This window comes from Astatotilapia calliptera, chromosome 5 (assembly GCF_900246225.1).
Source record: "Astatotilapia calliptera chromosome 5, fAstCal1.2, whole genome shotgun sequence".
Taxonomy (NCBI): Eukaryota; Metazoa; Chordata; class Actinopteri; order Cichliformes; family Cichlidae; genus Astatotilapia; species Astatotilapia calliptera.
Genome location: NC_039306.1, coordinates 24,181,850 through 24,321,458, shown reverse-complemented (window position 1 = coordinate 24,321,458; position 139,609 = coordinate 24,181,850). Strand labels below are relative to the sequence as shown.

The 139,609-nt window shown below is 39.1% G+C and overlaps 7 protein-coding genes and 1 non-coding gene across 12 annotated transcripts; 4 read left to right on the top strand and 4 right to left on the bottom strand.

Annotated features, from left to right (window-relative positions):
• Positions 1–18,059: 18,059 nt before the first annotated feature.
• Positions 18,060–26,071, bottom strand: LOC113022692 (adenosine receptor A1-like). The gene is made up of 3 exons (XM_026168365.1): positions 25,165–26,071; positions 19,799–20,090; positions 18,060–19,707 (listed from the first exon to the last, which is right to left on the bottom strand). The coding sequence occupies exons 1-3, from the start codon at positions 25,497–25,499 to the stop codon at positions 19,327–19,329; spliced, it is 1,008 nt and encodes a 335-aa protein (XP_026024150.1). The 5' UTR covers positions 25,500–26,071; the 3' UTR covers positions 18,060–19,326.
• Positions 26,072–66,359: 40,288 nt separating this feature from the next.
• On the bottom strand, positions 66,360–71,358 carry LOC113022690 (zinc finger protein 497-like). Its single transcript, XM_026168360.1, has 2 exons — positions 71,054–71,358; positions 66,360–69,243 (listed from the first exon to the last, which is right to left on the bottom strand). The coding sequence occupies exons 1-2, from the start codon at positions 71,232–71,234 to the stop codon at positions 68,324–68,326; spliced, it is 1,101 nt and encodes a 366-aa protein (XP_026024145.1). The 5' UTR covers positions 71,235–71,358; the 3' UTR covers positions 66,360–68,323.
• A 2,659-nt stretch (positions 71,359–74,017) lies between these two features.
• On the top strand, positions 74,018–79,298 carry gnl3 (G protein nucleolar 3). Its single transcript, XM_026168359.1, has 15 exons — positions 74,018–74,150; positions 74,348–74,406; positions 74,566–74,706; positions 74,882–75,001; positions 75,080–75,160; positions 75,241–75,376; positions 75,484–75,587; positions 76,321–76,471; positions 76,584–76,671; positions 76,855–77,032; positions 77,136–77,278; positions 77,499–77,635; positions 78,316–78,464; positions 78,693–78,759; positions 78,852–79,298. Exons 1-15 carry the CDS (start codon positions 74,138–74,140, stop codon positions 78,950–78,952), a joined length of 1,668 nt encoding a protein of 555 aa, XP_026024144.1. The 5' UTR covers positions 74,018–74,137; the 3' UTR covers positions 78,953–79,298.
• On the top strand, positions 76,086–76,218 carry LOC113023124 (small nucleolar RNA SNORA47). The gene has a single exon (XR_003272517.1). It is a non-coding gene; the product is annotated as a small nucleolar RNA SNORA47 (small nucleolar RNA).
• Positions 79,299–79,931: 633 nt separating the features above from the next.
• glt8d1 (glycosyltransferase 8 domain containing 1) lies at positions 79,932–84,589 on the bottom strand. The gene is made up of 9 exons (XM_026168357.1): positions 84,220–84,589; positions 84,000–84,098; positions 83,658–83,862; positions 83,445–83,562; positions 83,278–83,362; positions 83,059–83,171; positions 82,796–82,962; positions 82,498–82,610; positions 79,932–80,933 (listed from the first exon to the last, which is right to left on the bottom strand). Exons 1-9 carry the CDS (start codon positions 84,233–84,235, stop codon positions 80,749–80,751), a joined length of 1,101 nt encoding a protein of 366 aa, XP_026024142.1. The 5' UTR covers positions 84,236–84,589; the 3' UTR covers positions 79,932–80,748.
• Positions 84,590–84,867: 278 nt separating this feature from the next.
• Positions 84,868–86,327, top strand: spcs1 (signal peptidase complex subunit 1). Its single transcript, XM_026168358.1, has 4 exons — positions 84,868–85,045; positions 85,627–85,686; positions 85,769–85,855; positions 86,040–86,327. Exons 1-4 carry the CDS (start codon positions 85,010–85,012, stop codon positions 86,163–86,165), a joined length of 309 nt encoding a protein of 102 aa, XP_026024143.1. The 5' UTR covers positions 84,868–85,009; the 3' UTR covers positions 86,166–86,327.
• A 143-nt stretch (positions 86,328–86,470) lies between these two features.
• Positions 86,471–95,745, bottom strand: nek4 (NIMA-related kinase 4). Of its 3 annotated transcripts, none has more exons than XM_026168353.1 (16): positions 95,431–95,745; positions 93,850–94,116; positions 93,562–93,759; positions 92,708–92,815; positions 91,989–92,143; positions 91,684–91,828; positions 90,738–91,346; positions 90,603–90,653; positions 90,377–90,526; positions 89,713–89,877; positions 88,952–89,018; positions 88,723–88,835; positions 88,453–88,544; positions 88,128–88,339; positions 87,911–88,047; positions 86,471–87,191 (listed from the first exon to the last, which is right to left on the bottom strand). In XM_026168353.1, exons 1-16 carry the CDS (start codon positions 95,518–95,520, stop codon positions 87,093–87,095), a joined length of 2,658 nt encoding a protein of 885 aa, XP_026024138.1. In that variant the 5' UTR covers positions 95,521–95,745; the 3' UTR covers positions 86,471–87,092. The 3 variants fall into 3 exon arrangements, with proteins under 3 accessions (XP_026024138.1, XP_026024141.1, XP_026024140.1); XM_026168356.1 differs by having other exon boundaries at positions 87,911–88,044; XM_026168355.1 differs by having other exon boundaries at positions 88,453–88,541.
• Positions 95,746–97,577: 1,832 nt separating this feature from the next.
• Positions 97,578–137,880, top strand: camk1b (calcium/calmodulin-dependent protein kinase Ib). Of its 3 annotated transcripts, XM_026168350.1 has the most exons (13): positions 97,578–97,734; positions 99,567–99,579; positions 103,715–103,828; positions 123,113–123,244; positions 130,397–130,471; positions 131,494–131,632; positions 132,130–132,256; positions 132,478–132,553; positions 132,908–133,020; positions 133,993–134,071; positions 134,295–134,382; positions 134,650–134,758; positions 134,849–137,880. In XM_026168350.1, the coding sequence occupies exons 2-13, from the start codon at positions 99,569–99,571 to the stop codon at positions 134,947–134,949; spliced, it is 1,164 nt and encodes a 387-aa protein (XP_026024135.1). In that variant the 5' UTR covers positions 97,578–97,734; positions 99,567–99,568; the 3' UTR covers positions 134,950–137,880. The 3 variants fall into 3 exon arrangements, with proteins under 3 accessions (XP_026024135.1, XP_026024136.1, XP_026024137.1); XM_026168351.1 differs by lacking the exon at positions 99,567–99,579 and having other exon boundaries at positions 97,579–97,734; XM_026168352.1 differs by lacking the exons at positions 97,578–97,734; positions 99,567–99,579 and adding an exon at positions 97,744–97,864.
• Positions 137,881–139,609: the final 1,729 nt, after the last annotated feature.

Genomic DNA, 139,609 nt, shown 5'->3' with positions numbered 1-139,609 from the left:
ACAGCTTTCATCAAATTCAAGACTGAGGCAATTAGTGGTCATTTTATACTTGTTCAGTTTCTGAATAATCACATCAGCAGTTGTCATCACCAAACTTCTTACTGGTGGTTTTGTAGTCCATTCAGCATTGTGCAGCTCTACAACCTTGTCCCTGACATCCTATGACAGCTCTTTGGTCTTGCTCATGATGGTGGAGAGGTTGGAATAGAAGAAATTGTTTTTATGAACAGCTTTATACATATAATGAGTTGAGATCAGCAGTATTTATAATTGATTGATTAATTAATTGATGGTAATCTGTGTGTCACATGAACAAACAGCCAATCCATGGGAGCAGGAATTCTGGTTGGATTGTAACTCTTGTGTAATGAGTTTTTTTTTAATGGGTTTTTGGTTTATATTTTATCGCTCTTCATTAAAATTAAACTACCATAAAATTGGAGACTATTCATCTCTTTGTAAGTGAGCAAACTTATCCATTCGGCAGGGTGAGGACATGCAACCTTTGAAAGAGCACCTGAAGTGACCTACATGGAGAGAGCCTTGAGTATGCTCGTGTAGAGGTTGGTACTAATTTGTAGACATTTAAAATATTGCACTTGACAGGAAACACTGCAAAGTTAGTGTATTCAACATAGTTCATCTTTTCCGTAGCTATGGATCAGCTGGCTTCCGGATTTATTGGTGACCTTTTTTGAGCAATTTTTCATTTACTCTATGCTTTGATAACTACGAGGAAGATAAATATTATTTTACCTAATCTAACACAAACATATAGTTTGTTCTTTTTGAAAAAGCAAATCAGGTGAAATAAAACATTTTGATGAAACTGGTATCATTTAAAAACAGGTGCAACCAACAAATAAGCGAAAAGCTGTTTGATTCGACATTTCAAAAGGGCAATCACACCCAGACAAAAAGGGCAGCGACTTTCACCCCTCCACCCAACCATAACTGCAACTTCCCATTCTGGCTCCATGGGACGAAATAACAAATGTGAGCTGACTCACAGAGGTCACGTTGTCTATGGATATTCATGTGAACCAACTTCATGTCAAAGAAGCACATTTAACTTGTAAAGATGTAACTACATCATTAAAGTCTTCTGTTTTTCTGTGCTCAACCTATGAGCACCACCATGAACACAAAAAATCCATATGCCTACTAACTGTTTAAAAGGCTCATTCAATGTTCCAGAGCTTTCCATCCAGTTATCTGAAAGTGTATACTACAAAAAGAGGACTGTAAACTCAGTTGAGAGAAGCACACTTAGTGCGAGAAGCAATAAGTGAGCAGCGAAGAGCAGCACTCTAATCCTTCAGAATTAATTAGACCAGCAGGATCTTTATAATCGAAGGTAAGTTAATGTGTAGATGCAGACTTGCTGTTAGTCAATCTCCGATCTGTGCTCAGGATATCATAATGTGCACTCACACCAGTGTCATAGATTTGGAATCCAAAGTGGATCTTAGAGCAGTGATAATGAATACACAACATGTGGCACATGAGCACGAGAAAGAGTTGTATAAAATATGTAAAAGAAATTAACATGAAATTTAGAAACAATATTTTTCAAAACACATCATTTAAAAACAAAATATATTTCCTCTTCCTTGTATAGCTGGAAAGAGTTTTGATGTGCCATTATTATTATTGGCAGTGTGTGGGCAGAGAATTGAAATTATTCTGTGATTAAAAGTTGTATTAAACTAACCCCTGGTTCAGTGAATCAGCTCACTCAGAATGGATTTATTATGTAAATATGACTGCACTGAGGTGCATTGGTGGCATTAACTGAAGGACTGGGCAAAATGTGCAGGATAAGCAGCTGTTTTTGTAACATCCATTCAATTTATTTATATAACTCGTATTCACAACAAGTATCAGCTCAAGGTTTTTTATATTGTACCGTAACAATCCTAAATAATAAGGTTAAAACCACTATAATCAGAGGACCCAGTATAAGTGAGCACTTGGCAACAGTGGGAAGGAAGAACTCCTTTTTAACAAGAAGAAACCTCGCCAGAGCTAGATTCAGGGAAGCGTAGCCATCCTGTTGTGGCAGATAGCATATCCTGAAGATATGGGACAAAAGACACACTGTGGAAGAGAACCAAAGTTTAATAATAATTCATGAATAAATGCAAAGTGGTGTATAACATATATACACATATTGAACCATGCATTTTCTGCTGTTTATCCAGGTCCAGGCTGTATGGACAGCAGTCTAAGCACAGACACTCAGACCTCCCTCTCCCTAACCACCTCAACTCGAGCTCTTCCAAGGATACACCAAGGCATTCCCAAGCCAGTAAGAAATAATCCTCCCATAATAATCTTTCCAGCATGCCCTAGTTGTGTCTTGTGTCTTCCTAGGATATGTCTGAAATAGCTTACCATGGAGTGGCTGTAGTTCAGAAGGTAGAGTAGATCATCTATTAATGAGAAGGTGGTTAAGTCCCTGGCTGCTCCAGTCTGCATGCCCAAGTATCCTTGTACAAGATACCGAACCCCAAGTTATTCTTTCCAATGTGTTCAAAACTGCTTAGGCATCAATAGATCTGAATGTATGAAGTGCTTTAACAACCCAAATGTAGTAGAAAAAAGTGTCGTATAAGAACAAGTCCAGTTACCATTTGCCCAGGATTAGATGTATCAAAATTACCAATAGTTAATGGGCATTAGTGGATCTGCCAAAATACATGGTCAAAGGGATGGCGTATAGATAAAAAGGCCTTGGGAGACAGGACCATTTTAAACCAGACGTATGTGCTTTGTAAACTATAAAAACTCTCACAGGCCGATACAAGGTGGAATAATGCTCAGTGAAATGCTGGGACTACTGGTACCACAGTGCATAAATAATGAAAAGCAACAACACCAGCAGTTATTGATCAGGTATTTCATTACACAAAGCCAGAAGAGAGGATCCCGACTAAGCTGAAAAGAATTGGTAACCTCTCCTTTCCACTCCACACTGATTCAAGGGCTTCAGAAATGAATCTCTGTGCTGTTACAGTCATGAACACAGAAAACAAGCTGATGCTTGTGACAGGAGAACTCTTACCCTCCAAAGCAAAATGTCAGCTGTGCTCCAGTACCCATACAACAATACAATTTAGTATACCAGAAAAATATGCTGAATAGTATTTGAAGAATACCCTTAGTATAGAATGGCCAGCATCCTTTTGACCATCACGTGATCCACAGTGGAAGTGCACCCCTTCTGACTAACATGCATGCCCTTTTTATTCGTTTCGTTGGATAAAAGAGTAAAAGAGTCAAAGTTCAGAGCCAGTGTGAATTAGCCAGTTGAACTGGCTAATTGTGTGCATAATATGTGCAATAGTATGGTCTTAATCAGCTCTAGTACCTAATGAAAGTAAAAAATAGAATGTGCCATCTGTAATGCAGGATTTATTACTTGCCTGCTTCACCTCATATGTTCTTATTTAACCAAAAGCCCTGCAGTTAACTACTCACAGGGTTTTCCATCTATCTTCCTCTTGTCCTCTCTTTGAATTTATTTGCTTAGGCTATTGGCTCCAAATGATTGCCAACATTTCAACTGATAAACACTGTTCTACAGCCATCAATCAATACTCTCTCATTTCAGATGCTTTCTGACCACCAGTTATCCTCAATGATTCTCCTATAAATCCATGATCCATTATCCATTACCAATCTATTTATTCCTTAATCTGTATTCATTTGTTTTTATTGTTTGAGGGGGGGTTGCTAGATTTTTGTATCTACACTGCCTAGATTTCTGACTATTAGCCTGTTTTCCAACCTACCAGCTGCTGAATCTTATTTTGCTGTAGACTTCTTTAGATTGTACTTCTCAAAAACATGACTAGTAATCACTGGTGGTAACTCCTCTTTAGTAGCCACTTTAATTAGTGACTCTATCAACTTCTCTTTTTTATTTACGTGGTTTCATTAACAAGTATCATAAGCACAAAAGTCAACATCATTCTTGTACAGATGAGACTAAAATGAAGCAAAAAGGGGCCTTTAGCAGCTATTGCACTGTCTTTTAGAAATCAAAGTGTTGGCTGGTCCCAAGTTAGCTTGGGCTAATCTAAAATAAATCAGAAAAAACTGTATTGAGCTCTCTGCTGAAATATCATGGTCACCTGTCCACAAATCTCATACTCACAGCTAGAAAGGCTGGTGTACTGTGAGACAGTGCTCCTTGTTTTGCATTGAGATTTAAATTTTAGCTATTGGTTAAAAATCCTGGTGTTTATGCAGCGTATGGGATGATGCATTAACGATTCTGCTTTGTGTGCACACCAGATGCATATGCACACAATGTTCTAACATGTATGGTACCACCACATGTTGTAATTAAGAATGTGAATAATGTAGATGTTGCTCAAACTATTGTCTTAGTGTCCAAGAGCCACGGTGTTTGCACCAGGGTGGGGCAGCTCACATGAAAGGGCATGGTCAGAAGGTGAATGCCGCCATCTTCTGGAGATAAACTGCACAACAGGTTGTGTGTCTAGTGTCTGTTCTTGTAAATTATGTAATTACAAACTTATCTCCAAAAGCATATGAGCTTTTGGAGATTTTCATATGAAATCCTGGTAAATCCTACCATTCATATCAATTAATATGCTCTGTGTAGAATTTGAACTCATCATCAATGAATGTGAGCAAAACAGAAACCTTGTTAAATATTATTGACTTTCACTGCATGTCCACTGTTACCTGTTTCTTTTTTCTTTGCTGTCTCTCCTTCTCTGCATCTCTATCCTCCTCCCTCAGCCTTTGTCCTGTCACCAAAAGGTAAATGTAACAGTGAAACAGATTTTACTACCAATAAAAGGCTTATTTTAAATAACTTTATAACAATATTCTAATTGAATATGGGCTGCCGCTGGCCATTGACAGGTCACATTTCTCATTTGCCCTCTGGAGACTTGCTGGAATGTAAACACACAATGAACTTGCCACACTGCTGAAGAATGCAGAGCATCTGTGTGAATGTAGTGTAACATCATGATATCAGGAACACGGGGGATTAAAACTTGTTTAAACCTGAAGCGACTCTAACAGAAAAGTTGAGAAATAAAAGAAAATGTTAGAAAACAATATCAAAATACATTATTATAATTGCTATCACTATAGTTATTTCTAGGGGTACTATGATGAAATTTAAGAGTGTTTGAGCATGGACGGGGTGTAGGCCAGTAAAGTCACCCGGACTTCTGCAGATACACTTCAACTGCAAGTTACTCTCGTTCAAACAGTTTCATAATGAAAAGCATGACCCTACTCGGATATTACGAGAAAAAAAGAGAAGGAAATATGTCAAGGATATTGCACTCACAAATACTCGGCCTAGTATCTTGTGAGTTTACTGACCCACCCTCAAACCAAGACTCTCCTGCTTTGTATCTGCAATCCAAGAAAGTTAGTTATCTGTTTAGTTCCTATGGTCTGCTGCCGACCCTGTTGAGCACCCCATAAAGGATCTCCATCACCAATGATTTTTGGTGCCCAAATAGAAGTACTCTCACACGTTTAATTTCAGCGTTGAATTATGAGTGGGGTATTGTTCGGTTCAGGCTAGTTAGGGTTGAGTTCTTCACCAGGAAATGATGCAATATTTTTCAAAGTGAAGAAAACACAACCGTCACAGTACAGCCCATCCCACTCCCGTACGCCTTTAAATAGATTCAAAGTGACCGAATAAAAGTTCAGACAAATGCAATGATGAAGTGTTAACCTCAAAACCTGAAGAAAAATGTTGTCTGTAACAGAAGACTCTGTTAGGGACAACATGCAGGAAGAATGTAAAACGTGACAGACTTCATTATTTGACGTTTAATGTAGCCTGTTTGCACAAAAATATAATAGGTGTTTTGTGCATAAGCAGGATAGTATTATTTTAATCCTGTGTTTTCACGGATACGTGGATGGTGAGAGGGGAGTGGCGCACACCGGAAATTAGCCAACTATTGCTCCTCCGGCTGCTTATAGTTAGTCATAGCCATGGCGCCGGATGAAAAAATTGTAGAGTGGCAAACAAACGAGATAATTGAATCGCTGTTTAACGACGAAAACAGTGCGAGGCCCCGTATGATAGATGGTGATTTGGAGACTGACAGTTCAGGTTAGTGCAGCTTTTGTATGTGAAATATAACGTTTCTTATACCCAACCGAGTAAGCTAGCCACAGTAAGCTAAAACGCTTACTCTGAACGCTTTCATTTTTGAATGGTTGGCATTAAAGTGTTTCCTTGTTTTATTTCTGCTGCAGTCGAAATTCGCTCCTAGCAGACATTAAATAATATTAAAACATGAAGAAGACGTTTTGAGTCTGGCATTTTTAGTCTAATATTATTATTTCCTCTTATACCCCACGGAGTTCATCTCAGTGTCTTCGTCCATTGCTTGTTGTTAGCAGGTCTAACGTAGGATGACTGTCAGTGTTAATATGACAAACGTATTAACCGTGTGCTTCTCTGTGTTTTTAAAGACGATTTTGACCCGGTTATAATCGCTGATAAACTGAGAGCTGTCGCCGATACCCTGAATAAGGACCCCAATTTTAAAAAAGCATTAGATGAGCTGAAGAAAACCGCAGCAACAGAGGTAAACCCATAAAAACACATCCTTATTTAATGTCCTCTTTGTCATTATTCACACAGCAGCAGGATGATTGTAAACTGTTTTAAGTTTCTAAATCTACAGTGTCCAGTTTGGTTTTGTAACAGCTGAGCTAGATAATGTTAGATAATGGGAAGAGCTTAAAGTCCCAGTTTGATTCTGAACCATATATTTCGGTGTTAGATCATCACCAGAGTCACCATGAAATAGATTTTCCTTGTTTGAGGTGACCAAATACTTATTTTCCACCCTGATTTATGAATAAATTCTTTACAAATCCTACCATGTGGATTCATGGATTTTTTTTTCACATTCTGTCTCTCACAGTTGAAGTGTACCTCTGGTGCAAATTACTGACCTCTGTCATCATTTTAAGTGGGGGAACTTGCACAATCGGTGGCTGACTAAATACTTTTTTGCCCCACTGTATGTGGATGCCAGGTCCTAGGAGGTTAATATAATATGCTCTATTGTATGCTGATAATTTAGGAGATAAAGTATTGGTGTCAGTTGAAGAAGATGGATGGATGTGGTCAGAGTTATTAGGATGTTTGTTTTCCGGCTTCTTATAAAGTACCGCCTCCTCTCACCCCAGGCTACAGAGGCTGCATTTGAACGTGGCGTGGAGCTCCTATGTAAGAGTCATGTCGCTCAGAAAGCTGACATTGCTCCAGAGATGCAGCTGATCCGGGCCTCAGCAGCTATTGGACTTTATCTGAAAAACTCATACCCAGAGATGAAAGAGAATGTCAAGACAGCCTTGGCTTCATTCCTCAACAGGCGGGTGGGCAAATGGATCACTGAGAAAGGTGGATGGGTAAGTAAACTTTTAAGATTCAGATCACTTCAGATTTAAGTCTAAATATGACAGTAAACCTCAACCAAAAAAGGTTGACTGGGGTATTGATGACAAGCTGCCGGATGGACTGTGTCGAAACCTTTTCTTCTTCTTTTTTTGTTAATGCAATGACTCAAGAATCTTGGGATTTCCAAATATATTTTTCTGTGTATTAGATGTTAATCATAATAAGGTTGGAGGTCAGACACTGAAAAAAATGACAGCTGAAGTAGCCTTTCAATTGTCCCACTGCAAATATTGGTTAAACAATATGTTTATGTAAATACACTTGTAATGAGTAAGAATACCATGGTAATTTGGGGCTTTTATTGATTTCTTTGAACTGCTCTTTTTCCAGGGTGGAATCACAGTAAGGCATACATCTCATACATTTTCTCCAATCCACACAAGCTCATATATATATATATATAGGGCTGCTCGATTATGGCAAAAATGATAATCACGATTATTTTCACTGAAATTGAGATCTCGATTATTTGACGATATTTATTTAACAGTAACAATGTATTGAATAATGACTTTAAAGATTGTCAAAAAATAATATAAAATAGTGTGCAAATACTGATAACAGTGCAAATGTTTGCAATATAAAAAATAAATGAAAAATGTAAACATCTATGTTTAGTGAACTTTGCGGTGTTGCTCTGTGGTGCAGCTACGACACTGTAGCAAAGTTTACACACTATGTCTACTTGATCCACGTCTGACTCGCGAACCCATAATGTTTCCACACCACTGAAGTTTTTTTTACCTCTCTTTTCAACCAATGGCAGTCACTCTCCTCTCCAAATAACTTCTGCTTAGCTTTCCGAGCTTCCCTCGGGTCCTCTTAATCAGCGGTCCCCAACCCCCGGGCCTCGGACTGGTCCGGTCCGTGAGTCGTTTGGTACCGAGCCGCGAGAGTTGAGGCTCAGGTGTGAAGTGTATAGTTTTCAGGGTTTTTATCGGTTTTCAGCGTTATTTTGTTATCGTTTTTATCGTTTACTCGGTTTTCCTGGGTCTTTTCACGTGCGTTATGAATAAATTTTCTTTTTTTCGGTACCAGTACTAGTTTAATTTTGTTGTATTTATCCGCGACACCTTAAAGGCCGGTCCATGAAAATATTGTCGGGCATAAACCGGTTCGTGGGGCAAAAAAGGTTGGGGACCGCTGCTCTTAATTGTTGTGACACGTGGTCAAAATGCAGAGAGGTGCACTCGATTTGCCACATGGAGCAGCGCGAGAGTAAAGCTAATGGCTAATAATCGTCATTGTGGCCAAATAGATCAGTCTTAGTCTCATCTGATCATAAAACATTTCTCCAATAAGCATTTTGCTTGTCCAAGCTTGGTACTCTCAGTTGATGGTGATGTAAACTTTCTCTGCTATGTTGACAGTCATCCTGTCAGTTTCCTTTCCTGTGATAGTGAGAGTGTGGGTCTTCATCCAGACCTTGACAAAGTGGCAACAAACTAAAAATAACCTGTACTTGCGTACAAGTGTTTGAATTGATGGTTTTGGGATAAGCGGTTGTTTATGAATGGCTCAGAGAGACCTTACCTTCCTTGGACTTTCCCATTTTATAGGTCAATCCACTAAGTGCTGACAAACAAATCATTTTTATACTGCCAAAGAGAAACTATCAGTTTAGTCATGATTACAAAAACAAGAAGTTAATAGGTCTTAATTTTGTCAAGTGAAACAAAACTGTTGAACCTTTAAAACCTCTTATTCAAAGATTTTCATAATTTTGACTCTGTAGATTAGAGAAAATCCAAAATGAAAAACAAATGAATACAGATTAAGGAATAAATAGATGTGTAATGGATGATGAGAATGACCGGTAGTCAGAAAGCATAATAAAGAGATCTGAAATGAGAGAAAACTGACTGATGGCAGATGGCTTCAAACTTGAAGCTTGTTGATTCTACCTTGCTACAGGGACATTTAACCAAATATTTGTGTGTGTGTGTGTGTGTGTGTGTGTGTGTGTGTGTGTGTGTGTGTGTGTGTGTGTGTGTGTGTGTGTGTGTGTGTGTGTGTGTGTGTGTGTGTGTGTGTGTGTGTGTATTTAAGCCTGTATGCACACTTCTGGGCCTATGTGGATTAGAGAAAATCCAAAATAAATTTGTGCACCTAATTCTTGTTTTGTTTTTGGTTTTTTAAGGTATTTGGGATGTATGCAGTACAGATATTCCACCCTGGTAAAATAACAGTTCAAACAAATAATTAAAATGATAAGTGTATGTAACCAAAGCTCTACAGAAGAGGAGAAAAGTAAGGGTCAGAGAGTCTTTTTGTATAAATGTTTCTAGTGTTTTATTAAAAGGACACTGCACTTTGTCCTGATTGAACTTGTTAAACCTGACGCACTTGGCAAAGTTACTGAGGCTATACTGACTTACTCTACAGGAAATTGCAGATGACCTTGTTATGCAGCATTTTTACAACATGAAATGAACTTTTATCTTAGATGATTTTCGAATCCGTCGGTCATTCTTAGTCTGTCTTTGACCTGAACCACAGTCTTATTTTAGTTAAGTCATCTTTAATTTTGGATTCAGTTGCAGTTCAAAAAATGATTAAAAGACCATTATTGTTGTATTATACACTTTGTGCAATATCTGAAATGTTTCAGTGACATATACAAATTCATGTCTTTTCATTGTGCGTGTTTTGTTACTTTTCAGGGCAAAGTTGCACCTGTTTGAGACTAAATCCAGCCAAACCAACCTCATAGAGCTCTACAATCAAACTGGGTATTAATTTCTTAAATGTCTGTTCAGGGTTTTGTTATCACACAGGCAGACATGTTATCACACACTAAGCCTGTTTATTATATGAGAGAGAAGGGGGGGAAAAAAACAGAACACTTTCTCATTGAAGTTCCTGCTTGGCTGAGCCCATGTAGTGATTCTTGGCTTTATATGTGGTGGTAAAATAATTGTATTACTTGAAATGCTCTCCCTGAATGGGTTAATAAATAAAGGGCAAATAATATAAAAATATGATACCAGCGGATCTTCACTACATCATGATCTTAAGGGAGAGTCTTTTGAGTAATCAGTGGGGTAGCCTCTAATCATGTCTATTTATTGTCTTTCTAAGTGCTGTCTTTTGGGAAGCTCTAGCATTTCTCAGTAAGGTGAAAATGCTTAGATTAATTAACATTATTTAGTAAGTTTAGGTGTGTTTTGAATTCTTAATGGGGAAAAACCTTAAAAAAGGGATTTGTCCCTTTTGCAAAACATGTTAAGATTTTGACTCCATATGTACCTTAAATCATACTCATTACATTTTGCTATCTTTGATCGAGCTCTAAATTCATGTGTTTGAAAACAGTTTAGTGAAATGCAGGTAGTCTGTCATATCTTGAGCCATCAGATGATGAAGAACCTGCTGTCAGGTTGTTATTTTTATGTCTGCATTTTATTTAATTTTTTTCACGATGACATATTTGCACTGGGAAAAACTGAACAACTTCAAAAGTAGGTACACACGTGTTGCCATTAGGGATGTGCCAATTGCATTAAAATATTAATTTGTATGTCAGCTGGTAAAATATTTTTTATTTTCTTATTTGTTTCTTCTTAATGACTCTAAACAGTAGTGGTATATACTTAAATGTAATGGTTAATCCAACATTATGGACAAGGGTTTTAATTGAAATTATATTTCTAATGCTAAAGTGTAATTCATGTTATCCGTGAATTTTCAAATTTGCTGTTTTACAAAAATTCAGAAAAAATAGTAAAGCACTTAAAAGAAAAAGAGACCAACGGAAAGATTAGTTGTTAGTGCCGGCTCAAATTAAGGTCAGTGAATTCATTAATTTTAAGTAGGTTTTTGACAGGATTTCTAAAATAATGTTTGTTTTTCTGTTTCGTCAATGACTGCTTAATCAATTTTAAAAGCATTTGTTAAGCACTGTATCTTTAAATTTAGGAAACTAGATTATACAGTGATGGATAAAAAAAACAGTTAATGCTAGATTTGCTGATGGCAATCAATGAAGCAGATATTAGGAAATCATGGTTATTGGTGCTGTACGATGATGTCATTAAACCCAGCAACAAAAGCAAAAAGATGAAGCAAATAAAAAATGAATGTATATTTGCACATTGTTGTCAGTTAAAAGTGCAACTAAGCTTTTTCTTTTTGTAATTTTTCTAATGATTCAATAAAAAAAGAATTTGAAAATCTTTTCGAGTATCATTGAATTATTGTTGAATTGTATTACACACACACACACACACACACACACACACACACACACACACACACACACAAAAATATATATATATATATGTGTGTGTGTGTGTGTGTGTGTGTGTGTGTGTGTGTGCGTCACACCAAAGATGTACTTTTGCAGTATGCAGTATTCAACCCCTAAAAAAATCTAAGCATATTTGCGTATACAAATGCGACCGCAATGATTCCATCTTATGACTTTTTAGCATCTTTGTTTAGTCGTTTTTGTCTTAAAATATTTCCAGAGGACATAGGATAGTTTTTGTGACTAAATATACATTTGAGTATCTTTCCATTCAATGCTGTTTACTGCCAGTGTACGGGGATTATGCATCTACTGATTTAAGCTGATTACTCTGGAATATTAAAGTGTGATAACCTAGGAGTCAAGTTTAACTATAGTCATCATACACACTCACTGGCCATTTCATTAGTTACACCTAGCTGGTAACAGGTTGAACCTCACTTTTTTCCCCTTAATTCTTCCTTGAATAGGTTCAATGGTTCTGGTGTATATTGATGTAATGTTGCCTGCCCATCTCACACTCTTCCGTCACACTCTCCCATTCCACCACATTCCAAAGGTGCTCGACTAGATTGAGATCTAGATATATATATTTTTTAATTTTAGTTTTTTTTTTTCATAGTCGTCTCTTCTCCAAGTTTGGTGAGCCTGTTAAAATGTCACTTCAGTTTTCTGTTCCTAGCTGACGAGAGTGGTCTTCTGCTGCTTTATCCCACCTGCTTTAACATATTCATTCAAAGATGCCCTATATCCTGGTTGGAACAAGTGGTTATTTGCGTTGCTGTTCCTTTCCTAGCAGCTCAAACCATTCTCTGTAAACCCTAGAGGTGGTTGTCTGCGGAAAATCCCAGGAGGTCAGCAGCAGTTTCTGAAACTCAGACAGCCATTCTGCAAACAACAACCATGCTACGCTGGAAATCACTTCAGTAGCCTTTCTTCCCCATTCCGCCGTTCGGTTCAACAGCTCAGGTTATCTTGACCGTGTCTACATGCCTAAATGCATTGAGTTGCTGGAATGTGATTGGCCTATTAAATATTTTTCCTAACAAACGCTCAAACAGATGTACCCAAGGGAGTGGCCAGTGTGTGTGTGTGTGTTCTGATTAATTGTTCATATTAATGTTTTAGTTGGACTCACTTTCCACTCGTGCGCCCTGAGATCTCCTGACGTGTTGGCAGAAGGACCAAATTTGCAATAGCATAAATAAGATTAGGAGCAACATTCCTGCTGTCCTCCTTCCAGTAGTATAAACTGGAAATTTTGCATAGACTTGCACGTATCTTCTGGCTCCATGTAAGCAAACAAAAATGTTATCTGTTAAGTCCTCCCAGTCCTGTGATGCTTCTGATTGTAGATAGTTTTATTATTATCATCATAGTTATTTCTGAGCAGCTACCAGTAGAGTGCAGCACTGCACACTAAATCAGCTCTCTGCTAGATGCCAGTATGGCAATAGCCAAAAAACAATACATTTGCAGAGGGGAATTAAGAACAAACCATAACACTAGTTTGTATAAAGTTTGGAGATATCAAACATGAACAGTTTTATCTGCCAGCCTCTTTTAAAGGGAGTGTTTTCTGCTTTTCTCCGTTGCTGCCTCTGACTGCTTTTCACACTGGGACTCAAAGCATCTGACTGTAGGTTTTCACCCAGGTGTGGAAGTTGGAAAGCAAAGAGAGCGCATAAATATGTGCGAAATTCTTGCTGACAGTCCTGACACGATGCAACGCCTTCACTGACCTATAAATCTTGTTGCTTTACTTGGGTTTCAATCATCTTTTGCCCTGGAATTTGTTCACTATGTATATAGACACTGTGCTTTCCTTAAAGTTTCTATATGTATTCAAATGCATCACACATACATGCAGACAAAACTCATTGAATAAAAAAAAACATACTGTCTTCAAACTGTGAATGGCAAAACTTAAGTTGTAGTGGACAGCAGCATATGATTAATGCAGTACTCCCAAAGCTTTTGCTTTAATGTCCTGTCTTTGCACAAACATTTCATTGGAGTCTATGTTACACACACACTTCAAATTCAAACTGAACTTTTCTCAAACTCACCATCTTCATACTTTGTATCTGACTGCTCTATCTGGTTCTGATAAAGTGTGCTGCAATAACGTGAATCTTCATATTTGAGTGGTACAGCTGTCCTTCTGCAGGTTAATGCGTGTCTAATTGCTCAGTCACTCATCGCTTTTAAACAAGATTAAGACGACCTGCATGAGAATGGAGATGGAAGCTAGTTCAAGTGACTGAACGTGACATGGTTGTGGGTGTCAGAGGGGTTTTGTTTGACTATTTCAGAAACTGCTCATCTACTGGGATTTTCCCCCAAACAGCCATCTCTAGGGTCTACAGAGAATGGCCTAAAAAAGGGAAAATATCCAGTGAGCTGCAGTTCTGTGGGTGAAAATGCTTTGTTGATGTCAGAGGTCAGAGTAGACTGCTGCAGACTGCTTCTAGCTGATAGGAATGAAATGAGAATTCCTTTATTTATCCCATATTTGGGAAATTCTTTTGTTACAGCAGTTGAAATGATGATGAAATAATATTAGTAGGAAGGGAAGAGTAATTCAACCACTCCTCACAACCAATGTCTGCAGAAGATCACGACCATGAAGCAGATGGGCTGAGCTCTACACAGGTGCCAGTCCTGTCAGCTAAGAAGAAGGAAGTGAGGCTACATTTTACACAGCCTCACCAAATTAGGATGACAGAAAATAAGAAAAAGTGTTTCCTGGTCCAATGAGTCTGTTTCTGGAGCAACAGTTGGATGGTAGGGTCAGAATATGGTGTAAACAACATGAAAGCATGGCTCCATCCTGCCTTGTATCAATAGTTCAGGCTGGTGCTGTGGTGTAATGGTGTGGGGATATTTTCTTGGCACATTTCGGGCCCCTTAGTACCAACTGAGCATCATTTAGACACAACAGCGCACTTGAGTAATGATGCTGATCATGTCCATCCTTTTATAAAGTACACTGTGGTCTACTACAGCAGGCTAATGCACCAGCCATGTCATGTCAAACTGGTTTCTTAAACATGACAATAGTTAACTGTACCTAGATGACCTCCACAGTCACCAGATGCAGATTCAGTAGAGCTTAATTGGGATATGAGAGTCACATGATGGAGGTGCAACTGACATCTGCAGCAACTGTGTGATGCTTCATTTCAACATGGAGCAAACCCTCTGAGGAACATTTGCAGCACTTTACTGAATCTGTGCCACGAAGAACTTACTTACAATTCTGAAGGCCAAGGGGATCCAACCCAATGGTAGCAATGTGTTCCTAAGTGTGCGGTAAGTATATACTGAGTCCAGACAAATCAGATTACACATCATTTTCATTGCAGTTTGATTTTCCAAAGTAGAAATAGCCACAGGTGGAACTAATTACATTAACAATGGCTTCATTCCAGTAAGAATTGTAAAGCAGCTGGCAGCTGGAAAGACACAGTGACTGCAGATTTACTCAGTATTCCCCTCTGGCAAAACTAAAGGTAAGAGAAGTTTTATTTTAAACAAATAAGCAAACAAAAATCTCCTTATGAAATCACATCTAAAATACATGCAAAAATAAGAGCTAACCTATGTGTGTCATACATTTAGCAGATGATGCCATCTCATGGTGCCTGTTCTCTAAGCCTTAACATGATTTGACTGGATGACAATGGATAATGTTTTATTACATCCAAAAGAAATCCTTTTAGTAATATCCAGACTTCTTTGTACCATTTCTCATTAGATTCTTTGCAGTCAGCACAGTGACAGCTTTATTTTGTTTGTCTTGTGTGTTAGAGCCAATCTATAGAGAAATATTTTTGATACTGTTTCAGTTATTGTTACATGTTTAATTTTGTATGATATGTTGTTAGAGAATAAATGCTGCGTGTTTAATTTGTGTCAGGTAAGAAAACATTACAGCGCATGTGTTGTAGCAGGTTAGAGTGAGCCAGGACGGCAATGGAAGTGTGCGCTGTAGCAGCAAATAGTTTTTTGACCGTGACATCTTTTGTTTGTATGTACGAGTCAGAAATAAATCTGAACAGCTCACATTAAGAAGTGGAAGAATTATTTTTTCGAAGCTTGGGACAGAAATTCGCCACTACATGTGTTTGATTTGTGTATTTTCCAACAGCACGTCAAACAACACTAAGTGCACTGAAACACTTTGCACATTCACAAGCAATCTGCTTTCTGCCTTCTCCATCAATCTGTTGACCTGTAGAGTCACACATTCCTATATACAGTAATTAGATACCGATAAATTATTACAGCCCATTATTATAGCTCTTGATTCTCAATGATAGTTTCTACACGTACAATATGTACACTGCAGATTTTCTTCTGATACTGTTATAGAACATTAGAGAATATTGCACAAATGATTTTTGAAGACTTCACACTGGTCCAGTAAACAGACAGTTTTATATGTATAGAAATGCAAAACATGAAAGCAGCAGCCAGTATAGATTCACACTGCAAAATGACATTCACTCCTGTTGTGTTCACTTTCCCACAGTCTACTAAGAGTTAACAAACCAAAACAGAACAATGAAAAAAATGCTGTGGTGTTGTGGTCAGTTGTGCAATTGCACGAGTCGATTTCATCAAAGTTAAATTTGATGTGAAAATTTTGAATGGACTCTTTGCTGGAGTCGATTCAATTACATTTAACTTTGTCATATACTTAACATAAACTAAATTGTAGACTTAATGGCTTTAACAATAATTTGCATGGGCACAAAGTAAAAAAACAGAATGAAGCATTAGTACATGAGTGGTGCTGGAAATACAATGAGCAAACTGTACGTGTGTGTACATGACTCTCTGGGAAGAAGTCTGCTGCCTTTGTCAAAAAAACTCCTAATGCACACTAATCTATGCAGCTTTGTGTATATAAATTAACATACGCCGCAACATACTTCTATTTTTGATTTGCAGCTCGCACAACAGCAGAGAAGCTTGGAGGATGAATTTCACAACTGGCTCATTTGATGAACAGCTGCAAGAGGACGTGTCAGGGATAATGCAGCTGCTGCTCAGCGATGTGTTTTAGACAGTATCTCCCGTTAACATTTAAACACAGAGTTACGTATGCTACTACATAATATTGGTGTCAGCAGTCCCATCTCAGCATATATTGGTTATGTTAAAATAAACGTCGCCGACTTTGAGGTCAATGCTGGTTGGTTTAGCTCAGCAGCAAAAAAAAAAAAAAAGAAATTCACAGAGACAGTTTAATGATCCTATACTGTTAAATATATTTTACAAAGATTCACAAGTAGATGTTTTTTTTCTTTTTTCTTTTTGTTTCCAATACCTAACACCTGTGAGTATTAGAAAGGGCTCCAGTAATACATGTGCAGTACATTATAGAGTTAAATGATAAGGTTGGATAGAGCTTAGTAGATGGTGCTGCTCCAACATCCCTTCACAGTTTTATAAATATACAGATTTTTATTTTTTTTAAACACACTGATGCTTTGATGTATAGTTATATGGTTACTATAGCTGGATCAGTGGTAATTACAGCTGTCCAATTTACAATTATCAGCATCAAGTAAATTCTCTGCTGTTTTTATTTTTGATTGATAAGCTACTATCATTCAAACGGTCTCAATAATGCAAAAAGCCTTATCTTCAAATGTGATAATTAACAGCACATTAAGCCCTTTCTCACAGCTAATTCATCACAATCTGGCACTCGGTCAGAAACCTCTTTGTCAAGTCCAAAAACGAAGGGTAACCCCTTTACAGTAAGAACTCCATGACTGATCTGCACTGTGAGGAACAATAAAGGCCTGCATTAGGAGGCAGGTGGATTAGTGAATTTTAAACTCACCCCTTGAGACAAGAGATAAAAACCTGTCTGGAGCCACTTTTTCCCCTCGTGTTTGTTAGATTTGGGCAGTTAAGTTGCTCATTAATTTGTATTTTAGGAAATAAATGTCATATATGAAGGAAACATGACACTCACAGACTGCTGAACAGAGATGGGCAGTAACGCGTTACTTGTTGCATATAATTTAATTTTTGCTTGATGCATAAAGTTAAAAGATTAAAACTGATAAAACAAGTTTTTTAAAAAAAGAGACTTTTCCATTTGATTACATTTTGTATGATGGATTATGCAGAAAAAGTAGAATTGGGCTGAAAGATCTATCACTTTATTACCTATTCAGGTTGTAAATTGTGTTTTTTAAAAGTAACTAAGTAACTAAGTAATTAATTACTTTTGAAAATAAGTAATCAGTAATGGGATTACTTTTTTGGTGAAGTAATCAGTAATTAGTTACCGATTACTTTTTTCAAGTAACTTGACCAACACTGCTCCTGAATATAATTAACTGGAAGCATTCTTAAATACCAAACACTGCCACCAAAGACTCACAAGAGAGGTCACAACCATTTCCATAACCTTGCAGGGGGGGAGGAAGCTTTATAAGGCTTATTTTGGACCAAAATAAGGATGAAGTGGTTTTTACTGGATTTGGCTGCCCATTAACTCTGTAACACCAAGTGTATCATATTTGATACAGGAGTTCTTGAGACGTCTAAATCATCAGTGTGTCTTTTTTCTTCACAAACGTAAATAATCTCGCATTTTTCTGCAATTTTAGTAAATATGATCCAAATAAAAACTGCAGACTTGAGTTCTTTAAGCACTTTGGTAAGGCTTAGGAGAAAAACCGGTTTGGGTTAAAATACATCATTTCACATTGACAAAGGCAAACATCTTCCATTTGCAACAAGCTTTTCTCGTTTTTCCTTGGTTGCCACGGTTGCATGTCAGTGAAGCCCTTTTTCGCATGGTCTCATAGTGTCTCATTTCCTGACTTAGGGAACTTCTATTGACCTGTATTGGACTGCGCTGTACATTGAACAATGATGCTAAATAATGTGTCCTGATTATTAATACATGACAAGTTGGAAATGAGAACAGGTCAACACATTTGTAAAGTCCACGAGTTTGATTAGTTACAAACAGTCCCAGTTATACCCTCACACCGCTGAGCTTGTTGAGTACACTTTCTGTTTAACAAACTGTCACTGTTAACACTAGGCTACAATTTGCTTCAGTTCTTTGTTACATTTTCTGTCCTCAAGGCCACAGAACAAAGCATGTTAAGGTAGCACACACTAGGACAAATATTGGACATCAATCACATAAAAAAGGCCATGAGTTTTAATTAGGTTAAAGAAAAGAAAACAATACAGCAGACACTATTATTGTACCACATGTGCTCCAAATATACACTTAGTTAGTCCAAAAAATTGGCTTTGAAAGCGAGGGAGTGCTTGTCCCATGTAACAAAATCGGTATTTTATCAGCCAATGGAGAAATCAGTATGATTTATAGTGTTGATCTCATCCCCCAGCTGAGTTTTAATCCTCTCTCCTTGTTGGTGCATGTGGTTGGAGGAAATCATTCAGACATTGGACATCCTCTGAAAGCCATTTCAACCAGTAAACCTGTTGAGCCTGACAATAAAGCCGATGTCCTTTCCACTTTGCGAACAAGTGTTTTGACACTTGATAGTAACACAGCAATCCAATTAGTTACCAAAGGTCACACGTCATCGTCATCGTCATCATTCTGCCTCAACCTCCTCTCATGACTCTGACCTCTCTGGCTTCCTCTTTGAGGGAGACGACCAACTGGATCCTGACAGAGCAGGTACTGTTTCCAGATTTTCCGGAAAGCTCTGCGGAATTTCTTGATGCGGAAAGCATAAACGATGGGGTTTACAGCTGAGTTTCCGTGAGAGAGGATGATGGCGATGTATATGAATCCAACCTCATGGTATCCTGGGCAGAAGAGAGTAATGCAGTTCAGGATGTGCAGAGGGAGCCAGCTTACTGCAAAGAGAAACAGAACTAGGGCGAGGGACTTGGCCAGCTTAAGCTCCTTTCCAAAGTAGCGTCTTGGGTCAGTGTGGCTTGCTGTTACCTACGGCAAATTAAAGAACATGATATCAGTGGAAAAATGTAGTATTCACACAGTCTTTGATTTGCCCGGCACGAGAAGAAGATGGTCTCACCTTTTTGTTGAGCTGCTTGTGGATCATGTAGAAAATCTCAACATAGATGGCGAGCATTAGTAGCAAAGGGGGCAGCACCCAGCCAAAGAAATTGAAGTAGACCATGTAGTCCATACTGATGACGGTCTCAAACTTACAGACCACCAAGGTGTCATTTTTCAAGCTGCCATTTTTACGAAGTTGCTGCAGGTTATTCCATCCAAGCATCGGAGTGAGACCCACTATGATGGACACCAGCCAACACAATAAAACCGCTGTGCCGGCTCGCCGTGGGGTCACCACCCTCTTGTAGCTATGGCAACAAAAAAGAAGATGAAACTCCAAGTAAATAATCTGTGTGAAGTCAGGTAGATGACTGACTGTGGACTGTTTAAAATTATATAACAGTATCTGTACATAAGTTAATATCCTATTAAAACATCAAATAATATTATACTTTCTTTTTTCTTTAAATGCAAAAAACTATAAATAAAGGTTTAAAAGAAAAACTAAAAGGCAAATCATTCCATAAACATTTAAAGCAGATACAAAAGTGTGCTATAGTTCTTTGTTTTGCTGGAAAGGTTTGTGTCCAGGTGTTGATGTGGATGCTACTTTGACATATACTGCACACCTAAACATTGCTGCAGTGACCAAGCACACCCCTAGCTGTGGTACTCCAACTAACGGTGGCCCGCTGCAACACAACAGTGAGCGCCGTCACACCCTGTCAATCTGCTCAGGAACATTAAAGCTCCCGTGCTGTTGGCTCGTCATAGAAACTTGCTGGATGCCAATCCAATTGAGCATTTGTGGAAAGCAATGGAAAAATCACAACCCATGGAAGGCTCCACCCAGCAGCTTGCTGAATGCAAAGGATCCACTGCCAAGGTCCGGGTGGCAGACAGCACAGGACACCACCAGAAGTCACACATCCATTACCCTACAGGTCACAACTGTTTAAGGGGACCTACACAACGGGTCAGCAGGTGATTGTAAAGTCATGGCTGGGCACTCTGAAACTATATTTTACTCAAGAAAGTGCCTTCTACTGTGTTTTTCTCATACCATATGCTTATTTGATTCATATACAGTTATACTGTGTGCAGACTTGTGGGAATCATAGCATGAAACATATTTACCATACGTTATTCTCATGATTTTTAACATTTAACATGCTAACTGAGGCGTGTAGAGTCTGAGCAGTCCACCATCTGACCTCGTGATGAATTTGTTGGGACGTCCACTCCTGGGAGATGTGTTAACACACACCTGAATGCTTCAGACTAATGAACTGCCATAACGTCTGCTTTTTGTGAAGGTGCTCACACTGACTGATAATCAGTTAATCAAGTGCATTTGATTAGTCTGTCTGCTACGTACTCTATTAATTCCTATGGAAACAGCAAAGGTGTCTTTTGTTTTTCACAGAGCTACATAAACCCCTGTGAAAACGTTCTTTTTCACATGACCTGATTTATTACTAGAGTGAAAGAAGAAATGATCATGTGTTCTTTTCCTCATGGCCTGTTCTAGCTCTTAAAGGGAGAAACCGGTGCTTATTCACTATGCATGGTCTAAATGACATTTATGTAAATTAGTGCCTATTAAATCAGGTATCTTATTTTGCACATTTTGACACAGAATTACATTTGTACTATACAAAAGATTGTCCCAATATACATGCCATATATTTGTGGCCATGGTAATAAGCATTAATTAAAAATGTGGGCTTTGTAAAATTTGTAAAATTGGCTATTTAATATACACTAACTGGACAAAAGCATGGGGCCACCTACACATTACACCCACCGGAGCTGCTTGGCTATGGAAACCAATGAGACGAAGCTCCCAGCGCACAGTTTTTGTGATGACTTTAATGCAAGAGGATGTTTGTAACTCTATGTGAGTTGCTGCACTTCCTTAATGTTTCTACTTTCCAATAATACAACTTACAGTTGATTGAGGAATATCTAGCAGGGAAGAAATTTCACAAACTGACTTGTTGCAACAGTGACCTCCTACTGCAAGATCACACTCAAACCGAGTGAGCTATTTGGAATGGCATTCTTTCACAATTGGTTTTAAAGGCAGACTGCGTGGAACACGTATACACCTGAAGCAATAGAAAGCGAAACATCTTGATTAAAAGATTATCAGGTGTTAAACTAAAACTTTGTAAACTAATTTGTAAACTAATGATAATACATTATGTGTAGAGAAAGTTAATAGAACATTAAGTCAACCAAATCAATCTGCAACAGCAAAACAGAAAACAGCAGTGGTCTGGTTTCTTGCAAAATAATTCAGCTCTTCTTTCTTTCTCTGGCATCGCATTTTGTCATGTTGTCCTGACAGAATTATAGCACTGGATTTTTTGTTCATTGTGCAGTTATCACTTCTTTACTTATCACAGATCTCTGCGTGCCACTAAAGTGTTGCTCCAAGAAATCAGCTTTCTAGAAAAAAGATATACTGTGATATGTAAGCCAGAAACAGGTCCTGACAAGCTCCTGGTTTTCAGAAGAAGAAATTAGGAAGTTATTAAACTCAATACAATTCTTTGTTATCTTCCTGGGAAGTGATCAGTCCTGTTTCTGACAAGCAATGAGCTGCTGTTATAGGTTTGTGAACAACAACTGTTAAATACTCGTTCAGGATTCCTGTAGCAACCTACCTTTTTTCCTATTTCATTTCTAAGGAATAAAAGCTGACTCGCTTAGAGTAAATCATTGAGCACCTCATGTTAGTACTTTGCTCTTACCACAGCTGCGTTATGGCTAAAGTCACACTAAGGTTACGACAAACATACTGACAAACTCAGGTACGTGTGAGAACCAAACTATTATCATTCCTCTTTTTCCCCTTTTTGTCTTGTCCTCTCTCACACACGCACAGAGCTGGATATAGTACACACACGCACACACACAGAGTAAGAGTTCAGCCAGGGTGCGGCAGACATAACACAGGATAAATGAACGAAATGAAGTTAAAAAAGACCGTGTCTGGAGTGGACCTTCCCACATGTGGCATCATATGACATTTCTATCTTGATCTGTGCATTCATAAGTCTTTGTAAAGCTTTTTCTAAACCTTGGATGGTTGGCTGGCTGCATACAGATGAGCAGTCTGTCTGCCAAAAATTGATTTCTGGATTCTACTGTAGTCCAGTTATCTCGTCTTTCCTCTGGGATTTTGATCCTCATCTCCCACCTGGAAATTCTATCATCCGGGTAAGCCAAACAGTGACGCGTGAGGCAATATCAGACCGTCCTTATCATGACCACGTGCTTCCAAACACTTCAGCTAAAAAAAGCAATCACTGCTTGTTAAACTGTGTCCCTCCAGAGTCCCAGGGGTATTTAAGGGAAGAGGACTCAGTTTCTGGCTCATATTACCAGCTCGCTACGAATCGGTAAAACACAAATTGCAGGTGCTAAGTATTTGAACTCTAAATTAGAGTCTGTTGCTAAAGCGCATACTCTGAATTGGAAGAAAAATGTATCTGCTCACAGTACTGTGCAAAAGTCTTGAGTCACCCTTCATTCCTAAATATGTTGCTAGGGAAATGGGAAATATGTACTGGGATTTATTGAAATGTGTGTAAACAAAAATATTGCATAAAGTGGGTCCTAAAATTCTAACAATTCAGTTTGGTGTGACCACCTTTATTCTTTAACACAGTCTGGACTCCCTTAAGGAAGCTTAGTCATTTCTTTAAGTAGTCTTCAGGAATATGAAATAGCTCTTTAGCTTATTGTTGCAAAAATACTACTTTATGCCTGTCAGACTGTGTTATCTTTGGCACTTTACACAGATTCAACTAATTAAATTAAAGCCACAGCAGATGATGTGTTTTTACAACAGGCTGCTATTAACAAAATGTGCAATTTGAAATTCGTTCTTTTTGTAAATTGTCTGTTGTAGACACAACACTCTTAATTTGTTGAGTTAGTCCCCTTTTTATGCTTGAATGATTCACAGGTCAGTGTTGAGTGGCTTAAGAAACAAAAATACATTCCTGTGAAAACAGTCAGGTACAAGGAGTGGTCTGAAAACGAGTCTAAAAGCAGACAATTTCCAAAGAACATTTTTGAAAGATCTTCAGAAAGAACTATTGGCTCAAGGCCACATTAAAAAAATTAGAAGAAAGTCTGGACCCTGAAAGCAAAAGAGGGACAGTTCAAGATTTTTGCACAGTGTTCTAACACTGTAAGAAGCACTGCCTTTTTTGTCTGTGTTAAGTAGACCCAGTATCACTGTTTCTGCTGGAGGACATCCCAAAAATAAAAAGACCTTATGTTTGATTATTAGAGGTATGATTCATACTGATACGTTTAAAGGAAAAATAAAGATGGTGCTTATTAAACTTTACTTCATATAATAGAGACATTAATTTATACTGCTTTTGACTTGGGTAAATCATCTGCTGAATGCATCACATGGTAACTACACCTCAAGACTATGATGAACGGGACTGAAATCCCCAAGAGAACGCAATAAATAACAGTTTATTTATTACAAGACCTATAGCATTCATATAACAGATAACATATTTGAACTGTTGTCTGGCTAATGTCACTGTAACCTATATTAATGCCCCTGCACTGACAGAGAGCAGTGTGTGTCTGCTGGTAGCCAACTTGACAAATTATGTAATCCATCAACCAACCACCATGAGCCTATTGACCAATCATGCATTCTCTGCCTCACTCTTACAGGCTTATTTTCAAACGAGCCAGCTTCAAGTGGACGAGAAAGACTTTTTCATTAAAGAGATATTAGGGTGAGACAAAAGGAGAAGTGCAAAGTGATAAGGCACTGAGTGCAAAACCTCAGCTTCTCCTCATGACAGAAGTTACCGTAACAGAAAGGCATATAAAGATGATTCTTAAAATTAAACAATATATATAATTAAGAAGACGAAAATAAAAGTCAACAAGCTTTTCTGTTTAGCACAGACTGAAAACATACATATTTATCTATCTATCAAGGTAAATGTGCTGCAAAATGTGAGAAAAATACGCATTACTTCGCCAATTTGCACCTTATTTTGTGCGCTGGAAAGGCACATCGGAGTTATGTTTAATAGTTAAATGAATGAAAGTGTTAATAAACACCGATAAGTCCGTTAGCTGTATTATTACAGCACCAATAATTACAAGTAGAGACATTACAGAGCTGTTAAGGTAAAATTATCTCAGCGGCTAGACACACTTTTACCCCACGTATTACACGAATTTCTGGTGGGTGAAATGAAAATCCTGCATGAAACCGGCAGGAGCGTCTTTGGTTAGTGTCCTTGATCCCAGCAGCGATCCAGACACAAAGGCTTGTAGAAACGAGACAATATATTAAAAACTAGAGGAATTCACCTTTAGGCCTACCTCATGGGTATTTTGACTCTCAGATAGCGGTCGATGGCGATGGCCAGCAGCGCCAGGATTGAACTTTGTGTGAGCACGAGCACTGTGCAGGCGACCAGCAAACAGCTGTAGAAGTGTGTCTTGAGATCAATGCTGATGGTTATGGCGAGGGGGATGACAAGAGCTCCGACTGCAATGTCAGCCAAGGCCAGGGAGACGATGAAACAAAACGTGGTGTCTCTCAGAGACCGGTTAATGCGCACAGCCCAGACCACCATTACGTTCCCGATGACCGAGGACAAGGCGATCACCACCTCCATCCCAATGTAGAGAGCCTTGTAAGCATCCACAGTCATGATCGCGGATACTGGATGAGTGTGCGCTCAGCGGAGAAAATTAAACCCGAACACGTAGAAGGACTTCCCTGTTTGAGTTTGTGGGGGTCGACTGAGACACCCCTTCTTATTTTTCGCATGTTTTATGTCCCACGGATGCGGAGGTAGTGCCTCTCCTTTTCAAATGTAGTCCGGGACATGTATCCACGCGCAACTTTGAAGATTCCGGGAATGGAGTTGCCCCCGCAGTCCGGCTGGCAGAGGGACAGGAAGGGTACTGAATGAGTCACATGCAGGTTCCCATAGAGCAGATTAGCTATGCAGCTTTCCTCGGTGTAGGGTATGTGTCAAAGGTCGGAAAAATAAACAGGGAATCCTAAACAGAGCCACGCTTATTCCAGTCATTTAATTATTACGTCATTCCATCAGTACTTACTTGGTATAAACAAAAATGTCTATGTCTCGGGGTACTTGTTCCATGTAAAAACAAAAACAAAGACACGAAACAAAAGAATAATCTAAACGTATCCAGATTAACGTCAGATTAACAGTTTCCCTTCTCTTCTTTCTTTGCAATTATTTGTAAGCGAAAGCTTGCCCTCTGTGGGAGTGACACGCCAAGCTCTGAGGAGGAGGATATCAAACATGGATTCGTGACACGTGCATTTGTCTTTTTTTTTCTTTTTACTATATCAAATATTAAAGCTCACTGCGTAAGAAGTGGTGGAAAAAACAAGAAAAAGTGTTGAAAGAGCAAATGAGTTTGTTGTCAACCGTTTGTAAATCAAGCGCCTTTTTCCTCCTCAGTTATTGTGTCTCAATTTGTTGTCCAGTGATTTTTTTCGTACTTGCAAAATAGATATTTCATTTAAGGGAGTGTGTGTGTGTGTGTGTGTGTGTGTGTGTGTGTGTGTGTGTGTGTGTGTGTGTGTGTGTGTGTGTGTGTGTGTGTGTGTGTGTGACTCATTGTCAGTGAACACAAATGGTTGATTGCAAAACTGCATTTTGTATTTAATCAGTTTATCTTTGTCGAGTATTTGCATCAGTCTGAGGATATAAAAAAAACAGGTAAGTGTGACAAATATATGCTGCTTTAAAGAAAGGCACAATACTATTATATGTATGCTCAAATAGTTACCATGTGACTGATGCACAGTTATATTCAATTCAAATGTATTTATATAGCTCCAGCTCACAACAATACAAAGAAAACTCCAACAACCCCCCCTGTGACAAGCGCTTTGGCAACAGTGGGAACGAAAACCCTCCTTTCAGCAGGAAGAAACCTCCAGCAGAAGAAAGCTCACAGAGAGGCGGCTGTCTTGGGGGGACCTAACGATTTTTCTTGCATTTGTAAACTTAGTGGTGATAATACATGATTTTTTTGTCTTTGTTTGTTTGTTTTATTTTTTACATAAAATTTCAGAGATACACTGGGGAGCTTTGCCATGTACAGCCTTAAAGGTTAAAACTAACATTTTAAAATGAAACCTAAAATTTACCAGCAACCAATAAAGTGAAGCCAAACTTGGAGTAATATGCAAACTCTTGTTAGTGCCAGTTAAAAGTCTCACCGCTGCATTCTGTACAGTGTCAAGGTGATCCAAAGCTGATTTGTTGAAACAAGTAAAAAAAAAGTTGTCAGTTTTTGTTAGCACCCAATTTTCTATTTTGTTGGGCAGAGAAAAGAGACAACTCTAAACCTGAGCTAGGAATAGATTTGTGTCCCTATGTTAAGGGTGTAGAGGGGAAAAAAAGTACATTTTCCAAATGATTTTGTTTATTCTGATGATAGAAGCACTTTGTACTTTTAAAAGGGAGCTGTGGCTCTTCTTGTTTTTGAGTCATCCTAAAGGATGTTTTTATGTGATCCGTATCAGTGATCTCCATCTCGGTAATAACCTTTGCAGTGGTGAGGTTTTCTATACTAAGAACACTACACACACACATAAATCATGATGAAGTTTGAATGTTGTCGTGCTAAGCCTTTCATCTCAGTGTAGCATAAACATTGAGTTTCTTCCCTCCTTTCACCATTCATCCTCCCTCACTTTGGTGAATCAAAGCGCACGTGTGTGTCTGTGTGTGTCTGCGTGTATCTGCGCACAACCAGACAGGCTGTGTGGTCTTACTTTACCTAACCAATATTTGCCAGACGTGAATTTTTTTCTTTCCTGGAACAACTTAATATTTATGATAAATGACCAGGGTGGTTATGTGATTCATAGTGTGCAACCAGAGAGAAATATGATGAATGCTCTTTTGGAGCCTAGCATTTTCAGGAACAATTTTTATTTGATAGCACACAACCTTTAATTTTTATTAAAGAGTGCAGCTCTGCATGGGCTAATAAAAAGGATGGAACCTCTTTGGTTGATTTTATTGTCTTCTGGCTTTATAGCTTCAACACCTGGCTCCAAGTAATAAGCTAAACTGGCCTCACTAGACTTTGCCTAATAGTAAATTCAGTTTTATCTTTAGGATTATGATTATTTTAAATCTGCTTCTGAAAATAAACTTCTCTCGTGTCTTTTAGAGAAATGACCTCTTAAAGATCTGTTGAATGTTTGGCCAGCTTGCAGCGAGCTCTTTTGTGTCAAATCTGTGTGCTGGCTGTTGAAGCATGATAATTTAGGGAGAGAACGTGCAACTCCTCGTCAACCCCTCTCCAGTCCTAAATGGAGGGGATTGTTCACTTTACTGCTGGGATGAGCCTCATATTACAAGCACTTCATTTGCTGACCTCCGGGATGGAAAATCAAATGACCTGAGGGTAAAATGTACAAAATGCTGCATAATTTAAAGTGATATTCCCAATGCTCAACCAGTCTCTTCAAAACATGCCATAATAATTTATTTAGCAAGAAACATCTCAAGTAGGAAAGCACTAAAAAGGACTTTCTGTTTAGTTTTGGATCATTTAGTTCAGTTGGCTCTTAATACAAAAAGGCAAGTTAGCATCTTTTCAGCACAGAAGCCCTGCCTCATGTAGATTTCTGTCATGAAGGTCCATGAAGGTATGCTGATAGATCCAGGCACGACGGGGGGACTATAGGGGATAATGCTAACAAATGGACAGGTGGCTCTCTGTGGAGTTTGCCTTAACGCTTCCTTAGTTTTCACTCATACTGTATAAGTGTGTCTTACTGTATATCAAAAGTGTCTGTCAGCTAAGAGTATACTCCGAGTTAAAAATGACTCACTCTTAGCTTTAAGTGAAATGCCCAGTGACAAATCTGCCACTCAGATGGAATGAGGAAGCTGTTTTCAGGAGTTGCAACATTTTATATGGTGAGCAAGATAACAATTTCCTTCTTTCAAAACCTTATGTTTAAACAGAAGAGAAGACAAAGACAGGGAATAAGAAAAACGTGAAGATTGACACTAAACATTTTAACAGAGACGGGAACACGGGAAGGCCTTTCTTAATTGTCCAATTTGTCCCTCCTACTTCCACACATGACCCGAGTACTGATCTTCTATGCCATATTGAAGGATGTCTCATTTCTTAAAAGGCATTTGTAGGACAGAGGAGAGAGGAGTCTTGCCTGAGGAGCTATAATTGAGGATGAGTCTTTAATGAAACATGGGGGGGGAAATGTCTCTGTGTGATTAAACATGAAGACGTAATATATCGTCACATTGCACCACTGTTGCAAATTTAAGTAAAAGATACCCAAAATATTAAACAAATGATAAAACTGACACTGCTTCAAAACTGTCTCACCTATTGCCTCGACTTCTCTGTCCACTGTCTCTTTCTTGCCTCGTCTGCTCACATCTTTGGCAAGAGGGACTAAAATGCAAGGAGAGGAAATGAAAAGAGGATGCAGAATCTGAGAAATGAGAACAGGGGATTCAGAGGGCAACACTGTGAACATAAGAAATAACAAAAATCAATAAAGGATACAAAACTCAACAACTACTAAACAAAAACCCAGGACGATGAGCAAGCCACAATCAAACAGAAAAAGACACTGACCAGCCGCTTTATTAGGTCCACCTTGATGGTACCAGGCTGGACTCTTTTGTTCCTTCAGAACTGCTTTAATTCCTGGTGGCACAGATTTAGTGAGCTCTATTCGATTGACACCTGGTGACTGTGGCAGTCACTTGAGGACAGTGAACTCATTGTCATGGTCAAGCAACCAGTTTAGAATGATTTGAGCTTTGTGACACGGTGCATTGCTGGAAGCAGCCATCAGAAGATGGGTACACTGTTGTCGTGAAGGGATGGACATGGTCAATAACAATACGCAGTTAGGCTGTGCTGTTCAGCTGGTACTAAGGGGTCCAACGTGTCCAAGGAATTATCAGTGTCACAGTAGAAACAAAGACCCATCAAACCAGGCAAAGTTTTTCAATCTTCTGCTGTGCCAGTTTCCTGATGATGTCACCAAGTGAGGTCTTATTTCCTTTTAAGGTTCAGTGTGCATTCTGCATATTTGGTTGTAACAAGTGGTTATTTGAGTTGCCAATGCCTTCCTATGTGCCCATATTCTCTGACCTTCGGTGGCAGCAAGTCATTTTCTAGAGAAAACATCTTGCTGCCCACTAGTTCCTCTTTTGGCCATTTGTTTCCCAGTTGATCAGCAGTTTCTGAAATACTCAGACCAGCTCGTCTGACACTAACAGCAATGCCACGCTGAAAGTTTTGTTCTCATTTCTCTTTATACAGTTTAGTTAGTAATCATGCACCTGTAAGTACCTAAAGGAGTCCTGATTTGTAAGATGGCACGATTTTTTCAAATCCTCAAAACTCTGAATATGACACTTTTTAATAAGTGAACATAAAGCTTTAATTCCTGTTCCCATCAATGGTTTAAAGTTTGAGGGAAATTTCCATGGTTTGAATTCATCGTCATCAGTGATCCAACTCAAGTGTGACGGTTAAAGAGTCAGTGTATGCTGTACTGGTTGACAACCAAGAGACACCTGGCATTTCTAATGATAATGATCTGTTAAAATGTGACAATTGTAACATTTCAAATAAGTAGTGTGGGGAAAACTGAACATGAGGCCACAGGGCTGGACTCTGTTCCACCCACGCCACACTGTCCTGTTTTGTAAGACTATTAATGATGGCTACTACATTGAGCTTTCTTTTCTCTTGATGGACAAAATTTGAGTTTTATTTGATGGATAAATTCGGACAAAACAACTGAGTCACCTCGGCACGCTCTCCTGGCCCTCCATTATTTTCCATTTGGTTGTTTAGGAAGAGGGAAAAGTTTTGGGAGTAACCACAGCGAGACAGAGCGAGCAGCGAGTGAAAGAGAGAGAGTTTTTAGATGTGGGAGATTTGTGACGTTTAGTGTGGAGTTTATAGTTAGTGTGTTGTCTTGTGTAGTTAGTGTGTTGTGTAGTCGTCTTGTTTTGTGTGTCAGTGAGGACGCTAATGAATGTCACAAAGGCACATTTGCAATGTAAACACTGTCACTAAGTAGAAAACCAGCGGAGTGATACACCTCCAGTTGTCAGGCCTGCAGGTTTATCCCTGTGCTGCTCTCCTCTGTCTTTTGGTAGAAAAACATTTTTTTGTACTGGCACACATCATTTGTGGGGCATCTTATTGCAACACCTGATTGTTCTCTCATTTTAGTTTTAGTAATATTTTTAAATGGTTGTACAAAATGGAAAAAAGAACGGCAGGTGTATTGGCAGCATTTTTAGATAAATAGTTGTATATGTTTACAAAATGTACAATTTATATTTGCATTTCAAGTTATAAAAATTTACTCAACATGTCTGTGGTTTTTTGGTTTTTGTTTTTTTTTTTACAGTAAAAAATACTACTAGGATTTTAAGTTCTTTGTGTGATTTCAGATCAGTAACACTAATGCAGTATGTCAGTGAAAAAAACAACTAAATTCAGTTGAGCTGAAAAGATACCAAACAAGGCAAGGGGAAAAAAATAAAATGACACAATTTTAGGGTGAAATACAAACTCAAAAGGGGTCAAAAATGGCCAGTTGTATTTCAAACCTCAGTGGGTTAATTCAACAAATGATGAAAAATTAGGTTTAAATTTTTGTTCATGACCGTGCAGATTTCTGACATTTTGTGTAATTTAAGCTGTAACAATGTGATTGTTTTCTAACAAAAAACAGTGTGAAACTTAAGTTAGACTTGTGTTTGTAAAGCAACCACCCCGTGTTGTGTAGCTTTCTGGATTTTATACTTATTGGGCTACATATTTATCTATTATACAGGCTATACAGTACATACAATCAAAACTCACTTGTTTTATTTAACTAAAGTGTTTAATTATGTGGGCTACAGACAATAATTAAGTTACAGACTATATTTATATCAAAAACGTGTGTACTTACTGCATTTGAATCATTTTAACCATATGTAACCACCTGCATATGTGTTTGACAAAAAAAGGCTTTGATTTTGCCACCCCACTTGATTTCTTTGCCACCCTCATGCCACCCTAAGAAAATTTCTCTAGATCCGCCCCTGTTAGAAAGCTGTTTCAGCCATTATTCGCAGAAAAGTTGCTGCTGTGTTATTTTTTGTGGCTTGAAAAATACATCATCTTATTTGGAATTTGCCGAATGGTGACCTGTTTCTTTTCATTTCCAACTGGGAGAAATACGCAGCAAAAAAGATGGAATACAACACCTGTGAATAATAAGAAACCAAAAGAAGAGCAGGATTACTTTCGCTGTGCTCATAGGCTTCTCTGGGTTTACTTGATTGGGCAAGAAACAAATAAAAAACATAAAAGAAAAGAGCTTACGTGGTTCAAACTGCAGTGTTTTTGTAAGTTTGATATCAGGCTCTCATCGTGGACAAAGTATTATTCATTGGAAGTTAAAAGACATGAATTCAAAGTTTATCCAAACAGAGCTGTGCTGGAAACAATACTGAAAAGCACGTGTTGAACATATCAGCAGCTTCCACCAGAACAGACACGCGAGTCCCTCATGTATTACAGAGATGGCTTCTTGCGTTCATTGCTGGGAAATGCTAAGTGTGCATTAATATGATTATGGCTTCCAGCTGCCTTTTTTTTTTTCTTCTTTTGGTTTATTACTTCACGACGGGCTTTCAGTGAACGATCTGCTGGTCTGTCCAAATCAGAACAACATATCTCTAAATGCATTTGTTCAATTATCCTGAAAATCATTTAGAAGGAGCTTGAAATGCATTTGTGATCAATCTGTGAGAAACTGAAGTGAGACAAGTATAAGAGCAGAGCAAACTAAGACACTAAAGACTTCTCATAGGCTGCAGACTCATTTATACGCCAGTCAGGTTTTCTTTTTGGGTCTTACTGATATCAAGAGCTGAAAATAACACTTCAGCCAAAGTTCAGTGCACTGAAAGAACAATCGATTAAGCTCAGTTTTATCTGGAATAAACAGACTGGACAAAAAAGTAACATGAATTAGAACTTTCATTTTCTCTGGTCTGACTGTTTAACTCTTTTGTTTGATATGGGTTAAACAAAAAGGTGAAAAATTCCCCTTCATTATAAAATGCTAAAAGGCAAAATATTCAGAATGGACACAGCAGCTGTTGTTGTAAAGGCACAATACTCAAATATTTAAATTGAGAAAAGCATTTTAAGAGGAAAAAAAAGGTAATTTGATGGCAGTAACGCATCTCAGAAATGTTGAAAAGCAGGCAACAAAATTACGTTTGACCAAAATTAGGTTTCTTGGCAACAGGTCAGTAACATGACTGAATATAACAAGAGCATTTATATTTATAACTAGAGCATCATGAAACGAAAAATACAGCCCAGAAAAATAAGACCCAGGACTTCTGAGAAGCTGGAACCTTTTATCAGACAAGAACGGGACAACTTTCTTCTCCCTCGGCTCTCCCAGCTGCTCTCCTCAGTTCCCAAATGTTTACCGACTGTTGTTAGAAGAAGAGGGGATGCTACAAAGTGGCAAACATGGCTCAGTCCCAACACTTTTGTTGCTGCCACTTTATAATGGCACATTTTGCCAGTTTGAACGTGTTTTCCCTGATCTGTTGTGTTCACGGGATTTGGAAATGATCACTTTGTACACGGAGTCACAGCTTTTTTTGAAATCACAACAGAAAAAAACTGCCTCATTCAGATATTTTTGTCCACATTTTCTTAAGAAAGCAAGTACTTAGTCATTGATTTGCAATTTATTAATCATCATGAGAGGTCAGTGTTTTTGATTTTTTATTTAAAGAAAGCTGTGGATATTCCTAAGAGACACGATGTTCTCTTGAGGCTTACGCACTGTACAAGTCGTTCATTTCACTGTTTTCTGGAAATCCACTGGAAATAGCTCTATTTGGTCAACTAGTGTGAGAAAATACCACGATACGTGATGAATAATATTGTCATATCATTGCATCATATCCCTTATCATTAAAGAAACAAATACACTCAGCATCGTTACAGATCATTTCGTGACTAAAACCCATTAGAAACCAAGTGAGCCAGTTCCTAAAACATTCTCTTTTCAGTCTCCTTATTGCAACTGCTGATAAACACAGAAGAAAAAAATAAACCATCCCAAAGAGCCCAGCAGCACAAGAGGAAACCACACGAGAGAAGGCACTAACATCGCTCCTGCTGAAGGCAGAAAAATTGAAGAAAAAAAACATTTCTAAACCATGGGAAGCCCATATGATAATCATTTCCTGTGACCTTTGAACAAAGTTATCACTGTGTGACCTTGGCTGTTTGAGCAGCACAGGAGCAAACAACAAACACCGTACAGCTTTATAGATGAGGAGAGAGCGAGACAGCAGGTAGCTGGATCAAGTAGCATCACATCCAAGACGGAGAGAAGAGCGATAATGTCAGCCATGTGAAGAGCGGATTAGCTAAGGGAGGATAAAAGACGAGTGAACAGCAGACTGAATATAAAGCAGAGCTACAAAGGTTTAAAAAGGAAAAACTAGCAGTTGCTGTTATTTCCTTGAGTAACAGATTAAATGTTTTCACTTGACCTTCTGTTTCATTACCATCATTCTGCAGTATATAAATCACTGGAATGTCAAGTGTGCTTTGAAGTATTAAAAGCAGCTTTCAGCTTTTCCAGGATGATATCGAGGCATTCCCAAGCAATCTGAGATGCTTTATCTCTCCAGCATTTCCTGGATCGCTCTGGGTGGTCTCCTCCTGGATGCGTAAATCTGGAATAAGTCACTTGAGAGGCATGTTAGACAGGTGTCAGGCGTGTCATACCTGACTTGTTTTGATGCTTACCAGCAGCATCACATATATTTATGCGTCACTGAAGAGCCAGTGATGCATAACTCCTTTAGAAAGCATGGGAGGCTTGATATTCCAGTGAGAAATGTTTGTTGTTGAGCTGCCTGAAATACCAAAACATTACACGTGAATTATTTTTGATCTTTGAGACAAACTAAGCTGTGTTTTATTAAGAGGTGCTTAAATTATCCCGTGGAGGGGGATTTGTAAAATGTCTTCTCTGTCACTAAAATACCTTGCCAAGGTTTAAGAAAATAATTCAAATGACCTTTGTCAAGTAATCTCAGCTCAATATTTTAGCCCAAAAAATGCTTAACAGGAGTCCTGCATTGCACTGTGGGAATTTTAGCACATCCTGGCATTTTCTGCTTTAAATTAAAGCTTTGTTCGGTCTAAAAGTATTGTTTGTTAGTCCAGAAATCGGTGCATGTAGTCTGTATATGTGAGGTCATTTGTTGTTCTGTAATGGCACATGTTTGCAAGCCAGCTAAACATATGACTTATTCAGTAACAAACATAACAACAAATGTATAAATATAATTATTTTAAAAGGATTGGAAACTTATTGGAAAGTAATGTGAACTAAATGAACACAATACATTTTTGATTTCATTTTGGTTTAGAAACTGAATGAACTGAAGGGTTCTTTCTTTCACCACAGAGGGCAGCTTCCTTAAATGCTTGGATACGTGCTGTTCGCATTCTTGTGACAAATCATGATCTGTATTACAATCAATAAGGAGAGCATAATGGAGAGTACATAAGACCGTTGATTGAGGTTGACAGCAGAGAAGGAAATTGATTATTATAGCCCATCAATGTGTATCTAGCTGGCTCAAAGAATGCAGCATCATCATCCATGAATAAAGGCATTTTGACAGCATGGTGAGAGCAGCTCGAGAAGCTGAGGGAGTTGTAGAAGAAGGACAATAGCAGGAATTCCCAGTTCTCATTGAGAACTGAAAAGGGGGGAAATTACCCACGTAAACCTTTGTTAAACACGACTGACCAATTGCAATGAAGTTGCCTTGTCACGTGTGACAATCTAAATTAGGTGCCTTTGATATCATTAGAAAACATAAGTGCTTGTTCCAACCTTTTTGTGCAAATCATGAAAAAAAAATTCATTTTCAGCACATCACATGCAAAAATTAAATCTATGAAAGCGTCCTGCCGCACAAATGCATCCAGCATAGCACTATCAGGTGGAAATTTCAAATGCATTATAAAGATCAAGGAAACAGAACTGAAATAGCACTGAAGAGTGATGCCACCATCGCGTCAGCTGATCCCTCGTTGCTTGAGTGTCAGGATCATAGGTACTTTCATCAGCAAGAAGCTGCCTTTGCTACACTTTAAACCTGTAATCTTATTCACATTACCCAGCATTGCACCATGAACAGGAATCATATCTCAAGACCAGCAAGCATCTTCTTTGAATGAAAATGTTAGCCCAGTCTTCAGGCTGTGTGTTTATATATGCCAAATTGTTAGATGACAGCAAATACCTTATAGCTCTTTCAGTATCACCAGCAATATGTTTCACAAAGTGATGTCACTGTTTATTTTACAACTGCTAAGCAAATAAGAAGAACAAAGTTTGTGTGCAGTGTGTGTTAATAACTGTTTGATCGGATCACAGTGCTTGTAAACTGCTATTCAGCTGCTTCCCTCCACTGTAGCTCTGCTTTTGACGAACCTGCTTTCACATTGAATTTGAATTTTACAACCTCTGCAGGCATCAAACCTCTCAGCCTGTTTTTTTCCACTTTGCTAGCATGTCCCCTTTGAAGTCAAGAAGTCCACATTTGTAACAACGTAATCCTTGACAATTGCTTTATTCAAATTCATTTCATTGTGGATTTTTCCAAGAAGGTGAACATGTGTGAGATGTTTGGAACAAATGTGTTTTCTTTCCTCCAGGCTGAAAAGAAAATGAGCAAAGTAACCAATTCAAAGCTCTCAGACAGACCATGTGAGATGCGATTGAGCAGAGATATTGTGATGCATGGTGAGATTTTGTTTGCGATACAGCTTGATTTGCATGCGTTTCTGATTTAAATGGAAAGCAGGAAGCTGATTGATGCTAGTTTAAGAAGCAGAGAATTGCCTGCGTGAACCGCAGGCTTGCATCTATTTTGTCAATTTAGTTTCAATTTATACTTTTATATTTTTGTCTCTCACTAGTTAAACATCTTGCTACAATTGAGGTATCAAACGAATTTTAAACAGTCGGGTAAAATAGCTTTTTTTGCCCTGTTGAATTCTTCTGTTACCTTAGATTAGTCTGTGAATCAGGAAGCAAAGGTTGCTCGGTTTAATAGATCAGAAACAAGCTCTACGTTGTTTTTCTTTTAACAAAAACAGAGATGTGTCATAGGCAGACACAGGGCGCCATGCGGCCTCACAATAAGTCTCCCTGTGCCTGTGTAGATTCTCTCTGGGTACTCTGGCTTCCTCTCACGGTCCAGAGCCATACTTGTTTGGTTAACTGGTGACTCTAAATCTGTGTGAATGTGAGCATGAACGGTTGTCGGTTTCTATGTGTTCTATGCCGGTTCTCGGCCTATGACAGCAGAGATGCGCTCCAGCCTCCCCGCGACCCTGAATTGGATAAGCAGTTAAGAAAATGGATGGAGATTTGGCACAGAGGAGAAAAGGCAACTTCTCACTTCTCACTGATATACTGTAGCAATGAATCTCAGAGTGGAAAACAATTTTCAGATTTGATCATAGTGGGAACAAATGAGAAGATCTGACCTCTCATGTCTTTTTCCCTCAAAGGACAGGTGAAAATGACTTTTTGATCACCTGGAGAGACTTGACTCAGAAGAAAGAAGCAAGCATGTGCACAGTTGAACAGGGTTTGTTACACCTCTGTTACACCTCTGTTACACCTCTGCAAATAGTCAGCAACTGTTTGGATCAATGCCCTCAGAAGCTGACTAGTGCGAGTTGAGTGACAGAATGAGGACAGATGTAGACAGGAAAGGCAAGCTTCATCTTGTTATAGATAGTGGTGGAGAACTTATGCACTCTGAAGGAGACACAAAAATTGGACTTGAGTTTGAACCTGGCATTAGTACAACATTGCTGAAAGATATGATATGATGAATGAGATCAGGAGCCATGGTTTAAATACTGCAGTATCATTGTGAGTGGGTGAATCTCAGGTTTGTAGGTCGATTGGCAGGAGAGGTGGAAACTGATCACCAGGCACAGAGAGAAACACAGAAAGTCTGCAGATGAATTTCATTCAGTTTCATATGACGGTTGCTAACTGAGTTTCTAGCTGAAGTGTCTCAATAACAGCCATGACAAAAGCTGACTGAATTGTCCAAATTCAAAGGAAAGGTCCTTTGACTCTTCGTTTCTCTTTTTCCTTTCAAACTCTAAGAAAGGAAAGATGGTAGTACCGTCCCACACTTCAAACACATCACAAAATTTTACAACTAAGAAAACTCACATCTGATCATTATGTAAATCACTTGTTTGCTGCTTATATGTGACATTTTGGACTTTGAGCAAATTGTTTTTGGCTTGTGTGAAGGCGGGTTTTAAAAAGTGATCTATAAATAAAGATTATTAGCTATAATGAAATGATAGGAAACATTCATGATCTTCGTGATCATTTCCATTATTACGTTCTCATTTTAAGCACTGTGGTTTTAGGATTATTTACATTTCGGATTGTGGTAGCAGCTTTCCTACAGTCACAAATGCAGGAAGCCCGAACAAAAGCAAAAAATTCGACTGGATCGTCCTTTCAGCCCACATGGAAACCTGTATTTCATTTGTATAAAAATTATGAACCTTTTGATGAAATCACATTTTTCAATGATTTGTCCACATTTATGAAACATGTGCATAAAATATGGTAATGTGCATTTTTATAGTGCCTCTTGAGAACACCCTAGTTTCACCCCAGCAGACGACTGTGCACATGTTCCAATGCACACAGTCCCTAAGTTTTTTTATTCTTGTCTTTTTTAGTCTGTTGTAGTTTTACTGGGGTACTCCAGATTATTGTCCTCTTTCAATGAACCAGTTTGGGCCAAACTTTAGCTGTCAGATGTAGATTTGACTCTAGAATACTTTGGTATACAGAGGACTTCATGGTAGACTCGTTGACTGCAAGATGACAGTTAGTATGAGGTGTTTGCGCTGATACGCTGTGCATTAGGCCCAAACATTTCAACTTTGGGAACAGAGAAGAGCAGCTGCTGGACTTGCAGAGAGGAATGTTGTCCCAATCATATCTGATAAAAGCTTCTACCCCTCAGCAGTCCTGGGTCTTATTTTCTGGGCTGTATTGTTTTTTAGTTTTCAGTTGGTGAAAGGTCTGGACTGCAGGTTGGAATTGTCTTGCACAAATATGCAAGGCCTTCCCTGAAAAAGACATTATCTGGCTGGGAGCATATGTTGTTGTAAAGCCTGTATATACCTTTCACCACTGATGGTGCATTTCCAGATGGGCGAGATGTCTATTCTCTAAGCACTAATGGACCCTGTACCATCAGAGATACAGGCTTTTAAACTAAGCGCTGACATTAAGCGCTGATAACACTCCCTCTCCTCTTTAGTCTGCGGGACACGGCAGACATGTTCTGACCACAGGATAGTTTTCCGGTTTGCCTCAGTCCATTTTAAATGTGCTTGGGCACAGAGACGGTGGCAATGTTATGTTTTATTGTGACTAAAATGTGATCATGTGATAATATATGATCATTCTGTTTTTACTTGTGTTTTATACAGCATCCAATTTTTTCAGAATTGGATTTTTTCATCTTTTTAGTACTCTTTATTTATTTATTTATTCTTTTCACATAGTTAAGTAGCCTACTGTGAGTGCATTGGATTCTCTCTTGTTCATGTTGATTAGACACAATGTGCCACTGAATGTACACTGCAATGCAAACCACAATCCCAACAATGGTATTACAATGATTTGCCTAACAGTGTGTAAATAGTCTCATTTTTAATGGAGCAAGCATTTTAATTTAAATGTCTGCACTTGATCTTACTGAGAAGCCTGAGACTACAAAACCTTGTGGTTAGTGTGGCGATCCAGACTTTGAAGAGCTCGATGAAGAAATTAGACCAAATCAATCAGAACATAAATGCATTTGCATCTTAACACTAATGCCCAACATCCTTTAATGCCAGCAACTCATTTCCCTGGAGACTCATCAGAATGACAGATGAAGAGTGCCAAGGTAAAATCACAGACAGATGGGTCACCGTGTGGGTGTGTGAGAGATGGTAAAGGGATACGAATGTACCCTTAAACCTCATATCTCTTAATGGAATGTAATACATAATCTCATTCTCTCAGGGGTTCTTTTTCTAAGAAGAAACAAGGGAGGGAAGAATATGACTATTTTAAATGGCTGTTGAGGTTGATGTTGATGTTTTGCATTATCAGCCAATCAGGCTCTTTTGAGAGCTGTGAGGCTCTGACAAGTCATTTGTTGCTGTTCATTAAGGGAGGCCGTGGGATCGCTGATTGATGAAATCCTGAGGATGCTTGTCTGTGATGTGGGCAGAGGCTATTGAGTGGCATCGATAATGATAAACGAACTGTGGAGTCGAAAACAAACAAACTGGTCCGTGTTCTCTCTCTAAACGTGGCTCAAAGGTCAAGATGTTATCGAAGAATTAACAAATAGCTCAGTCAGCTGACGATAGAGGCTCCTTGCTTTCAGATCAGAGGAGAGAAACAAAGAGAACATGATGTGGAAAGAGACTACAGCATATGTGTTCTGACAGATGGAGCGATACGGCTATCATTATCATGTTGAACAAAATATGGCTTTCATTGTCGTTGGCAATTCTTACCAATTTATCCAACAGTAGCAACAAAAAAGGATTATGTGTGCAAAAAAGGAAATCACTAAGTCAAATATTCTCACTTTTAGCACCTGGTATGATATTAAGCCTGTTGTAGTCATGCCAAAAATGAAAATTAAATTTAAAAAAATGCAGATCTGTGTCATTAAATAGACTAAAGAAACAAAACAAGTTAAATGGCCGAAACAAGAAACCCGATCAAATACTTTGCATCGCAGTTTTTTTTAATTTTGTTTGCTCTTCCCCATCAGCACCAGTTCAGTGAAACAGCCCCAGAAAGCAGTCATGGAAAATAAATCCTACTACAGTGCAAACATTATCCTCACCCCCAGGCCCTAATTGCACGAATAAGTTATAAAAATCACAGCTTTCCTATTGACCAGGAGCAGATGCTGAGTCCTTTTAATTTTCCAGGACACAGCACAGGAGCAAATCTCATGCTACAACTACAAACAAGAAGCAGACAGGCTGATGTCAGAAACCTCTTATAAAGCCCAGCTGAGCCAATTGATTGGCTGGGCCGAGTTTCCTTCCCAGCGAGCCAAAAGCAGATGATGTAATAGGCATCATCAAAACCAGCATTGTTATAGCACTGTTATTATTTCTCTCCTAATTGGGACAGAGAGGCATGTTGGGTAATTCACCAGCTCATCACAGTTAATCACACCCAGAGTAGTTTCTCTGAGATCCCACAGATGTACTGAGAGGACTGGAGAGGAGAGCAGAGTGTGTGGGGTAAAGGTAGCTGGCTAGAGACAAAAGCTACATATTGATTCCCTAAATTAAAAGAAAGCTGTCAAATACATGTTTCCCTGTATGTCGTCTACATTGAGATTCTCTTCGTTGCCTCCCCCCAGGTCTGATCAAAGCCTTGTGACAAAGCATCTCGTCAGCTTTCCTGTCAGCAAATGTCACGAGGACATGGAGTTGGACTGCAACAGTGGAGTAGTGATACAAAAATACAGAAGCCACAGAACCAATGATACCTAAAAATAAACATGCATGATACAGCCCTGTATACAGATGCATATAGTGTGTAAAATCTGACTTTTTAAATGGGCTTTAATGTCCATATATCCATTTTCTTAAAAGCCTATCCAGTTGGGATGGGCTGGCTTCTATCCCAGTAATCACTGGGTAAAAGGACTATCACAGGGCTAACATCACTTGTAGTGGGTTGTTCATTATTATACCTGTTTTACTGTATTTCTATCCATCTGAATATAATAGTGTAGAAATTTTTACACAAATATTTATTCAACAGAGAGATGGTAATTGCTGTTACTTTGTCAAGCTAATGTTTTATAGCTCAATTTCAACTGTTTTTTTTGTCTAACTTAATTTTCACACACCGACAGTTTGATGAACTCAACATAGTATCAGAATAATGCAAAGTAAGATACGAGCTCACACACATAAACTGAATTTATATGTGGATACATTTTATTTGAAATTACAATGTTTATATATTTGGATACAAATACTTGAGCACACGAATAAGGAGGTAACAAGTCAGGTTTTTACAAGGAACAAAACAGGAATTCTACTGTAAGTTATTTTAAGTTGTACATTGCTACTTTTAAGTAGCATGTAATTACCTGGTAATTTTACAGAAAAACAATATTTCCTCATATTACATCGTATTTTTACATTTTTTTTTTTTTTTACATCTTTATTTAACAGTCATGTTGACTATTATGCTGATGTGATAGATCGATTTCCTGTTATTTAACTGTCCTTTTTAGGTTCTCCTTGCTTGTAAAATTCCTGTGAAAAGTTAGACAAAGTCAAGCCACTTCATAATACGGCCCACACTCTGAAAAGTACATCGTACCAATAATGTAAGTTGGGGGAATACTGTTTGTTAAATTAACAGGAATTTCACATGGTATTAAAAATTTATAGTCTTACTGCAAAAACCTGACTTGTTAATCTGCTATTCTGCTCTAGCTACTCTTAAATATTTGTATCAAAATATAATTACGTTGTGAAATCAAATAATAAACACTGAAAATCCAATTAATTAAAGGAGAATTATGCCCTTTGTAATGGGCCGTATTACAAAGTGTTATTTATAAGTAAAAGGACTAAAACTAACCTCGACACCCAGAATCTCTAAACCAAAGACTCAAAACATCAAACCTCAGATTCTGATCAAAATAGAGAACAGTTAATGATCACTCAGAATTTAGAGTTTAACAGAAACTGTGGGTCAGAGACTCAGGATCATGACAAAATTAGACTGTTCCCACTCAATAAAACAGGAACCAAACATACAGATATAGCCCTCCTTCAGTGGGAGAGAGAGCTATCAGCTATCTATCAGCTGAATCTATCAGTGTTTTGGGAGTTTGGCTTTATTAAAATGAAGTCATTAGAAGGTTTGCACTTCATCAGTAAGCCACATCTGTGGCATCTCCCAGTTACAGCACATTTCTAACAGCCTGACAGTCCTAACAGTGACAGCTGGCCACATACTTTGTATGCACCCTGTGAAAGCTGTGGCTTAGCAGCATTCTTTCTCATCACACTGATGGTTGTGGCTTTAAGTCCTAACTGCTGGGAGAAATCTTCCTGTAAAAGACATGCAGTGTGGACAATATGGCAGTCTTGCAGTCAGTCCTCCGGGTCCTGCTTAGTGTACGAGAGTCTGATTATTATGTATCCCACGTCCTACATCAGAGGTGTATCTCCTGCTCTTGTTTGCTTGCTTGTTGTTTACATGGCTCTGTGAGGCTGAGATGGTTCAGATGATGGACAGGTCAGCAAAGATGCACTGTGCTCTGGGAGAAAAGCAAGGAAGACGAGACAGACTCCCAAAGGCACCTCATTCACACCAGGAGAGGAGCTGACAGGTGAGGGTGCAGGCTGGCACTTGGTGCCCAAGAAATATTTGTTTCTCTATTCTATGCAAAAAGAAGAAACAAAAGGTCAGCTTCTAACCAGAATTTCTAATGGAAATAATACAAACAATTAGTGCATCTCTGAAATAAACATATAGAGAGATTAGAAGATAACTCATCAGGACATTACAAGTGGAATATCAAATTGTTATAACTTAGGCAAAAGTAACAAACAGTAACAAAGACAAAGCAGCTTGTAAGAAGAAATTTAAATTGTTAAAAAAAAACATCATAATTTTAAAAGTTAGTCAGAAGTCTCTTGGATACATTTCAGTGGTATTTGTAACAAAGTTAATGAACAGATGTATTCACTGGACACATGAAACAGATTTAGAGGGGATTGAACATCACCTTTTCACAGACCAGTGATCCAGTGCATTGGCGTCATGGCCCACAGAGGTCATTAACAAGTCAGACTAGACACCCACTCAACCCTGACTTAAGCTTGTCATTTACATATCTCCCAAAATACGTGGCCGCTCGGTTTCAACAAAGAAGTTCTTCATCCTGAGCTCAGGACAGAAATAGTAAATTGCAAACTGCCATCCAAACAAACGCTTCAGCCTCATTTAAAGTTGCAGTTTGTCCTTATTAGGAAAATTCTTTTTCAGCCCTCTTTGCCCATCAGTAACTATTTTCTCTTTTGCCTACATTTACTTATTCATTACTTATTTATTTATTTATTTATTTACTTATTTTTTTCCTGTTGAGCCATGACATTTAAAGCCCTAACGGTCTGAGGCATCTGGGAAATGTTTGGCCGTAAAAGAAATATGCATAAAAAACAACAGTCGTTTTCTCCCACAAATATTTTTGAGATGATCTTTTTTTTAACCAAACATAGTAGTTCTAGTTCTACTACTACTTTAACCTGGGCTGGAGTAAACCTTTCAGGGACCAAATCCACATGGGACACAGTGCCACCTTCTGAGGACTGATAAAAATTTGTGTACATGCTTAAATTCAAATAACTATATTTAAAAATATGATAATGTACATTATTTTCCCAACCTCCCAAAAAGTGGGGTAGAATTTTGTTGTTCTACAAAAATAATTTACAAGCTAAAAAGGGTTAGCATTTCTTCCCTCTGGATTATCACCTACATCTCCTTATGCTATCTCACACCGGAGCCTTTTGGATGCTATAACTTCCTAAAGCAAAGAGGACTTTAAGCAACTGCGGCTGAAGAGATCGCTCTTGTAGCCCAACTGCCTAAAAAGCAAAAAATTAACAAAGGCAGCCAGATGGGGTAATGCTGGGGGCTGTACAGACTTCACCTGCGAGAGTGTAGTTTGGATCCTGTGTGAAGTCACAAGTCAGGAAAGAGTCACACATCTGTTTGGAGGTGCTTAGATTAAAGAATTTTAGATTCTAGATTAGAGAGATTTCTGCCGTGTGCAGCTTTGTGCAGCCATTTAAATTTATACATTTGTTGAATGCATTTCATCCATGCCACAGTCAGTGTAGCACGGTAAAAGTAATTTTGCTTAAGGTCTGTTTCATTAAGATAAGAGCCAGCTGCATTGAAATCCTGTGTGTTGATGTTGTAAAAATATAAGCATCTGGCATGCTCAGACTCAGCCCTCATAATTTCCTGTTGTCAGCCAGGAAATTGAGTCTTGATATAATTATTTGGCAAAACAGTTATTTTCTAATATGCGCTTCAGTCCCCAGTTGTGTCCACCTATCACCCGACTCGTTGCATATGGGAATCTCATAAGAATAAGAAGGTCACTGAAGTGAAACAAGCCTTAATTAAGGCCACTAATTGAAAAGTTTTAGGTTAAAAGTTTAATTTGTCACCACAGAAAACCAGGAAACCAGTATTTGCTTTGGTCAGTGTTGTTCTGGGAAAAGTTGGGATTCACATAGTTGCTAATGTGTACCACCTACCTAAACATTATTGCAGACCAGATGCACCCCTTGTTTTAAGAGGCAGTCTTTCATGGCTATCTCCTCTTTCAACAAGATAACAAACCCTGCAGATGGTTTGAGGAACATGATGGAGATCAAGCTACAGCCTCCCAGTTCCCCAATCTAACCAAACATCTGTGGAGTGTCCTGGAAAAGCAAGTCTGATCCATGGAGGGTCCACCTCACAGCCTGAAATACTTCCAAGGATCTGCTACTCACTTTTTTTCTGAGGTCTTGTGGAGTCCATGTTTTGAGGCTAAGCGGGAGCTCTTTATAACATTAAACATATAGTTCTAATGTTATGGTTAATGGGTGTACACTGGTTCCTTTTGTTACTCTTTTCCCTTTAATTTGGGTGTAAAAAGGTACAAATCCACACAGTGGCTGAGTTTACATAGCTGTTAACAGGAGGTTATGGCAGATGTAATCGAGCTGTTACAAATGATAAATTAGATAGATCTGTGTATCTTTTGCCTCATGTTGTTGTTGTTTTAGTTAGGTTTTTTTTGGTTGCTTGTTTTTCCATGATAAGGTAGAAGACATGAGGTAAAAAAGTATCCCTTTAAAATTAAAAGCACATGTCATCCACCAATGGCATGTATGTTTGGCATGCAAAAAAGGTGAAGGTGGTGACCTCATCTAGGCTGTGGCCTTTTGGCAATTTGATACTGCTAACATGTAGCCTGTGGAGATTAAAGGCATAGTTAAGCTTTTTAGAGACAAAAATGTATCAGCTTTCCCGCTGAGAAGAGCAAAAGGTCAATATCACATGTTTGTGGTAACTAGCCTGAGGCGCTTTCTCACTTTGATCACGTTTGGTTAAGTTATCTACCTATTCTCAATATCTATGTTATACCACTGTAGAGAGACAGGCACAAAAATGGGGTTTGTTATAAACAGTTAAGAACAGAATGATATATACTGGTTATAATGATAGATACATGTATATATTTTTTGTCTGCTTTGCGAGCATAGAAACATGTTCAGTTTCAAAGACAAAAGCAAACTAACCTGTAAATCTCGAGGTTGATGTTTACAGGAAACACCTTAATGTTGGTATGACCAGTACATGTGCCTTTAACCTGTCAAAGAAACATTTAAGGGACATTTTTGATGGTCGTCTCAAACATCTCCAGCTTTGTCATATATGTTAAGGTTCATGTCTGTGATATTTAAGTCTTTTTTTTTATTCTTAATTCTCTATGTAATGATGACCTGAACAAAATTCCAAATTTTCTTGACCATTAAGTGCGTATGAGCAACAATCATAGATGAAAAAAATGCAAACAGGGAACATAACACTAAATTCACACAGGGACGAGGAAGTGAACCTAGTATACAGGAAAATCAAAAGAAATGGGATTTTTAATAAATCTTTTTAACAAAACAGATGAAAATAGATGTGAATAGTCATTGTAGGTATGATGATGTTTGTACATAGTCTCAGCAGATTGGCCCACCTGTAAAGAGGAGAGACGGTACATATAGGCACCATACGCAAGATGTGTAAATACAGCTGAATATACAGGTAGTTTGTTAACACAAAGACTGACCAGGACCTCTAAAGTTAATGATTATAAAATATAAGTATGTTGGTTGGTTGGTTGGTTGGTTGGTTGGTTGGTTGGTTGGTTGGTTGGACACCAAACTTTGTGAACACAATAATTCAAGAAAGACATGACCTTGGGTTTTCAAATTGATACCATAAGTGTATCCAGTAAAAATCTTGGACAAGTTAGAATCTCTGTGTTTTCTTCTGAATAACCTGTGATAATTCAAGAAGGAAGTAACCTAGGATGCTTAAACTTGTATAATAGGTGCATGTTTTAGGGGGCTGAGGGTTGCACTGGCAGCTATCAGTATTTAAAAAAATGTCTCTTTCATTTTTTTTTCTTGCTTATTTATCAAGAACATTAATCTAATAGGACAAAAAGATGCTTTTTACCAGTTTTATCTGATGCCTAATTTTCATCTGCAGTTAGTCAAAAAACAAATAGGAAGACTGTCATTAATAAACAAATTATACTAAATACAGTGGGGCAAAAAAGTATTTAGTCAGCCACCGATTGTGCAACTTCCCCCACCTAAAATGATGACAGAGGTCAGTAATTTGCACCAGAGGTACACTTCAACTGTGAGAGACAGAATGTGAAAAAAAAGAAATCCATGAATCCACATGGTAGGATTTGTAAAGAATTTATTCGTAAATCAGGGTGGAAAATAAGTATTTGGTCAATAATAAAAATACAACTCAATACTTTGTAACATAACCTTTGTTGGCAATAACAGAGGTCAAACGTTTACTATAGGTCTTTACCAGGTTTGCACACACAGTAGCTGGTATTTTGGCCCATTCCTCCATGCAGATCTTCTCGAGAGCAGTGATGTTTTGGGGCTGTCGCCGAGCAACACGGACTTTCAACTCCCGCCACAGATTTTCTATGGGGTTGAGGTCTGGAGACTGGCTAGGCCACTCCAGGACTTTCAAATGCTTCTTACGGAGCCACTCCTTTGTTGCCCGGGCGGTGTGTTTTGGATCATTGTCATGTTGGAAGACCCAGCCTCGTTTCATCTTCAAAGTTCTCACTGATGGAAGGAGGTTTTGGCTCAAAATCTCACGATACATGGCCCCATTCATTCTGTCCTTAACACGGATCAGTCGTCCTGTCCCCTTGGCAGAAAAACAGCCCCATAGCATGATGTTTCCACCCCCATGCTTCACAGTAGGTATGGTGTTCTTGGGATGCAACTCAGTATTCTTCTTCCTCCAAACACGACGAGTTGAGTTTATACCAAAAAGTTCTACTTTGGTTTCATCTGACCACATGACATTCTCCCAATCCTCTGCTGTATCATCCATGTGCTCTCTGGCAAACTTCAGACGGGCCTGGACATGCACTGGCTTCAGCAGCGGAACACGTCTGGCACTGCGGGATTTGATTCCCTGCCGTTGTAGTGTGTTACTGATGGTGACCTTTGTTACTTTGGTCCCAGCTCTCTGCAGGTCATTCACCAGGTCCCCCCGTGTGGTTCTGGGATCTTTGCTCACCGTTCTCATGATCATTTTGACCCCACAGGATGAGATCTTGCGTGGAGCCCCAGATCGAGGGAGATTATCAGTGGTCTTGTATGTCTTCCATTTTCTGATGATTGCTCCCACAGTTGATTTTTTTCACACCAAGCTGCTTGCCTATTGTAGATTCACTCTTCCCAGTCTGGTGCAGGTCTACAATACTTTTCCTGGTGTCCTTCGAAAGCTCTTTGGTCTTGGCCATGGCGGAGTTTGGAGTCTGACTGTTTGAGGCTGTGGACAGGTGTCTTTTATACAGATGATGAGTTCAAACAGGTGCCATTCATACAGGTAACGAGTGGGGGACAGAAAAGCTTCTTACAGAAGACGTTACAGGTCTGTGAGAGCCAGAGATTTTCCTTGTTTGAGGTGACCAAATACTTATTTTCCACCCTAATTTACGAATAAATTCTTTACAAATCCTACCATGTGGATTCATGGATTTTTTTTCACATTCTGTCTCTCACAGTTGAAGTGTACCTCTGGTGCAAATTACTGACCTCTGTCATCATTTTAAGTGGGGGAACTTGCACAATCGGTGGCTGACTAAATACTTTTTTGCCCCACTGTATATTATCCTGACTATAGATTTATATGTACACACATAATAAAGTCATCTAACAGTAATTATTCACAGTAATATATTCATAAACATTTAACTGTTTCTTTTAAAAATGGTTTGTTGTGTCTGGTTTGGTTTGTGCTAAAGACGCCTTCCAACTCCAGAGCTTCCACTTTGATTTCTCTCCATTAACCAGACAGCCCGTCTGCTGTGAAAATCATTTGGCTCTTAGTATGTTATGACTGTGATGGTGTGTCAAATCGTTATGATGCTATGTGGAGGATGGGCTATTGTTCGCGGTCCCTGATGAATATTTTGGAGATGTGCACAGCTCAATTCCATAAATGACATTTGCTGCATTTCACTGATTAACTTTTTATGGCAGTGAGGCTGAACCTCTTTGAATTGTGTCTCCTTCTCTCCCCAGGTAGACTATTGTCTCTGTGACAACATTGTTGCAGCAAAAAATGTCAGCACTGCGGGGTTTGAGACCACCATGTTCAGATTAGATTGCAAACAGCACATGAAGACGGCACAGTGCATGTAACCATCCACTCAGGTGACATTTAGATGAATTGAATAAAACAGTTGTTTTTTTTATCTATTTGGTTTTAGGAAAACAGGATTAAATCAAAGTAGTGAACATTAGCTTTTTTCCTATTCAGAGTTACGTTTTTGATGGTAATTGCTTGTGAAGCTTGTTCACTTTGCATATGGTGTCCCTTTAGACTTTGTGCCGTTTGAAGCATGTGAAGGAATGGTGGAGATGAAGGGGAAATCTTGTTGGTTTGGACAGCTTTGGGCAGTGCTCTGACATTTGTTTGATACATCGCCGCCTCAAAGATCAGTCTGACCATTCATGCAGCACCGCAGCCGAGACCGACTGCTCCTCTCTGAGGAACTGAGCCGAGACACTCGCTGACTCAGTGGCCTCCGTGTCTCTGCACCAGCTCGCTCCCGTTTCCCTCTGACATTTTGATCGACCCATCTCAGTAGCTGACTGGACGTAGAATAACGTCTCAGGAGACGCTGAGGGATGTTTGTATTGATGTGATCAAACACACACTGTTAACAAGACTTTTGTGCCATAACTCGTCATGTGTTCACTGTGTAATTTATATGGAATGAGGTTTGTTGTGACATTATGGATTTCTTTTGTCCTCCACTCAGATTCCATGCTAGTCAGCTGTAAGATCTTTAGTTGGTCACCAGGTTTGCAAACATCTCAGGAGGGATTTTTGGCCCACTCCTCCTTACAGAAAGATCCTTTAGGTTGTTTAGAGTTGCTTGGCAACTCTAAAGCTTCAGCTCACTCCACAGATTTCCTACTGGACTGAGGTCTGCACTGGCTAGACCACTCTATGGCCTTAATGTGCTTCTTCTTTAGTCAGTCCTTTTTGCTGCCTTGGCAGTACCATGGACACACATCCAGTCTGTTGGACCCAGAATTCTCGTTGGATTGTAGGGGAGCAAAAACGTATTTGACTCAGTGACATAAAAATCAATTTGTCCATATAATGAAATATAGATTTCTACAGTATATACACATAAAGAAAAGGAGAGATCCACGTACAGCAGGACGGCTGAATACATTTAGCTTAACCACCTTGGATAATCTCCACTCAGGTCATCTAAGGACTCTGTCCTGGACCAGGGTCACCATAAATAGTCTTCATTCATCATGTCAAAACAAATCTCTCTGGTCATCTCATATTATAAAGTATAATACAGTAAAAGACATAAATACCTGGAAATAATTCAGGACTCCTTGAAACTGCATAGAGATAAGAGAGGAGGATTTGATGGAGAGCAGTGGAGAGAATTGTCGACCTTATCACTTGTTTGGAATAGATTTCTGGACTGTTTGCGTCTAATTGCATTTTATGTTCCACAGATGCATGACTGGTGTGAACTCCACAGAAGGGAGTCAAAGACTTTTCCTGTATTTCAGAATCAATGCTTACCTTAAGTTCATGACATAATAAAGTATAGTAAAGTGTTGTTTTAAAGTGTTGTTTTTAAAATGGGAAATATCTCAAGAAGGTTGGTATGTTCAGTCTTGCTTCAATTTTACTTTTATTTGGTGGTAAAGTAATGAACTGACTTTACATAGAAGGTCCATATTGGTTATATGTGTTGTCCTCCAATCATCATTCAGCTCTCAATGTTTGGCAGGAAGCCAGTGAATGAGTCCAGCAAATCACTTCCCCACTTTTGTCTCTAAAGTCCTTTATCCTCTTCTGGAGCTAGGCCAGTTCATTTGATGGCTTACTAATTAATGTTATTGATTTTCAGAGTAATCCTGTCATCACAATAAATAATTTCTAGAAGGGGAAACAACAGAAGAACCCCAGGGACCCGAGAGGAGCACTTGAAATCCTGATGTATTCTTCAAAGCCAGTCCTCACTAAACCATGTCGGCCCACATGGGTCAAAGCAGCAGGATTATTAGTGAGAATCCTCTATTATGAAGCTTCGTCTCTAATGAGGCCCACTAAACTCAGCGCGCAGTGAACCACAACGCCCTCAACTGCCCTCATTTGGCCACCCTCACTTTCTTTCATTCCCTTCCTTCTGTAAATATAAAGTATTAAACAGAAAGTACAGTAATTTCAAATAACTCAGTAATCTTTGTGTCATTTATCACATTAGAGTAGCAATGGAGAGACCATGGGAAAATGACCTTATTTTACAGTAACTGTCAACACAATCCACATGTTTTTAAGTGCCATTGCCCAGAAGTTGTTTGGCACAAAAGAAACCAAGTCAAATTAAATACTGGCTGAAGCCAAATTCAATGCAGTTGAAAATATGACACGCACACACACACACACACACACACACGCACACGCACATTGGTTGGCTTGATAAATTGATAAATACCTTTCATGTAAGAATTTTGTGACGGTGGAACATTGCTTGCACTTGAACTCAGAACATATCTGTGTATTATTCTTGACCAAACTCTGATAATATTGGTGTCCCTGCTGACTTCTGCTTGTTGCTTGATCCATCACATTCCTCCTGCTGTCCTAAAAACTTTAACATGCACAAATGCATAAAGCCAGGCTGTAGACAGAAGTGATACTGTCTGGTATAGACCAATAAAATGACGATGTGTAGTTACTGATGTACGTTGCAAGCTTTCTAATCTATGTAAACATGCGTCTTCTCATGGATCTGCAGATGAATTACTGTCTAGTTCAAAATTCAGCTAGTTCAGAAGATCGTTTTGGAGGGGGGAAAGTTGTTAAGTGTAGTCCTGCAAGAGTATACAAATCCCTAATTTGTGAGATCCATCAGTAAAGAAGACAGGTTTACAAGTCTAAAGTGGGTAAAGGCTGGTATTAATAGCTAATTATTTGTGTCTTGGACATTACAGCTGTCCAGATTCCACTTCCCGTGTGGAAGTGGAACAGGCATTTACAGTGTTCTCAGATGAGAAGCAAAATTAATGTAATGGTTAACCTTCTTATGAGTATGAAAAGTGATACTGCATGCATTGGGTTTTGAGTGGACATTGAGTACAATCCCAATTCTGAAAAAAAAAAAAACAGAAATTCAAAAGTCTCAATAACCCATATTTTATTCACAATAGATCCCTTATATAGAATTCAATTATTATGGTGCCTTTATACAGAGCAAGTTGATGGTTCTTTAGGCACTAATGCACCCCCATACCATCAGAGATGCAGGCTTTTGAACTGAGCACTGATAACAAGTCGGATGTTCTTTATCCTCTTTACACTGCAGGAGGGAGCATGCATGTTTTCCAAACAGAATTTTAAATTTCAATTCATTGGACCACAGAACAGTTTTCCATTTTGCCTCAGTCCATTTTAAATGAGCTTTGGCAAAGAGAAGACAGGAGTGTTTCTGGATCACATTTGACTTCTTCTTTTTTGCATGATAGAGCTTTAACCATTGACGGATGGCACGGTGTTCAGAGGCGGTGGTTTCTGGAAGTATTCCTGAGCCCATGCAGTGATTTCAGTGGCAGAGCCATGCCTGTTTTTAATTACAGGATTGAGAGCCCAAAACTCATGGACATCTGAGAATGATTCAAAAGAGATTTCACCAGATTCTAGGAATCTTATGATCATATTTTGCATTTAAAATACATAAATATAGTATAAATAAGTATATTATATTAATTTGAGGTGAAGGTCTAAGAATTTTCATGAAATAGTAAAATGTCTCAATTTAAATGAGCGATATTTTCCATGCCCTATTTGGAATAAATGATGATTATAAGAGATTTGCAAATCATTGTATTCTCTTTGTATGCCCATGTTAGACAGCATGTTTGTGGAACTGGGTTTGTAGTTACGCTTGTTTCTGTATCGTCTGCTAATTGAGAGCTTGGCAGAGTGGCTGTGTTTGCAGTGACTGATGTGTTTCATCAAATACTAGTTAGTTGTACAGAGGGCCTGCTTCCACTTTTAGAAACATGTGTTTCATTGAATTCTTATTTTGGTCACACACTGTTTATTTCCTATCCTCCACAGAATCACGCAACACTGAATCAGGGTGATTTATTTTGCTACTTACAGGCACTCAGTACCAGCAGACTGAAAAACACACAGATTTCCCTCTTTACCTTGATAGGGAACCAGATATACGATTGTGCATGTAATCCTGGAGACTTATGGCTTCAGACAGTGTATTTGCACCAAGGCTATGATCAGCAAGGCTGCTTTGAAATATGATGGCAAGTCCAAGAGACGACCAGGCTGCAAGAGGGAGTGAGAGTGGAGGAGGAAGTGATAGCTTCAGAGAAAGAAGGACAAAGGCAGAAGGGGAGGGATGTCAAGAGGAGAGAAATAAATAAAAACGATAACATTGTTTAAGAAAACAGGTATGTGAGTTTCAACAGAGAAAGGGAGAAAGACAGAAAAGGAAAGTAAGCTAGTGTCTGAAATCAAAATAAAATGTAAAAGACCACTGAATCATTTCTGCTATTACTTTCATTGCATTAACAAAATGCAGGAACAGCAGGTAACACAAAAATCCTCATATTTCACAAAGAATGACTTTGCTGAAAAGAATCTTTGGCCTTACTGAGTGCCAATCAATAACAGAGCTCATCCTACCAGAACAATAGAAAAAAATCGCTCATATGTTGCCTAGTTTGGGTTTTCCCTTTTCTTTTCTTTTCTTTTTTTTTTTTCTTTTTTTTCTTTTTTTTGAGTGAATTGAGGGACAGTCACCATCTTTGCCTCTCTTTAGTGCATGGTTAATCAAAAGTAGCGTCTTCCTCTATTAAAACTTCCTTACACCCTCTTTCCTTCTATGACCTTGAAATTGTTCTTTCTCTGCCATCATCAAGGATTTGCCAGCTTCCAAATCGAAGAAACGAGGAGGTTTCTGTAGGAGCCTGGAGCAGGGAATGACAGACATGTTTTATCACATGGCTGACAAAAGATCATAGACTCTAAGCTGGTGACAGTTTTTTCCCTACAGTGCTCATAGAAACCAACACATGATACCGTTAGTTCATATGCAGCATACTGTGCCTTTGAACAAACCTACCAGATTAGCTATATATTGTAATGTCAGTGTTGTTGTTGTGTCATAGTAATTTGTGTTTTATCTTAGTAAAGACACACTCATTTCAAAAATTTACTTTAAAACAGCAATATTAATTAATATATATAATATTGGTATTACTACGTTAATCAGTGTTCTTTTCAAAACCATTAAAAGCACCCCACATTTTGCAGACTTAAAAAAGACACTCGTGGTTTGATGGGAAACTGTGCAGCATCTCATAAATAAGTGATGAAACCAAAGTGACTGACTGTTTACTGCTTCCTGTCACATCCTCACGGGGAAAGGATTTGACCCATAAGGTGACACATTAACCAGAGTACCAAGGAGACCTGATAGCAGAATAAATACACAACTGGGAGAAGGGTGATAAAGTACAGGTGTTCCCAGACACCAAGAAGTTGAAAAGAACCAAAGAGAGGATGTAAAAACTACAAAAAACTGTCAAAAAAAAATGACATAACCTTCAAATTAAAACAGGAGCTAGTAGAATGGAATAAATAAATACAAAGAAACAGCGAGACACAAACAAGGGAAAATAGAAAGCACAGGAAAAACTAGGGTTACAAAGGAAACTGTGACACTTCTTCACTCTTAAACATACGAAACTCATTCAGTGTCAAGTCATCTTTTTAAATTCACAGGGATCAAGTCCAGAACAGAGAACATAGTCTGTATTTCCTGTGTTGCTTTAGTTTTCTCCTATATAAGGATCTGTTCTGTCAGATTACTATTTGAGGCCATCCCACTCACTGACATTTGTATTGTCACTCATCCCTGCACACTGTTTACTTCAAATAAGCCCAGTGTTTAAACCAGCTTAAATCCATGAGACACTTGCAGCCATGGGTTACCCTCAGCATTTATCCAAACTATGTTATTCCTTTAACTTTGTGCCTATTTTTTTTCCACACAAATTTCCTTTCTTCTGCTTCACTGTAAAAGCTTCATCCCTCTGAGCTTTTGAAAGACTCCTATTTAGGTAGGGCCTTTTTATCCAGGCATGTCCCTCAAGCTTTTTCCTAACGCTGGCAGCAAAAGGAAGAAACAAAAGTCAGGTGGGTGGCTACTGTACTGTTGTTGGCATTCATGTGTGACTGAGGTCTTTAATCCTATTATGGACAAATTAATCCCCTGTGATGCTTGTTATGTATTTTTCAAGCTATTATATAGTGTGCATGGCAATTCATATTAGTTTAAAGCCCCATTTTTCTTTACAGCCTTAGCACGAGAGTCTGTGGCCTCAGAGACCTATGAAGTCAAAATTAAAACCAAAGACAGACAATTACACAACCTGTCAACAATTTTTAATGGGTTCATTCTGCAGGCTTTTAAATATGATCATGTGTTTTGTGTTTTTCCCCCTGCAGCTCAAGTAAAACAATAAATCTGTCAGGTGTGTTTTTGTATCTGAACTCCAACTCTAAGTGAGAGGCTTACTAATGGTACTGCCATTCAGTGTGCTGATTAGCAGCATCACTATCACCTCACAGCAAGAGATCCTGGTTCAAATGCATTGACTGGCCGAGGCCTTTCTGTTCTCAGTCTGTGTGTAGAGTTTACTTGATTTCACTCTAGCTTCCTTTGGCTGTCCAAAGACCTGCATGGATTAGGTTAATTTGTGATCAATTGGATAAATGGATAAATTGAATTGGATAAATGGGGGGAAAATGGATGGATGGCATTTAAAAAAAAAAAATAGTTCAGTGGTGAAATGATCAGCCTCTAAAATAGAATTTTGATGTACACTAAATGTCATTTTTAAAATGTCTATGCCTCATTGAAAAGCAAAGGGTTTTCTTGTATAGCGGGATATTTTTCTTTTTGTTAGGTTATTTGCATCAACACATTCATACCCATGCTTGGTCAGGGACCCTTTCTCATCTCATTACTTCAAGGTGACCGGCCTTAGTGTAATTTTCTGATGCACCCAAATAACCTTTTAGCAATGAGTTTCAATATGAAGGGAAAAAAGAGGTTCGGTTACCACAGTTGCACATCTTTGTTACAAAGGACAAACACAAAGAGAGTTACGCTTGCATTCACAACTAAAGCCAGCTTACAATCACTGCACTAATTAACCTAGCACCTGGCAGAAACAATAGAAACTCCACACAGAAAGGATCACAGCAAATTCAAACCCAGATCTTTCTTGCTAGGAGGGGACAGCGCTAACGAGTGCACCCCTACAATATCACTCACAGAAAAGATCTGTAATGCTGGTACAGCAACAGTCTTGTGTGTTTCTAGGTAACCCTGGGAGACATCAGTACAGTAAAAGAAAATTACTGACTTATTTAGTGACTTTAGAAGTACTTATGCAGGCTTATTTTAGGCTTTTTAAAATATATTTATTTTTTGTCTTGCACCAAAGTCATTTAAGCTCCTGCCAGAGTACAATATATGCTTTAATTTCCTCCAGAGCTAGTGTTGTATCTTGAGATAAAAGTGGGATCATACCAGCACAGAGAGCAGTCAAGCAAAAGCTGCAGGAAATACAAAGTGTGATAAATTAATGTGTTCCTCCTCTTTTTTGTATGTACATATTACATCAAAAATGTAATCTTAACGAGGATATAACTCATCATTGTTTGAGATGATGGGATATTTAGACGATATGTACTTGGAAACAGGATGTTTGTCCGTCTGTGTGGTTTCCGGAGTACTTTTTAGCTCCATTTGGATATATCCAAATTAAATAAGCGACATGGGGTTGTACAGTTGATCATGCCCTGCACTGTCACAAATCTCAAACCATCTCAAACTGGTTTGTTGAACATGACAGTCACCAGATGTTAATCCAATGGAGCATCATAGTGGAACCAGAAATTCTCTAATTTTCAGCACCTTATTTAATCTCAGTCCAATGGAGCACTTTTTTGGATGCACAGCCTACAAATCTGCAGTAACGGTGTAAAGCTAGTATGTCAGTATGGACCAAAATCAGAGGAATGTTTCCAGCACCATGAGGAATTAAGGCAGTTCTGAGGCAAAAGGAGGTCTAACCTGATGCTAGAAAAGTGCTCCATTACAGGCACCCTGTCTTGGTGGTGCTAAATGGGCATGAATGTGTCACATTTGCACTGGCAGACCGTGCTGAGGGAGAAGGACCCAAATCCAGATGCTCGGAACGAAACTATAATTTAACAAAAGTCAAGCAGTTCATTTTTGGCTGGAAAAAAGGTACAAAAAAAAGGCAGATGCACACTGAGGCCAAACTAACTAGAACTAAAGTGGAAAAAACAAAATGCTAAAAACAAAAGAGGCGAAGAACAAAATCTTGAACATGATTAAAAACCTGAACATGAAAAAACCTCAGAGACAGCTTAAATACACAGAAGGGTGGTGAGGGACGTGGACACACACGGGGAACACAGCTGACACAAATGAACATGACGCCACAGGTGAAGCAAAACTAAACACATTGAACATGGAACACGAGACTGTCAAAATAAACCAGGAAACATAATGAGACGAAGACTGTGACAGCACAAGCCTGACAATATGACATGGAAAACGCAGACATGAAACATAACAGACTGGGGAGACAGAAGGATACACAAGGAGAGGAACAGGGAAACAGATAAGGGGAACGAGGCTTAGACATAACTAAAAATCATACGTAAAGTACAAGTGACTTACACAGGAAACAGAAAACAACACAAACAAGGGAGCATGGATGAAATTTTAACTAAACAAAACCTAAGACATACTAATAATAACAGTAGAACTTACCATTACTCTAATACATCATAAGAAATCAGACATACAAAATAAACTCAAAATGCTGGGTCACAAACCCAGTGCCCTGACAGAATTTGACCATAAATGGTTGTCTGTCTCTCATGTTGGCCCTGTGATAGGCTTGTGACTTTCTGTGTGACAGCTGGAATAGGCTTTATTGTAACCGTAACATCTCCCCAAAGTTGAATGAGTTCTGGTTTTTGTCATAGTAAAGTGAAGTTTTTACTTCAGTGTTGTCTTGTGAATAACAGCACAGACTCTGCTTGCAGAAAGTCAGATCTCTGTTACAGACTCCCTGCAGACTTCTCTGATAGGATGAATACCGCTCCACTGAAGAGAAGGAAAACTGAATCGATGTCCTGAAAATGTGTGTACCTGCCACACAAAGCTGACTTGTGTGACTGTGACAAAAACAGGAATGGGTCACCACAGTCACACAAAGAAACTGGTGGAAACTGGTGGTGTTTTGTGTGGGGGAATATTTTTTTCCTCTTGTTTCCTGGTAGACGTCCAACAGCAGATCTGTGACTCAACTCCGAGTCTTACATATCCTGGGACAGATGGCAGCATCCTTTCTTTTCTGTATCTTAGCTTCGTTTGATCAAGGCTGTACACTTCAAATTTTAAACCTGAGGTGTTTTTAACTAGTGAGAGCAATGAATCACTTTGTTACGAGGTTTAAATGTTCATCGGAGGCCAGCATATAAATGTTTCCTGGAGAACATGTTCATCTCTCTGTTCTCTCAATCAACAACTGTCAGACAAAGAAACACTAATTAGGTCATAGATTATTGTCCCAGTGTTTTTAGACCTTAAGGACTGAGTGAATGTAGCGAAAATATCATTTTTACAGGAAGTGTGTGTTCCTACAGATAAACGGAGAGGTCTGACAATACAAGCATCCTTTTACAGTTGTTAGTAGAGTTGTGTATTAAAAGATTATTGACCACAGAGCAGATCCAGGTAATGTCTTGAGGGCTTAGGGGTTAGTCCACAGTGAACATCCCTAACCATATCAACTCACTTAATTGGCTTTATTATCTACATTTTTCTTTTAGTTTTGTGTTTTTTGGTGCATGGCTTTTGTATATAATAACAGTTTTATGTGTCGTGTCCAGAGACTAAGGATGTAAATCAGCACTCTTCCAAAAAAGTGGCAAGTTCACATCTTATATTTTTAAACTGTATAAAAAGAATAAACATAAAAGTAAAATCTTGGCTTTACATAAACCAAAGGTTTAAGCCTGGTTCCAGTAACTACAGCCATTGTTTCCTCATCAATTCCTTTTAAGACAGCAACTTTCCATGAATGACTTAAGCAACAGTATATATAGAGGGTTACATAGAAAGGGTTATTATATGAGTCTTTATGGTGTACTTTTACATAGCACTTACGGTTACATAGTTACATGATAGGAGTGAGAGAAGAAGAATTATCAGTATGTGTGCCGACCAAAAGTAAGCCTCTTTGACTGCCCACATTACACAAAGTACAGCTCTGTTAGATATGACAGCTTTGTCATCATGATGACTGTAAAAGCTTTACTGGAGTGCAAGGGATGGCAAGTACACCAAACTGTGATGTTTGATGACCGAACAGGCTCGCTATAATTATGACTGGACTACTCTGTCAAAGGAGTATTAAACTGTGAGGCCTGTGGACTATGAGAAGTGACAGTGCCTCTGTTTCTAGAAAAGAAGACGCTGTTAGATGGGTTTTCTTTCTTTTATGGCTTATTGCCACATTGCAGCTTTCTTCCCGTGTGGTTGCCTTACAGTTTCTCAGTCGCTTTGAAGCAATTCTCACATCAGTAAGATTATTCTCACCACTCTTAATGCAGTTCTCACATTGTGAATGTGTTTCCTCGCCTGCATTAGTCTTTTGCGTTGTGTTTGTACACAATTTCACAATGCTATTGGTTCTACACATACTTCATCACTACTAAGCACATTTTGTTATTGCTTTGAGGCAATAATTTCACAGTTCATTTGAAAAGTTTTTGTCAGTCACAACTCTCACCTAGCTTAATAGCATTGCATTAGTGTACTATACAGTGGTCTGTGCTTTGTCCTGAGTTTTCTTTTTTTTTTTTTCCTCATCTGTTTCCTGATGCTTATAGTGTCATGAGTAATTTGTGACAGGAGGAGAGCAGCAGGAGCAAAAGGGAAGATTTATGAAACAGTGCAGGCCTGCGATGAGACACTGGCTCAGATTGTAGTTTTTCGCGATCGCTTTGGTGCTATTCTCACAGCAGAAAAGTCATTCTCGCTACTGTTATTGCAGTTTTCAAATCAGTAACACGTTTCCGAACCCACATTTGAGATTCTTGACATTCTAATGCACACTGCTACTGGTTCTACGCATACTTTACTATCGAAACAGTTTGTACTTTTGTCAGTTACAGCTGTAGATCACTGACTTTCCTGAATACTGTCCAGCATTGGGTTAGCATTTTCAATCAAATTACTTTGAGATTTTTCAAATATGTATGTACGAGCAAATACAGTAACACACTGTCAGAGGTTTACTTGAAACAGGTATGCTTTCAGGGATGCTCTTCTGCATAGTTTGTTTGTAACAAGTGCTTGATTGAGTTACTGTTGCCCTTAAATCAGCTTCGAGGCTCTCTGGTCATTCTCTTCTAACCTCAACAAGGTATTTTCACCCAGAAAACTGATGCTCACAGGATATTTTCTGTAAACCCTGGAGACCCAGCAGACCAGCACTTTCTGAAACACTACCAACAACAACCAACACACTTTTACTCACCTTTCTTCCTGATGCTCAGTTTCAACGTCATCAGGCTGTCTTGGCCATGTCTACTTGCCTAAAATACTTTGAATTACTGATCTGTGGTTGGCTGATTAGAGAGTTGCATTACAACAAGGCAGGCAAACAGGTGTACCTGTACACTTTATACTCAACATTAGGGCTACATTTTTACTAAACTCTTTTCAAAGTCAGCAAGGTTTTGATAAAAGTTGGAAAAAGTTGGACTGGTAATCTGGCACGCCGGCCATGCAAGTGTTACGCTCTGAAAAGAGGATAAATCAATAAAGATGCTCAGACACTGCTTCTGACAATGCTTCTCTTTCAACAGTTTTCTGCAGCTTTATTGTGAATCATTTAGAAATACAAACATACAAAAGTATGAAACATCTTAATAACACAGCACATTCTCTGCTAGTTCTAAGATAACGTCTCAAGACAGTTTTCTTTCCTTTCCTCTTACTTAAAGGTGAGCCTGTGTCTTGTCTTTAGTACACATATGCTGGTCTTTACTCTATGTAGTCAGGTTGAGTTTGAGTAAAGTACTGAAAGAAGATTTTAGCAAAATAAACAGTCATCATACCTGCACGGAGACACAAAAGAAGAAAAGAGACATAAAGGTAAAAACTAATTTTCTGTTAGTTAATTCAGTTTAATTCAAATCATTTCCATTTCATTCTTATAGTGTCAAATCACTGTCACCTCACTGCCCTTTATACAATCACCTGATTGTTTTTCTGTTTTCTCTTTTCCAGAGAAAGCCCAACAATCGTGTGATTCCATATGAGCAAACACTTGGCGACAGTGGGGAGGAAAAACTCCCTTTGAAAAGGAAGAAATGGTTGATGGTGATCCTGTGTGTACTTAAGTCCTCTGTCTTCCTCTGCTGATGCCTCATCCCTGCCTGCTCTCTGTTTTCTTATGTGCCATGTTCTCCTCTTAATGTTCTCCTCCTGGTAGTTTGTTTCTAGTTTTTAGTTTCTAGTTTCTAGCTTTTGAGTTTTGCATGTTTGTACTTTTAAGTTCAGTATTACAGCAAGTGATGCAGCATTCTTCCATCTTTCCTGTCTTATGCTGCTCTAAAAGCTAAAAGCCACTTAAATATATGAAAATAACCATGTCTTTGATACTGTAACTAAAATAGTTAACTTCATCAGGGCAAGAGCACTGAATTACAGACACTTAATTTTTTGCACTTTTGGAGGAGCATGAACCTGGACATGGTGACATAGGCTACCACGCGGCTGTGAGGTGGCCATTTGTTTTCATGATGAACATTCTGTACCAGAAATATTTCAGTGTGAGAATTTGTTTTCAAACTCTATAAAAACTTCATCTGTCCTTTGAGTATTAGTCACTCTTCTGTTGGCACATGACTAAAATCCTTAGTCTTCTGCATCAGGCCCTCCTGCAGACATTCCCTCTTTTCTATTTTTCCAGGGCTGGACTGGTAATCTGGTATCCCAGGCATTTTCCCAGTATGCCAACTCATTTGTGGGCTGTAAAAGCACCGACAGCAGCCCATTCATTCATTTTCATTACAGACACTTATGGATGGGACTTGAGAACCGGTTCTTCTTTGTACTGGTTTTCATCTGTGATTTGTGTTGTTGGCTTTGTTCATACCTAAATATTAAGAGAAAGATCGCGTGTGTCCTCATTGGGATAGTGATATGTTTTGGCATCTGGGGCTGTAGCCTGTTGAAATCTCCCAATTCTTTGAATCTTTGGGCTGAAGGAGGGACAATACTCGGTGTATCAATGCTCAGTCAACAATCATTTATTTCCATACAATTCAACAGTCAGAGCATTACAACGTCCGGACGGGAGAGATGCTACCAGAGGGTCAGGCACATGTCTCAAAATGGTGACGGGTTGCTCAGCTTTTTATAGTCTCTAGTGGCCCCCAGCTAGTCGTAAAAGCCAAAACATCACATTTTTTCTCTGTTACAGCGCCTAAGTTATGACCTCGGCAGTTGTTTCTCTGCTTTCTGTAAGGTGGGGGTGTGGAATGTGGTCTGTCTATCTCCCCTGTCTTTAGACACAGAGTCTCCTGCTTACAACCTTCTCTTCATGATTCAACAATTAAGCATGTCAAGAAAACAGTGTAACACATTCCCAGCAGATCAAGGATACAGAGTGATGCACATTTATCTAATGAACTAATATGTGAATATGTTCTGTTAACTCAAAAGTATAATGAGAACTACACTACATACAGCTCACACACTCTATATTAAAGGGTATAATGTGATCTACAGCAGTATTCTAATTCAACTACTTTGATTACATATATAAGGTAACATATAATAACAGAATAATCTAATAAGCCTCAGGTTAATTAGTGAGACAGTGCGTTTCAAATCAATTTACAGAGTAACATGAAAGTAACTGTGCAATTAAGTAACATACTGCATTACTTTTAAGAAAATTGTTCTTTGTAATATGTGCAATGATTACTTTTTTCAGTACTGACCCCAAAACTGAGCACAACTAAGAGGGGAAATAGCTTTAAGATGCATAAACATTTGACCACGCACCATGTAATTAATTTGCATGAATGTAATGTCTGTAATGTAACGTGGTGGTGAAGCCAATTGAATCACTAAGTGATACTGATAATCGGAATTGCTAAATTCTTATCAGTTCCCATCCCTACTGATACTATATTTCTCAGTCAAATCTCTTAACACGACTGGCCCTTCCCCTCCCTTTGCTGTGCGCTCACGCAGCTTGTAGAAAAAGTTTAGTGTGGAAGTACTTGCAAAGGTGGAGCTGAAAAGCTGAGGGAAAACATTAAAAAGAAACTAATAATAGATACAGCTAAATATGTCAAATTGACTATGTTAGCTGTCAGTGCTGCTACACCGTGAACAGTAGTACTAGCAACAACTAGTAACAGCTAGTAACCAGGTCTCACAGTCACAGGAAGCTGCTGCAGCTGCACCAGCTGTGGAGAAGTGAGGAAGAGACAAGGAAGACATGATAAGTAAATAGATGGAGGGACATATTTAGGAAGAAAGAGAATCTGAAGCAAAGCGAATGGCTACTTTGACCATGAGCCACTGCTAATAGCTAAAGTGTAGCTTTTAATTATTGTCACATGCTGCAGCGCAACTAAGAAATAACCCTACAAACAACTGTACCAAGCAACCTGATTAAGACCTGCTTCAATATCTATATTTAAACAAAATGAAATGAAATATAAACATAATATGTGTATGCATCAGAGATATTTATGGTGGGATTATGGTGGGCCACAAAAATGCAAGGGATGATTATTTTTTTTGTCACAGTCCAGTTAAGTGATACTTGTGCGTAAGCGCTTGGCAAAGAAAAGCAGGGAAAAGAGCCATCACTGCTGCTGATTGCATGAGATGAGTTGAGTTCTTTTACACAGGCAATCATTTGCCACTTTTGGCTGATTGCACAAGAGTTGAGATTTGATTGACTGTGATTAGCTTATATAATTATTCAGCAAGAGAGAAAATGGGTTTTCATTCCAAACTGACCCTCTTTAGTAACTCAGTATTATCACAGAAATTTGATATGAGCAAATAAAATGCAATATATCAGCTAGAGCCGCCTCAGACTTCCTGCTTCGTGCAATAACTGCTTCCTCTTTGCACTTTGACGAGATGTGACATCTCACTGCAGATCACAGAGTGGGCTGCAAACTTGATCGGCTCCAGAAGGGCTGCTTGATGCTCAAGTCACTCTCAGTATTCACGGCTGCTGATTCAATAACTGATATGCAAACAAGGATGTTAGAACTTTGATAAATATCACAAAACTGAGTGAATACTCCTGTCTGTCTGAAAAGTTGTGAAAGTGCCTTTGATAGCATCTTGTTTCAGTTCCAGATGATTTGCCGGATTGCTGCTAGAACTTTCTGTGATTGCTTTGTTCCACTAATTGTTGCAGAAAAAGACTGCATGCACCCAAAAACATATAGACACAAGTTTGGATTAGGTCCATTGATGATAATGACTTGCTTTCAATATATGAAAGTTCAGTATAGCACTTCAATGTTTCAACACCAAAAAAGCTGTTGTTTATTAGATGAGATTTACATTCATATTTCACACTCTTGCAGTCAGACTAATGACCAACAATCACATGGAAAGGACTCCACCAGGTGTTGTGAATCTGTTACTACAATATAAAATAGCATGACTGCATTATTATTAAGAGACGAGTAACACATTGTGACAGCCTGTTTAAAGGTTCTTGATTGTACATGCTGCTTCTTTGTTTTTATATGCCTATAAAGTGCATTATTGTAACTAAAGAAAATGGCACATTTCACTGATTGTGGTGTAGTACAAAGGCACAGCACACTCCATTCTTTCTCCAGATAAGCCATGGCATTGATGCTAAAGTAAGAGAAACAGGTCAGTGTCCCTAAGTGTATGTATTGTGTAATGAATATAAAATAGTCAAACCTAACTACAACTTAGTATATATTGTTTTGGGGCAGTGGATTTCTCCAAATTAGCCATCTTTGCAGGGACAGGAATTTGTTATTGACATACTGCAAACTAATCTGTGCTGCTAATAAACACTGTAAAGCTGACAGCTAACAGTTCTTGAGCTTACTCTGACTCAACAACTAGCAAAAGCTTGTCATTCTAAGAAACTTCCCCAGCTTTTCCAAAACTGTATTGCTTTTGAGCAGACAGGTGTTATTTAGAAATGGTTTTCAATGTTTACTTCGAAGGCCAAGGAACTTGAATGCTAAAGATGCGACAATGAATTAGAATTAATTTTCTGAAGCAGCTGAAACTCAGTAGGAGTTTAATTACATTCAAGACTTGATTTAGCGGTACTGAGTAGCACACATTTAATCAGCATTCTTAAATACAGCCATGGCACAAATAACCTTCATTTGTCCAAAGTCTGAGGCGCTTTCATAGTTTAGTAGTTATACATTTGCCTCCCATATGAAGAGGCTGTGCTCAAATCCTGGGTAGTATTATTTAGAATTCACTGGAACATTGCAATTCGTCAAACAAGAAAATTCAAGCTGCCAGAAGTTTTGTCTAGATGTGCAAACATTAGTGTCTTGTACCTTTGGATGCTTGATGTGATTGGCTATGAAAATAATCTCTCTTAGAATACTTTGGCCACATATGAGACAACAGCAACAAATACTCAACTGCTAGTTTATTAAAAAATAACATTTAATACATATTGATACAACACTGTACAGTATGTGTGCGCAGGGGAACAAAGATGTCCCAGAGAAGACTGTGAGTTGGGCTGCTGGTAAGTTGAGAAGATGTGCTGGAGTTTAGTTCTTTTTTTTTTTTTCATGCTGCATTCATCACATGTAGAGGGACAAATGATGCGAGACAAGGCCTCCTTAGCGACTGAGCTCTGACACACTCTGGAAAGACCACTCTTTCGTTATCGTTCATCTTTTTGCACGATACGTGGATACAAGTTTCTTTTTTTGTATTTACTTCAGCTACAAGCAGAGAAAAAATTAAATTGATCATAACTGTTTAATGCTTCTCAACTGCCCCCAGTTATGAATGCAGCATTAATCCTGAGAGGAGAAACTGATGAATCTGCTGTGAAGGGATCAATCACTGTGAAGAGGAAGGACTTTAATCCATGAAAAACCAATCATAACTCTTAAGTGGAGGGAGGCCACTCCAAAAACATTTAAATGATCACTACTGTGAATGAAATCCCTGAAAAACCACACAGTTTCTGCTAATACTGCCTGGTCCTGTCATAGTGTCAATTCCTGCATCATCCAGGACTAATGCAATAGTGCATGTCGTTAAAACAAACAAAAAAAGACATCACAAAATTCCTAAATGTATAATGGGTCAGAAACAGTGGATTTTATACAGAATCTCACAAAATAGTGGTGCACTCTCCTGACAGATGTATCCTCCTTTTAATCAACATCATGAAACAAGAGTAACTTTCAGACATGCGCACAGTATCCTAATGCACCTTGGACACTTTTCTGTAGAGGTCAAACCTCACTAAAGTCAGACCTTGTAATGTGCCACTTTGTGCACAAGTCTGAAATACATCCAGTCACATTACTGGATAGATAAAAACACAAGAATGCCAAAGCGCATGCCTCTTGTGCTCTTTGACAGGTGTTCAGCTCAGCAGACATTCCTTTATGATGCCTTTTAGCTGCGTAATACAGAACAGGTAGGGACCTGTCCGAGCCTGTGTGAGAGGGTCAGGGGACGCTTCTTTCAGCAGCACCTTCATTGCAACACACAGAGAGACTCTTCTCCTGACAACAATGACAGAGAGAAATAACCCTAAAGTGTGCACATTGTTTGCACACACAGGAAAAACTGTGTTTGCACGACTCTTCATCTCTGCAGTGGAAGCAGTAAGTTATGTGAACACAAAAGTTTGTGTTAAAATGACATGTGCCGTAAGTTTAACAGGCTGATAAGGCAAGCATGTCTGAAAAGGGCTCATGTGAGATAGCAGCATGTAAGTATTTAATGTAACAGCACCTAATTTAAAAAAAAGAAAAAAAAAAAAAGAAAGTTAAGTTAGACAATAAGAAAATTGTTGGAGATAAATGTTAGATCAGACTCTTCCTTTTATATCAGCCACATCTCCAGTTTACAGGGCTTTTTGGCAACACTAATATTTTTCTTTTAAAAAAAAATGCTACATTTAAAAATAAAAGTATTTTATTTTAAACGGCAGTGCTTTAGCCATGTAATACACAGGTTTTATTTACCAAACCATCACTATTAGCTCTGTTTGTTAGCTAATAAAATTAAGATGATTTTATGCATACATTGCTCTTTAGTTTAAGTCATAAAGTGAGAGATTTTAAAACTCATGTGTGACTTGGAAGTGACCGGCTGCTCATAAGCTGTGACTGTGCTGGACATTCTTGCAGATCTTGATGTGTCTCAGCTTCAAGATGTGGGTGGAAGACTTCTTCATGCTATTTATTTGACTAAAGAAAGGCTAGATATTACAGAAAGTCTAGCTAATGACGCAAATGGTGTCAAATATTTAACACTCAGTGACAAGTACAAAAAATGTGTTAAACAACAAACTAAACTGGCTAATATAAATTCTATTGATGGACTGAGGATTATTAGGTTAGAAAAAAAAAAAGTTCTCCAGGATTTGCAGAATTTTTCGATCCTGAAATATTGGAAGAAACAACTCATCGTCCTAATGGCAGCAATTTGAGCTTTTTATAGAAAAGTTTCTTCAAGATTCACACAACAGATTGTATAGCAACACAGTTGCATCATTGCCCTGAGAAATATGTTCCCTCACGGCTATGGGTCTGAAGATGCCTTTTGATTTTGTCAGAGCGGCTGAAGCACTTGCCACACACAGGACAACTGTATGGCTTTTCTCCTGTGTGGATCCTCATGTGCACCTTCAAGTGAGCCATCTGTGTGAAGCCCTTTCCGCAAATCTGACAGCGGAACGGTTTTTCTCCCGTGTGGCTACGCTGGTGTTCTTGAAGTCTGCCTGAGGAGCTGCAGCATTTTCCGCATACTCCACAGCGGTAAGGTTTTTCCCGAGTGTGCACTTGCACATGCACGTGTAAGTGGCCAATGTGACTAAACGCCTCACCGCAAACTTTGCAACAGAAAGAAGACATGTGGCCTTGTAGGGGGGACTTCTGATGGGGACAGTCTACGGCGCTGGCTCCCTGGTTCCGCATGTGAGAAGCCTGTCCTCTGTTCGCTGCGTTTCCAGCACCCTTAGCACCAACCATCTGTCCGCCATTCTCCACCCCAATAATGTCAATGTTGTTCTCGTTTGAGCAGTTTGGATTGACCGGTGCAAGAGGCTGGGCGCCGTTGTTGGAGGAAGTCGAGCCTCTGTGGCCAGCTCCGCTCTCTGCCTTCACATGCCTCGGGGGACCTCGAGATCCAGGATCCCTTTCCCTGTTTTCCACACCCTGATTCTGCGGGACGTTGGATGTGTGTGGGCCATCCTGGGGATATTCATTTCCAACACGAGGAGGAGAGAACATATTCTCTGATGTGCTGCAAGAACCATGTCCCCGAAGCTGATCATCCGCTTGGTTGGCCCGCATATCTCTTTTGTCCTTGATCTGAATAGGAATGCGTTCTTCGTGCCCCATGCTGGGACTCCACTCGCGTCGCGGATGCTCACCATCCTCCTCGTCCAACAACGCCATGGACGGACGATCTGAAAAGACATTGGAAGGAAGCTGGTCAGACGAAACCACTGACTGCATTGAAGAAAATATGTTAACAGCCTGTTGATGACATTTGAAATCAAATATTAAAATCCCTTGTTCCTCAACACAAGAGCTTGAAGAAATGGTAGATGCATCTTCTTTGTTAACCTTTTTCTGTTCTTTCTTTTTAACATGAAACAGGCAAAGAGCTGAACATGCGACACTCTTAAGTAAAACTAATAGAACAGAAATATTTCATTTTAGTTATGCCATGTTAAAAATCTGACGCGGTCACAGCTTACAGTACGAGTGACATGGTGGCATCCTAAACCTTTTGTTTTATGACCAATAATGGCAAGACTATGGCCTAAAGACGTACTCAGTAAATACAGTGTATGTGTAGTCTAGCTACAAGGGTAAAGTTAAAGTGTACCATTTTAAAGATACCATCCAAAGTCTGTTGATGGTGACATGTTGGACATCCTGTCTATATAATTATTACAGATGTTTTAACTGCATATTTTGCATCAGGGTCACTGAGGTCATTGTCCCAACAACTTATTTCAATGCATTTTCCCCAGAAAACTAAAGCAAACCAGGCCTTTGTGGTGATTGCCCAACCCCACACCTCCTTTTGAAACCTGAATAACAAAAGAGTGTACCTGTAAATTACTTTGGGTCAACTTCTTTTGTTTTAAATTATTCTATATAGATAAAGTTATGCCACATTTAGCCACTCCAATCTTAACTGTGCGGATCTGGTGAAAGTCCCACTTTCTGTCAGTGCAAAAAATTAAAAAAAAAAAATTCCCTGAGATATCTTCATATAAAGGTGAAATTTCAACCTTATGTCTGTTTCTCTTTAACATAAAGTAATGCTGCTGTAGTAAATGAAAGAAATCTCTCAGCATGACTCTTAAATTGTAAGAGATGCATATGTAATATTACAGAAAGGTTTCAAGTAGCTTGTTGCCCCAACTATGTTATAAAACAGGAGAGTTTAATTGTTAATTATTTTTTTTCAAATCCTTAATTGGTTTGGGAAGTTTTATTGTAGACAAAGCTATAAAACTTTCAAAAACAGATGCAGCAAAAAGTCAGACATTTATGCCATCCTTCACATTTTCCAAAGCCATTCATTAGGCTAAACTGGAGTCTTTGCCTGGTCCATTCAGGCACCCCAGGCCTTATGTTTAACACCCCTGACTTTAAAGTGATGTATTAAAAGAAATTACAGAGGATTTAACAGGAATTTGGTAATTTAGATTAATGTGTCATGCAAACAACAGTATCTATATTTCTAATAATTAAATGGCATCTCTGCCAGCACTTTGGAACCCGAGTGAATTATGGGTGTTTGTGAATGAGGGGTTTAAGACCGGGGTAAACAAACACTGCTGACACATCACTTGTGTGGTGGTTTGTTTGCTTTTCCTTCTCCAGCATGTGTGACTGTCAGATAATGTATGCGTCTGCAAAACAAATTCGTTAGTATACACACAAGGATCCAGATACAGCTCAGTGCTAGCCCGGGTATAGGCACTAGGCTAGTAGACTAGCAGGCTGGCTAACGAACAAAGGTTGCTATCGCGCTAGCCCCTACACAACAACAGCACCAGCAGCTAACATCAACTAGCTTGTCAGCGACCAAACTGGACTTGCTTGGAAGCGGGTCGAAATTATTCTGCTGCTGCTGCTCTTCATCATTGACGTTTCTGTTTCAGTTCCTCTGCCTACCAATCCCCGCTTCCCTGCATACACTCGGCTAATAGTGCAGAAGAAGAAACCACTGCACCGTTAGCTTAGAGTGGAGCTAACCTGGCCATATTTCAATCCCAGCCTCTCGCAGCCTGCGTCTCAGATGGTCGTTCTCCCGCTCCCGGATCGCTATCTCCTCCTGGTACTCCAAAATCGTGTCCTCGACAGATTTGTAAATCTCCTGCGCAGCAAGCATGAGACGCTCAGTCAAAAAGACGTTTAAAAATTGCAGTTTGGTCATTTTTGTTTTGGGCTGCACGGAGCTCCTGCCACCAGCTAAAACGGACCAAAAAAAAAAAAAAGATGCTCGACCCCGTCACGTGACCCCCAACTACTTTCTTCTGCCTTCTTACCCCCAGGGATTGTCTTCCAATGATTTTTGTTTTTCGTTATTTTTCCTGTGCTTTGACTTGCAGTTTTGGGGTTGTTTCATTCTTATTGTGCAGAATGTTTTCAATTTCTTTTATTCGTTTCAAATTCATTGGGCTTTTTTTTAAATGTAATTCCAACACGTATCCGTTTCTGGTGATTTAAAATTTGCACTCAGGAGCCAGCAAGAATGAGAACACACAAAAATAAGGAATACAAATAATATTTGCTGTGTTATTTATTTATTTATTTATTTATTTATTTATACAAAATATCACGTGTACATAAGATTTGTTGCAAGAGTTGTTGAAGCTAGGGTGAGAAGAGAGGTGATGATCAGTGAGCATTTGAGATTGTTGATGGAGAAGCACAGTAAGTCATAAGGAGCTGCACTGTGCCTTTGTGGATGTAAAGAGAGAATATGACAGGGTGCCAAGAGAGGAACTGTGACACTGCAGGAGAAAGTTAGAAGTGGCAGAGAAGTATGTGTGGGTGGTGCAGGAAATGTATGAGGTATGAGGTGAAAGATGGGTTCAAGTGGAGGTGGGATTGGGTCTGAGCACCTTTTTGTTTGCAGTGGTGATGGACAGGTTGACAGATGAGGTCAGACAGGAGTGTTCGTGGACTGTGATGTTTGCAGATAACACTGTGATCTATCTGGAGGTATGCTCTGGAGAGAAAAGGAATGAGCAAGACAGGGTAGAAATGTGTGAAAGAGAAGGATGATGGGTATAGGGAAGCTGATAAGAGCAAAGGTAGTGAAAGTGGGTGAGTTAGGATACCTGGAGTCAACCATCCAAAACATTGGACAGTGCACAAGAGAGGTGAAGAAGAAAATTTAATCAGGGTGGAGTAACTGAAGACAAGTGTCAGGAGAGATTTGTGACAGAAGCATAACAGCAGGAGTGACAAGGAAGGTTTATAAGTTACTAGTTAGACCTGGTATGATATACGGCTGGAAGACAGTGTCACTGACCAAAAGAGAGGAGGCTGATCTGTAGTTGGCAGAACTGAAGATGTTGGGATTTTCTGTGGGAGTGACCCGGATGAATGAATGAGATTAGAAATAAGTACATCAGAGGGAAATCTGAGGAGACGAAGTTAGAGAACAAGACTCCTGAAAACTCAGTGACTGGATTAAACACACACACACACACACACACACACACACACACACACACACACACACACACACACACACACACACACACCTTCATACATCAAGCTGCTTTTTCCCACTGTCATTGTTGCACTTTTCTATTGCACTGTTGTGTCTGCACTGTCTTGTGTCTGTATTGTTCTGTTCTGTCTGGTTTCATTGTGTTTAGTTTTGGGGGGTTTTGTTATTTTTGCACAATCGCACTTTATGTAGTCCTGTGTTGATTGTCTGTTATATGTTATATGTAGCACCATGGTCTTGGAGGAACATTGTCTCGCTACACTGTGTACTGTACCGCTGCACGTGGTTGAAATGACAGTATGCCACTTGACTTGACTTGACTTGACTTGACTACAAGCCCATTATCATCAATGGAGCTCCAGTGGAGAGGGTGCAGTCCTTCAAGTATCTTGGTGTCCACATCTCCTCAGACCTGACATGGGCTGCCCACATTCAGGTCCAGACCAAAAAGGCTAGGCAGCGCCTGTATCACCTACGACAACTGAGGAAGTTCAGGGTCTCTCCAAAGATCCTCAGGATTTTCTATACAGGCGCTGTGGAGAGCATCCTCACACAGAACATGACATCGTGGTTTGGGAACAGCTGTGTGAAGGACCAAAAAGCTCTCCAGAGAGTGATCCGTACAGCAGAACGCTGCTGCAGGATTGCTCTCCCCCCGCTTCAGGACACCTACACCAGGAGATGCCGGACTAGAGCAGCGCAGATACTGAAGGACCCGTCCCATCCTGGCAACAAACTGTTCCAACTTCTGCAATCTGGTAGAAGGTTCCGCATCTTCCGGGCAAGGACAGAGAGACTCAAGAGGAGCTTCTATCCCCAAGCCATCCGTGCCCTAAACACACACACCCGCCCTCTCACATCATCTATAATTGACTGAGTCAGGACTCTTCCAGACACTAAACCAAGGCACAATGTACATTTCAATTCCTTTAATTTTAAATATGTTTATATTGTCTATCCTGTAAAATAGTCAGATGTCTATTCATATTAATGTACAGAATTCACCTGCTTGCTGCTACTACTGCACATTCACCCAATGTATATACTATATGTGTGTGTGTATATATATATATATATATATATATATATATATATATATATATATATATAATGTTTTTCCTCTACACCCCCCCCCCCCCCCCCCCCCCCAATTTTTTTTGCTCATGTCGAGGAGCGTGTCAGGCTACATTTCACTGTGTGTTATACTTGTATAACTATGCATGTGACAAATAAAGAACCTTGAACCTTGAACCTTGAAGACTGAGATATTTGACTACGTGTAGAGGGGGGAAGGTGGATACACTGGACACAAGATGTTGAATATGCAGCTGCCACAGAGGAGGAAAAAAGGAATCCCACAGAGGAGATTCATGGACGTAATGAAGAAGGACACGGTTGGAGCTACAGAGGATGAGGCTGAGGCAGATGATCCGCTGTGGCGAATGAAGAACAAGATTGTAACTAAACCCTCCTGACCAGCAGGTGGCGAAATCCCAACCACACGCTGAAAGAACCGGAAGTGACATGACATCAAACTTCTCCGTCTCCCACGTGTGAGAGCATTTCAGTCACATTGGTAGGTCTGCGGCTCCATCATGAAACGACCAAGTAAGTAAATAACGTTGTTACAATAATACTTCATTATGAATAAAGTGGAATAATTATACAGAGCTTTACTGGTCTGTTAATCACGCGGTTAACGAGCTAGCGGCTGTCATTGGTGGCCGGTAAACCTGTTCAGTCGGCTTTAGCGCGGCTTCCAGCTAACAACCACTAACTGTTTTATTCTTTTCTGTCGTCTTCAGAGTTAAAGAAGGCAAGCAAGCGGCTCTCATGTGCCAAACGTTATAAAATACAGAAGAAGGTAAGCGCCTTAACTTTGACACTAACTTCTAGCAGGACGTTTGAGTAAATGTTTCCCACAGGAGGCCCATGTGGACCAGACTCTTTTTTTTTTTTTTTTTTTCAAACGGATTTTTGTGTCCCCATGTAACTGAGTGACCCAGTCTTGTCGTGTATTTAGGTCCGGGAGCACAACAGAAAGCTAAGGAAAGAGGCAAAGAAGAAAGGAGTGAGCAAACGAGTGAAGAAGGATATCGGAGTGCCCAACAGTGCTCCTTTCAAAGAGGAGATCCTCAGAGAGGCAGAACAGAGGAGGCTACAGGTTAGCAGTCAAATGGCTTTTCTTGCGCACATCATCACGGGAGCATGTTGAAGGTTAATGCACAGTCCCGATCTAACCATGAAAAAGTCTGTGCTTTGATCATCATGACATTCATGTGCAGTATGTCTCTTGTGTTGGTAAAGTGTAAGAGTCTTTCAATGAATCTGTCTCATAGGTCGAGGAAGAAAAAGAAAAGAGGAGGCAAGCTAAAAAGGAGCAGCGAGCCGAGAAGAGGAAGAAAGAGAAGGAGGCTGCGAGTAAAGCAGCAGAACCCACGGCGAAGAAGGCTCGCAAGGTAAAAAGGCCATCGCTAAGACCTTATGTGTATTCAACTTTTAAGCTCTTCTCTGCTGACCTTGTCTTGTTTAAATAGGATGACAATGGAACTCAGTCAGAGAAAAAGCCTGCCCCAGACAGGAGCTCAAAACACTTCCTTTGTGCTGAATTAAACAAGGTAAAACTACCTGCTCCCAGGTGTGGTCTAACCCTGGAGAATAATAGCTCTTAACGCTCGAGGGATCTCCTCTGTTTCAGGTAATCGATGCATCCGATGTAGTAATAGAAGTCCTCGACGCTCGTGATCCACTGGGGTGCAGGTGTCCACAGCTCGAGGAGGCTGTGCTGCAGAGAGGAGGCACCAAGAAATTACTTTTGGTTTTAAACAAAATAGGTAAATTGACTTGGGATCCTGCCTCATGTTTCACGTACAGTTTAAACCCTGATGTGTTTGCGTGAATTTCATTGGATTAAACTGGTTTTTGGCTTTGTCTGTTGCAGACCTGGTGCCAAAAGAGACCGTGGAAAGGTGGATCCAGTGTTTGCAGCAGGAGTTTCCTGCTGTGGCATTTAAAGCATCGACACAGCTGCGGGATGGAGTTGTGGTAGGTGGTGCATTTTACTCTCCACACTTTAAAAACATGAAGACTTTGCCATTCAGATTTTGCCACAACAGCCAGTAGTTCCGTAAGTTTGATTTATTTAGTTATTTTTACGCTGGATGCGTGGCACAACCCCAAGTAGATTTGTGTCTCCGCCTGGGATTGAAAAAGAGTCAATTCACCTGAGATTTTGCACAGTGAGATTTTGCTAAAATGATTTTCTTGCCATCACCCAACATCATAACTAAAAAGCGAAAGGGAGACTGATCACATCTCATGTTTGGTCAATACTGAACTGGTGACAGCTCCAACTTTCTGCTTTGAAAGCAGTCCACCGTCTGTTTAGATCACAGATGCAGTTTATTCATTTTCACGAGTTGTCTGTCATAGAGGGCTGAAATAACGAGCGTGTTTTAAAACTGTTATTCAACAGTGGCTAGTGTGAGTTCTGTGGTTACTAAGAAATGTTAGAAATTAGGGTTGTTGTTTTTTTTAATGATGTGGAGGACTGAGAAGGTTGGACAGCTTCTTCTGTGCTGTTATAACTGGTTATAGCCTCCAAGAGTAGTAAACAAACCACATGATTAATTCAGCCTGTTCTACGCAGAGCTGAGATGTGTTTGTGGATCATTTTTAAAAATCTCTATGCATGCAGACACGAGGTATCCATTTTTACAAAAGAGCAATCCTCAGCCACTTTAACTGTTCATGATATCTCTGTTTCGCTCTTCATTAGAAAGCCAAAAAGCGCAGGATAGTGGCCTCTAATGAAGTGCTGGACAGATCCAGAGGAGCAGCCTGCTTTGGAAACTGTTGTCTTGCAGAGTTGCTCATAAGCTACGCTGATAAAACGCAGAGTGAAGGTTCACTCCGAGTCGGCGTAGTCGGTAAGTTTTTCTTTCTTTTTTTTTTTTTGCCATCAATGTCCTTGATGGGTGTTTCATTCACTGTCAATTGTTCAGGGTACTGAATCTTTTGCACACTTGCTTTTACCTTCAGGTTTTCCTAATGTTGGGAAGAGCAGCATCATCAACAGTATAAAGGGGTCCCTAGCATGCAATGTTGGCATCAAGAGAGGCACCACCAAGTAAGTGGCAATCTTTAAAAATCCAGTCTCTAAGTAGAACTCTTCTGTATCACTGCTTGCAATTGTTCTGTTTAGTTTGCTTTAAAAGTTGTAATTTAAGTGAATATTGGTGGTGAATACGTTTCTCTGACCCTCTCGCTTGTTTTGCATCATCATTTTTTTTTCCTCTCTACAATTCACCAGAATGATGCAAGAGGTGCACATCGCAAAGAATGTGAAGCTAATAGACAGCCCAGGAGTTGTGGCATCGCCATCCAACCCTCCGGCCTCGATGGCTCTGAGGAGCCTGCAGGTGGAGGAAGGCGGTGAGAGTGTGCTGGAGGCTGTCAGGAATCTGCTTAAGCAGTGTGATAAGACCCAGGTACGAAGAGTTTCTCTCACAGGAGGTGTTAACATTACAAATTTGGTCGCTGCTGTAAATTACAGTTTTAATAAATTAAGGTTATTTGTTCTGATTGTTCCAGATCATGCTTCAGTATAACATCCCAGACTTCAGAAATTCTCTGGAGTTTCTGACCCTTTTCGCCAAAAAGCGTGGTTATTTGCAGAAGGGCGGTGTTCCCAACACAGAGCAGGCGGCCACCACGTTTCTTGCAGATTGGACAGGGTGAGTGTGCGCACTTTTATACTGTCTTGGGAAGGTGGGCAGCTGCAGTGCATGACTGGAAATGAGGACAAAATGCACTTCTGGAGTTCATCATGAAGACTTCTAATCCAACTCTGATCCAGATACTGTGCTGTACTGAGCTGTAAATATGCTGCTTGGCAAACTGCTTAGTGCTTTTGAATTAAAAAAAATCCTGCTCTGTGGCTTGATGTCTCCTCAGAGCCAAACTGAGCTACCACTGTAAGGCACCAGAAAACCACAGCCTTCCTGCCTACCTGTCTGATGCCGTGGTCACTGAGATGCAGAATGGCTGGAATCTAAACAAAATAAAAACGGGAAACAAGGAAACTCTGAAAGGTATTAATGTGAAATTTTGTGAAGTTTTTTTGGGGGGGGTGAGTGTCATTGTGTAATGTAAGGCAAACACAGTACACTATTACAGAGGTAAATGGTTCCCGGCCACTTTATTAGTTACACCTGGTTAGTTACTGGGTTAGAGCCCCTGTTGCCTTCAGAAGTGCCTTAATTACTTGTGGCATAGATTCAGTGAAGTGCTGGAAATATTCCTCTGGTTTTGGTCGATACTGAAATCCCAAAAGATTTCAGAGGAAGCAGGTTTCAGCTGATTTTTGAGTTTTGTGACATGGTCCGTTATACTGCTGGAAAAGGACATTGTCAGCAACATTAAACATAATAAATAATAAGCAAATGATGCTCAAATGGTTTTAAGAGGTCCAAAATGTGAAATGGACCAATCCATCTGACACAACTATCATGCACATTTAGAGTCATAAAATCACCTTCCTTTCTCATCTGATGCTTGTTTTGAAATTCAGGGATTGGTTGATAGAGGTCTAGAAATAAAAGTTGAGAGTGCAGGAAGTAGTTACGGTTAATATTAATGTTCTATTCGTGTGAGGTGTAAAGAATTGCAGTTTGGCCTTTTGAGGCCTCAAGTGGGCTTTTCAGGTCAGCACTTGTGAATGTATTACAGTGTTTTCATTTTTTAATCTTGTTGAAAACATTCCCTTTTGCAGCTGTTAGATTTCCAAACCAGGCCAGCAGTATAGGATTCACCTCTAAAGGGCCGACTTCAGGTTTGCTGAGTGTCGCCGACATCCCTGAAGGAAAGCCTGGAGCTGCAGCCACAGAAGAAGAAGCAGAGCAGAACGAAGAAAGCAGCGAGGTAATTACAGATGGGAAACCTGTCAAACAATAGAGCTGCTTAAAATGTTAATGATGGTCCACTCTTCTGGAAATGAGGACAAAAATGCAAGTCTTGAATTGTTCATGAAGACTTCTAATCCAACTCTGATCCTGATGACTGGAACCCTTTTTTTTCTCTTAATAAAACACACTGTATATTTTTGAGCTTGTTGAGTTTAAATAACTGAACCATCCGCTCTTCTTACAGACTGAAACCACGGAGGACTCGAATAAAAAGGAGAAAGCTGAGAAACTACAGAAAAAGACAATCAAAAGTAAATGTTTTGAAAAAGATTGCTTTCATTTGTCACTAGAATATTGGTCCCATCAAGGCAGCTACTTAACATCTCCTGCTTTCTCGTTGCAGGAAAAAAAGGAAACGTGCGTTTTCAGTCTGTCCCCATTGACATCAGCCTCTCAACAGCTATCACAGACGACGCCTATGACTTCAACACTGATTTTAAATGATTGAGCGGGTGCCTGCAGCCTGGTGGACATTCAGACTTTGGATTCAGCAGAATGCATGAAAATGATGATATACAGTCACTTGGGTGCCTTCACTTGTCCTGCTAGTGGACTGATTTCAGAGTACAGCTGGGTTGAACCCAGCTTACTGTGGGATTAATCTGAAAGTTTTCAACTGATAAATCAGTCGGTTTGTTTTTCTTGGAATAACCACCAACCAAGAGATGGACTTTATTGCATAGCATGCATCTGTATATATCTGATTCTTTACAAGATCTTTGTAATATCTTGTATTGCAGTGTAAATAGACATCGTACTACCAAGGTAATAAACCTGAAAAGAAACAATCTGTTGCCTTCTGCTGTGTGGAGTTTGTTTTTTTAGATCAGTACATTTCAATATGAAAACCCTCTTTAATTCAGTTTTATTTATATCTACAGAGCCTACAGTAATACCAGAGAAAACCTGAACAATCGGACAACCCCCTATGAGCAAACATTTGGTGATAAAAACTAACTTTTCTAAACTCCCTTTTAACAGGATGAACCCTCCAGAACCAGGTTCAGGGAGGGACATCCATCTGACACAACCCACTGGGAAACATCTTAGCCTAATTTTAAAGGTATCAACTACAGTGTCTTTGTTTTGTTATTGTCCATCCCTATTAGGAAAATGAGAGCTAGCACATGTAGAGGTGACCAAAGATACCAGCATCTTCACTGTACACAACAAAAGCAACGGTATGATCACAAAAGACTGGACTTTCCAAATATTTATCAACTTTCTGCAAATCCCTCAGACATGTTTGAAAAGTGTAGCAATTTCTGATTCATGAATGGCGACTGCTATTTTTGGGAAATCAAATCAAATTCTGGATTTAAGCCTGATATTTGGCACACTGTCACAAAAGGTACCGAATTCTGAAGAAGATGCAATTGTAAAAAGATTTAGCAGATATTGGACAAAAAAAGAATCACGAGAGTTTAATAAACATGTAACCTTTATTTGATATACAAAAAAAAGACATTTACACCAGTAAGGGAACTTTAAACAGGTAGTAGGAAAATGCTGATAATGAAGCACTAAAGTAGGAGATGTTCGTGCAAAGCTGTTCTGTTCCTGCAGAGGTGCAGTGATCTTAGTGGTTCGTGTAAAAAAAAAAAACAGTTTTTTTTTTTTGTTTTTTGTTAAATATGAAAGCGGGACAGGTAGTGTTTATTATGGTAAAGTAACATGCACCATTAGTTTGACTGCAGTTAACCTGTAGAGGATTTATACAAGACTTAAAAATATAGTTTTCCACAGGAAGTACTGCACTGAGGTACTGACATGAGGAATTTGCATGGCTAATGATTATAATTCAAACTTAGCTGATCAGAAAGAAGCAGGAATAAGCTGTGGCTGTGACTCACTCTAACGACAGCTCAGATAATTGAGTCATTTAATATGCACATTAAGTAAATAAATCCTTATTTAGCTGCTAAACACACCTACTTAAAAGCCATTTACTTTGACAAGGATGGTTTATGCTCAGCTGAGTGGGAGTAAAACAGTATTTGAAATGGTCTACTTTTAGTTTAACAAAATATTTCTAAAAAAAATGCAATTCAAAGCTATCAACAATATACTCTGGATATAGAAAAAAAAATCTCTGTTCATTGGAAGATGAGAATAGGCAGGTCCACATTCGGAGGACGATGGAACTAAAACACATGACATTTGCATAGTTCCTGAGATATGAAGAAGTTTTCCTGCTGCTACGAACCCGATCTGAAGGTTCAAGGAGCCCATTTTTCAGTCTAGCTGTCCCCCGTGTGTCTTCGCACAGGGTGAAATTTTCCTGTGGGGTCGGGAATGAACCACTTGTCCCACACATCAGTAAAGGAGGATCCTCGCCCCCAGGGCTTATAGTGTCCGTTCCAATGCAGGAGTTTGGCAGCTTTCACAAACTGGGAAGAATAGCGGCTTCCAGCACCTGTTACACCTGAAAAATGAACAGAATTGTTTCTTTTATTTAGCATATTTAACACTGAAAGCACAAAATATAATCCGTTATTGTATGAAGAGAAACATATTTTTTTATCACCAAAACAGGACCATCCTGTATGATCATCAAACATGTGATCTGAATACTTTTATCTTTCACAGAGTTTTTGCACAATTAAAAGTCACTTAATGACATCAAAAGGCTGCTGTAGGACTAGTCTGACACTGACAATTTGCCTCTTTGCAGAGACATTTGACCACACTGGCATGTATTAGTTAGAAGTGAAGACAAGGCTAGGAGGTGGCTGTTTTAAGTCAGTTACAGCAAAATGCTCAGACTAATGAACAGCCTGCCATATATCTATCTGGATTGTTTTGGTGTGATTTCCACCATTTTAAAAATATTAGATGTAGAAATCGCTGCCTTTTTCTTGAACATAATGGAAGTATCTTATTATGTGGTGGTGAACATGGAAAAACAAAACTAAATTCATGCTTTCTTCTGAAGAGCGAAACAGTTGATGGGTGAAGTCAGATAAAAGAGTAAAAGAATAGTTCTTACATTTAAGTGATCACAATATTTTTTGTTCTTTTAAGAAAGCATGTCGTAATTTGTGAAGAGACGCGTCGCTACTGACTTTCATTACGGCACTGTAAGCTCCACAAGGTGCCATTTAGATCCATTATATTCTAAAGAAGGCAGAGAAATCTACAACTTGGCACCATGAAAAAAATTACCTATTTAAATGATTTACCCCCAAGTAATTTACATAGTATTCATCTGGCCTTATAGACCACATAAATAATTAGATTCTGAGGCTAAATGTGTCTTTAAAAGCTTGTCAAGCAGCCTGGTCTTGTGGATGTATCTGATATCTCCACGTTGGACTTGTTCTTGAATCAGCAGCATTAACGTTTGTCAAAGTTCAACACTGCAAGTGAACAAGAACACTGTTGTGATGTCATAGTTTTTTAACATGGAAAAAATAAACCTGCTGATGTCCACTCAGGAAAAAAAGTTTTTTAAAAAAACGTTTGGAGTTAGATTTGAGGGTTAGAACGTGAACATGGTTAAGGTTAGGGTAACGAGCTATACAGGGAGTGCAGAATTATTAGGCAAATGAGTATTTTGTTCACATCATCCTCTTCATGCATGTTGTCTTACTCCAAGCTGTATAGGCTCGAAAGCCTACTACCAATTAAGCATATTAGGTGATGTGCATCGCTGTAATGAGAAGGGGTGTGGTCTAATGACATCAACACCCTATATCAGGTGTGCATAATTATTAGGCAACGTCCTTTCCTTTGGCAAAATGGGTCAAAAGAAGGACTTGACGGGCTCAGAAAAGTCAAAAAATAGTGAGATATCTTGCAGAGGGATGCAGCAGTCTCAAAATTGCAAAGCTTCTGAAGCGTGATCATCGACCAATCAAGCGTTTCATTCAAAATAGTCAACAGGGTCGCAAGAAGCGTGTGGAAAAACCAAGGCGCAAAATAACTGCCCATGAACTGAGAAAAGTCAAGCGTGCAATTTTTAAAATTAGAAATCAGCCAGAACTTACCAAGGTGTCTCACGTGCCACATGGGGTCAATGCTAGAGTGGCGTTTGTAAAAAACAATGAGGAGTGGAGGAGTGGTAACGCTATCTGCGAGGGTTTTACCGTATAGATCCTCCCTGAGAAAAGGAAAACATCACGGTTTTAAAACAAAGAAAGAGATTCACTGGATTAAATTTCAAGGTACATGTACAATGACAACAAAGGTCTATTCTATTCTAAATTCATGTTTTGTAACTAACAGTAGGATTTTTTTTCCTTTGTTTGAAGTCCATTCATTATTGCGCCAGTCTGAGTCACTTACTGTGTGTTGAGCTCCATCCAGTGCTCCAGCTGCTGGGTGATGTTTTGGTTCTTCCATTCAGTCAAGTTGGCAATGAAGACCCCGGGATTGAAAGAGCAAGTGTTGGCTCTCATCCCCAGCTTCTTGATAGCTTCTTTCTTGAAATCCAAGAAGCCAATGTAATTATTCTGTTAACAGAGATTTGTCATCTAATTAAGCATCACAGTGTATGATATTCTTAACTTTTTGTTTTACTCTGAAAAGCTCTTGTGGGTCATGCCCACCTGATTTCCCGCACCACGAACAATGCCTTTGGCAGATGCCGAGTCACAGTCATCAGAGAAGGCTGCGGCATGTCCTGGTTTGAGGTTGGTTTCATAGAGCTCCTGAATGTCACCTGAGAGCCAACAGAAAAGAATTTACTGGTCTTAAAAAAAAAAAAAAAAAAAAAAAAGGGGGCCTCATTTCATAACCAAATCTCTTCATTTCTGGAGACTTCTCACCTTGTACAATGACATCATCGTCCAAATAGATAGCTTTCTCTGCTTCGGGAATGTAAGCAGGAAGATAAAACCTGGCAAAGGTCAGCTGAAAAAAAATACAGTTAAAACAAGTTTTAGCTAGTGGGGAAGGCATGCAAACAACATGTGTATGCCTGTAGTTGTCTTACTAGTTTTGCAGCCTCCGGGGTCTGAGGATCCTTAGATATCTTCCCATTAAGTAACTCAGGCTTAAAAATTACTATCTTATATTTGACACTGTTTAGTCTAGTATTACTCAGCCATGCTCTGTAAAATAAAGAAAAGGACAGGTCAAATATGACCAAGTTCACAAACTCCCACCTTTCCGCACCTAAGGAGAGAGACGTGCTGAAATATCTTACTTTAAGTGAGCGACGGTTTCATTCAAGGTCACGATGTTGAAGACAACATTGGCTTTGCTGTTCCTGTACACACTGTTCATGGCAGCAACAACAGCACCAAGTCTGTCCTCAGCAGCGGTGATGAGAACAGGAATCTCCTCACCCGTCCTTGCCGAATTCAAGTCTGGAGACAGTTCAGACTCAAAGGGAAGAATCAGCCCTTCATCTGCACATAAAGGCACATTTAAAAATGCATTACATCAACTTTTTGTATGGCTTTACTTAAATTCACCTAACTGCTCCACGCAAGAGTGTGTGCCCCACACTACAGTGAAGACTCGAACACAGAGATAATGACCATACCTGGCTTTTCTGTGTGCAAAAAGTCACTGAGATTGAGGAGATTTCGCTGGACTATGATGAGGAAGGCAACAGCCAGCAGCACAAGAATGATCACGTTAACTGAAAGACACAGTAAGTATATAGTCCTCTCATTATTACTCTGCAAGTTTTCTATTTCTGCTTTTCACACACTCTGCAGAACTAGTTACAGCTAAGCTGCAAATGATTCAAACTGACCTACCTCTCCTCAGTCCCATAGTAATGATCTCATCCGTCCCTCCAGCACGTGAAAGGAAAAGAAAACAAACCAAATAATAAAAAGGTTAAAACATAAACATCAGAGGTGGTTTGCGCGCAGAAGGCGCAGGATCATCTGGCAGTTAATGAGGACTGCTGCTGTACCGCTGCGTGGCAGAAACCTCATAAACACGAGAAACCACCCGCAAACTAGCGGACATTAGCGTTGGCTTTTAGTACGTTAAAACAAACAAAAGTTTTGCAATTTTTGCAGAGTTTTAAGAAGAATTCACTTTGAAACCAAACTGCCAACTCAACATCATCAAATCCGCCCCATCCACACGCCTTCGCGTAGTAAGAGGTGTCTCTGATGTGCCTGACTGAAAAAACTACATCTTGTCGCGTTTTACTAACACAAACGTGTCATAAGCTACGTTTATTTATATATATATATATATATATATATATATATATATATATATATATATATATATATATATATATATATATATATATATATATATATATATATATATATATATAACTAAAATAATGGAGCCACATATGGCACTGGCACTTGTGTGGCCAATCATACTAAACCCAAATTTGACTGTACCACGTACGGCTTCGTCCAATCCGTATGCGTTGTAGATCTTTGCGCTTGCGCGGTTTCCTCCGCTGTAATTGGGTCCTTTTCGTTTTCAGACGTATCTTTTTGAAACCGGAAATTCAGTTCCTTCGATTTGTTCTCGCTAATTCTTTCAATTTTATGGTAGCTTATTTCATTTGGAAACATGCTGCCTATATTCAAGTCTATCCCCACGCATATGGTAAGCGGTAATTGGGTTATTTGATCAGAAACTGCACGGTCAGGCTCGCACTGACTTTCGTGCATGCTGTGCTATTGAGCTAAAGTTAACCTGTCTAACGGTAGCTGGCCGATGTGTCTGTGGCTACGCAGGTAACAGCTGTTATATGATTTATCCCCTAAACCTAAAATCGTGAAGAAGATCATTCTTCCTAATTAAGAAGATTTAAAAGATAGGTTTACCATATGACTCAGCAGCTATTAGTTGGTTATTGATATTGCAAATGCATTGTCTTACCTAAAGAAGCTTGATGTGTGTGCTCGGACCCATAAGACAAACTCATTACTACACTGCAACCTTCAGTCAGGAATTGAAGGGTCTTGGTGTTATATTCATCTGCACACTTTACACTGAGAAAAAGCTGTTTTAATGACGACATTGGTACTTGTTTCTGTTATTGCTTGTGTGTGTGTGTGTTTGTGTGTGGGGGGGGTTAAGTAGCATAGGAGGGCTTAAGCAATCATGGTGTACATCCTTTTCACGTATAATAATAAGAGATTCATTGACACACACTCCTCCCTCCCCAAACAACTGTTTTCCAGGATTATAAAGGTCAGAAGCTGGCAGAACAGATTTTCCAGGGAATAATACTCATCTCAGCGGTAACTAACCAAAATTTCACACAATCTTTTTTTTAATTTTTACTTGAAGTTAGATTTTAAGATATTTGTGTAATTGTTGCAGGCGATTGGATTTGTGTACGGTCTGATCATTGAACAGTTCGGGTGGACAGTGTACATTGTCTTGGCTGGTTTTGCTGTCTCCTGTGTGGTAAGTTTGCCATGATAGATACATTGTGCACCTGTTACATGTTTCTGTCCTTGCTCTCCTTTCAGCCTGAGAGGAAAACATGTCAGAATTAGACACATTGTTGTTTTCGCTTGTTTTTTCACACCTGTCCAGCCCTTTAACAACATCCATCATAACTTAATTTTGGGTCTGTTCTTTGCTTTAGTTGACCTTGCCTCCATGGCCTATGTTCAGAAGGAATCCTCTGTCCTGGCAGCCGGCTTTACCAGAGAGCACTGCAGAGCCCAGCCAAAAACCTCAGGAAAGCACCAAAAAGAAGAAGCACAAATAACTCGCAGGCACCCCGTATCTGCCTGTTAATACATCTTTTTATATTGGATGTTGTACTGAAGTCTTGCAATTCACATTTGAAGCATTTAGTAAGAACCCTTTGTTACAGTGTTACCCAGCAATGAAACCTGTGTTTCACATAATAAACACCTGATACAGTCCATGTTTTTTTTAAAATTATGTTTATGTTTGGGAATGCTGAGAATGCACATGCAGTCATCTTGTTTTAGTTCTTTTATCAATTAAATGTTTTATTCTGGTTTTCAACATAAAACAAGAAACAAGAACAAGAAAAATAAACAAGAATTACATTAAGGATTTATTAGAAATTGTTCACATGTTAATATCTACATCTAATTTACATTATTTTGTCTATAAGAAAATACAATTGAGCAGTAGGGGGAAGATTTAGTGTCCTCAACAGATGTAACCATTCTAGAAATTCTGGTTTGCATTGTACATAAGGTGATATTCCTCTACAGCAAATGGAAAGACAGAGCGTGCTTAAACATGACAAAAATATTTGCATAGGGATCTGGAAAATCCTTAGATGCTTTCACATTTTGTGTTTATACTGAAATTAAGTTTTAAAAAAAGAGAAAGAAATTAACTTCATTTACATGTGATGTACACAATAAGATTATATCTGTATGACAGTCCCATGATAAACCCTGCAGTCAGAAGTGAGATCTTGCATGTTGTCTGGAAAAAAATGTAACAGTCCCAAACAATCATGTTGGTAGTGGCAGGAAAAAAATGCCTTTGAGCAGTTTTCAATTCAGTCCATGTTTGAACATGAATGCTGGTATATTTCTTGCAAAGACCATCTTGATGTGCGTCATCATTTAAGATTTGTTGCTCCAGCTTACTTTGGGGTTTCCACACAGACGATTGTGAAAAACATTTAAGCTTTCATATATAGTGCTTTTTAAATCTTAAAGGCCATATCCTCAAAGAATTTCAGCTGCCTCACCATTACAGCATAGGCTTGGTACTTCTCATCTCCCATTAGGTTGCGAAGGCACAGCTAAAAAAAAAAAAAAAAAGGAAGACAAGTGGGGTCAGTTTACTGTGAACTGGCATGTTTATCTGTACATGATCACGAGTGGTGTTTTAATGGCAAATTTATTAGTCTCATTAGATATTCTGAATGTACGAGGCCATGAAAAAGTATTCACCTCCTTCCTGATTTCTTAGTTTTTTCCATATTTGTTATACTTTCATGTTTAGCAACATCAAATTCCAATATCTGACAAAGATATTTCCAAGTAAATGCAAAATATGGTTTTTGGATTATATTTTCATGCAGGAAAAAAGCTACCCAAACCTACTTGGCCCTGTGTGAAAAACCTAAAACTAATAACTAATTGTGCCACCCTTGGCAGCAAGAACTGCTATCAAGTGAAAACTGACAATAAGTCTTTCACAAAACTGGAAGAATTTTGACCCACTCTTCAGCCACAGTGGATGGTTTACGGTCATGCCACAGGATCTCAATCAGATTTAAGTCCAGACTTTGACTAGGCCACTCCAAAATTTTCATTTGGGGTTTCTCCCAGCTCTCCCATAAACTTTGACGTGAACTGAGAGAAGTGAGGCCTGCACTTGTTTAGATATTGTTCTTGATTTTTTTAAAACCAAGAAGATTGGTATAATAATGTTTTTCTCCTCTCCACTACTATATGGTTTATTAAACCTTGACCTATCCATGTAATTTTATCTTGATATTGGATGTGTTTTACCCACTTCTCTTTTAGCGTCATCCTCCTCCTCCATCACTTCCAGCACTTTGTCCAACAGCTTGACCCCCAGGCCCTTCACCACATCTGTTCTCAGACGTTCTATGGCTCTTCTTATTTTGGCCGGACCAGATGGAGAGCCTTCTGAAGTGACATACATATTTAACACAATGGAGTTTCATAAAGACTGACATATTGCAAAGGGTTTGAACAAAGCATCTAACCTATTTGACCGAGTGACAAGTTCTCCGCTTCCTCTCGAGCCTTCCCATGAAGCAACAGGGTATCCCTGTACTTCCTGTTCAGTTTAAACTCTGGCAGTGCGGTAGAGCCAAATCTGCCTCTGTCCCCCTCGCTTACACCATCTCCAACATCCATTCTCAAAGTCTGAGTCATCATATTAACTAAGTCGTGCATGTCGCTGGATTCAGTCTTTCTGCAGAGAGACCACAAAACATGGATTATAAACACGTTTAAGAAAATTTAGGTTTTGGTTCAGTTTTATAATTCAGCTAAGTTGCACTCAATTCTACTGCCGTATGCTCTTACCTTTCCCTGCAGTCTCCTTCTGAACGCTCTGTGGAACTTGTGGATGAGCTGCATTCATCTTCATCTGACTTTTGCTCCAGCAGTTTATCCTGCTGATACAAAACAGATATGTGTTTCAGACTCAGTGCGATAGGATCAGATTAGCCTCACAATAGGCAGAATTTGCAGTGGGTCACTCTCAGTCAGGCCAGTGCCACAGTCAGTATGTAATGTAGCTTACAAATGAACAGTAAAGTCAATGCACTGTCACAGTGGGTGGCGTGTCTGTACCTTACTATTGGACTCTGCAAAAGAGGCAGACACAGATCGAGTAAATGGGGCACTGTCGTGCTCAGCCTTGGTGGACGTGACATCATAAGATGCCCTCCGTACAGCACTAACACCTGGGGAAGACAGAAAACTAATCAGAGACAGAAATGTAGAAACAAATATTAATTTCTGTAAATCCTTTTGTTTGTTTTGCAACAAAATGCTCCACTTTGAGTTTCGAGTATCGTACATGGTTGTCTGGCACTCTCTTGGGACTGCCTCAGTCTTCTTCTCTCTCTTGCAGAGAGGGGACGATCCTAAAAATAAAATTTGATAGAACAATATTGCATAAACTATGAAACATGACAAGAATTAAAACAGAAATAACCTTTCTGCCCCCACAGATCCAATTACACAGTATGTAATTGGATCTATTTGTTTGTCTGTCTGTCTGTCTGTCTGTTGGTTAGCAGACTAGCATTCACAGTTCGAGGTGATTTCATTTTGGTGAAAATCAGTAAAAACTGCTCCCCAAAATTTATTATAGATCATCTTCAAACTTTACAACAACATTCTAGGCCTTGGGATCAGCTAGATAGATCAGCTAAACATTTGACCTTGACTTTCATTGTTAGCACCCAAAGTAAAGATTGACCTTGAAGAAAAACTTTCAAGAAATTATACTGAATAATGTAACATATGAAATGGAGCTGAACAACATATTTTCTATTTTTTCCAATACGACGGCCTACAACGTCAAATGATGCCATAACAGGCTGACGTCATCATATTGTAATAAGGAAATAATAAAATATCAAAGTTTGAGTATAGCCTTGGCCTTGCTCCTGTTTTGACACTGTTCTCTTTATTCTTGCTGACATTTGTTTCTAAGATGTAGAAGACTAAAAAATGCAGATATAGATAATCTGTTATCTCTCTCAAAAACGTTATGTCTTAGGCAAAGCAAATGTTCAGAAATTAAAAGCTGTGGTTTTAGGGGAATGCCCTCACCTGTGGTGCTGGTAAAAGTCCATCATTATGGGAGCTAACTGATTCTGAGGTCACAGTCACATCAGCTTTCTTGGTCTCAGAGTTCCTCCTGCTCCTCTTTTTCCCCTCCACAGCTACAGTATCAACAGGAAGCTGAGGTAAAGGTCTAAGAGCGGCCACCTTGGACTGAAAGGACAAAACAAGATGCAACAACTGCTTTAATTAGCCTAACTCACTCCTTTGTTACTGTCACGCATGCTGGCTGGCTAGCACTGCAATAGAAAGTGGTTAGGAATAGATCTTAACCAAAACAAATGCTAAATGAAATTTGCTGACTGGAGAGTCAGTGAAAGGTCAGTGAAAGAAGATCAGCAGCTCATTCTTGAGAGCATCGTTAAGAAGGCAACTGGATTTCTTTAGGTTTGTGAAGACGGTTCGCCTCTCATCCAACAGGGACTCTCCTCCGATTATTTTACAACTGAAGAAGCGTCTTGGATGAGAGGTGAAACAGCTTTACAAACTTGAAGAATTCCACTTCCCTTCCTTGTCAAGCTCTTAAGAATGCCTGGATGATTTTGATGACTGAGAACCTACACAGACACATTCTTTTTTGTCTTGCCATTCCTTTAAAATATCATTAGAACGATAATGATTTCAGCAACATCACTCCTGTATCAGTCTTTACCTTGTCCTGGTCCTCATGTTTCTGTCTTGTGTGCTTTCCTCTGTGCTGCTGTGATATAGATGGTTCTGATGATAGGTACAGAGGAGTTAGACATGTAGCAGCTCGATCTGGCTTACTGGCTTGTAAGGGAGATTCTTCCTTAACGGGTTCCTGAAAAAACACAAATACAATTGCATTAACACGAGGCAACGTGTTCTATACTATATCTGCATTATTTAGCACTCACCAGTGGTGGAGGGAGTGGCTCTAACAGCTTTTCAGTAGATTCTAGGCTTTCCTACAGAGATATAATTGAACAAATAAAACAAACACCGAACACTCCAGATGAAAACATCAAAAGAAGGTACTTTAGGACACTTACTTGGATGTCTGAGGTAGGTAGGTGTGCTGGAGCATGCTTGAAAAGAGTCACAGTGTTGTTCTTATTGTCTGCATCTGCTTCTAGAACCTCGTTTTCTGGATTTGGGTCCTGTGGATCAGCTTTTTTAAGTAACTCCATGGTGTCATCCTTATCGTCCATATCTGAAATCTTTTTCTCCCCCGAGATAGATAACTTGTCCCCAGGGTTTGATTTGGCCTGTCGCTGAAAGTCAGACAAGTCACCGGCCACCCTCCCTTCGTCTTCTCTCGTGCTGCAAACACCTGATACAGACTTCAGAGGAGGCTTTAGTGGCGAAGGAGGGGGAAAGGGATCTGGTTTCCCTCTCACCTTGCTGTCTTTGCTCACATTGTGCGTGAGAGGTTCATTAGCTGCCCGGTGATGCGACACGACAGGCTGGGGCCTCTGCACCTGTCTCTGTATCAGGTCATTGTCCAGCTGCACGGGGATATCAATATCGATATTGCTAACAGTAAGCAGGGATGCTCTGAGAGCATCAGGTGAAGAGGGTTTGAATGGCGGAGGCGTCTGGATGGGAGTGCTGTCTACCACACCGTTCCGGCCTTTAAAGTGTTGCGATTTGTCGTCTTTCTGAGTTTAACAACAAAAATAACAATCACAGAGGGTTCCTTGTTTATATGAACATCTTTAACTGAATCACAAAAAGTTTAATAGGAGTGTTCTTTCTATATAGCAGCTATATCCAAGTAGAAAACAAATACTTTCCACAAAGGGGGGAGTTTTTTAATGAGCGCAGATGAGATGAAAATAAGAAAACTCAAAAGAAAGGATTGACTGAGTATCATTACCATTACACACTGATATGTGTAGGCTTCCATCAGTCTACCACTGTGTAAATAAAAATAATATAAGTCATAGGATTCATTTTATTACGGTAAATCAGTATTAGTATTCATCCTTAACTTACCCGCTTTACCCTGGCACGAGGTTCAGGTTGTGGACTGGGAGCCAGCCTCTCAGGCTTTGGCTGACATGACATCACAGGTGACACACTGCTGGTCCTACAATCACCACTGCCACCAACAGGTCTTTTTCGTGACTTGGCCGTTTTTCTGGGGAAGTGAAAATCAAGACACATAATAAGCCTTTAAGAACAAAGAGATCACTGCACAAAGAGAGGGGCAGAAATGATCAGGTTATAAAAACATACAAAGAAAATTTCAAAACACCATTTTTGATTTTTTTCATTAAAATGACTTAGAGGGAACTTACTCTTTTGTTGCCTCAAGGAACATGGCAATTTGTCGTTTTATGTAGGGCTGCCGGAGAATGAGTTTGACATCGGGCCTGTCTTCAGGTCTCTTAGACAGCATGCTTTTGATTAAATCTCCAAGCTGGGGCTCATACTTACTGGGCATCTGTGGAAGCTGTTTAGAAACCCAGAAGACAATTATCACCGTTCAGAATAAACCACATGGGACAAGTGTTAATTATTAAAAAACAAATCCAAATGGTTGAAGACACCTATCAGTCACACAGAAACCACAGTCTGGGCTTGTAAACAAGTGAGCTTAAGTGACACTCACAAAATCACCCAAACGTTTTAGGCTCATTAAACTACATTGTGGTATAGATATTATTTTGATATAATATATTCAAATGGATTTATTCAGTAAGGAGTTCGCATGTTCTCCTCCATGTCTGTGTGGGTTCTCTTCAGATAGTCCAGCTTCCTCCTGGAGTCCAAAGACATGCATGGACTAGGTTAACAAGTGATTCTAAATTGACCATAGGTGTGAATGTGAGTGTAAACAGTTGTATGCTTCACTGTGTTAGCCCTGTGGCAGACTGGCGGGTGTTCCAGGTTGTAACCCAGACAAAGATAGATGGATAGATACTGTAACTTACAATACTTTACCTAAAGAAAACACGAATAAAAAATGAATAATAATTTTTTTAAAAACATAAATATGTTAAAATATAAAGCTCACCTTTCCCTCTACAATACGATACACCAGTGAGTTCATGTCCTTGGCATTGAAGGCATGTTTCAGTGTAGACATCTCATATACACAGCAGCCCAGGGCCCAGACATCTGACTAGAGACAGAAAAATTAAACCCATAAAAAGATGTATGCATCATTATCATACAAAGTCTATGGGAGCATCATTCATGAGAGCGGACTTCATGACTTTGTACCTGGCATAATGTGACCTTTAAATTAAGTACTCAAAGCATAAGTACTTGTTAACTTGTCTACATTACTACTTGCAGTTTCTTTCATTTATAAGCTGGATACCTCAGCTACATAACATTTTGCCCTAATGTGGGCCAGTATTAGTGGATACATTCCTTGGTTATACTGCACAGTGTGCTAACATGTAATGAGCCAATAAAACACTATATCAGGGAAGCTAAAGTTACACATACAGTTTGGTGCCATAACCTATTTGGCAGAGCGCTAGCACTGTCTCACTTCTGTGAGAAAGAAACACGATAGTTCATTTCTTATGTGATCATCCTGGCACACTGTCTCTGTGCACTGCCAAAGCTTTCCTTCTGCATTGAAACAAAAAACTTTTAATAGCTACTAAAGTCTATGTCTTTGTCCTGCTTAGAGAACAACTCCTCTATGCACCAACGGCCTGGGAACAACAATCAAGGAAATCCTATTTATGCATGTGCTAATGTGCCCTTTAATGAAGCCCTGAGAGTTGCTGCCTCCTAGCTGATGTGTTTGACTCCATATACTACACATTTGTGTTTAATAAGTCATCCCAGTCCTTTACCCTGCTTATATAACTTCAAAGACAAGGAGTCATTTTAAACAGATATCCAAAATACCTTGTGGTTATAAGGTTTATTAGAGAAGAGTTCAGGACTCATGTAGTATGGGGTTCCTATGAGTGTGCTGGCCATATCATTCTGGTTCTCCAGTACTCGGGCAATGCCAAGGTCCCCCACTTTAATGATGTTGGTTTTCGTCAGGAAGATATTCTGCGTTTTAAGGTCCCGATGAAGAATGTTCCTCTCATGTAGGTACTGATATACAAAATAAGAGAAATAAGAGAGTGACTGTCGCTTTATGTGAATAAATGATGGAAAAAATGCATAAACTGATGCAGAACTCACCTGCAATGCCATGGCTATCTGGACAAACCACTCCACCACCTGCCTCTCGGGTAACAGCTCTCCTTTTTGTTGTTTAAGCCTGTGATAGAGGTCTCCACCTTCACAGAAACCCATCACAATGTACAGCTGGCAGTCATCTCCTTCCCAGGACTCCTTGTAAGTCACAATGTTGGGATGGCGCAGTTGAGACAGCAGCTGCGCCTCCTGCTCCGCAGCACGTCGTTCACGTTTGGAGGAGGTGGTCAAATTCAATCTCTTTATAACATACTACAAGAAACACAAACACGTGTGCTGAAAAACAAAACCTATGCACTTTGAATAGATTTTACAAGTCTATGCCTTTGTTCCTCTATAGACTAGCAGCCTGGGAACACCTTTAATGAAGTACACTGGTCAATAGTTGTTATGAAAAAATACATTAAAAAACAAAAACTAAACTATATGAATGCATACAAGTTTATTAGAAGATGCATTGAAAATTTTTATATTTTTAAAAGGCCAACCCACAATGGTACAACGGGTAGCTCTGTCATCTCACTGCTAGAAGGTGCCATACTGCTGCTTCCCCTATGACATCTTGAATAATGCCCAGCTCCCACTGTGACATATGTGAAAAATAAATAGGATGGATGGATCAGCCACTTTCAGACCTTGTTCCTCACATTGAAATCTGAGGAAATGTTTGAATATGAATATCTCGGAAACTATTAAAGACATGCCTGAAAATTTCACTGGTATTTCATAACGGGTCTGTAATTACGGAAAAATTAATAAATAAATGTCTGAGTATTGGCTAGTTAAAATATGAAAAAAAGAAAGAAAAAGAAGATTCAAATAGTCTTGTAAATTTATTTACATACATATTTGAACACATAATAAAATAACTTTCTGAATGAGATATGGTTCTATTCCAAAATAATGCTGAGAGAATTAATTTTAACATGAAATTCTTGGTCACAAAACGGCAGAAAATGCTAATTGCATCCATCTGTCACGCTGGATCGAGCAAATGTGCAAGTTGTACCACAAACAAATAAAAATATCAGAAGATGGTTTAATCCAAATGAAACAAAGTTCTGGAGTTACACATGGTACTCTAATTGTAACTGGCATAGCATATCTCACAGAAATCATTACAAATATTCATGTACATACAAACTTTGGCCCACAAAAATCGTGTTGCAGGAGGTGATTTCATATATGCTTCATCGTGAAAGAAAACAAATTGTGCAATGAAAAGCTGAGTTATAGGAGCAAAGAGTTCTGATTTATAAGTCAGTTATGAATGGACTACTTCACGTCTGTCAGACGCAATAATAGAGTATAGAAATATTATCATCACAGTGGTCAACAAGCTTAAGCTGTTGTTATAATGCCAAAGTTAGCAGAAACATTGGTTTTCAGTGGGTATAAAACCTTAACTCAGTCCGTGAGACTTTACAGGACTTATGCTAACTTTGTGCTAGCAGTACTTAGCAGGGTTTTAGGGTCTCTACGAAAACGTTTAGCATGTGGTTGAAAGGCGTGCTTATTTTAACATATCTGGGGTTTGTTTCCACTTACAACCGCTCTGTTTCTCACCTGTTTACGGTCTGTTTTGTGTTTCACCAAGTTCACCTCCCCATAGCTCCCTTTCCCAACGACCCTGATGAAAGTGTAATTATTCATCATTCCTCAAAACGCTTCATTACGAGGCCCGAAACGCCAAAAGTTTACAGGACCAGCTCCCGTCAAGCGTAACAGCTCTATTCAGTCCCGCATCCTGCTGTGAATGCGACGCAAACAAATCTGCTGGGAGAAAAAACTTCCCCCTAGGTCAGCGCCAGCGACGAGATGTTGGAAACGCAGGAAATCAGCCCTGCTGCACAGTTTTTTCGTCACTAGGCAACTGGTCGCTCACTGCCGATGATGAGGTGAGAGGGGGGAAAGGAGCGCTCAGTTTGTGACACAGCGCCACCTAGTGCCTGGAGTCACAACAAGAAGCACCTTCACCGCAGAGACGCTTTGTATGCGTTTCAGGGGACAGTGGCACAACTGTTCACCTAAAGCACCTTAATTCACGCTTCTACCCTTTGAGAGAAGAATACAAAGCGTAGAAGCCACCGAGGACGTGTGACCTGTTTAATTACAAATGTAGATGTTTAAAAACTGAAATAAAAAAATGACTGAATAAATAAAACGAATAAATACATAAAAATACAAATAAAATGAATAACGAAACAAAATACTATTTTTTTTAACAAAACAGGCATCAAATTAGAAGTCAAATAAAATTTCTAAGATCTAAAAAGAAATATTTATTATTTGTTTCTTGTTTCTTTACATAATAGCAAAACGTTGTATGCTTAAAAAAACATATTGGGAGACAGGGTTTTCCCTTGATGACGCCACTGGTAGCACACTGGACCACTGCATTGGCTGTAACCTTTCTTTATTAAAATTACGAGTTATACATGTACTATTTCTGCTATGGCATGGAAATTATGAACCCTTTATAACAAGTCATATAATATCCTATTTTAATGTTTAAATCCCACATCCAACAATATAGGTCTAAGCTTTGTATCAGCAGAGAGAAAACTACATTTAAATGCAAATTTACACCTGACATCTGCAATGAGTGAGAACTTCAAGACACTTCAGATAATTTAAAACCAGTGGCTCTTTGTCAGGATGCAAGCTTAGATGGTGCTGAAGAGCAATTTAACAGCGTTTTATGATTCCATTGTGAAACATAAAGGGATGGACAGGGTACAATGATTAAAAAAAGGTTCAAATAAACTGATACACAACATCCTGTGTGTTAGCACACGTGTTTCAGTTCCAAGAAGACCACTTTAAGCTTGCAATGATCTTGACCTGTTTGAGGTTATGTAATCCACTAGATGGAGCACTACACCTGTACAAGCTGACACTGCACAATTTCAGCTTAGAGGTGTCTGCACAGGACAGAGTGTATGCACATGGTACTGAAAAAAAATTGTATGGGTTTATTTATTTTTGGCTTCAGTTTTAAAAATTTGGTTTGTCACTGATTTTATTGTTTCATGAAACAACAGGCAGAAGAGTTGGAAGCAAATTTTAAAACTCATGAGTTTTTACTTGCTGTAAGCAACATGCCCAGTAAACTGGAGTAGAATACTTGGACTAAATGTAAGTAACATTCCTACTAGTCCTATATGTGGTGCTATCCGATGGTGTTAGGGATTTTATGATTAACATCACTCTAGTTCAGTGGCTTTGATGGGGGTGGGGTACATTATATTTTAGGCGGGGTAGTGACACCCCATACCCCCTTTGAAACACGCTTCTGCTCATGTCTAGCAAAAAAAAGCAACCCTCGTTTGATCAAACATAACGATTATTTTATTGCAACACTGTCGCACTTCTATGTGACAGCAGGCCAATAAAAGCGGCTACACCACTCAGCGTGTGCATGTCACAAGTATTTATCTAAACTTATTAGAGCTTATAATACCTAACTAGCCTACACCTGGAAGTCTGTTAACCACAGCACCTTGGCTGTTAACGTCATAAAAACCGTGACACATTGTGTTTATTACAGCCACTATCGAAACAGCACGTCGATACAGGTGTTCTCGCCTCCAAGCATTTTATTACAGGTGTGGGAGTCACGAGTGAGGGGAGGGAAAGAGGGAGGAGGCAGCTACCGTCGGTGAGACAGAGCCGTTCACCTATGCGCCACACTGCTAGAGCGGTGATTGGTCCGCTTCACTGTGTCCGTCCTTGCCCTGAGGTGACGTCAGGAGGAACCCTGCTGGTGGAGGTTGGCGCGTGCAGATTCAGCGCGAGCGCTCAGAGTAGGAGAGACAGCCGGCGGGCTCCAGGCAGAGACTCCGGACCTTCGTGACAGCACATTTTCAGGTAGGAGGGAGACACTGCGTTAACTTTCATTTTGACTCCCACCCCTTCCGACAAAGAGCAGATAGGCGCTTGAGCGCGATTTCTCGTCAGGGTTTGGACAGCTGCTCTCCCCCACTGAGCTCTCTGTGAGGTAAGCTGTCGTTAACGGGCACTTTGGCTGCATTTACCTCGCCTGTAAGGACTTTTCCGTAGAAGGAATGTGTTTATAACAGCTGAAGTGAGATTTGACGACTTTTAAAAATAACTCGTTTTCAGCGTTATAGGCTGCTGAAGCATAAACAGCAGCCGGGGTCACGTTATATCCTCCCATTCACTCCGAGAGGACCTCGGTGTAACTAAAGCTGCTGTTTTGAAGATCAGATGCTGACATGGAATATACTAGAGACTGAAGTGATCGCTTTTTATCCTCTTCTTCTTTCACTGAAACCATATACAGGTAGATATCTATCTAAATGGCTCAAGTTTAACTTATGGTATGTCTACAAAAAGCGTTAGGCCAGAAGGATCCCTGTTATTAATCTGTAAATCAGAAATACTGTAATGATTTCATCAGTAAAAACACATCACACTGTACGTCTTCCCCGGGAAGTCCTTAAAGCAGTTTGAGTGTAACCCCATCTGTCTCTGTCGTTTATTTGCTTTCTGTTTCTCTGTGGCTTTCTTTACACACCGTCTCTCACTTTCTTAACACTTCACACACCTCCTCACCTCTTCTACTAAGAAGTCCTCTTATCATTGATAAGCTGGCCTTAAGAGGAGATTTGGTGTGCGTCACTGACAGCAGATGACCAATCAACACTGCTGTTAGAAAAATCTCAATGTGTTTGCCATGGAAGCAGATGGGTGCAGGTCGGTTGATTGATATGCAGGTATGGATGGGCTCCATGGCGTTCAGTTGACAGCTGCTTTCTGACTCTGGGAAACACAAACTGGCTCTTCTTTCTTCTCTTTCACTGTCTGTGTTTATGCTTCTAAATATGTTCCACTTGGCACCCTGTGGAAAAAGAGCTTGCCCACATCTGCGGAGGTCTTTGTCAAGTGTTTGACCTAATGAAACTTGTTGTTGTTGTATGAAATATGTGAATGGAGTTTGTTAGTTTGTTTTGACAGCAGCTGCTTTCCCCCCCCTGTGTCTTTCGTCCTTGTCAGTGTGCGCAACATTCTCAGAAACAAAAAAACTAGATTCCTCAAAAACAAAAACACTAGTTTTCCAAAGAGATAATAAAGATATCAAGATAAATAACCAAACATGTTGGGGGTAGGTTTATGAAATTTGATTCAAAAACATAGCCAGACTCATCTGAAGGTTTTAAAATCACTGAAAGATCATCTCTTTGCACTAGTGTAGTGAGCTTTCAGTGAACTCTGTCTGCTTTAACAGGAATGCATTCCTTGGACATGTCTTTGACTTTTTGTTCATACTTGGCAGCATATTTTCCCCTCAGTTTGCCATAGATGGTGTGGAGAAGTATGGAATAATAGTGATTAAGCTGAGCCAAAATCAGTTTTTATTCTTTAAAAAAACAGAAGAATAATAAACAGAACCAATTTGGAATTTATCTGCATCGTTATAGAGACACAAGCCAAATAAGTTATTTGCAGAGCTCTGTCTCCTTAAATGTTAATTTAACTTTTTCTACTTCCTCTTTTTTTCAGTCTTTTGCATTCATTTTGTGGTGTGTTCATGTGTGTGTTTGTGTGTCTGTGAGTGTGAGAGACGGTTTAGCAGGGCCGGACAGAGCTTTTTTGCACGTGCCATTTTGTCACATTTAACTGTCGTCGTGTGTGTGTGTGTTTGTGTGTGTGTTTCTTCTGTCCACTGCGCATCACAGGAATGGGAAACCAGTGAGTACAGCAACTCTCTCTAATTCTTCAACAGGGGGTGAATGCTGCATGTCACCTACTTCTCAGGGAATGTGACTATGATATTGTGCTTTTTTTCCAACCTCCAGCTTCTTCAGTCCTGTTGCTTATTTACTCAGTTGAGCAGCTTATCGTGTCCCACTGGCCAAAGTCATGCCATCCGTGGACGTTGAAGGGCTTTTTTTTTTATCCGCTTTATGCTCATACAATACCATGCATGTATCTTTCCTCTACTCTTCCACATATTTAAGCTTTGGCCTTTTCTGCCCTTGCGTGTGTGAAACATGAACCTTAATCTGCTGTTTATAGCATTTGCCTGTTTTTTTTTTTTAATAAAAAAAAAAAACAACAGACACCCTTGCTCATGTCTAACTGGATTAAACTCCAGTGGCTTGAAATGTGTTGTTTTGATATAAAAGTGCTGTGAAGGAGGTTTAGGTGCATGTTGGCATTTGCTGCGTAATGCTACCTTTAGAAAATGCAACCACTGGCAACAAAAGGTTGACGCATATATGGATTAAAAATTACTTTGATGTTCAATGTCACTTCTTCTCAGTGCATGAATTAACATGAATTTCCATATGAGCAAGGTGAGATGCTACAAACAAGCAGCATGTGAGAGGTGTTTTCACTCTTCCTCTGGCTTCATGTTCTCAAAAGTCTTTTGCTCTTATGCAGTTAGGGGGATTAAAAAATACAAAGCCTTTCAGAACTGTGAAGAATTTTATTTTCAGTTGTTTAATTCATTGTTTAGTCTCTTAATGGAAGTCATGTTTTACTGTAGCTTTTTATTATGCAACCCAACCATTTTGTATACAGAAAACGAACATCTTTACAATCAAGGGGTCATGACTGTGTAGTTGCATAGTTCTCATAAAATATATCTTTTATATATATTTAAATAAATAAATATTTCTTATATAATATTATACTGTTAAATGCCAGACTTTCAAAAAGCACGTGTACAAATGATCCATGTGAACCAAAAGCTCAGACTTCAGATTGCTCTTGGGTCTGTATGTTGTAAATAAAAGAGAGTTATCATCTCAACAGCTCAGACCTTCTGTTTGCAACAGGTAGTCAATCAGAAGAGTTTTGGCTTAAAGGTAGTGGAGCAATAACTTTGTGCTTTGGAATGTGGACAAACTGAGGGGCTGCACCAAATCCTACAATGCGATAGACAAGGATTATTTTGAACAGTGAATCATGCAAAGCTTCTGTGGTTGGGGCCAAGAAACAACTATGATGGTAGAAATGATTGCAACATATCAACTTTAAGTAGTTGTTTTGGCAGTGCAGGTTCAAGGTCCTGACTTGAAGTTACTCCAGGTTATTTTGTAAGGAAAACATTAAAGTAAAAATTGCTAAATGAATCCACAGTTTCCATAGAAAGAGACAGGTGGTGAGCATACACATGGGAATTCAGTTAGTCTGCTCTTTTATTATTTGTTGATTCTTCACAGTAGTTACAGGACTACAGGCTGTGCAACATCAGATGTATCAGTAAAGTATTTACACATGGTTAACTATACTTCCTTATACAACTATCCTCACTTTGCATGCTGGTTTTCATGTTTAATTTAGAGACACTTCCTTTTTACTTCATCTTCTCTAAATAGCGCACCAAATGATGTGGTGTAGAATGACTCATATGTATTTAAATGTTAACGGTAAGCTTTGTTCCGACAGGCTCATTTGGTTGGTTTGTTCCTTAGATTATATCGGAAGTTGAACATGAACACATACAAAAATTAGCACTGAGAATTACTCTGTAGATTAAAATGAAACAGTTCTTCCTGTGCATATATGTGCACTTTATGTCTGAGCAGGCTATTTTGATATATTCAAGCTAAAGGTAACACACCGCAGCCAGCCGTCAAAGTAACCAGAATGATTTCCAGCTTAGCTGCCACCTGCCATTAGACACTAAAGCAATTTAGACGCTCAGATACCATAGCAGCGCCTTTGGGTTTCCATGGCGACATGTATGAAGCCAACTTCTGGCATTAGTGAAGGTAACACGACTGTCGCTGCGCCTGTCTGTGTGCGTCTGTATGTGTGTGATCATGTGAAAACCCCTGGACACACGTGGGAAAAAAAATAATCTTTGAATTCATGCTACTGTGCGTGTACACCAATCAGTGCCTGCAGCTAGAAGAGGCCATGACCATTTGTTCTGAGATAACTGCAGTGCTAAGCCTCGCCTTGTTTATATGGCTACAGTGCCTCTTGGCATTAAAATGAGCTGATTCTGAACTAATTGGAAGATGATTAACTGCGCTGTTATATCGCCTTTAGCAGAACAACACTGGCCCAGTCCAGAACAATATGTTATATCATCCCATATAGACAGACTGTGAAGTTGCCAGGCAGGCAGCAGGAACAGAGGAGGAGTGAGGCATGCTGATATGAACAGGGCTATTTTAGTCTTCGAGATCTTGAGGCACTTTCTAGGTTTAGATTATGATAGCTGTGACAGCAGGGTCCTCTGTGATCCCTCCCACTCTTCAAAGTGTGGTGAGGACAAACATCTGAAAGTTAACTTCTGGTGTGAAAAATGAAGTGAGAAGAAAACAGGAAGAAACAAACATTGTTTCAATGAGAGCTGCATTTATAACTTTTTAATGGTAGAAGGGTATTTATGGAGGGCTTAATACCTTGGCCGGGTATATGAGTGTGAATCTAATTTTGTTTGACTTTATTTGAGTTCACCTAACTTGCCTGATGCTCAACTTTAAATAGATAAACACACGTTTCATAAGCATAAACATCTGAGTTTCAGTTCTTCATAACAATGTGCTTCTTCAGAGGGGCTCATCTTAAAGTTGGACTTGTCAACACAGCTTTGCAGCTCTGTGAAAAAAACATTGCGTGAGGATGACAAATTTATATGTTATCTGGATCCATAATACAACCAGAGTTGTATGCAGCTCTGATACAACTGCAGTGGTAAGAAGTTAAGCACTTGAAGTTATGTACTTAGGACATACAGCAGCAACTGAACTGCTTCAGGTCACTGTTTGGTTTACTTACTAACCTGGCAGATACAAGACTTGGCTTTTGGCCCTGTCTGCAATGAATTCCTCTTTTGCTGATTATAAATTGTATTGCACATGACTGCACTGATGTAACTTCACAACATCTCTATATAGTTGGAAGTGAACTTTATTGTTTGCCATTTTGAAGCTTTATAGCGCTGCATATGCTACATGTTACAACCACTTAAAAGGAATCACCAGCACACAAGCAACCGTGACCAGATATTTACCAGTGTTTTTGTGTAAATGACCAATTCTCTCCTGGCCCTGTGCTTAGAGTCCTATGCCATACAATGTTGACTGTGTGAAAACGCAACAGAAACATGCAGCTGTTGCTGTAACAAAGTGTTGCAATGGTTTGCCTGTAGTTGCAACTCAGTGTGGTTAGTTTTTGAAAGGCGCTGTAGAAAGGTCTGTGATCTCATTTGTATGAGACACAAACACACCATACAGTGGAGGACATCGAGGTGATGGTATACCTGCTGCTTGGTCTATGACTTTTTGTCATACTCAGTGTGAAAGAAGAGGGCCAGAGAAGGTGGCGGGCGTTGTGTGTAGCCATTTCCCTCGTTGCCAGGATAAAAAAATGGCGGGTATGATTCTTGAGAAGGAGTCGGTCTCATAACTCATCCAGTACCGTCACTCCTTGACCAATCAGTGGCACGGAGTCTGTTGACATCACAACTCGACTTGGCTCGATTGGAAACCTGGTCTAGTAGGTACTAAAAAGTACTTGGTATAAGGTACTATCACCTAATGGAAAAACCTAAAAACCAAGTTGAGATGAGTCATGTGGATTCTAGTGGAAAAGTGGCTTAACAGACACCCACCTGGCTTATACACACCCTAATAAATCAGCTAAACAACTAATATATTCCCAACACAGTGAAATAATGCTCACATAGTAATGTGACCTACATTTGGATATGAAATGTTTAATCTAACTGATAAGGGTAAAAAATAGATTTGCAATAAAAAGCACAAGAGATGTGAGCCCTGAACTATCAGTGAAGTATTTATGGCAGTTAAATGCCGATATTTATGAATATTTTCTCCTTATCCCCCTTTTTCCTCACTAGCATTGTTTCTGAGCGTCCCAACAAGAAGATGCCGCTGGATGAGGACTGTCATGCCTGGAAAAAGAAGACCACGGACATAAAGGAGAAGTATGACTTCAAAGACGTCCTGGGCACGTAAGTGTGTCTTTGCCACAGTGTTGAAATCCTTCGTGCTGTTGGTTTGCGAGATGTCTTTGTCACACTCTAGAAGACATTGCAGAACCATGAAGTGCAAAAATGGTGTGCTCTTTAATGCCTGTCTATTCACTTGTCTCACATGGACAAAATCCAGAAATATATACTTGACACTAGATTTCATTTTTTTTATAAAACCATTATACATGTAATTACCTAGTAAGTGTTGCTGCTTGAAGAATGTATAAACCATAGTTGGTAAAGGGCACTCAGCCGTGAATGTATTGAATAGGCAAATGATGCACCCATACGCGGTGTTATGCAACCATCCGCCTAAAAGGGCTGCCTTTTGCAAGCCAACTTCATGCTGGGTGCTCTTGTGAATGTCAGGTTTTTAGTTTTGTGTTCCACCTTTTGTTTCACCTGCCTTTTTCTCTTTGAAGTATTATATCTACTCAAACATGGACTTATTTTCAGAAAAATCATCTGATCAAAGCCCGTGAATTTAGCTAATGACCTCACAATTACTTGTTGTGTGTGACACTGATTTTTACTTGTATTTGTTTTTTTACCCAGCATCTAGTCTCCCACAGTTTGTCTTCACTTGTCAGGGTCAGTGGCTACATTTATCTGCTGCGTATATAGTCTATATGGTTATCAGCAGCTGAATAAATAAATGGATGTATGACAAACCCTGTAACAGATGTTATTGTTCTCTCAGACTGATTAAAAAAAAAAGGGTCATCAAATATGATTTGGAGGTTTTCAGTATACCATGGCAATCTGCCCAAGTAAAGTCTATGTATGAGGAACACTGCCGTGTCACCGGTATCCTGTTGATCTACCTCTCTGGCCCAGTGTCAACAATCCTGCCACAAAGCATTACACTGAGATGCTGATCAGCTGCTGCTTGTGTGCAAATGAATACAATGTTAGACCTCTTAAAGAAGTGTATTTCTTAGTCAGTACACAAGATAAACACACAGCCTCGTAAATTTAAACCTGTTTAATGTAGTGTCGACGAAAGGCCAAAATGATACTCCTGAGAAGGATCAGCATTAATACTGAAGTAATCTATTGATCTACTTCGATTATTCTTATTCTTATATTATAAGATTGTTAAGCCAAAGGACCTCTCAACAAATTATCACTATTTTATATTGCTGAACAGCCAAATGAGGAACACTTCATTCTCTATTCCCCTGTAATATACTGTTTAACTGGGAAACATGTTTTACGTAACAGTGATTCTGTGATTCTGTAAATGTGTGGCTCACTGTTTAAGAAAGCATAAAGTCAAACTGCATAGCTGAGTGTCTTTGTTTATTCCAGCACATATGTCATTATATGAGACTAGTGACACATAAAAATATGTAACAGACTTGGATTCTCACTTCTTAGTCTGTCACTGTGTTTTTACGTCTGTGTCGCTGGTGAGTGTGAAACACTAGGAAGGAGGATTGGCTGCTCTGAAAACTATTTAAGCTGTTTTTCATCAAACCACCAGCAGTCTTTGCCTACATTCAGTATTATCAGTACTTGCAGACAAGATTGCTATATCGCTGAAATATTTTTGGATGTAGTGTCCTGCGTTCAGCTGGCTGCAGATTTGTGCTTGTCCCCTTATTAATGATCTGTTTGCTGTGTAATCTCTCAAAGTGTGTGCGTGCGTGTGTGCCTGTGTTATATGACTTAATATGTCTTAGTGTGATTCACTTGGGAATGTGACCTAGTTTGTTTTTGTTTTTGTTCCCATAGAACATAATGTTAAATTGATTTATACTTTCTTGCTTTTGTTATTTCATGGGACAAAAAATGTGAAAGTGGCTTCTTTCATGAATAAGTCATAGCATGAGATGTTTAAATCCTGCAAAACATAGCATATAAATCACAAACATTAAGTTTAGGATTTATTCACATGGGTGTGATTGTGATTATCACTTTATCTCAAATGGTCATGCTTGATTTTTGAATGGCAACCCCGCTGTTTGTTATTTATAGAAACTTGAATCATTCCTGACGTATCTGAAGCGCAGCTACACTATATGTGCTAGTATGCAGGAATCCCACTGTTGTAGCTGCACACAGCATGCTAGTCAAATCTTGATGTGATTTGGCTTTTATAAAAATATAATTTATTCTGACATCAAGACTGTTTCTGCCTTTCAGAGGTCATGCTGGGATTGAGATCGTCCTCCTGTCCAAATAGTCCCACTGTCTTTCCCACTATGAAATGTTTTCCCAAAATTACTTTAGCAATTTGGATCCCATTTTTCCCCTTTAAGCCTATACTGTTTTGTGCATGCATACTTGTAACACTTAATGCCTAGAATAACTCCTGGTTATAAGCTCGTTAAGCATGGATGCCGAGTGTCATAAGACAGGATGTTTGTCCAAGGTGTCTTGCTTAAAGCGTGTTTTCCATACACCCACATCCTTGTTAGTTTTGGATTAAGTTCTGTGAACTTAGATGAAACCTAATACAAGGTGAAAGCTAGCTGGTTTTGTGAGTTTATAAAACCTCCCCTTGCTCCTTTTGTGTCACAAGTTGACATAAGTAGAAACATATTCAAAACCTAATCATAATATGAAGAATACATATATATATAACCAGCTGAGCCTGGTTGACAGCCACATACATGAAAATCCTTTCAACCCTCTTATTGTCATCCCTCTAGTTCTCCACCTGCCCCCGGTTTGGGGCTGAGCTTGTTTATGGAGAGATCACCGGCTCAATGCATCACTCAGCTGTTTGCCACATTCATTTGCCTTTGCTGGATTGTTGTCTTGGTAACAACAAGAGACACTTTCCATAATGGACTCAAACAGTCACTATGGAAACAAAGTTTTTGATTCGCTATTAATAATCCACCACCGGGTTCATGTGTGTGCTTTGTGAATCGGATTAAAAATTAAATTTTTTTTAATGGAAACACAGAAAATTTGATGCGCTTCTATACCTTTCTCTACACACGTTTTGTGTTTGTTTGGGGTTTTTTTGGAACCTTCCTTGCTCATATTTTGACAATGATCGGGGTGGTCACTGATGTAAAACCATTAGTATTAGTCTTAAACATTAGTCATCAATTTACCTGTCCTGAATTTGCAAAAACATTCAGTAAATGCAAAATAATCAAATGTGTATTTAAATGACTTGTTATTTATATATGTCACATTTATTTCCTTCAGGGGTCTTCAATGACACAGTTATCCCAGCACTTTAGGATGCTTGGTCTGTTGCAGTATCAGTGCAGATACCTTGGCTTTAGGTTTATGCCAATACTGAATACTGATACAGCTCCAGTGTACATTAACAAGCTTTGTTTCTCACTGTGAGGTAAAGACTGGAAATCATTCTTTTATCTTTCAAGCAGCATCAGGTTCAAATTAAACTTTTTTTCAAACTTCACAAAGCAAATGTAACAGGTACATGCAATGGTATAAATGTACTGAACTGCTTTTTATGATCAAAATAATACCAAACAATGGTACACACAAACAAATTGTACTTTTGATGTTGATCAAAGTTTTTGCGCTTGCTGTCCTAAACGCTCTTGCTAGTGTCTCTCTTCTCTTTCTCTGCTTTCCATTTTACCCCTGTGTACCCCTCTGTACACACATGGAGTGTAGCTGGACAGAGAGACAGGTATAGATGAGTGTAATGAAGCTGATGGCTTACTAATGCTACTGCAAGCACTATAAAATCTTCCTAACAAGTGTAAAATCGAATATAGCAACATCCAAAATGTTAACAGAGAAAGAGAGAGCGAAGCTGAAATGGAAAGCACACTCCTTTTATTGTGGCCAACTCACTTGACCATTGTTTGTTGGAAATCACCTAGTCAGTTACAAACTATAAAAAAAAACCCCAGAACTTGTGGCGTAGCATAGGGCTGGGCCATATCATACCGTTCACGGTAATACTGGTATAATGTTGGGCAACGATAAGAAAATGAAATATCGCGATAGAATATGGGTAAAACGCGCATCGTTGAATGAAACGGATGAACCAGAATTGGTTTGTAAAAATGCTGCAACTTCACTGGTGTGGAACTGGTTATGCTGAGGATATGTTGGCCAATGTTGGCCAATTTCCACTGGAAATGCCTTTTGGTTAAACTGTCAGCAAGGAATTTCCATTTGCACTGTTAATTTTTTATATTATATAACTTTAATGCACATAAAAAAACAGCTGCTTGTGAAAAGTGAAAATACATTGATGTTTTTTTTCCACTAATAAAATTGTGGAGTTGTAAAGTATTTTGTCTAGTGTCAATTATATCGTCAGTTATATCGTTATCGCAAATTTTCAAATGTATATCGTGATAAATATTTTTGGTCATATCGCCCTGCTCTAGCGTAGCATGTGTGAAATACACAGTGTCACTTCCCTGACCCATGTCTATTGGTGCACTTTTTTCTGATGAGTAACCTATTAAATATAGAAATGAATTAAATAAAGCGCTGTGCAAAACTCTTAAGTCACCTTTCTTAAAAATATATTGTTTAATATTTTGCTTGGAAAATAGGTGCAATAATTTAAGGAAATGTGTATCAACATGCATGGAAATATGGTATATATAAGGTAAAACAGAGTTTATATAATTCTAATGAACTTGAAAATCAGTATTTGGCACGATCACCTCTACTCTTAAATACAGACTGACCTCTCTTAACCAAGCTTTCTGGTAATTTCTTTAAGCACTCTTCAGGAATAGTCCTTCAGGAATAGTCCTTCCATGTATGCTTTTACTACACTGGCAGTGTGTTTGAGAAATGGAAATGGCTGTTGTCAGTCAGATGGTATCCTGATGATACTGCATCTTGTCTCAAAATCTGGTGTTCCTTTTCTGAATTTATAATAATTTCACCAATTTTGACAAGATCTCCAACACCGCTGACTGAAATGCAGCCCCAAACCATGACAGAAGCTCAACTATGTTTTACAGATGGCTGTCTCCTGACCTCCTTTGTAAATACTAACAATTAGAACTAAAAAAAAAAAACTTTTCACATTTGGATTCATCACTCCATCAGACCCTTTGGTCTAGTTAGTCTAGTTATTGTGCAATTTGGCATACCTCAACATTTTCTTCCCATTTTGCTATCCTTAAAAAAATGGCCTTTTGACAGCCACGTCCTAGCTAAGTTATCCGTTTTATGAAAACAACACTAGTTCATCTTTCGAGTTAGGAGCCTTTTTATATTATATGATTCATAGGTCGGTGTTAAGTGGCTTTGAAAATAGTCAGGTACAAGAATTGGACTGAAAATGAGTGAAAAAGCAGCCAGTCTCCAAAGAGAAACTTCTGCAAGCTATTGCCAAGACCACTTTCAAAATTACAAGAAAGTCTGGCTCCTTGGAAATAAAATAAAGAAATTGGGGGTAGCTCAACCCTATTGCACAGTACTCTAGGTCAGCCCCATAGAGTTTTGTGTTGTTACAAATGCCCCATCCAGCTGTCTGATCAGTATCTGATATAAGTGTTGTATCAGTGCATCAGTCCTATGAACCACATAACAGCTGCTTGCATTTGGTTAATCCCCAGCTGCAGGCACATGTTTCAGTAATCAAAACAGATGGGGATTAATAAAAACAAGCAATGGTACTGCAATCAACTTAAATCCTCCCTTAAGTTAACACCCCCAACCTCTCTCTCTTTCTATTTGTCCTACCCAACTCAAAACTTGGATCTCGGCTGTCAGAAAGCCAACCTCATTTTTGGCTCCACATCTCTATCACCTGCTCTCTATTTCCTGGTTTCAAACTGTGTTCAGTGTGGGATGGGGGATCCCAGTGTATCCTGCTGCCCTTTGATTTTCAGCTGAAATTAAAGCGTTCATTATGCAGGGTTGAGGACACACAGCTGAGCATAATGCCACAGATCCTCTTCAGGGCTTTTGTTAATCACATATAGAGTATTACAGTTACGTTTCTAGTTAAAGATCTGGTAATATTAAAAGTAGCATTTGTCACAGTTACCTTGAATTCAACAAGGGTAGGTGTGCAAGGCTTGGTGTGTATGCAGTCATGCATACATATTCAGATGTTTTTGACTGAGAAGTTTGAATTTCCTTGTCTCTGCTGGTACTTTCCTAACCTTTTATTTCAAATATTGACTTTCACTGCTCTCTCTACAATATGTTGGTAAGCATTTGTCATGAGTCATGTTGCCCCGGGTGTACTGCTCATTGTCACAGGCCCTGTATTTGGAAAATAGGAAATATCTTATATATTGTGTAATGTATTATTATAGAGCCTTTTCAACTTAATATAGAAAATATGAGTGAATCTGCTGTCAGTAGTTATTTATTTGAAACTGTTTCTATGTTTCAAAGACTAGATGACCTATTATGTCATTTGAATCCCAGTGTCCTCCATTATTTCACTTTTTTCCCCTTCTTTCTGTTGTTAAGATGTTGATCTTTTCACTGTAGTGCCTATAAACATCTCTTTGCAAGAAATGTTCCCACACTTTGCCACAGGCTTTGAGATTTCTTTAGTGATGATAAACTGCACAAATGAACCATGCTGACTTTTTTGACATTTAAATGGCTGCACATGTTCTCATGCCGCGAGCAGTAAGGCGGAATTCTTGGTATTTTTAGCCTAGAATACATTGCAAAACATAGAGGAGATAAAGCAACAAGAGACTGGCTATAGGAGGAAGTGGACAGAAAAAGCAGGGGTGCATGGTGTAATCATCTAAAATCGTTATGGCTGATGGATTGGCCACTGCCTGTCTTCGTCAGTCATGTTCTGTGGTGACCCAGTGGCCCTCGTTGTTTGTAGGATCTGCTATTGGCTGCAATTGATTTGGTAAGAGTTGTGTTTTTGTACATGCGGGGGTGATGGAGAGGCACAGAGAGTAAAAGGATTCAACACTTGTTTTTCTTTTCTGTCCCGTTGTGTATGTTTATAGGCACATGCAGTATAATTATAATAATCAATAAAACCTCTCTATTTCTGTTATCTCTTGTTGACCTTCAGCTCCCCCCATTTGACTTGGCAACTCTGAGAATGAAAGAGGATCCATTCATCACTTCTCTTCTCTTTTTACCAAGCAAAGAGCACAGATATTTTTATGTGCTAGACTTCAGAGTGAGCTTATATTGTTCAGTGTCTATTAGATGGATGAGATACTAATCTTTTTAACTTCATCAGTGTGTATTTCTTTGATATGAAACTGTGTTGCTGATGTTTCTCAGTGAAATGCTGGATTCAAGATTTTTGCTGATTTGTTGTACAGAATCAACAGTTAGTGCTGGGACACAATCTGTTAGTGAAAAGAGGAACCTTTTGCTCCACTTGTTACCTCATACTCATGCCTCTGGGCTATTACATGGGTTTTAACACTGATTTGCCTCTCTGTCTAAGGGCTCTCTGCTCCTGAGTGGAAGGGTTCAATAACTCAGCACTAAATGTTCATACGTCTGAGTGTGTTTATTTGGGCACTTTTATGCACAGTTTCATTTGTGAATGACGATGATTTGCATGACCAGAGATGAGGCTTTGACCACGCTGTAGCATTAAATGTTCTTACAGTAAATCATATTATTGTTTAGAGCAGGAAAGTCAAACTCATTTTACACCATGGGCCACATTCAGCCCACTTTGAGCTTAAGTGGGCTGATTCAGCCAAACTCCCCTTTCTGTCAGTGTAAAGATGTTTAACTACGCATTTAATCCCATTTATTATCAGAAAAAGAAGTGCAGCTTCAACAGTACAGCTCAGTTTTTCTACAAGGATAAAAATGCTGCCGTAGTAAATGACAAAAATCTGTCAGAACTCATAAATAAATGTATAAAACTACAGAAAAAAGTTCTGTTAGCTTACTGCCTGTAGGAAAAGCTGTTTAAAACAAGCAAACAAAAATAAAAAACGCATTGGAGTCTTTACTAGGTCAGTTATGGCCCCTGGGCATTATGTTTGACAACTCTGATTTAGAGAGACCACGGTCTCTAAAACACGTACTAACCTCTCTTATAGTATATAAATCTTATAGTAAATAAGGGACATGCCTTTGTCTGGATCTTGCACTCACCCGTTCAAAGTTTCATTGTCATTGAAATGACTGTTTCGATGACAGTCAGTTGCCATCTTCAAAGTGACTTTGGCCCAGCAAGGCAGTGATAAACAGCAACGAGGTAGAGTCAGACTGTGGTGGCCAGTTTGCAGCTGAATGGGATCAGATTACAGATGTGCATTGTGTTTGTGATTAAACTGCAAAAATCACAAATCAGTTGTGGTATGTTGCAAACCTGTTGCTACCTGCATACACAGGAATTCACATTAATTATTTAGTGCAGCCAGAACTTCAGAGATTTGAAATTAAAATTCAGAAATCCCTGCACAGTTAATGATACTGTGGCTTTGTAGTGCAGTGGCCCACTCATGTGCCTAACATGGTCCCTGTTTTAAGACTGGGAGGAGACACAAATCCCTTGGGGGGATATGCAAATATGAAGAGCCATCTAGTGTGGTGACACGTAAATAAGGAAACAGCTGAAAGAAGTTTCTTCAGATGGTGACGTAGTTGCTGTAGGGGCCAGTTTAACTGCAAAATGTCAACTTTGCACAATCAATTGAGTCGGAATCGAGCAACTTGCAGCGTAGACAAGTTGCACTCATTGGTTCTTACTGAGTCAGGTTGCTTGCACCTGATTGGCGATCTGTATTTTTAAATTAGATGGCAGTTAGTTGAATTCTTTGCCAATTTGTCAGAGAGGGATTGAAGTGAGTCCAAGATGTACTGCAGTTGTTTGGACGTTGCATCTCATTAGGTAACCTGTGCAGTCACTTTGCAAATGAAAGTGATTGCCCAGAAATTGAGTGTGTATTACATCCTCAACCACAGTTAGTTGCCACAAATATTGTGTTTACATAGTATTTCCATAATCTTGTAAAGTAATACAGTTCCTATACATAATTACTATATTTATATTGTCTGAATTTGGATGATGCTGCTGAATCCATATTGCTGCAATTTATTACTTCGTTGCTGTGTTGTGCAATATTTCCAAGTAATAAGTGAGCAATCACCCCACACATCCCTATGCCAACATATTTATAGTCTAAAGTGTAGTGTGGAGGTTCAGACACACATGGAGTTTGAAGGAAAATAAGCACAGACTCACTTTTACTACAGCATTTGCGTGTGAAGTTAAATCAAACGAATTCAAAATGATGATTAACAAAGCCGTTCAGACAAAAGAAACAGCCACCTTTATGGAGCAGATGAATCTCACAGCATGAGAGCTGCCCCACTTCATCTATTTTTCATCTCTCCGTGCTTCTTTTTTTCTGTCTGTGTCCTAACTCTCCCATCTCTTCATTTACCACCATATTTATCCCATCGTATTCCTGTAATAGTGCTTATTATAACGTCAGTTTTTAATCTTCACATAAACCCCCAAAGTATACATTTTTCTGTAACGTTATCACCTCATAGCTAGCTTAAAAAGAAGACTGGTTTTCTTTATTTTTTTTAAATTGAGCCTGAGCTGCAGAATAGATGATATTAAAAGGAAGAAGGTGGATGGGGCTTTGCTCCAGTACTGTAAAGCATAGCACAAGACAATACATTACTGTGTCCTTGTAATAGTGTCTCTGGCTTATTCTGTCTTTTCGCTGCTCTTTCAGTTTCAAATTCCAAAAATAGTAATCAAGTGGGACAGATTTTTGCATTCTAAATATGCATTCATTAAGACACTCTAGCAGCCATAGCACAGATCAGTGGAGTTTAACCATTCCTTGGAACAATGACAGTTTAGAACTATTTCCAACTCCAGCACAATCCTCAAAATCCATCCCTGCTTATGGCACCTTCAGCCCTTCAGCCCTGCCCTGACCTAATTCGAACAGAAGTCTGCAACTCAGCATGGCATAGCCTGCAGTTCCTGAATCCACACACACACACACACACACACACACACACACACACACACACACACACACACACACACACACACACACATATATGCCCACTGTCTGGCCCACTTAGGCAACTCCATCTGCTCACAGCAATATATCCTCCTAACAGCTTTTAGTACACTCGCAGGCTTGTCATGTACATCTTCCCACAGTCCTTCTCCATTGTTATAATCCTTTATTGTCCGTATTTCTCACATTTCAAGCTGTCCACATATCAGCAAACTGGCTTGAAAAGACATTCCATGCGCTTATTATCTCCAATCCAAGAAATCCTTAGGGATGCGTGTTCTTTGCTGTCTAACTTAATTATACTCCGCTATATGATTTGATTGGGGGATTTTGTTTTCATGTATGTGCTTCAAAGCAATTCCTGCCAGTAAGTGGAGTTTAAACAGTGGAAAGTTGGGTCTATTTTTATCTTAAATGGATACTAAAGCTCTGGTAGTAACAGAGTTTAGGCCTCTAGATAGCAGTGAGCTATGTAAACATCCACCAAGAGTAACCATTTATGTCTATTTGTCCTTTTCCCGGCCAATTTATGGCAAATATTCATTCCTTTTTAAATTTTATTTTTGATCTCTTTCAACACTCAAACTACCAGCAAACTACTCTGTGTGTGTGTGTGTGTGTGTGTGTGTGTGTGTGTGTGTGTGTGTGTGTGTGTGTGTGTGTGTGTGTGTGTGTGTGTGTGTGTGTGTGTGTTTTTGTTTTTTTTAGCTGGGTAGAGCTTCTTGTTACTTTGTCTTTTGTCAATGCCTGTCCAATGGCGTACTGCAAAGAGGTGCGTGCTGGAAATTTAATTTGTTTACCAAAGAGAGTCAGAATCCATAAATAATCAAGCTATAAAATAAAATCAATTAGTGAAGACTTTAAAGGCCTTTAAACACAGGACACGTAAAATATTTAGTAATCAGACCACTATATTAAGCAACAAGAGTCCTTGTGGCTTAACATGCACATCGGTAGTGAATATACAATGATATGGAAATATTAACTTAATACTGTTTTACCTCAGATAAACAGCTAGGCGCAATCACCTCTCTGAAATGAGTTCTCTGGCTCCTCAGTTGTGGTCCCAACTATGCCAACAGGAGCTCAAACTGCCCCATTGACTTCCTGAAATATGTACGAAAGCATTCATGATACAGCTTCAGCTTCTGGAGCAAATCATAAAATTCTCCTTGCTGCTGTCTTTTCATGGGAATTGGATGAATCCTGAATCTCTGAAACAGCCGGACCAGCTTATCAATGCAAAATACCAACTTGATTTTTTTACAGTGCACTTTTTGAGGGTAAATCTTCCCTAAATGTATGTATATACTTAGCATTTCCATGTCAAAAAGTTTTAGAAATTTCTTGTTGCTTTTTTGCAACTTGCTCTGCATGCAATATCTTAAGTTATAGTTGAACATAATCTTTACTAGCAGGTAGATGTATATATGAGCATTCAGTATATCAGGGCAAGGTTCAAGTTGTAATGGAAGCTTTTGGGGGATTGTTGTATGGCTCTCCCAAATACCTTTTTATGGGCTCTGGAGAACGGCAAAAAATTCAAAGTTGGATTTTACTTAATCCAAAATTCAAAATAGTGTGTGTGTGTGCGTGAGTGTGTGTGTGTGTGTGCAAGTGTGTGTGTGTTTATCATTAGTTTTGTTTTTTCCCATGGACACAGTGAACAGCTTCTGGCTTTCCCAAAAAATACTTTAAGGACAACAAGATTTGTGAAGTCAAGCTACCTCATGAGGTGCATTTTTAGGGAGCTACCTGCTGTGGTGACCCCCCTTGTGGATAAGGTAGCCTCTAAAAGTAGCTTTTTCTTTTAAAATGGATACAAAATTGAATGGTCAGCCAGTCTAAGTTTAACATTGATTTATTATTGGAGTAAGAAATATGCTCATATTTCTTAGTGCCAGTTAAAATCCAGGCAGCAGTGTTCTGAATTAACTGGAGTTGGTAAGGTGACCTCTTACTGCACTGGCCATAGTTCAGACTTGAAACCTTCAGTTATTTTGTGATGACAGTTTAAGAGTGTTTCATTTTGTTATTTATTGAGGAAATAGCAGATAACAAAACCAAGAATTTCTATCCTCAGAAACAATGTTAGCTGCAGAGGCTACGTCATGAGATGATTGGTCCAGATAGACTGTGTATCGTCAGAGTGGCTTAATTATTCTCAGTGAAGGACAAATTTTTTCTGCTGAAAAATTTTCATGCTACAAACTGACCATTATTGATGCCAGCACTTGTGTACTTGTAGATTTAAAGCTGTTTTAATTTACAAATAGTATTCCATATAAAAAGTCAGAAAATATCTTTTGTTGGTGTCTCATGAACAGATCAGATGGCTAAAAGTAAATTGTTAGTGTTTCCAATATTTAGATTTGCAGTTACAGAAATATTTGGATAGTAACCTAGAGAGGACATAGGAATCATGGGATTGCTGTCTGCTATCACCATTCAGAGACTGACAACAGTACAGACTTCAGGAGCAATGTTTGTCTTTTGGTGAATTAATGAGTTCACTCTAGCCAGTAGCTCCCCATGTTGCTCATAGCTCTAGATGTAGCAGTTTAGTTTTCTTGGTTTGGTTATGTAATATTACTTCACTGAACTGTAGTGTGGATTGTACTGAGGTATTACACTAAAAAACATAGTTTAGCCATGGTGCTGGTCTTTGGTGCACTTTGTCAATATCAGTAGGTCATATTTTACACCATCCATCCATTCGCTTCCGCTTAACCTTTTCAGGGTCACGGGGGCCTATCCCAGCTGTCATAGGGCGAGTGGCGGGGTACACCCTGGACAGCTCGCCAGTCTGTCGCAGGGCTAACACATAGAGTCAGACAACCATTCACACTCACACCTATGAGCAATTTGGATTAATCAATTAACCTATCTCCACAAGCTGGACGGTGGGAGGAAGCCGGAGTGCCCGTAGGGAACCCACGCCAACACAGGGAGAACATGCAAACTCCACGGAGAAAGACCCCAGCCTGATGGTGGAATTGAACTCAGGACCTTCTTGCTGTGCAGCAACAGTGCTAACCACCGTGCCACCGTGTTGCCTTATTTTATTTAATGGTTTTTAAATGGTTTATTTAAACCTTTTAAAAGTAAATAAATCTCTTTTTCATTTTACTTTTCACATTTGTGATACAGTATGTGTATACATCCTCACTCGGTATGCAATCACAGCAAGTCTTAGCCCCATAGGAAGGTTTAATGCTGCAGATGTGTAAACTAGGAGAACAGAATGCAAACATACTCATCGCAGCTCCACACCAATACAATGCTTTGCTAGTTTGTGTTCAATGCAGAGGGGTAATGGTGGGCTTTCAACGACAGAAAAGGTTTGGAGGATAATCTGGAAGCTTCTGAGTTTATTTGATCTTCCACTTACTGATTTTCACTTCCTTTTTTACTTGCTAGGCACACTACTGTGTTACGTGTAGTATAATATTGGAATATAGTATAGGAAAAACTTTCAGTTTGAGTTAAAATATGCCAAAAGTTAACCCATCGTATTGGATGGGTTAACCACTGCCTTTATGTGATTTGATGCCAAGGGCTCTTATACATGTGTCCATATGTGATGAGTTGGAAGTGAGAGATGTATTTTGATATTGTCATAACCTGCTGCATCAAGGCGCCAGTGACAAAGGAGGCACGGTGTATAATTTTGAGATATTAGCCATGTATAAATGGTTGTTTTGATCAGGTGATTCAAAACAATAGGCTGTAAACACAACATAGGCAACATTATTTACTCATGAGGTAGATGTGGTTAATGTAGGCTAAATTCTGGCAGTTTTTGTGTGAAGTATTTTTCACTGTCTCAGATTTGTGTCTTTGCCTTGATGGAGCAAAAAAAATGGTAATTCAAGTATTTTAAATTGGTCTCCCTTTAGGATTAGATGACCACATTTTACTGATGTGTTGTGTCTGTGTGCTGTGTTGTTATATGTAAATCGAGAGTGATTGTGGTTTGATTGTGCTGTTCTTCATGTTTGGGAGGCCCACAGAGCAAAGATGGTCTTTTTATGTTTCAGGTCCAGTTTCACAGTTGGGTATCTCTCAGCTCTTATTGGGCCAGATGGTCCTTCCCTATGTCTCTCTGACCTTTCCACAGTTACAGTTTTGTCATCTGTTTACATACCTTCTTGACCAACTTCTCAGCAGGACAGATGGCAGAAGTGCTGTGAGTTTGAGAAATAAGAAATGTCCTTTTTCCATGGCAGACAGTCAGAGAAGATTAGTATTCTCAAAACGTCACTGCCACATAAGAAATACTTCCTTGTTGATTTTCTTTTTTTAATGTTTGCTTTGCAGAGTTCATTTTAATTGGCATACAGTATGTGCTGTACATATCTGCATCATCACTGACACTTACTTTATACAATACAACAGTAACAAAATAAAAAAGGTGTTGTGTTCAAAATAGAAGAAACAGAGGGGTCTGCTGACATTTGACCATTTACGATGAATAAAATTAATAATAATAATAAAAAAACAGCCCAACATCTTATTCAAATGTTTGGGTGGGGTGTAAAACCAACAGAGACGGAGTTTATGCAAATATTTAAACTGTATGAGGCCTAAATGTGTATATGTCTTTTCTATATTTGACTGTATACTGTATGTATATATTGAAACCACTGTGTAAAGTATTTACACAGTGTTTTTCTGAGAAATGCCCTACTGTTTGTATAATGGCAAGCTAGTCCTCATTAAGGGCTTAGCAGCTAATAGCTCTCCAGTCGTACCATGTCTGCATGCCTGTGTGTGCGTGAGGGTGAGGGGACTGAGTGTTTCCTGTTTCTGGACACAGTTCCCATGGTGCTGATTAGAACATCCTGTTTGGAACGGGAACAGCTCTGTAAACACGTTTGTTTACCTTATAATCCAACTGAAACCTTGGTTAGGATTAACCTTCAGCAAACTCACCCGACACAGCCATCCTTTCTATATTCTTCATGTTTTTTTTAGGCTGCACGGTGCCAGTTGCAGACACATCAAATAATACTCAGATAATTTACTGTAAAACAGTTGTATAACAACAGTACTTGAGGGTTGCTGCTACATTTCTTTGGCATCCCCTGTGTGGTGACAAGCATAGAAGGCAGTTGGCTGAACTTGTGTCTGCTTCTTCTGTTTTTATTAAACAGTGGCTGTCAAGGCTGCTGCTCAGTAAAAGTGTCACTTTAAAGGACCAACGCAGTGAAGGACTGTTTCCTGATATTCAGAAAATAGGGAAGTAATTTTGGGAACTACATAAAAACAATGACCAGTCTTATTTTGTGATGGGAAGTCAAGAACGTAAAAGGTTTTTTTTTTCTTGGGGGGGGGGGGGGGGGGGGTGTTTATGGCAAAATGTGGTTAAATATAAATATCAAGTTATTTTAAACAATTCAAGTCAGGCAAATATACATCAGGATCATTTCACATGGCAAAATGGTTATACAGTTTTTATCTTGCGAAACAAATAAAATCCCCCCCCTTGAATATCTGTAGTCAAAGACCGTCTCTGTGAACCACTATTTGACACTTCCCAAGAGCCCTTTTGGTTTGTCAGTGGAAGCATGGAGAATGTCAGCTAAATTCTCCAGATGCTGCAGAGGAATTTGCAGCAGTGACAACCTCCTCCACAGAGCTGGATTTCTGCCAAAGCAGATGGCATTCCTGCACAAGTTTTAGTTTCTTGTTGACACACGACCACAAAGCCTCACTCACAGTTAGTCTTATCAAGATCTGGGTTCAGGGTTCTTTGGGTTTTTGTAGTTAACACCACCAGAGACCTGCATGAGGGTCACTGCATAAAGTTTGTGGAAGGACCCGTTGTAAAACATATATATCTAAGCTCAACTACTGTTCATTTGTTGTCTTTACGAATTTTGCTTGATAACTAAAAAAAGGTAATTGTAAGCCCTCTGTTTGCATATTCAATTTCTTTAAACGTAAGCAGGAAGCAAGCAGTTTCACTGTTATTTTGTAAGGAAGCCATTGCCAGTGTTATTCAGCGTGCACCAATGCCTGTCATGTCAAAATTGAAATATCACAATGTCATGCATGGCAGCGTGTATTTCAATAGTAGTAGCAAAATGGGAACCCAATTTTTGAGTTTGTTACACTGATCATGGGCTTTATTTCACTACGAAAGTAATTTCCTAAAGCAAAAGACACAAACAACTGTTATAAATACTGCAAGAAATGCAAACAGGAACACAAACGCTGAGCCAAAATAGGACTGCAGGCGACATCTATCACTGCTCAGTGCACTCGACCTTTGCCAACACAGTGTCCCTTTATGGAAAATCCTGATATAACTCATGAGCCATAAATTACATTAGGCAAAATCAGCCTTCTTTCAAGAATTTATTTATTTTATTTAAAATTAAAATTTGAATTATGAATGTAAATGTGTTTTGCAGGATTCTTTTTTTCTAGGATTACTTTACAGAGAAGAGAGAGTTGCTTGTTTTTCAGATGTCGCTGGTATGAAAACAAGTCTTCATGTTTGGCAGTAATAATGAATCTGTAAATCTCTAGACTGAATGCATGTCCTTCCTTTCTGTCTACACAAACAACTGCCTGGAACCAGAGCGATAACAACCGATTTCACTTTTGATCTGAGTTTTTATCGTGCCATTGGTTTTAAGAAAACAGGGACATGTTTGAACATGGTATTGGCAGCTAATACTGAAATGATCATAGATTTTTTTTTTTTGAGAAAACAAAAAACAAACATTGTTCACTGTCAGTGTCTGTTGTAGTGTGAATTACTGCTTCACCGCAAGACATCATTGTGAGTTATTTCAAGCTATGTAAACTTTCCTGTAAAACTACACATCATTTACTAGAATTCAGATTTCCTTCAGGTGAGATATAAAAAATCAGATTTTTGTGTTTGTTGTGTAATGACTTGCCTGACACTCCTACCTGAAGAATATTGGATAAAATCATTATTTTTATTGTTCTAAACATTTTCACTCTTGTTATTACTTGCTGTTTAGCACTGTGTTGTGTTTAAATGGACTTTATAAATAAACTGACTGAGAGTGATGACCTCGTGCAATAAGACTTTTGGAAGAACCACCATTGCAAAAATGACCTATAATAGACCCATTCCTGTAATATATCTATATATATATATATTATTGCTAATATATATTTTTGTAATATATCTATATTATGGCTAAAGCAGTTTCTGGATGGATGCAAACTGCATTTCGTTGCCTGCACTTGTGACATGTGCAATAACAATAAAGTTGAATTCTATTCTATTCTAAAAATTCATAAAAATCAGTGAGAATGATCCAGTGAATTCAAGCATGAGAGTATCAAAAGCTTTGAAATTGATAAATTTGCCTGTGTTACACATTACTGTAAGAAATGTATTCACTTCAAAACGCTCAGATTCATCCAACATTAGCACTTAGTAGAAAACCAAATATATACCCGACACTACCCACTTCATCATCCCAACAGTCTATCCTATGTGTTGTAAACACAGCATAAGGTCATGGGTATGGGATGCACAGATGTTAAGCTTTAGGGCTAATTACCAGGATTATTATGTGCCATAGTGGTCTTTCCATCTGTTTTTTTTTTCCCTAAAAAGGCACTGTAATTTAGGTGTATGGGAAAATATGAAAAATTAAAAATCAGGAAGACCCTAGTTTTTTCATGGAAGCTCTTCCTTTTATTTATTCTGGTATGTGAAGTACAGCTTAATATATGGTAGACTGATTAGTAGGCTAAACAAATCAGTAATCAGAAGACCTTCTGCTGCAGGGAGAGTGTTATGTAATTTTTATGTTACCAATGTTTTTTCCTTTAGTCTTGCTTATTTATTTATTTTTATTTTATTAAAATCATCACAGTTTGAAACAGTAAGTTACATTACACATGAAGAAACCAAAACGTTGCATTGAAGCTACCGTGACCTTGTCTCTGTTGTATTGCGGTGTCAAAGCCTACCATTGTGGCTCAGGAGTTGTAGCTATTGAACAGCACTGGAGCTGAGTCAGAACTCTTCGGGCTGTGGTCAAAATGCTCGAGGTCCACCTCCACTCTGAAATGGGTCATGGGAAAGTGCTATTATTCTTTTGCTACTCTGACTTCAGATGCTTTACTTGTTTTGATTTTCCTGAATACAGAAACCAAGAGAATAAAAAAGAAAAAAGTGTAAAAGGCTGTCAGATTTGTCGTTGCAGTACTTCAGCTAGTCAAAGCCTGGGTTCTTTACGTAAATGATGGTAAAAGGCAAAATTCAATTCAAATTCAATTCAAAATGTATTTGTATAGCACATTTAAAAACAACGGAGTTGACCAAAGTGCTTCACAATCGGTTAAAACAAGAGAAAACAATAGAGAAACAAATATAGACAGGGGTGCACATAAGTGGTCCGCAGGTGCGCATTCGCTGTCAAAATAAAAGACGCGCACCAGATAAGAAGTTGCAACGTGCGTTTGCGTACGTAAGATTTTCTTTGTTTAGAACTCTTAAAGATGCGAAGAAGCAAGCTCCTTTAAGCAATTAGTTTGGTGCTCCTCCACCACCAAAGAAATGTCCGAAGGAGTCCAAACCGCAAAAGAAGCACGTAGTCTCGGAACAGTGGTTGCAGGAGGTGAGCTGGCTTCAAACAAATGATGAACGCACAGAGATGTGGTGCAGAATATACCGTGAAAAAAACGTGCGTTGCAACTTCTTATCTGGTGCGCGTCTTTTATTTTGACAGCGAATGCGCACCTGCGGACCACTTATGTGCACCCCTGAATATAGATAAATTAGAAACAAATACAGATAAATAAGAAGACAGTGAATTTTATAACATAACAGTAAGTTTTATGAAGCCTGCAATACATCCAAAACGGGGAAAAATTCTGAGGCTATTTTTTCCCCATTTATTGTTCATATGGACTTTCATATACACCATTATTCAATCTGTGACAATGTAAACTGTAGCATACAACTGATATACAGCATTACATGAGTCAGACTTAAAATCCTTTGGCCAGTATCAACATTTGTCACTGAGATAAACCTCGATATTTAATACTGGTGCTTCCAACTCATCCCACCAGGTTGTAGTCTTTCCAAAACTTGACTCAGCACGCCAAAGACTTCGGGAGGCGGCTGATATTAAAAATAAACACAATCTGGCATCAGCAGGCTAAAATTTATATTAGCTTTTAGATGCTGGTAGCCAAGAATTACAAAAGTTAGACCAGTTTAACATCAGAGCTGGAATTTCTTATTTTCTGTAGAGTGTCAGCGACGCATGTGAAAAGCTGAAGCCCCTGGGATGAATAAACTCAGGTCTAACAGACTTGTGTGTTTGTGTTTCAGCGGGGCTTTCTCTGAGGTGGTCTTGGCTGAGGAGAAGAGGACTCAGAAATTGGTGGCCGTCAAGTGTATCCCCAAGAAGGCCTTAGAGGGCAAGGAAAACAGCATTGAGAATGAGATAGCAGTACTGCACAAGTAAGTGGACTTCTGTGTTTTGGTGAGTTGGCATTAATAGGCCCTATATGTCTTCATTTAAAGAAGACATATTTTGAATGGATTTGCTTAAAAACACGAGAGAGATCAGAAATTATTTATACATAGAAGATTAAATTGTTATTGTAAAAATCTGTATTTTGAAGCACTGCACATTACGTTAGGAAGATCTCCTGACTGTTTGTGACGATGAGAGCAAATAACAAAAGATGTGGGTAAGAAGGTAGGCTGTGGCATTTAAATGTGCCAAAGTTTGGCAAAAAAACAAAACAAAATTAAAAAGAAATCACCCACTCCATTACACCACCACACACCTGAACCGGTGATCCAAGGTGGGAAGGATCCGTGTGAGCCTGTGTGAATTATAGCATCAGTTTCCTCTTCTTAGCTGACACGATTAGCTTCTGTAGCCTGTTATAGAGTCGTTTTACCCCTAATTACTCTAAAAATAGTTTTTATTTCTACTGATTTGGAGTTTCTCAGGTAGAAACAAGGATTGGGGTTCATATGAGGTGTTCAAGTTAATTATTGTATATGATGCAACTATTAATGTAATTGACATTATCTTTTGAGATCATGCTATGTTTCATGCCATCACACAAAATGAAGATTGACAATGATTTAAACCAATGATTTTCAGCTTCTCCTGGCAGCAAACACATATTGAGTCATTTGCCCAAGTGGTTTTCTTTCTACCTGAGAAACAGGCATAATGTTGAATATATTAAAGCAAGCGGCAGTTTCACTCTTTGCTGTTATGAAGTTTTTCAAATGTACCTTTCTTTAGATGCAGGGAATTACAGGCCACAGTGAAAATGGCTGATCTACTTTGGGTCCCTAGTTATTTTTAGCGCTCTTGTTGCCTGGGTTACAGGAGACGAGGTGACGTGAGGACGGAGCAATGAGCATGTTGGGGTTTAGTTAACAGTCCAAATTTGACAAATGAGGTAAACTGAAGTAAACTTGGATTGCAGATCAGGCCTTGCTCTTTGTGAAGTTTGCATAGACTCGAAAAGTGGTTTCATGAATCATTGTAACACCTCATCCAAGTACACAAAGTTGGGAACGGGGTCTGAGTGGGGGAGTATTTAAACTGTTTATAAAATATACGTTTCATGAAGCTGTACTAATATGTAGCATCTGGACAGAAGCATGCCATTGTAATACTTGCAGAAGTTTGGCACACTTGCTAAAATGAGCAAGACCTTTACTAAAAACACTTCTGGATGGCAGCATCCAGAAAATGAATATCTGAATCAGGAAATTCACTCCCAACTCCACCTTTTTTTTCCTTTTCCCCCAAAATTCATGCATTTTTTTTGTTTTTTTGATATACGTGATCATGTAACGCTTTCATTACAGGGGCTTCATAAAATGTTTCTTAAGAAAAGAGGCATATTTGCTGTCCAGTTTTTTAATTCTTAAATCACCCAACTCCACAGTTTTTGTCCAGTCACCCTACTAAAACTAAAGTGAAAAATAAAAATTGGGCCCCGAATACACAATTTCATATTATTTAGGATTAGTGGGCCCTTTACAGATGTTACCTGTGACATTTGCACTAGGGTGGGATGCTCCATACTAAAACTTCAATGCTGTGTTGAGCTTATGAAGCGCAGATCTTCTGAAACACAGTGCAGTTCAAAACATGCACATAATGTGATCACAGCTAATTCAAGTTTTGGTGCATTCGCCCTCAGTTGATACTAACAATCAACTGAGGGCGATACCACACCAGGTGTCACCACAAACTTCCAGAAAGTTTGAAAGTCAGCAGCAGCTGGACCGAGACCAGGAGCAGGAGTGGCAGCAGTAACCACAGCTCAGGACTCAGCAGAGATTGTAGGAAATTTTTGACAGCTGGGTTAGTGAAACTCATAGCACCCATAGTGCAACTGCTGATGCCACTGTAGAGGTCACTGATGATGGCATGAATAAGGTGTTGTTTATCCACACCTTTAGAGCTTGGCAAAAAATACCCGTGTATACCCACAGTAAGTGTGAAAAGATTTTTGCCACGTCTAGGGAGGTAAGTTACAAAAAAAGAAGCCAACTCATCCGCAAAACAGCTGAAAAACTAATATTTGTGAATTGTCTATTTACATAGACGTTAATTTTTCATTGGTATAATTAGCTACATTCGCTCCACTGTAAATGAAACATCTTCTATAAAGATCACTGAGGCCTACACTCTACACCAGGGGTGGCGGAGCCCCAGGCCTCAAGGGCCGGTGTCCTGCAGGATTTAAATGTGTCCTTGATCCAACACAGCTGATTCTAATAGCTAAATTACCTCGCCAACATGTCTTGAAGTTCTCCGGAGGCCTGATGATGAACTAATCATTTGATTCTGGTGTGTTGACCCAGGGTGATATCTAAAACCTGCTGGACACAGGCCCTTGAGGCCTGGAGTTCCCCACCTCTACATCTACACCCTACCTACAAAGTAGGTGACATTGAAATTGTTGTCACAATAAACAAACATTTTATAAATTGGTTTGTTTACATTTCACTGAATTTCAAAACAGCGGAAACAACCACATTTATGTAAACTTAAAAGGGAGGAAATAGTATTTGCTTACAGTCACAGCTTTGTCGTTTAAGGTTCTTACAGGTTTTTCTCCTTTTGTTGTATGGGCATTTCTTCAAAACATGTTCATAATTATTGATAGAGTGGTAGAAGTGTGCAACACTTTTCTCTATGGTCATTTAGAGAAGAAGAGCATTGTCAACCTGTGACAATATCAAAACTGGCCAGTAGGTGTCACTGTAGGGATGAGTGTCTCGAAACAGTTGACACAATTGCTTTGAATGTTTGCACAAAGCCTCACTTTACCCATCATTAATGTGCACTTTGCACTTTAGCTTGGAGAAGTCAGAGTATCCGTGACTTTGATTGCAAAGACTAGGCTGTAGTCAGGCCCACAATATGTGGCAGTGTTTCTTGATCCTGTTTATGAAAAAATGAGGTTTATTTAAAGTTTATGTGTTTCCAAAGTTTGTGTGTGCAACTGTGAACCTTTTTCAGGTTCACTTTTTTTTTTCTAGGTTTTCCGTTTTATGTATAATAATGTTATTCATTAAGTTTAATCATAATGAGTTATTTTTTTGGCTTTGAACCACTTTTGCTATCTTTTGTTGCTCCTTCCTAATTTTTTTTTAAGTGTTGCTGGCAAAACATTAAATGAGCTTTTTTTTTTAAAAAAAAACAACAGTTTGATATATTTCTGTATTATTTTCAACTAAATATAGGTTTTAAATTATTTTTAAATTATTGCATTCTGTTTTTCTTTTTCAAAGTGTACTTATTTTTTTTAGAAACAGTGTTGTAGGTCATAAAATCACCAAAATAAAATTACCACTGTTTAACTAAAACAGGCAAACAAGAATACAAAACTGATTATATACATAACCAGTGAAAAACAAGTCTCACCATTGTGTTACACCCATAAGAGACTCTTTCTCTCCACATTTTACTCTCTGCCTTAATAAATACTTTAAAAGCACAGTGGAACAACACTGAAACAGAGTAAACCTGCTGTTTGTTTATGACCGAGGGACACAGCTGTCGCATTAAATTGCTTTTTAAATAGTCAGCTGCCACGTTATGTGGCCACTCGGTCTCTGCCTTCACTCCCTGTGAGGCCAGACCCAAACCCGTCATCCTCTATGGCTTTTGTTATTTCTCCCACTGTAAATTTATTGGTGTGTATTTAATGCTTGACACGTGTTACTATGAACTGTATAAAAGAGGTCAGTGTATTGAATATATGATCACCAAGCTAGTGTAGAAATATGTCTTTCCTGTTTCGCTTTTCTATTTTGTCTTGCTAATAAATGTTACACGGGCTGTTCGTCTTTCCCCCGTTCTATCTAGACCAAACATTTACTGAAGCACAGACATTTGCAAATACAGTGACTAATTGTACTCTTCGAGTCACTTGTAGCTGTGCCAGTCGGAGGAATTTCTGTGAAGTCGCCCTCTTACTTTGTTTCAAATCTGGAAAGGGTTGCAGCAAAGCCTGAATATCATACCTTAAGCATGTCTTTGGCTCCATCTCATTTAACACTGGACTGGACAGATAAGAAGACTACACATGTTTGTGTCAGACCACAAGCTTGTATCTGACACCTTTACTACAAAGTGAATTCACGAGATGAGGCAGGCAGTGGGTGATGTGACTGCATATTCTGCTCAGTGTCACACAGGGAACCTTGTTGCCAGTAGAGTAGCTGCTTCTAACACAGAAAAGTTGTGGAAGATTTTCAAGTGATTATACAGTTCTTAAAATGAGAAGTTATTTAAAATGTTTTATTTGCGTGCACATGAACTGAAGTAACTGCATTCAAATTAAAACACGATGGGTAACAGATTAACAGTTCTGTTTTGGTGGCTTGTTTCTTTTCATTTGACTAATTGAATCTCTTCTGATCTGAAAAAAACATATTTACATTTTCTCTGGAAACACTTTAAAATTTTATAAGAGTTTTATAAGAACCATTCTTTCGTTTGTGGTTGGCCCACTCAGTGCTCTGGAAGAATACAATAAAATACAAAAGGTGTGAACAGAAAAAATAAATTTTTAACTTTAAAGTCTAAGACAGCAAAATCCAAAGGGTGGGTTAAATAAATCAATAAAAAATCAGCAGCATTTAAAAATCACTAGAATTTCCTGTTTTCTTACTTTCACTCAAGTGTCAGTTTTGCTTCGTGCTCACTGCAAAGTTGGCAGCTCTGTTCTCTAATTTGCTGACTTTCTGTGATCCAAGCTGACAGGGGTCAGCAGAGGACCGAACCTTAAATAGACACTTCAGCTTTCTGACAGTCACAATGACCCGTGTCCACCCGTAGGTTCATTGTCCACACAAGCACAGAATGTGTACTACATGTTGCAGACCATATGTAATCGTGTGTGTGAAACTGTATGTGAGTCTCCACATGTCCGTTTCTCGCTCCACACAGAGCTAAGCTGCTGAATGAAGGTGGATAAGACTCATTGCTGTAATCCAGCGTGAGCACAGGATGACGCATACATAGTTACCTTGGGTACATCTCAGACACATGGTTTTATGTTGTCTTTGTCTTCCTGCCTTCAACTCGGTAACCTTCAAACACACACCTTAGACCAGGCACTGAGGTAACAAACACTCAGAGTGCATGATGAAGGAAAAGGAAAAATCAAAAAGAATCAAAGCTGAAGTAAAAGGTAGCACTATGGGGCAATATTTTTATGAGTTGGTTCCTGTACCAGGACAAACACCTCTTCTTGAGATACAGTACTGTGAAAAAAGATTGAGTTACCCATATTTCTTTATATTTTGCTCCTAAAATGGAACTAGGTGCAGTGATTTATTGAAACATGTGCAAACATCAGTGGAAACACAGCAAGACCAAAGATCAACGCTGAGTTTGTACAGACTTATGAGCTTGAAAGTCAATATTTGGCATGAGCACCTTTATTCTTTAACACAGTCTAATCTCTTTTAGGCAGCTTCCTTGTCATTTTTAAGCAAAGTTCAGGAATAGTTCTGCAAGCTTCTTGAAGGACATTCAAAGCTCTTCTTTGGATGTTGGCTGTCACGTTTTGTCGGCGATCGTGGCTCAACAGTTGACAGTTCGTCTTGTAATCGGAAGGTTGCCGGTTCGAGCCCCGGCTCCGACAGTCTCGGTCGTTGTGTCCTTGGGCGAGACACTTCACCCGTTGCCTCCTGGTGGTGGTCAGAGGGCCCGGTGGCGCCTGTGTCCGGCAGCCTTGCCTCTGTCAGTGCGCCCCAGGGCAGCTGTGGCTACAATGTAGCTTGCCATCACCAGTGTGTGAATGGGTGGATGACTGAATGTAGTGTAAAGCGCTTTGGAGTACTTGGGGACTAAGTAAAGCGCTATACAAGTACAGGCCATTTACCATTCACCCAAGATGATCCCACACTGCTTCAATAATGTTGAGGTCTGGGCTCTGTGGAAACCAATCCACGACTGATAGTGATCCACTGTGTGTTTTTCTTTCCAGGTATGCTTTTACTGCATTGTCAGTGTGTTTGGGACCATTGTAAAGTTGAACAATGAAGTCGTTACCAGTCAGATGGTCTCCATGGTCTGTGGAAACCATGGAGACTGTAACCAAACTTTCTGCCAGTTTTTCAAAAGTGATTTACTTCTTTCCAACATACAGTATTGAGTGTGTTCATTTGGTCAAAAGTGAATCAACAGTTAAAGTAAATAAAAAAATAAGAATTATAGCTATAGAACATATTGCATGTTCAATCAAAATCTCCAAACCATGAGAGAACCTCCACTGTATTTTGAACATGGCTTTTGATGCTCTCTCTTGTGCCTCTTTTCTGACGTCCATAAATACTGACAACAGTTTCAAGAAAATGTTTCACATTTGGATTCTTCACACTATCAGACTTTTGCATTTTCATTTCAGTTCTTGTGTAATCTAGCTTTCCTACTTGATTCTCTTCCCCCAAAAAATGTCTTCTTAACAGCCACCCTTCCACTGAGACCATTTCTGATGAGGCTTCAGTGAACAGTAGATGGAAAAACCAGCTAAATCTCTCAGGTCATGGGCCAGGTCTTTGTTTTTTCCTTTTTTCTTGAGGACATGACTGTCAGACACTATTGATCTATTTTAGATTGTTGGTGTCTTTTTTTGTTTTTCTTTTTATGCCTGCCATTTCTTCTTTTGTCTTTCACTTCTTACATTTTTCTTGATATTTTTTTAAGGCCACGCTGCCTATCAAATGTGTTATGTATGTATTTTTTTTATTTTTTTAGATTAGGTTGTCTCTAAGTAATTTTAGAACCTCGTAGGGACATACAGCACACATTTTTTAAAAAATGTTATCACTTAAACCTCAGGATAGAAAGAGCATGCATTTTCCTTTGTACATGACTGTAGATGGATGTGTTAGTAAATCACTTTTAAAAAACTGGCAGAAAGTTTGGTTACAGTTATTTATTGACAGTAGCATTTGTATGAGACACATATTGCAGGTGTGCTAACATTACACGTTGGTTAGACAGAGGTACAAGAGTAATCTTAATCTGATGAGTCCATCTCGCATCTGTATCTGCAGACATTAACAACTGAACTTCTCGCCTGCTTTTTCCTTTTTTCCCTCTCTTCACAGGATCAAACACACCAACATTGTGTCTCTGGAAGACATATTTGAGAGTAAATCACACCTCTACCTTGTCATGCAACTGTGAGTATTCACATATGTGTGGGACTTTGTGAATTGTCTTTGCGTGCCTACTTGTGTTCTCTCCCACACACGGCTTGTCACATGCCATGAATTGCACCCTGCAACACATTCACACAGGCATGCTTGCACGCACGCACACACACACACACACACACACACACACACACACACACACACACACGAAAACTCTGTACTTTGCCTACTCATGAGCAACAGTGGGGAGTTTGCCCTCATACTAGTTGCCAGTCAGTGTCCCACCCACCTCAACTAGTGAAATGTCAGAGTGAGAGAGGAAAAACAAAGGCAAGATGAGGATTAGAAAAATTATTATTAATTTATTAATGACTGTAAAATTAGGGAAATGAAAAACAGCAGCAAAGAGGGAAGATGTGACCTTGAAATCCAGATGTTTTACCTCATTCGTGGTTGTTCACTCTTTCATGTTGTGCTGCATCACTATCCTGTTCAGTTTTATTTTACCTCTGCCAACTGGTGTCAAACAGAGGCTGCACATATATGTGAAAATGTACGCAGGAATAGGAATGTATCATGGAGGGAACTGAATATGTGGGTAAAGTGACACGGGGACACTGGCCGAATGAGTTCAGCAACCCAGCTTTCCATGCACTGCTTGTCTAAACATCCATATCATCTTCTCTTTTCTTTCTTTAGCTCGTTGTAAGATGTTAAATTTCCTGTGCAGGTATTCATAATGTACTCGAAATTCCTATGATAGAGTCACGTTGCCATCTAGTGGCAAAATATGAAGCAGACATTGTAAGATTGACTGACTGTTTATAATTTTAGACTGAAAGCATTTTTTCCCATGTGGTTTGTAAGAAAGTAACTTTATCTGAAGTAGTGGTTTATAACTAACTATAAAAGATTTTTATTTGCTGGAGTTAGCAGGGATTATCTTTTTATATCTCGCTTTTACACTTTTAAATTTCCATGCTTCCCTTCTATTTTTAGTCCCCCTCTCACTGTTCTTTTCTTCTTTCTTATCCACATTGAAAATACAGAGTGTCTGGTGGGGAACTCTTTGATCGTATCATAGAGAAGGGCTTCTACACAGAGAAAGATGCCAGTAAGCTCATTCAGCAGATCCTGGATGCTGTCAAATACCTCCACGACATGGGCATTGTGCACCGTGACCTCAAGGTGAACCAGGGATCAGAACTATGTTTGAAAAGATTGACTTTGTGTGGCAAATGGTAGTGAATTTGAGTTTATTCTTGTAGGTTGTTGTCTCTCTTTTTTTGTTTTTTCACTACAATATAATGAGATATGGTTTCATTTTCATCAATGTTTTTGTGCTATGGGGCTTTATCTTCTGTGTTTTGATACCTAATGGTGCTGTGTATTTTAAACCGAACCTTTGAGGATCTTTAGCACACATGCACGCACGCACGCACGCACGCGCACACACACACACACACACACTCCTTTAAAGGAATTGGCAAAAACGTTCTTCCCCCCAGACTAAATACATGTCTGTTATCCCCCCTTACTGTATGGCTTTGCTGATCATTAACAAAAGTAGAATTAGTTATTAATTGTGTGTCCAGTGATGTTGGATTTCAGTTTGCAAGACTTTTTATGGTTTTTTTTATGATGCATTTTATTTACGTTCTGTTCTGTTGTCCCTCCATCCAAAGCCAGAGAATCTGCTGTATTACAGCATGGATGAAGACTCCAAAATCATGATCAGTGACTTTGGTCTGTCAAAAATTGAGGGCTCTGGCAGTGTGATGTCAACAGCCTGTGGAACTCCTGGATATGTCGGTAAAGGAGTCAAATACTAGAAATCTGTTTATAAAAAACAACTTTAGGCGTGTACACCACCTTTTTCTCAGATCTCAGCTTTAACACAGTTTAATGGCTCAGAGATGGTGTACTGTGTATGAAAAAGTGAGACAGAAAGCATGCTAAACATGTATCAGACACTATGAAGGCTAAGTCTTGTTATATTGTGCCTTAATAGCTATGACCTTGTGTTTCCTCAGCCCCTGAAGTTTTGGCTCAGAAGCCCTACAGTAAAGCAGTTGACTGCTGGTCTATTGGTGTCATAGCATATATTCTGTGAGTACATGTTTTAGATGTATCTTTATACAAGATGAATCACATCTGCAGAGATACAATATTTTAACAGTCAGGTTTTGATAAGGATTAATCAGAATGCAGCATGTTTTGGATTCAGCAGCAGCAGTGTTAATTTTAACATTCAACTAACAAGCAAAGGATTCATGGTTGGATCCCAGGAATAGACACTAATCCCTTGGTGGTTGCATCAGGAAGGGCACCCAGCATTAAAATCAGCCAAATCAAAACAAGCAGAGCTACTAAATAAAGGAGTGATTAAGGCTTTAGCATCATAGAAAAGCCGAAGCGTGTCTGTAAAGGGAAGTGTCAGCCTGTGCTGTCTCTGTGTTTCAGGCTGTGTGGTTATCCTCCCTTCTATGACGAGAATGATGCCAAACTGTTTGAACAGATCCTGAAAGCAGAATATGAGTTTGATTCTCCGTACTGGGACGATATCTCTGATTCAGGTACAGTACAGACATGAGACCTCTCATAAAGAGCTTTTTGGAACTGATACTTTTCAGGCTGATCACACTGGAAACTGTGATTAAAGAAGGAACACACCCTTTTAACAAAGTTTCCCAAATCACCAGAGGATTGTGTTCTGGGTGTGTGTTGTGGAAACCATCAAATTAATTCATTCTTTTTCTTTGAGGTCAGAAACATCCTCCTCTTTAAATCAAATCTGATAGTTCTGGATTACACAGAAAGAGATGAGCCACTAGAAATTTATTAGAAATTTACATCCTTTTTCTTATATTGTTACAGTCTCAGCCGGTGCTTGTCTGCATTTGTTATTTGGGATTGTACACTCCAGAGTGCTCACATGTCCTGGAGAAACTTCAAAAACTTTCTTTGATACGGTTTCTAGTCATTAAATCACACCTGGAAATTACATTAGATATTGCATTCCACAAGCGACAGGAAGAACATGGTAATTATTTTGTGTCTACACACGTACATGCTGATTTAAATGTTTTACTACAAGTATCTTTGCCAGATTCATAAAATATTGCCTTGTGAATGGGTGGCATTCATCCAATAGTGAATATTGTGAACGGCAGTTTTGCACGCCAATGTTGAATACTTCTCTCTGCAAAACACAGACCCTCACAGTGAGCAGAAAAATCTCCCACCTACCTGACACTCCATTTGACACAGAGTGCCAGACGGAGACTTGATCTTTTTGTTCCTTCCAAGCCTAAAGTTTACCCTGCAGGCATTTAACTTGCAAGATCAGGCAACGATCAAATGTAAAAAAATAAAATAAAATTCCTACTTTTGACTCTTGGCGTCAAGTTAAAACACTGAAGTATTATTGCATTAATAAGCTTAATCCAGTTTTAGACTGATAGTACAGTATGGTTATTAATCATTCATTAAACATCAGTTTTATGCAGTTGATAATGTTTAAAATGTATATTTTTTTACCTTTTCAGCTAAAGATTTTATAGTACATCTGATGGAGAAAGATCCCAGCATACGTTACACTTGTGAGCAGGCTCTGCAGCACCCCTGGTATGGCTCCTTGTACACATAATTTTTCCAAAGAAGAATAATGTTATTTTGTTAGTTCAAATCTTCAATAATTACACTTAAGTTTTGTAAATATTGTAAGTGTTTGGACTGCATGTCGGTTAACTATGTGTGACCATATCTGTAGAACAATTCCTATCCGGATTCCTATCCGTTATGCACACAAATAAAACACATTCGCACTGAAAGCCATTTCCTCTGTCAGGATTGCTGGGGATACTGCGCTGGACAAGAACATTCACGAGTCTGTCAGTGCGCAGATTAAGAAGAATTTTGCTAAGAGCAAGTGGAAGGTAAGTCTGCCTCCCAGTTCTACTTACATGTTGCGTTGTTCTTTTCATTTTTAGCATTAAAGGAGAGGACAGAGATTAAAACTGGTCTGGTTTGCTATATTTTAACTTAACTGTACCGGGCAATTAAAAAATGTAATTAGGGTTAGGGATTTCAGCTACAATGACTTGATCCTCGGCGGGTTAAATTGCCATCCAGATCCTAATTTGTCCAAAATTGGCAAGTAGATTTTCCTCCTTTCTTGAAGTTTCATTATTGCTTCTCTGCAGCAAGCGTTCAATGCCACAGCAGTGGTTCGTCACATGAGGCGTCTCCAGCTCGGCACGGGACAAGAAGGAGCCAACCCAGCTCATCTGCTGATGCCGGGGGAAGATGCAGGTGGCTCCTCTTTGGCTGTGTGTAACATACTTCACCGTTTTTAATGTCAGGTAGATTCATTACTCATATTGTCTGCTTTATATCTCCCAGAGGCTTGCTGTGAGGGAGGGTGCTCACAGAACGTCGACAGCGGAGTAGATGCTCTGTCCAACTGTCCAACATACCGCTGCCACCCGACCAGCAGGGTGTGATCCATACCTGCTCCACCTACTTATCTAATTGATCCCAAGTCACTTTCCAATTTAAACTCCCTCAGTGGCACCAGAGGCGCTGTCTCCCCACTTATCTGGTTGCTGGACTACTGAGTCATTCCAACCTCTCGTCTGCAGGGGGAGCAAGTCAGCCCAGCCTGAAGAGGAAAGTCATATACCCGGTTGAAAGTGGAGGAGGTGGAAGAATTGATGATAACGATGATGATGCACCACAGTGGGTGATTTTTGGGATGAGTTTAAAAGGAGGAGAGGATACCAAGCAAGTGGGGGAAGGCGAACTTTTCCATCATCGTTCCTGGGGGGGATTGTTTTTGCCGAAGCAGAACAGAGCTTGTTGGACACTGTTTTTAATTGTTGAGGTTTTTGTTTTTTGAATTCAATTCGTCTCATTGTTTGTTTTTATTGTTTTGTATATTTGTGTGTTCCTTCCTACTGTTAGACTTTGAAGTACAAATCCAGAAACAATATCTGCATGATCAGGAGATAATTTCCCAATGCATGCTTTCCTATTTCTAAAAACATACACTGTTTCAGTAATCGCAGTACGAAAACAAAACAAATGACGCAGTGCCAGAACGACGGAGCATTTCTGGCATTTTTTTTGCAGCATTTGAAACAAAAACTGAGTCAAATCTTGTAATATTACAGAGCTGCATTCTGTGTCTTTAAGTCATGCTTTTAGACAATCAGCAACAGAATAGTTTATGCAATGAAAACTCCATTTATTTACTATGTAGCCTTTCTCGTGGTGATACAGTGTTTCCATGCAGTGGTTAGGCTCTCTGAGAGGGAAAAGCTTCTCCATTTATCTTTTGTTCACATTTGTTTTTCAACCTTCAACCTCTTTAACCGCTTGCACACAGGGATTTCTCTTTGTCTAAGGTGCCTTTAGGATATACACTATGATGGGTCTATTGGTGAGAGTTGTTGCAACAGAACCTCTTTCTGGAACTTCATATTTTGTACATGTTATACTTTGAGCTTTAAGATGTAGTTTCACGGTTAATTACTGTAATTTTAGACTGGATGCCTGAAGACAAAATGTAAGCTAATGATATTTTTCATTAATTGTTAATGAAAATAACATTAAACTCCTTACAATACGACAAGGTAAATCAACAACAAGGGACAGCTTTGACGCTGGTGTTTACAAAGACCCATTTTACACCCTTCAGTGCATTTTATGTAAGAATAAAAAGTAAATATTTCACATTTATTACATTCAGTTCCCTTTAAAATCCTACATGGACAAACAGAGTTTTATTGGTCCTTTTACTGGCTTTTATAATGAATCTTAGTATGTAAATGCTGGAGAATCTATAAATGTTCATTTAGTGTGTTCATATTGGTTGCTGCAGATGTTAAGGTGTTTTGTGTGCATTTAATTGGATATTCTGTACTTTTGCTCTGGGACCTGTTACAGTGGGTCCTGTCCTGAGCTCAGCGCTGTCAAAAGCAGTAAAAGCAATGATCTCTGCCCTCACTGCTCTCTCATTGACTTTCAGCTGATCATTCTTGCTCATGTAATTTAGTGCTGGTTACATATGTTTGCATGATGTTGTTTGAAAATTGTGACCGTTTCTTAAATTGTACAGCCACCATGAGATGAATGCAGATAAAAGGAAGATGTTTCTTTTTATTTGACAATCGTTTAATCCAAATCCTGTCATGCAAATGAGTAAAGGGCAAAGAAAAAAAATAATAACATTTCAACAGGTTCAAACGAGTTTAGTGTGCTGCTTCAAAAAATAATTGTTGAAATTTTCTGCATATATTTGGGTAAACATTGTACTGTATTTAGATGGTAAAAAAAATGGCAAATTATTTTTTTCAGGAATTTGTTTTTTTTTTTTTTGCGTGAGTTGTTTGTATGTCATGAAGCAGAGGAAAGCAAACAGACGTGCAGACAGACTAATTTTGGAGCAGTCAATATTAAAACTGATCCCGTGCTAATGAAAACAGCTCTAATTTGAGTCGTTGTTGGCCGTGTCTCCTTTAGACAGCTACAACACAATAAATAAAAAAAGAAATGGATTTAAAATGTTACTTCAAACCCTCCATGTAAATATTCTTTTCTTTTAGCTGCTCCTTTTAGGGGACACCACAGCAGATCACGTTGCTCTCTCACCCCGTCACTTGCATAATCCTTTGCATGTCCTCCTCCATTAAATTAAAAACTTAATACCCATAGAAAACATATTGCAGGAAAAAGAAATCTAGTGATGATGAATAAGAAGATGGTTTGTTGTATTTAACATGCAAAAAAATACTAACAGAAGTCCTTGAAAGTTCTAATTTGATTCTCTGCTGAGGCAACAAATTGAAATGTGCAAGGAAATTAAAGATTTTTACATCAGGGTATAGGGTAATAAAACACATGATGGGGAAATATAACTGTTATCTGCTCAGTCAGCCATGTTTGTAGGAAAACTGCCGGAATGATATCGGGAACATGTAGAGAAAGGATGTGCTAATGACCTCACAGTTGGTTTCATACGTTGCTACTGCTCTTGACAAATTTCATTTATATATTTTACACTGCGCCAGTCTAAAGGAGCGAGACAGTCTTTTTCCTCTAACAGCTTGTAGAGAATGACCAGTGTGTGGTGACAGTTTGTTCTGAGTGTTTGTACCATAATTATGTTGCCTTTTAATAAATGCTGTTTTGGGCTGCAGTACCTACTGTATACACAGATGCAATGCATCATGGGTTGTTGAAAAGTGACTATTGCTTAGTGTGAAAGCCAGTGATTTGTAAGGGAAGCATACATTAAAATCCTTGTCTATGCATTATGGAAATGAGTTTGTTTGTCCGGGGAAAAAATACATGTTGAATGCTACATTTATGCTTAATATGTAGAGTTCAAGTGTGCTGGAAAGTGGAATAAAAGGATTTCATCTAAGGTTAAATGACACCTCAGCACATGTTTTATATCATTAGTTATGATGTTAACTAATGCACTGACTTAAGATTTAATGCATTTACATATTCGATTTAAAAGGAGTTAGCTCGATTAAACACAAAACCTTAAAATCAAAAAATTGAATTTTTTCATTAGTCTGATTTTTAGTTTATTTTTTTTAATTCAGCAGGATTGTTGGTTGTTACTTTCTGTCAGTTTACTACTAAATAACCAGTTATATGTTTCAGTTACAGTACACAGCTGGGGAGGATGTGAAAGTAATTTTAATTTCATTAGGCTAAAGGCAAACTCCTGCTAGCGTTAATTACCACAACAGGTTTTTGTCTTGTTGTGAATACACAGCACTGTGCAAAAGTCTTGAGCCCCTAATAATTTCTTTATTTTATGCTAGGAATATAATAGGAATGTGTGCAGTGATTTACTGAAAGGTTCACACATACATGGGGGTACAGTATATAGGACAAAAACAGTTTGAAAGTCAATATTTGCTGTGACCACCTTTACTCTGAAACACATTCTGAGCACTCTTAAGTCAACTTTCTTTAAGTAGTCTTCAGAAATAGTTCTCCGGGCTTCCTGAAGGGCATTCAAAGCTCTTCTTCAGATGTTGGTTGCATTTTCTTCCCACGCTGCTTCAATTGTCATGCTGAAAAATTAACCCACTGCCAGTCAGATGCTTTCCAGATGGTATTATATGATGGATCAAAATCTGATGTTGCTTTTCTTCATTCATAATTCCATCAGTTTTGACAAGATCTCCAACACTACTGGCTGTCAAACCGTGAAAGAACCTCCATCTTGTTACACATTATGTTATCACTTCATTAGAGTGTTGAAGCTGAATTTGAAGAGTCACAGTGGTGTGGTGGTTAGCACTGTTGCCTCAGGAAGGTGCCATCTGGGCCTTTTCTGTGTGGAGTTTACATATTTGTCCTGTGCACATGTGGGTCTCCCCCCAATCCAAATGATGGATGGCACTCCATAAATCCTGTTGCCACTAATTTTCAGTCCAGTTCTTGTGTAATCTGGCATACCGCAGCCTTTTTTCCCTGTTTCCTTTCCTTAAGAATGGCTTCTTGGCAGCCACCCTTCCACTGAGACCATTTTCTGATGACGCGTCAGTGAACATAGTTGGCTCAACTGAAAGGACCATATGCGTCTCTCAGGTCCTGTGTCTGGTCTTTTCTTATTTCTTAAAGATGTGACTTTGTAAATTTCCCAGACACAGTATAAATGCACAAACAGTAAGCCCCCATTCTGCCCTTTGATATTTTTTTTTCTAAGTCTTAAGAGCTGTTTCAAAGTCAGTCTTGTTCTTTGTCTCGAACGGCAAATCTGCAAAACAATAACATTACAATGGAAGTGCTACTTTACATTTCAGTGGTGAAATTCAGCAACAGTTGATCTCATGAAACAGTTCTGTGACTTGAGAGGTTCCTCATGAATGTTAATTTAACAGTCTGCTACTTGAAGCCTCTCTCATCCTCTCCAAGGAATGCTGGGTAACTGCGGCTTGCGGTTTGGCCGCCAGAGCGATGCGCTGGTGGGAGAGCGGAGAGTGAGAAAGAATCTGGTGGTCGACCTCATTCAGGAGACAGTAGACGAGTAAAAATTATGTGGTCAAACCATGAACACGGGAAGGATTCAAAAATAATGGGGGATAAATTTCACTGATCACAAGGTAGAAAGTGCTGAAAGAAGCAGTTTATTTATTT

What these genes read in the sequence shown, in the direction of transcription:
- LOC113022692 (XM_026168365.1), bottom strand. Translation starts at nt 25,499, where the DNA reads ATGACTGTGGATGCTTACAAGGCTCTCTACATTGGGATGGAGGTGGTG. An exon ending in AGAGTCAAAATACCCATGAG is followed by an intron (nt 20,091 to 25,164) that starts GTAGGCCTAAAG and finishes TTGTTGCCATAG; the next exon opens with CTACAAGAGGGTGGTGACCC. An exon ending in ACAAGCAGCTCAACAAAAAG is followed by an intron (nt 19,708 to 19,798) that starts GTGAGACCATCT and finishes AATTTGCCGTAG; the next exon opens with GTAACAGCAAGCCACACTGA.
- LOC113022690 (XM_026168360.1), bottom strand. Translation starts at nt 71,234, where the DNA reads ATGACCAAACTGCAATTTTTAAACGTCTTTTTGACTGAGCGTCTCATG. An exon ending in TGGGATTGAAATATGGCCAG is followed by an intron (nt 69,244 to 71,053) that starts GTTAGCTCCACT and finishes ATGTCTTTTCAG; the next exon opens with ATCGTCCGTCCATGGCGTTG.
- gnl3 (XM_026168359.1), top strand. An exon ending in AGCTGCGGGATGGAGTTGTG is followed by an intron (nt 75,588 to 76,320) that starts GTAGGTGGTGCA and finishes GCTCTTCATTAG; the next exon opens with AAAGCCAAAAAGCGCAGGAT. An exon ending in TTTCTTGCAGATTGGACAGG is followed by an intron (nt 77,279 to 77,498) that starts GTGAGTGTGCGC and finishes ATGTCTCCTCAG; the next exon opens with AGCCAAACTGAGCTACCACT.
- glt8d1 (XM_026168357.1), bottom strand. An exon ending in GAAACCGTCGCTCACTTAAA is followed by an intron (nt 83,563 to 83,657) that starts GTAAGATATTTC and finishes TTTATTTTACAG; the next exon opens with AGCATGGCTGAGTAATACTA. An exon ending in GTGGCACGTGAGACACCTTG is followed by an intron (nt 80,934 to 82,497) that starts GTAAGTTCTGGC and finishes TTCATTTTTCAG; the next exon opens with GTGTAACAGGTGCTGGAAGC.
- spcs1 (XM_026168358.1), top strand. Translation starts at nt 85,010, where the DNA reads ATGCTGCCTATATTCAAGTCTATCCCCACGCATATG. An exon ending in GAATAATACTCATCTCAGCG is followed by an intron (nt 85,687 to 85,768) that starts GTAACTAACCAA and finishes TAATTGTTGCAG; the next exon opens with GCGATTGGATTTGTGTACGG. An exon ending in GTTTTGCTGTCTCCTGTGTG is followed by an intron (nt 85,856 to 86,039) that starts GTAAGTTTGCCA and finishes TCTTTGCTTTAG; the next exon opens with TTGACCTTGCCTCCATGGCC.
- nek4 (XM_026168353.1), bottom strand. Translation starts at nt 95,520, where the DNA reads ATGATGAATAATTACACTTTCATCAGGGTCGTTGGGAAAGGGAGCTAT. An exon ending in GACTTTTACCAGCACCACAG is followed by an intron (nt 89,019 to 89,712) that starts GTGAGGGCATTC and finishes TTTTATTTTTAG; the next exon opens with GATCGTCCCCTCTCTGCAAG. An exon ending in AGAGAGTGCCAGACAACCAT is followed by an intron (nt 88,836 to 88,951) that starts GTACGATACTCG and finishes TGTCTTCCCCAG; the next exon opens with GTGTTAGTGCTGTACGGAGG.
- camk1b (XM_026168350.1), top strand. An exon ending in TTCAAAGACGTCCTGGGCAC is followed by an intron (nt 103,829 to 123,112) that starts GTAAGTGTGTCT and finishes TTTGTGTTTCAG; the next exon opens with CGGGGCTTTCTCTGAGGTGG. An exon ending in TTGCTAAGAGCAAGTGGAAG is followed by an intron (nt 134,383 to 134,649) that starts GTAAGTCTGCCT and finishes GCTTCTCTGCAG; the next exon opens with CAAGCGTTCAATGCCACAGC.